Below are 110,245 nucleotides of genomic sequence, written 5' to 3'. Positions count from 1 at the left end.
CGCTTTCTGATATTTTAGGACAGGGATTTGGATTGGGTGGTCTGCGGCTCTCTAGTGCTCTGTGGCGGTATTGCAGGTGGTCCTTGAAATTGCAAATGGCAAAATCATTTTCAATTGATTTCATGTTCAGACTTGATTTGTTTTCCAGCTAATTTTGTGAATCGTTTCCCCATCCAAATGATGTCAAATGTAGCTGAGATTCCCAAAATAAACATCCAGATGCAAATAAATTGCCTGCAAAACAAACGAATATTCCGCCAAAGCAGTGGTCCCAGAGTTGCTTATACGGCATGCTTGGACAAAACCAGTTTCAAAAGCCCTGAGGTTGGAGCACATATTTAATGCGCGTCCATATGTGCGGATGAAGTTGGCGGAGATGTCTCATGAATTGAAGACTCTCTGAAGTGAGGGCCAAAAGGGTGAGCGATGGGGGTCGTCACAGCAACTTTGAGTGTGGAGGAACCCCGATGGAGGGCGAGCAGGATTATTAGGAGTCACACTGAGGCTGTCAGCGGGGGAGTCCAGTGGCCACATGCGACCATACTGCTTCCATCGCATATATGTGTCAATGATGATTTGTAGACTGCCCGTTATTGTTACACATTCATCAATATGCATCTGCACACATCACGCATAAAAGTGGCAACTTTATTACGCAGGATGACTACAATTAGAGCCATTTAGATTGTAGACTGACACTTAAAGTAGCAAAAAATCCCATTCATTTCACTTGGAATGTGTTTAAATAGAAGAACCCACTCAAAAGTGGAGAACAGAAATCTGCACTCATGCTATCATACGGTTTATGCAAATTGTTGACAAATGTGCTTTTAAATATGTTGCAGGTTTTTATTGATTTATTTTATCATGATGTATTCAACCAATTATTTCTTAGAGCACGTATCTAGGATGCAATGATTTTTTGTATTATAAAGCAAAAACAAACACAGCAGGAACTGGCTGGGCTTTTCCCGTCCGTCTTCACTTGTGTAACACAAGCACAACTCGTATGCATTTGTTTGCTTGTGTGATTTACAGTAGTGACAGTGACAATAAGTCAAGTGTCCGCTGCCACCCTTATTCAAAGCCTCCTGGGATGATTATTAATATAATAATTAAACATTCATTGCCCACAGCACCTGCTCTCTTCCTCTCCTCCGGACCCCCGAGAGAGAAGAAGAGATGGGAGGGAGGGAGGGAGGTGCGCAGGAGGAGCCAGAGGGGAGGGGTTGCTGAGAGGAGAGCAGCAAATCCAAAGGGGTCATCATCACATTGGTGGATTCTTTTACACCAGTGAGAGGCTTTTTTTTTTAGTTTGTGTGAAAGGAGACAGCATGTGAAGTTATGTGATTGCAGAACAAAAGAAGAAAGGAGGAAGGAACAATCCCATGCCGGGAAGGAAGGAAGGAAGGAAAGCGCTGGACTCAATCGCTGGGTGGGTGGTCGACCCCCCCCCCCCCCCCCCCCCCCATCTGGAATTGATTGATCAACTCAATTTTTCCTCACTATTCAATCCATTTTTTCCCCTTTCTTGATTTGATCTTAGACCAAAAGGGCACTTTTTGAAGAGCAAAAAAAGAGGCAGCAAAGTTTTTTGGAGTGAGTGTCTGTCAAGATGCTGCGCTATCTGCTGAAGACCCTGCTCCAGATGAACTTGTTCTCCGACACCATCCGAAACCCCAACAACGCCACAGATTTCTTCTTCAACACCTCGCTGCCATCCTTCAACAGCTCTCTGCTGGATTGGGGCAACTTCAGCGGCTTCAACGGTAAGAGTCAAATTGGAACTTCCTCTTTGCTTCCTTCACCTTTTCTCGGGGCAGAACAATGCAAGACGGACAGGTTGTGTCTTTTGTGATGGTAATGCGGTAGAGGCAAGTGGAAGGAAATGCCAGGAGAGGAAATCCAAGTCATGTGAGCTTGACATTCAATTCAAACACCATTCCGAATATGTATTATTATTTTTCTTACATTTTAAATTAGTTTCTAAAAGTTACTAGCTGAATGATACTACATAATATGACTCAAAGTGGTTTACGTAAGCTGCAGTTTTTTTTTTTTTACGGTGCTGGAAAGAATTCTATTTTTGTTGTTTCTGAGCATTTGTGTACCTGCAGTTTGGTTGTGTGCATTGTGTCACAGAGGACAGGAAGCAATAGATATTGAATGGCAAAACCAGCACAATTATTAATGGAGTGTAGATTGAATGTGGTGTCCAACGTGAGCTCAAACACGGAGTCACAATGAATCTATTAAGATAGACGACAAACGTGCCTCGTCTGAGTCAGGCTTCATATTCTCTTTCTTGATGTCGTTCCCAAACCATCAAGAATAGTCTGCAAAAGCTTTAGTTTGCTGGAGTTCATATAAAACCGTATAAAAAAAAAAAAAAAAGTACGGTATTAATTCTACTGTATATGAGCTTGGAAAAATAATGAATGAAAAAAAAAATAGAAGGCTGTGGGAGGACAGCTTGGCTCATCCTGGATGTCCAAATGAAAATCAGTGAGCCCCAATAACCAATTTAGGATGGACAATGTACTTACACATAGCACAAAAGTAGACTGGCGGCAAGTTGATCCATTTGGTGGTTGTTTACGCTCCATCATTTTTTTTCCCCCCCAACCTCAAATGACGTATGGGGACTGCTTGTTAACTAATTATGTGCGTGACGATCAATATAGTCACGCAATTAATGCTAAGTAATAGAGGTGCATTTGAATGATTGGAAAATCCTAATGAGTTGAAATCACAACCCTACACTAACTGGAATAATACAACTCATTTTGAACATTTATGACTTTTTCTAAAAGTACCTATTGATTTAAAGCCACGTCTTGCGCCTTGAAGTATTATCTTGAAATAATATTCCCACTGGTTAAAGCTTCCTAGTGTGTGCGTGTGCATATTTAGCCACTAATTATCCTTTAATATTTCATGATTCCAATAGCTCCAATATGTCCAACCACATGACTTTTTTTTTGCCTAGAAACCAGCAAGAAAATCTTTTTACATTCGTGTCATACAACACACTCTGTCATGTTTTATCTCTGCAAAGCTGACAGTGGAATAAAAAATCAATAGTGGAAAGACTAGCAGTATGGTGCAGGCAGGCAGGCAGGCGCAAGGGAAAGAAGGGAGGATTAGCTTTCTGTCTTTCTTTCTTTCTTTCTTTCTTTCTTTCTTTCTTTCTTTCTTTCTTTCTTTCTTTCTTTCTTTCTTTCTTTCTTTCTTTCTTTCTTTCTTTCTTTCTTTCTTTCTTTCTTTCTTTCTTTCTTTCTTTCTTTCTTTCTTTCTTTCCCAGGCAGTGCTCGTTTCACTCAATGCTGTACCTGTTGCACCAAATGACAAGAGCATTGAAATGCGTGTCATACTGCTGCTTTCAACCTGGCTCTTTTCATCCTCATTTGTTCACTATATGCATTAATAATGGATTTCTAGAGAGTATTTAGGCGGCCAGATATGTTTATTCATATGGAGCGTGCACCTCTGTTTCTCACCACCACACTTTAACTCCACAAGAGTAAGTTTTGGGACTAAGTCCCATGACAGGTGAAATTCAAATGATAATTACCGTGCCACATTTGCTGTCACAGCAAGACTCATACGGAGCCTTTTTGGATCATTAAAAATGACCTTTTTTTTTTTTTTTTTTTAGCAGCACACACACTGTGGTTGATGTTGGCAATGAGACTGTGACTGGCTCTTTGTAGTGGCATAAAAAGGGAATGTGTGATGAGTGGGGAGGCAGGCTTCAGTCGCGGCTGGCCGGACACCTACGGTGGAGAACAGAAGGGGAGGGGGCTTGATGACCCATATTGATGGCACTTGGCCAAAACAAACCCGTATTGTGGACATACAAGCCCTGTCATGATGCATGATGCACCTTTTCAAGCCTCCAATTGAATGTTTTCTCATTTTCCATTGTTAGTATCATGGAGTTCATATTTGGTTTTCCCATATACACCCATTGGTAAAAAGTGAGGCAGACTTGACTCTGCCTCACTAAAAGACATCTCGGCTGCTGTAGAGGTTTTGCAAATGATCATGTCAAAGGGAGTCGTCCTGTCACTCTGTTGCCACCTTCTCTGCTTTTTCCCGTCTTTATTTTGCACATTCCTGTTATCTGCTTCACCTCATTTCCAATTCACCTTGACTTTTTCATTTGGCAACAATGTGACTCATTTCATGTCAAATAGAAAAAGGACTGTTTGAGTCCATTTGAATTTCATTTGCCGTTTTCTCCTCCATCCCTCCATCCATCCATCCAGCCAGCGCTCCTTCACCTTATCTGTCCATCTGCCCCTCCCGTGTTTCTCATTAAGGAGGCTTGTGGGCTTTATACAGTAGCAAAAGAGCATCAGGAGGTGCTCAGCAGCAGTGGAGCAAGGCTCCCAATTACCATCAAAGGATCTTGATGTATTTTCAACAGCTCTAAGCTTGAGCCTACTCATCAAGCAAGGCCTTGCCTTGCCTTGCCTTGCCTAGGCCGCTGGATCCTCCAAAGGCTTATCAATGAGCATTTTTTATTTCAAGCCTCAATCTATTGGGACAACACTGATGCCCATCCTGAATTGATTATCAAATGTCATTTTCTGTTACAAAGCTGCTTTGGACTCAATTATGCACTATGAGGGAAAGATAATCACCTAATTTTAAAAAAGGAGCTTTCTGGAGAGGGCCTGCCTGCCTGCCTGCCTGCCTGCCCGCCGTCTCCCTGCTTGGATGCTGCTAAGTGGTGTTGACTGGATTCTCGTCACAGTATGACTTCATTTGGATGATATCAGGCCACAGCTGCGCTACATATGCTAATTGACTAGTGCTCATTTGAACAACTTATTCATTTCAAAAATAGAATTGTGAAAAGTTCATAAACAGCACCATTTTTTGTCTTGAAATAGTATGGCTTTGTCTTGATGGTACTTTTTTTTTTTTTTTAAATATTAAGATCAATGTTATTCACATGTCAATACAATTTTTGTCTTATAATCTATCAACTGGGGGGGATCATTGGAATTGTATTTTGTGTATTGTAGCCCTATGCTGCCCATTATTGATACACTAATGGTGACACGCGCTTGAAACAACAACAAAAAAGATAGTTTAGCTCATAAATGTATTTTTATTTTATGTACATCAGCGGGCAGGAATGGACATGAGGTAGCATTTGTGGTGGTGAGGAGGAGGAGGATGTGAAGAGCATGCAGGGAAGAAGATGAGGAAGGGCACGGTTTTCGACTTTGTAAGCAGGAGCACGCCACTGCATATGCAAATAGAAGCAAGGATGACTTTTTCCATCATGGCGAGGATTTAAGCACAGGCGGATTAGGATATAAGACAGTGCTTACATACATATACGTATGATGCCATATGGGCAAAAGCAGAATTGTTTGCAAACTTATAAGAAAGAAAGAAGTCATTGATGAACTACAGAATGATGTTACTTGGTAATGAATTAAAAATGATGTTCCACTTCAAATGGGGTCAAACCCTAAAATCAACCAATTCTTAATGAAAATTGTGCAACTGTCAACAGGTATTTTGGCCCACTGGATTATCACTCCTCGTGAGCAAACTGATCCATCCGTCTCAGGTTTGAACTCTGGTTTTGTCTTCTCCAGAATGCATGTTGCACCTTTCACAGCTGAGGAATAAGAATAAGGCTCACCAAAAGCCACTTTAGAAGAGTCACCGTTTTTATCCTTAGCCATTCTTTAACTATATAATTATTATTGATATATTATATAACAATAATTATTATTATCATGATTCATTTTTTTTTAATGTTATCAATTATATCATATATAATAATGATTGATTATATAATATATCCATATGATTAATTATATAATATTATTGGTGTTTGATAAAAACTGCACCATTTCTATAAGAGTCTTAATAATATGATGAAATATGGTGGCTGTTAAATGTATCATCGGAATAAGCGTTCATTCAACAGTCATTAATATCCCCATCCATCAGTGTTCCTTCTTTGTTAAAAAAAAAAAAGCTAGTCAATGTGAGAGGAAGAGTTCATGCAAAAGCGTGTGGTGGGGCAGCGGGGTCAATCAAAACGTGGGGTTAAGTGCGCTGATGACTCTGGGGTCGCAAGAGAGGTCACAACCCTTAACCCATCTTCAAATCCCCTCTTGACATCATTACTCAGGTGGCTGGCTGGCTGGCTGGCTGGCTGGCTGGCTTCCTGCCACTCACACCTGCCCAGTGCATAGATTCTGCTCATCAACTTAGATTTTGTGAAGAAACCTAAACGATTACCTGAATATGATCAAATGAATGACTATGCTTTTGAACAGAATATCTATCTATCTACTAATCATTTGAGGACTCTTGCAGCAAAATTGTATGGCCGTGCCAGTCCAAATCCCTTTCACATAATCCAAATGGTAACGTCAGTAATCCTTTGAATCTCTTTGTTGCCGAAGAATCATGTTAATGATAACCCTGGAGGATCAGCGCAATTGGTCACGTATACCTAAGATGGTGACGATGATGTATATGTTCTGATCCCACTCAATCCTTGCAGCATTTTAATTCACGTTTGGCTTAGCGTGCACAGATGGGAAGATTTGGTATTCCAAAAAAATACTAATAAAAAACAGATCCAAACTACAGACTTTTTTTTTTTTTTTTTAACAATATCCATATGACATTTATCCTGTCTCACATTTTACTTTGCTTTTGTATGTTTTTTCAATGTTAACATTTTATTCTTGTGATATTCTCTCCAAAATTTTATTTGATATCTTTATATATTAAAAATGATATCATTTTTTTTCGAATTTTAAGATTTGCGATTTGACCACCTACCTTTGAAAACCTTCACACGGTGCACTGTGATTAAACAGCACCAAAATAATGGAATACTTCAGTGGAAAAAAGTCAGGGTCTGAACCACAAACTGAAATGGCAACAAAGAATCATCACAAAGCTGAAGGACAACATTTATTGAGCGGCACAGAGGAAGACTTCCTTGCACCATGTGACTGAAAAAGTACGTATGTGGGTGGTGACAGGGCAACAAGGCGCTCTGCTCTGCCCATTTCAGGCATTCGACGACATAGATGAAGATTGGCAGCTCAGCGGCTTGATTTCCATAAAGCTATTTATTAGCCTGATTTCCCAGACTGGGAGCAACATTGACCTGGCGGGCGGGCGGGCGGGGAAAAGAACAGAGGGCACTGATTCAAACGGAGGCCGGCTGGATGGATGGATGGATGGATGGCAGAAGGTTAAGGCGAAGTCGCTATGGAAACTGCACTGCGAGGCTTGCGGGAGTGATTCGGAATAGCGGGCAGCCAATTACCGCTGGATACACGGGAAAGAGCTTAGTGGTCAGAGGTCAATAACTCTTCCGCTCACTCTTACCATAAATATGAGGATTGCTTCTTACAAAGAGTTTGGTGGGTGGCAAAGACCCCCAATCCTCCAAGGCTAATTTGATTGATTTCAATTGTCTGAACCATACAATATGAATTTTATTATTTAAAGTCAACAGGTATGTCTCAATGTTGAGAACAGCAGCTTAGCAGCAGGCCCTCCCTCTTTCAATGACTTCATCCTTGCATGAAATGGATCCCAGGTGATGATGTCATAGCACAGCATCACGTCACGTCACGTCACCTGACCTTGGAGCACAGCTGCGCTCACCTGGACACAAAGGGAGCAGCAGGAACAATGAAGCTATGTACTAAGTGATGAGTCAGTGCAGCATCACGTCATCTGGAATCACTACAACAAAGGCCTAGTCGCTTTGTGTGACTCAATCTATCTGCAGTGCAAGGATCAATAAATCTAAGAAAGAACAGAGGCAAAAAAAAACTAAATGCTACGTAGTTAAGAGTAAGTGAATATGTATCACTCAAGAGGCAAATAACTTCAACCATATCAGTTATACTTGCATAGAAGAACATGTGCGACCTCTGGTGGAGCGCAGTAGTACATCAGTGGCGTCTTTGAAAAGCATGTACATATCTTGTAATACCTATTTTGAACGGAAGATGTCAGTACCTTCTCAATGCTAAATGAAAAGTCTGGCTTCAAACTCGTTTTGTTGTTTTAGCTTTTGGCCACTAGAGGGAGGCAGAGATTTTGCTACTGCTGCAGCACACAAAGAGCATGGGCAGATGAATCTGCAGTTGAGAACTTGAAGCAATGGGTTGGTGCTTTATGTTCATTCTAAAATTGCTCAATGTGGTAAAAACTATATGATGTTTTGACACATTTGCTTAGCTTTTTGGCTTTATTTTTCTTCAGTGGTGTGAGAGCAGGTGAGAGGGAGGGCGTAACCCATTGCAGACTCTCCTGGCCCATGCCAACCTCACCCAGCTTTCATCCATCCATCCATCACTCTATCCTGGCATTTGGAAACGCCCCCCTCATTTTCAAATAGATTAGTGTTTTGGCGTAGCCTATGGGGCTATTGACTTGAGTTGAGATGTGAATGTAAAATGTCATCTGAATGGAGATATTTCATGCAAGAGGTCTAAGTGAAGCAAGCGCATCATCAATCATGATCATGCCTTCCATTTCCATTGGAATAGTCTGCTTTGGGGTAGTCAGTCAGTCAGTCAGTCAGTCAGTCAGTCAGTCAGTCAGTCGTTTCTCTCATGTCTGGCTGTAGCGCTCACATTATTATGCAGCCAAAAATCACTTTTGGACGGTTTAGCAGACAGTTGGAATGAATACTGGACTTGGCTTCTGCCGTTATAGATTTGTAGTAGGCAGTCAACCATTGATGACTTACAGAAGACATGATGGAATTTTCCCTCCTTGGCTGAATGTTCTTTTCAGCAGTGGCGGGCGCAATCCCCATCACAGCCAGAGGCAAGGCAATGCAACCTTGAATGGATTGTTTGTCTTTCCCGGTGTGTGCTGTGCTGTAGTGCTGTGCTGTAGTGCTGTAGTGCTGCGCTGCATCTGCTTCAGTGTTGAAAATGCTTGATAACTTGTCTTTCCAAGGGACACAAGAGGTCAACGTTGAAATAAAAGAATGTAGGTGACAACCTTTGCAGAATCCAAACATGCTGAAATTGTAAAACAAAACAAAAGGGCCATTCTAAGAAGTGGTGTGTGTGTGTGTGTGTGTGTGTGTAATTCAATCCCTTCAATTGATAAACAGAAAATAGCTGCACATAGTAAAGTGTGTCTCTGTAGAATGAATGATCTCAGGCAGCTAAATGAAATGCGACTTGATTTGATTGGTGAATGATGTTACTCGAAAGTGAAAAGTTGATATGTTTTGCTGACTTTTTTTTTATTCATCTGTATTTCTAACTTGTAAGAAGTCGCATTTGCTATCTGCCCAATTGTGAATGGACACATCTGTTCAAAACTCATTTGACTTGAAATTGCAGAATGCAATTATGGAAAAATACAACCTTCGTCAGCCATTATGCCGAGCTTGACGCTTTCATTTGACAACAGAATGATGTTAATTGAAATCTATTTATCATTGGGGTGATGTTTCTTCCCAATTCAATTGCCGTTTGTGCAATAATGATGACAAATTGTCCCTTCCTGTGGGGTTCACCAATGATTCATATAAGTCAGCCTTTTTGTTCACCAAAATGTGGTGTAAAAGAGTCAAAGGCCATTTTGGCAGGTGTTGACAAAGGATGCAGGATACAGGAAGTGCGTCCTGGCTTCACTCAGCATATGTTTAGATCTCAAGACCAAGCAGGAAGTCCTAGCTTTTTATTTATAGTACTATTTCATGTATTGCGGACGTTACTGCAATACAATATCGAACCAAAAGAAATGTACAAAGAATCCTACTTTTAGACAAACGAACAAAGTGCAAAGGATAAATGATTGCAGTGTGGAAATGACACAGCACACTGGCGCTGTAATGCCAGTAATGATGGTTACTTGTCTTCTGCTCCGTTGTGTCTCTATCATCCTATTAATAAAACAACTTGCGCTGTGTTCTGAAATAACACAAAAGAGGTTGCTGGAAATAACAAGCTGACACAGATACTCAGTCAGTTGGGGGGGGGGGGGGGGGGGGGAGATGAGACCACAGCAAAATAATTCAGTCCATTGGATGTGTGAAATGACGTTCGTTTCGGCAACTAACTTGTCCCTTTCTGCCCCGGAGGTCAGATATGATGAACATGCATTTGTCATTTTAAGAGCAGAAAAGGGTCCAAAACAAATGATATCATTTGCATTCAGGAGACATATACAAACAAGAAGTGGGGAAATGAAATGGAATCACTAGGACCTGTATCGTGCTTTTCATAACGTCGAATACAATCTTATCAGACGTTTTCCAGCCCTTTTGCCATCCTGATAGTGTTGTTCAGAGCAAAATGTGAGCGAGCCATTGTCTGACTATCACACTGCTTATCAGAAAGCGCATTGGATTGAAATCAAGCACAGTGCTGTAGCCTAAAATACGCTTTGATTGGAGCTCGTGGAGCCGGAATGCCTCAGGCTTTTCTCAACCAATAACCAGAGCAGAGGTGCAAACAGGTCATTCCTATTTGTTGGCACTGCATGTGTTGCCACACAGGTTAGGAACACAACTGTATAACAATAGACAGGAACGGAAAATGGAGGGAGGAAGCAAATGGATGAACTGAATGTGACAGAAATTCATATTTGTGATGGCTGCAAAATGTGGAATCCAAAGTTTGATTGAACTTAGCATGTATGTTAATGTGAGGAACAAACACAAAACTAGGGTGACAAAAGTTGATGCGACTAAAGAAGTAAAAACTACACAATAATAATAACAATAATGAAAATAATGAAAGAAAAAAAGAATGTGATTGTGTTGTAGTCAATTATTGCTGTAGCTTTTCGCCTGAGAGCTACTCGTTAGGTATGCAGGGAGCAGATCATTTGTTTAACACAAAAAGCCAGTTGGATAGAACCCTCATCAACTGCAGCAGCACGTAAATTGGTCAATTACTCTAATGGAAAATCTTTTTTGTTTTGGGTGGCCATTGCATGGTGGGGGAGGTGATATTTGTGTGGGAGGATGAGAGTGTGTGTGTGTGTGTGTGTGTGTGTGTGTGTGTGTGTGTGTGTGTGTGTGTGTGTGTGTGTGTGTGTGTGTGTGTGTGTGTGTGTGTGTGTGTGTGTGTGTGTGTGTGTGTGTGTGTGTGTGTGTGAGTGTGTGAGTGTGCGTGTGTGTGTGTCAATGGGGGATAACAGGGGGGCCCACGCACATAATGATTTTGTTTACATCTGTGTTGGATGGAAGATTTTTTTTTGGTGACCGTTAAATCCAACAGTATGCAATCCCAACAGCCACCAAAGTGACTGCTTGCAAATGGATGGCTATTGTATTGTGACAGTGAGTGGCTATTGTCATCTGATCAGTCAAGAAGCCACAACACACATTGGGAATGTGCTAAGGACCGTACATTCCCCGAGGTCACGCCACGGCTCTGCTCATGCCGTAGACGTCATAAATAAAGATACACAATGCATCCCTCCGAGCGCTGGCTGTCCCTTCGCTACATCAGCCGCTGGGGACGTTGTAAATAAGAGCGCAAGGGTAGGGGGGGGGGGAATGTGAGCCGGGAGTAAGGGGAGCAGACATTAAAGTGGGAACCTGTGTGTACGCTATGAACCTGGCCATCTCTGGGTAAGGGAGACAAAGGCAGGAAGAGAGGATGATTGATAAAACAGGAGGATGGGTGTCAACAATGAATATGTCGTCCCAGTGTTGCCATCCACGATTATGTATGTATGTCATCAACTCAGGTAAGGTGGCTTTGTTGCAGCTACAGAGCTGAAACTAAATAATCCAGCAATCCTTTTTCTCTGAATGAGGGATTCAAATTCCTTGCACTACAGGATGCTGAAATCATCAGCTGGGGTTGCCGACTGACAAGAACTGTCCTTGCTCTCATGGGGATAAAGCCATCTTTTACAAGAATGAAAAGAAGGGAAAAAAAGAGGCAAGGGGTCATGCAGCTCTGATGAAAGGTGTGCACAAGCGTGTGTGCGTGTGTGTGTGTGTGTGTGTGTGTGTGTGTGTGTGTGTGTGTGTGTGTGTGTGTGTGTGTGTGTGTGTGTGTGTGTGTGTGTGTGTGTGTGTGTGTGTGTGGTGTGTTTTTGTATTCGTCTTGTTTTGGGGACATGGATTCCCACTGTCACTCAGCTTGTGATTTGGGCACCAAAAAGCAGGTCTCAACCTCCTCAAAGCCAGGCAGGAATCGTGTCCAGTATTTATTTTTTTGTCGTTCCAATAAGATACTATTTTATTTATTTATATGTATATTCACAGGATACGATATGATAAAAAAAAAGAAAGAAAGGAGCCTCAGTATCACTGACATGAATGAGTGTCCCTGTGGGCCCTTTCAATTCTTTGAGGTTACAAAGCCCTTTGGAATGTTCAGACCTTTTCTCTCCCTGACCTCTCACAAGAGTATGGATGGAGGCTCTCGCCAATCATCTCACATCTTCCCCTCAGGGTAGTGAAGCTTAACCCTGACAGCTTGCAAAGAGGCTTGAGATGGTGCCACTTTTCACCAGGCTCGCTCTTCACATTTTTGCACCAGACAGACAGACAGACAGACAGGGAGAAGAGTCATGAAGGAGACTGCCTAAAGGTCTGGAATCAAACCGAGTTTAAAAACAGAAATATCCTTGAGGGCCCTTCAGGGAGTGTTCATAGTGGAGCAGCATATGAGATTCTATAGGACCAGGAAAGATATGCCCTACTTTGTACTTTTTTAGTTTTCTTGTTCCAGCTGCACAACTTTCAAGCAGCACTGTTAAAAAATTGGAACAAAATGCAGTTGCTTTTCAAATCCTTATTCTGTCAGTCCCCAAGACTACATTTCTGGGTATAAAGGCAATTTCTTTTTTTGCTTTGCCGGTGGGAGATACAACAGCTATTGTTAGAAAATGTCTACTCTACCAGATCACTATGGTGCTGTGTCAGGCAAAGGAGAACATATCTTGAGTCCTTTATTAGATGTATTTTCCAAAATAAATCAGCTGACTGCGTATAATGAAAGAATGATGATGTTTCCGTTTTCAGTTCACCAGAGACAACAACTCTGCCCTGGAAAACTGCTCCCTCCAAATAGGTCAAATAGAGCATTCATCATAAGATTGGCTTGATATTTGAACGATGCATACAAAATGGTCAAATAGTATGTGGTGTAAGCGCTTGTGTTTAAAGTTGAGAAAGTTTGGAATCATTGTTTTGTTTCAATATGTCTGGCCATCAATATTCAGAAAACATTCTGACCCTAACAAATGAATTTCACAATAACAACATAGAATCATAAAGACACATCATATACAGATCAAGAGGAAAGAAATATCGTGAATATATATACATATGCACACACACACACACCAAGAGTCTGCCTGTTTGTTTACTTGTAGCTAATGTCATTCCTGACAGTAATGCATTTTCAGACATGGCAGCAAAGTGCCACGCTGGAATGCTTGCTGTCACGTAGCATAACAGCAGGTTGAAATGGCAGGCGAGGGGGGCTTCATGTGAACGCCAGGTGAGTGGCGGCCTGAATGAAGTCTGTTGAATGCCGAGCATTTTCTGCCACCTTTGTCATCGCTCGTGTGTTGGAGCTTGGAGGGAAGGCGGTAATTGCTGCCGCTCGCTAACCCTCCTCCTCCTCCCCAGAGCCTCAGTGCACACTTGGAAAATTGCAAGAGTCATTTCATCACCAAGGATGGGAGCTCCACAGAGCGGCTCGGCAGCTAAATTACAGAGCAGGTCCCAAAGCACATGTCTTTGCTGACCCGCTGTTCTGACGCTATTTTACAGAAGATTCCTCCGCCAGAATATACCTACATGCGTGAACCGTGTGATGGAAATGCTTTCATGTGTAAATATAAATAAATAGGACGTATTTGGGGATGTCATTTGTCCATACTATAGTGTTGACAAGAAAAATGTCCAGCTTCTTATCTCCAGACTCATTTCCTTCCTGTTTCTAAACCAGCTATAATGATTGCTTGTACAACAGTGATGGGAATCCAGATAGTCTGACACTGACTGGGTGCGTTCACTCATACGTACTTAAATTTGTTATGTACACATGTTTAATATTTCACAACATTTTATTTGATATTTTATTTCTATTATTTTTTCCACCATCAAAACACATATTATTCATACAGAGCCACAACTGGTGTCTAGGCCCCCTATTATGGATTCATTGAATGGCGTGATGAGATGACAATCTAGCTGTTTATTGATCTGCCTTTCAATGAGATTGGCCGCGACCCAACCTCACTGAGACGCACAGTACAAAAGGGAGGCGAATTTCTGTTTCACATTGAAGTGCGTTTATATGATGGAATACATTTCCCACAAAAGTCTAGCTGGAAGTGCATTAAAGCAGAACCGATCAGGCAATTTAATAAAGCGATGGCATGTCATCTATTACTCAGCTACCGCACTGCACCAAAGCTCACTGATGGCTTGTCATTGTAATTCACTTGCTAAACTGGATAATGAGTCTAAATTTGTGGAGTGAGTACTTGATATCACTGACAGCAATGGCAAATGTTTGACAAAGGCAGTAAAGTAGCATCATCAGTCACAGCCCAGTGGAAGCTCGCTCGCTCGCTCGTACAGCGGGAGAGCTTCATCATGTTTTATTCAATCAAAGCGCAATGCTCAATTAATCAGTTTCACCAATTAAATTTAAACACGTACATGCATAAAATATGAAACAACCATCTGGGGTGTTCTGCTTGCTTCCTGATTTCTCTTTTGTTCTAAAATAGAGTCCGCAATGGCTGGTTCAGTCATTTTTAGCCTGCAGTGTGTTTGATATCCAGGTGTGGAGCAATCCATTGCATTTTTATTCATGTTTACCAGCTTTGTGTAACCCCTAATATTTACTCCCCTCAACGGCCCTCAAAGCCAATCTGGCCTTATTGCTTCATGCAGGATTGTGGCTCTTGATGTGTCAGGACTCATTGGCTGCAGCTTGCCATATCTCTTGGCACATGTGATATTGCTTTTCGCTTTTCATCAAGAGCAGGCAAGCATACACGCAGATAAATAGTGACATTTTGCAGTCAGTGTGTGGAGTGTCTTATTGTCTCTTAGTGCTGTACCATTTTTTTTCACTGCATGGTTTGTAGAAATAGCACCACATTCAAGGTACTTCATGTTTAATGAAAATTTGCATTCAGATTCCAGCGTAAACTCTTCTTTTTGTTAGATAACCTCTTGGAGATAAGGAATGGATGGATGGATGCGCAATGTGTTTCAACAAGCAGTTAGTTCTTCCTTTCCGTGTTTCTGCAAGCTGGCCCTTTAAGAATTGCAGCAGCAGAAGTCAAGTGTGCTGGACGTAAAGCGAGGGAGGGCCAAGTCTTCAACGTAAAACAGCACTTAAGTACTGTCTCTTTTAAAAATTCACATTTTCTAAAGTTTACAAAAATAGAAAGAACGTTCGTCTCGCCGGCTAAGAGAAAGATTCGACAGTGTTTTATGTTCATGTGGAATTACACTTTATTTTGAAAATTATACCGGAAACCATTTCCGCACGCTCTTGTTTTCTTGTAAGCATTTTGAGATCACTCCAGCCAGCCAGCCAGTCAGCCAGCCAGTCTGTCTCAGGCAGCGGACACGAGAGAACGTCGACGACTCGCTGCCTGGAAGCACTGCAGGCTGCCTGCTGGCCGCCTGGCTGCCTGGATGGATGGATGGATGAATGGATGGCTGCTCTGTCATGACCTTCCTGCGACTTGTACTTGTACTGGACCGTTCGCTGCTCGCGAGTGTTGGAAAAGTTACCTTGGGATGTAGAAACTCTGATTTTGATTAGAGCAGCGGCTATGGTGCTACCTGTGGAGTTGGACTCTATTTATGGAGACTTCATTTAACAGGCTTGGATTTGTTCTTTCCCCAACCTATGAAACGTTCCGGTGTATCATGGAGTATCGACTAACCTTAGTCCCCCTACTGGTTTTATGTCCATTCTGGAGTTTGGCTTATGGTAAGTTGAATTTTGCGTTCGAGTGATGATGTTTGCACCGATGCGCCTCCCTCACATCATCAGCTTCCAAACAAGCTTTTAGATGATTCCCCCAAGTCGACGGCCCATCTAAAATTCAAAAGGGGATTTGAATTCATCAACATATAGGGGAAAAAAGTTACTCTCAGGTTTCCTCTTATATGGGATGTCATTTGTTTGCTTATATTTTTGGCAATACACATGAAAACTACCATCTGTAAACAGAACAAGTTTATTATGTTCATCTTTATTACTGAAGCAAAAGTGATGAATCTTTTTCAATGATGTTATTTAAAAGGACACTTCAACCATCAGACATATGATTAGCCCATGTGCAGCCCTGCCAGGGGACCGACCCACCGGCCCAAGGGATCGAAGATTCTGACCAGCATCTGCTCCCCGTTGAAATGTGACATGGGTGGGAGTCACTTTTGCTCATTTATATGACTAGGCCCAGTTCGAGTTGTCACATCCTCCTCTGCACAAAGAATGACAGTAGTGCCATCTTTCCCATTGACTGCTAAATATGCAGTGTAGGCAGGCATTGACACAAATTACAACTGCAATCATTGATTCTACCTGAAAGGAATGATGTAATAATACCACCACACTTCTATTTGCTGCTGCTGCTGCAATGCAGACATAGCTTACTGATTTGAAGTCCAAGTTTGTGCACGCTTTTTTTTTTTTTAGCATGTTCAAGATAAAACGTAACTACTCCGACTGCAATAGAGGGATTGAAGAGCCACATGCAAATGCATTGATTGATATACAGGAAGTGTTGCCAAGTCAGAAGCCCCATTCCAAGTGGAGCCAAGTGTTTGCCCAACCAAGTAAGGTGACAGTGACATTTTCAGTCATCTCTGTTAGCATCAGTCAACACGGTTGTCTCTCCCCTCATGGCCTTGGACAGACTTTGTTTGCCATGCTCTCTACTGCAATAACTGTGGGACGACTTCCCCCCCGCCCAAACAAGCCAGTAACCAGATCAAACAGCTCACACCAAACCTTGATAGCCATACTGAGGGAGGCTAAGCATACAGCCAACTAGCATAATTAACAAGACATACTGTCATGCCACTGTGTGGGAAGCTTGAGTTGAAAAGATGGACTTGTGGCACCAAATTTACATGTGCACAAAGCTCTGGATGGCCCTCAAAAATGCATAATAAAGAGGCAATTTCCTTTTGCGTAGTTGCTCCTACCCATTGAGATGCTTAGCAATGCACACCCGCTGGCTTGCCCAGTGCTTTGTATTCTCATGTAAGTGGCTCTTTTTGCCATGCCTGCAGGGTCAAGGACTCGACTCGGTGGCTGCAGCAAAAAAAAAATGTACAAGCCTGCCAATTTAACTGTGAACACAGAATTTGCAAATCAATTCCCATGGCTTTCGGGGGAAACCTTAAGGAGGAGTTTGGCTTCTGATGAGGCAAGGAAGCTGTAAAACAACAAACACCAGAGGTTGAGGCAGGCATTTTTGGGACCATTTCTCCCCTTTTATATTTGGTTTGAACAAAAAATCAAAACAAATCATTTTCCCATAGTCATCATTGGGAATCGACTTCTTGTATATTTGGGCTCCCGTATGAAAATAAAATAGCTTGCGGTTGACCAGGTTGCGAGGTTGCAGGGAATCATGGAGGGAAAGATGATAACCCTAACCAGCACATTTGTGGGCCCGCAAGGAAACATTTCCAACCTCCAATCATATCGAGACGCTTCTGTTTGAATCGAGCAGAGAGCAGACTATTTCTAGCCACTATTCTGATGTGAAATTTGGCAATGACATTTCTCTTTCTCAGTGGGTGAGGACCTTTTTGATTTCATATTCCCTGCAGGGCAACAGTGAACAGAATCTTTTTGATTGTGTGTGATGACACATATGTGAGCGTGTATGTTTTCCTTGTTGCAGGATCTCGACCCAGGTTAGAGGATGCTGCTCCGCGAATCGTCGAGCATCCATCTGATTTGATTGTGTCCAAGGGGGAGCCAGCCACCCTCAACTGTAAAGCAGAGGGGCGTCCCACTCCCATGGTGGAATGGTACAAAGATGGTGAGCGTGTGGAGACGGACCGCGAGGACCCTCGCTCTCACAGGATGCTCCTACCCAGCGGTTCCCTCTTCTTCCTACGAATTGTACACGGGCGGCGGAGCAAACCCGATGAAGGGATCTATGTGTGCGTAGCGCGCAACTACCTGGGGGAGGCGCTCAGTCGCAATGCATCTCTGGAAGTGGCAAGTGAGTAAGCACCTTGGAAGTGCTCTGACAAATGGGATTTATTTTATTTTTTTATTCATGATGTGTGAACCATATGACTTGCAGCTTGGAGATGACAAGGAACAAGGCTAGCTTAGCCTGCAAAAGCAGTTTTCACTCTGGTGTCTTATAATCATCACTCAGAATGCCACCCCTGACCTCGGGATCACGTCTCCTGACAGCTTGAACCCCAAGCATAGTCTTCTAATACCGCCTGTCTGTATCTATCTTACAGAGTGCGACCTCTGTCATGTTGTGTCCGGCCGGGGCGCCGTGACTCCACTCCATGGTAGACAGCTTTGTCTCAGGGGGGGAAAAAAAAAACATAATAGCTTTTGCTGCTGCTGTATTGCTGGAAAATGTTCTGGAGGAGGAGGAATGCAGGTCACTGCTCATTGGCAGCTTCTTCAGAACAGATGTTAATTCATTTTTCAAATGCCACAGTTGCCAGCTAGCCAAAAGCCACTTTTGATATTTGCTTTGAGACAGTAGGCCAACTAAATGAGAAACACACTGGACAATCTTAATTTGACTTTATCTTTTTTAAAGAGGCTGTGGAATAGCTTTCTTGCACGCCATTCAGAGCAATGCATTCTGGTATGTTTTTTATTTTTTATTTTTTTGACCGACCATCACGCACCGCTGCATGCACATTAAGTTGACCAGTGCAGAAAAGAAGTCCTGTTTTTTTTTAATAGTTCTCCTATGACTTGTGTGTGCCTTTAAAAATATCTTTCTGCAAGATGTGTTTTCATGCTTGACTAATAGGATTACAGCTTCATATGGTGGCTTGTACAGGTTTAAAAGAGGGCGATCAGATGGCTGAAGTGAGGCCATGAGCTTAACCCCCCTTTTGCATGATCTGGACCCGGGCCAAAGAGAGAGGAACTCAGGGGTCGGGTGGATCTGGTGGGGGTTTGGCTGCTGGTGCTTGCTTCTTTCTACAACAGGTGGTGGGTGTGAGATTTAACCTTCTCCTCCCCCCCAAAGGACATACGACAGTGTGCCTGCCACAGGGGCTGCAGAGAACAATAAAGTGGCCTTACTCCAACTGATCCTCATTATCTCTCTGAGCTGCACTGTCAGACACGCTAAATAACTGCTCGTTTCTAGTCCAATCATATGCACAAGTACAAAGGAGCTCCTCACCCATACGGATTTGTTAAATAAGTATATTCATAGTATTTGATATGTTTTAATGAAAACATTGCGCTTTATTTTGTCTTACTTTTTGTTTCTCCATTCAAATGTCTCACTGAGCTTTCTATAATAAGGAACATGAGCAGAGAGTCATTTGTCCTGCTTTTTTTCCTACTGACTGAAGTTTCTCCCAGAGCAACAGAATGAAATATTGTAAGTGTGGGCAAACAATTGTGCAAAATGCTTATTGATTTTGGCTGTGTGTATTTGTTGAGGATTCATTTCTCAATTAGACGGTCAGCCACCTTAAGACTTAGCCAGTTCATTCATTCAACTGGAGCGAAATGGATTTCTCCTCCAAGATCCATAGGTTTTGGGCCGTTGGTGACAGCGTGGAAAATGAAAACCATTGTCCTTCCTACAGCCCCTCCCTTCATCTTCATTCTAAATGCGTGATGTTGCACAAACAAGAAAAAGGGCAGAATAGGCGGCATTGGCCATCTGAAGTGGCATCCTTTTGGTGGTGGAGCGGGCGGGCCGTTTGCTGGCCGTTTGCTGACACAGCATACGAGAGATGTTAAGTCAGACGGATGCCTAACCTCTGTAGGACAGACACCATGATGAGGTAGCAAAAGTGGACACTGTCGGTCTGTGACCTGGCAGTGAAACTGAACACGCGCAGGAAATGTCAGGTGCTCCAGTGAGTGAGTGAGTGTCTTTGTTTTTTGCAGGCAATGTAAAAAAAAAAAGAGTTCTATTATTATTATCATCATCATTATAGTATTGTTACTATTATTTTTTTAATTATTATTTCTTTTTAAATGAATTATTTATTGAAATAGTGATTCTATAGCTTTCCAGAAGGCTGAGGGCAGCAAGGACACAAGGTGGGAGTCATTTGCCTCACAATAGACCTTTTTGCAATTTACACTGACCCTCTTAGCCCAATGCTATGGGGCACACGACATCCGCTGTTTCTAGATGAAAGTAATCCTCTTTTCAAGGCCAGACAATTGCTTTATTAGCTGACCACACACAGGAGCGTGGACCACCCCTGTGAAGGGGCCCTCTGCTTTAGTGAAGGCTGAAGGAAGGAAGGAAGGGCTGCCATTGTTTTTATTGCGCTCCTTAGCGGTGGCCGTGCATGCGTTACTTTGCCAACCTCGGTTCTAGATATATTATTATGAGTGGAGAAAAAAACCCCCAACAGACTGCAGTCTGTGCTGCTGCCAAACAACCAACCCCAAGCTCCATCTCGCCATCTTCCCCAAGCCCGCCCCGCCCCTCCCCTTTCTCAGCACTCTGGATGTGACAGAACGCCTCTCTGTGGAGCAAGGCCTCGCCATTTACGAGCGCCATGAAACATCACACCTTGATAGATAACCTCATCATCGCCCACTGCTGTGTGGCAATATCTCATATGAATTCAATTTCAAAAAGTCAAGCCGCAGTGATTAAACATTTGTAAACAGGATCTGAGCATGGCATGAAAATTCAATTGAACGTTTGCCTGATGATTATGTTGTGCTAAGTGTTTTATCTATGCTAATCGCAGGCTTAACATCTGTTTGTAATGCATCACACCGACTTGGAGATTTCATTTCAGCCTTATCTGAGCCCGGTGGCAAATAATTAGATTTCTAGAAGTCGACCGGGAGAAATAAGGTTTTGCACTGCGTGTATTTTCTGTCTGTCTGTCTGTCCACCTGTGGTGTTAATGGTTCACGTACGAGCCTCTGGGTATGAGCCTCTGGAGCAAACGACACTGGACAAGGTCATTTCATTTGAATGGCTGTTTCTTTCTGTCAGAAGAGGAGAGACATTATCTGTTGATTGTTGGCAACATTCCCATAAAGTTACCCTGTCCTAATATTAGTAGTCATGAATTCTGAATGAAATACATCAATGTAATAGATACCCGCGATTGAAATAAATCAACAATAAACCGCAGTGTCAACTTATGACTAAACAACAACAATGATATTTGATGGAGCGGAAAGGCAGTGTGAAAGTGTCGACATCTGTCCGATCAACAACCCCCCCCCCAATTCTCTTGACACTCCCTCGGCCAATATCCTGTGTGGGCCCGTTTCATCATGGTGCAATAGTTGATAGGGATCAGAGGGGGTCCACTCGGGATAATGAGCAGCTCCAGACGGGGCCTCTGTTGGGACCCTGAACAGATACGTATATTGCCTGGAGAGAACACAGATGACATGCTTGTGTGCATCTAAGCAGCTATGAGCATGGAACAATAGGGAGGGAGCAAAAACGGAACATTTGATCATGTGGGCTTACGCTGAAGAAGGTTGCTTGCTTTTGGGAGAGAACAGATGACCAGCAATATCTGCCCATATCTTTCCTTGATACCCCGCCCCCTCCCAGCAAAGGGACTGTGGTTCATTCTCTATCTCCCGTATGAATATTTATGCGTTGGGGCGTTGGGGGCTGCTGTCAAGTATGTACGCGCACACGCCGTCCTTAGAACAACACAAACAGCAATAAAGCTCTTTTAATTACAAGTGAGCAGCAGCTCACCCCAGATGTGATTTTTAAAATCCAATCAAATGTTCAAATGAAGGCTTGGCCTTGGTCTTTTTCACTTATTGCTAGATCACGTGGTAGCTAGCTTGTACAGATGTGTATCATTTCTTCTTACTGAGTGATCGTTGTTTACAAAGATATAAAGTTGCCTGACTCAGACCTGGGCAATCAATTGAAATGGGATTTCTATTTTGCCTTCACATTGTCTCAAATACAAATAGAAGATGCATGATCAGGGATCCACGGCGGCCATCTTGAGGTCATCGGAGATCTTGCAATTCCTTTCCTTCTCTCTGTGCACTGAATTTTAAGGAAACAAACTGGGAGCCACTTTGATTGGCTGAAAGACGCTTGCTCCCACAACGGCGCAAACGCCCTTCTGTTTGCACTCATGAAAGAAAGAAAAGTCCACCCTATGCGTATGGTTAGACTGCACTTCACGCTAGCTTGCTATGAAAATAGGGCCCCTAATCCTTATCTTTTCCCTTGTGCGTTACTCTGGACGCTGATGAAAGCATGCCGGATGGGGATTACTCTGGCTTTGTGAAAGGGCTTTTAGGAAAAGGTCAAAGTGCATGTACTTGATATGCATCCTCAAGGGTCTGATGGGTAATTGCCGCTACCTAATAAACTTTTCACCCTATTTCCACTCAGATACGTATATTGTGAGTTAGTAGTAGCATCACGTAGGACATTTGTATATTTTGGCAACTTTGAATGCGGATGAGATATTCATATCAGGATGACTTATTCATATCACTCATATCTCTGTAATGTAAGTAAATCAATCAATCAATCCTGATATCCCCCAAGCATCAATTAAACATCCCGTATTGCCTTGATGTCAACGTTTTCAACTCTCATCAAAGAGCAGCAGTTCATATTTTGCAGGGAGAAATCCTTTTCGAGGAAGGTTTTGTGACACGACGAGCCGTTTTTGCCATCTGTTTTCCCGCTTTCGGGTGACGGGAAGCTTTTAGGGGAGGAATGTCATAGAAAGTGATCCATTGCTTTGTGGAATCCCTGGAGTGGCTTCGAGCCGACTTGTAGCCTGCAGGCGGGCGGGCCGGCCGCCCCGTTGGCCTCTGTGGCTTTGGCCTCATCGTGGTATGAAGGCATCAACCGCAACTACAAAACCGCACCATCCGAGAGGTCTCTCAAGAGTGAAAATAGAGAAACCCATTGCCTTCCAAATGTACACTAAGGTGGAAGTGAGCCAATCCTTTTCTGCTATTTCTATTCTCTTGCCGCTGTCAATGGCGTTGATTTGTCTGAATTTGTATGCAGGAGCGAGCCACTCTCAGTATTGCAATGGATTTATGCACGTGAATTTGCCAGGGGAAATCGTGTGGATGAGAGTGAATCATTTATTTACCTTCATTATTAATGTGCACCAATGACAGTAACGGAAAAGATAACACAAAATGAATTCAAGTATGATTCACACTTTTTCTCCTGACTTATAGTGGGACATGTTCACATGATGTTTATTGTGTAAGCAGAAGTAAAGATCTTTTTTTTGATAAAAGTTTGGATAGATTTGAAAAAGGTGTCAAATTTGTTTCCCCTTTTTTTCCCCTCTTCTTCCCCAGTTCTAAGAGATGACTTTCGCCAGACTCCCAGCGATGTGGTGGTGGCAGCAGGTGAGCCGGCCGTCATGGAGTGTATTCCTCCCAGAGGACATCCTGAGCCCACCATCTCGTGGAAGAGAAATAATGTGCAGGTCAACGACAGAGATGACAGGATCACAGTAAGTTGACGTTATTCAGGCACAAACAACAAGCCGATTTCTTGGCTGACTTGGACGTCTGCCTTGTATTCATTCACTTTGCGTATTGTTTTCATTCCACATACGTACGTGCGGATCAAGAACATTGTTGCACATTTGGCTGTATTGATTTCCTTTTTCAGATCCGAGGAGGCAAACTAATGATTTCCAACACCAGAAAAGCTGACGCTGGCATGTACGTGTGTGTTGGCACCAATATGGTTGGAGAAAAAGACAGCGATCCAGCTGAACTGGTAGTATTTGGTAAGAATTGCTTTTTTAAATACGTATTTACTTCTTTGATGGGAATATTGAATAGCTTCAGAAAGTTGATGGAAAATATGTACATTATCTTGGATTTTGTTTTCTCCCTTTCTCAGTAGCAGTCGTGGAATGTTTCTCCGCTGGTTGCCGTTTTTCTTGGCTTGCTTTTTTCACGTCTCCCCTAGTCTGGGCAAAGCTCTCAGCAGCAAACCAGTGATTTGGAAGTGTGTATTGATCCTCGCAAACAAGGCGAAAATTGCCATTTTATTTCTGCCTCCTGACTGCTCTTTCTTTGATTATCGTGAAGCTCATGGGTAGATTAGGCTGTGGTTTGGGTTTTTTGGGTTTGAATGATACAAAAGTAAAGTGACTTCAAGAAAATCAGCAAGTTGGGTTTAGTGTCCTTGTCGGGATAATGATCCTGCAAGAATAGCAATTGCACAAATCCAGAAGTGTGATTGCGTGTTGTCTTTTTAATCCACATTAGAAGAATCTAATGGGATCCAATTCAAGTGCTGTGCTAATGAGAGATTTTTTTTCTTTTTTTTTTTTTTTAAATGTGTTTGTTGTTATGGTTCTTGTTGTTGGAGGTGTGACACTCTCTCTTTATCCGATCAAAATGTTCCACTCTTGTCTTTCCTTTCAGAGAGGCCAGTATTCACTAAGCAGCCGGTGAACCAAGTGGTGTTGGCTGACGATACGGTGGACTTCTTTTGTGAGGTTCATGGCGATCCAACTCCGACTATTCGCTGGCGGAGAGAGGAGGGGGAGTTGCCTCGAGGAAGGTAACACAGGCACTCATTGTACTTTTTTCTGGAGAATCTCTTTGCAAGCTATTGCTATCAGTTACCAAGTAAATGACTCCCTTTCTGATTTCACATTTGGTGTGCATATTAGTGAAGTAAATACAAAAATAAATCAGATCCACTTCTAGTGTGTTTAGTCCGATATGAAGAAAAATGTCCCCCTATTAAATTCAGCCTTCAATAAATAATAATAAAAAAAATGTGCTTATTAATCTTTTGCTCGACCGATGTTAGAATTGACACCGGGTTGACGTGTTTGCAGATACGAGATCCGCAGCGACAACAGTCTGCACCTGAACCAGGTGCGAGCCGAAGACGAGGGCACTTACACGTGCGTGTCGGAGAACAGTGTCGGCAAAGCCGAGGCGGCGGCTTCCCTGCAAGTCCATGGTAAGACCTTTGCGTTGAATTGGTTGACAAAATCTTGTCTATGTATTGTACATGTGTGTGTTTCAATGACCATGCTTTGCAGGGTTTGAAGTCATGTACTGTAAAACTATTATCAAATGTCCAGGATGGCACTAAGAGAGACTTTGTGTCTGCGTAGTTCAAAAGAGCCGGCCGGCCGGCCGGCCGAGCATTATGCCGCTGGGTACCGACGGCTCGCTAAGACTATATGAGAGATAAAGCGGAAAAAAGTCGGGCTTTAAGTTCCTTTTCAAGTCTCAATTCTTCATGCCTCTAGAGAGAAAGGCAAGATGAAAAAGAACTGAAATGACATTAGAATAGTCGCTTCCTTGAAGAGACGCACTCAACTGCAAAAAGTGTCATTTGACGTGATAAAAGGGAATATTTCAAGCCACGCATTTTGTCATTTTCCACATTTGAAAAGTACATTCAAGTGCTTGCAATGACAAATACACCCTGTTTGTTGATGTCAGACATATTTGTATGTTTGTTCATGATACATTCATTCCTTTATTTGTCCCACAATTCCAGAAATTCCTGTTATAAAATAGACTGAATAAATATAGACATGATTGTGTATTTGTAGCTGACTGAAGAAGCAGATTGAATGTGGGTCATTGCTTGCAGCTACAGGACAATAAGAATAACAACACACTGGTTTTTGTGTAGCTCTAACTCATTACACGCCATCGTGTCCAGTCTATTTCATGTACTGTCTAACATCCCCATTCATTCATTCATCCATCCATCCATCCATCCATCCATCCATCCATCATCTCATTCTTCTCTCTTTTCATTTCCACCCATTTTGCGTCCTTCCATGGCAGTTGGCTCATCCGGTGAGTATCTCGTTTCATGCCATTTCTGTATGTTTGAGAGTGTGTGTGTGAGACTTAGTACATCATTTTGGGAGGAATTGTTGAGAGAATAACTATAATTAGCAGCCAAACACTAGGGTTGGAATGACTACGTTATTTTCCACAATTGTCAGCAGTTTGCAATGCAAGTTGAATTGAGTCTATCTAATGTGGAATGGAGTGGAAGAGCATACAAGCGTATATTACACCACTTCCAATGAATTCAACTCAATGGCCATGTGCATGTGGGTGTCATCTGAAAATGCTTTTTTTTTTCTCTTTTCTCCAGTGCCCCCTCAGATCGTTGTGCGGCCACGGGACCAGATCACAGCACCGGGTCGCACTGTAACCTTTCTGTGTGGCACAAAAGGAAACCCTCCACCGGCTGTCTTTTGGCAAAAAGAAGGAAGCCAGGTAAGAAATGCTCATGTTTATTTTGAAATCAATTCTTCTCAAATATTGCATCAGCTTGATAATGATGGTGCATATGCCTGATGAAGAACTTGATAGGCCTTCATTCTTTGCTTGGTCTGTGTGCTGTGTGTGCTATTGCACCAGCATGACACTCACCCACACAATCATATACACACACACACACAGACTCCTTCCAATCATTTTTCTTCACTCTGAATTTTTCTCAGCATCATAGCGCGAGTGTGCGTAGGCTTGCACAAGTACAAATGTGTCCATGTGTGGGTTTTGCACAAGTGTGTGATCAGCTTTCCAACATGTTGGAATGTACTGAAAGATGAGATGACGAGAGTGTGTGGGTGCTGTGGCGAGGTTTACACTTCACTGTATAAATAACATTTCATAAAAATAAAAAAAGCCAGCTTAAACTAGGAGCATGAGCATCCATGCGCGAATGGAGACACATCCATCCGATAGCTAATAAGCATCAGATGTTAAATATGGATCTGACATTAATTCACCTGTCGTTTGTTTTTCCTCCAGATTTTGCTGTTTCCCATTCAGGAACTCTCACAAGGGCGTTTTTCTGTGTCGCTCAGCGGTGAGCTAACCATCATTGACGTCCGCGTTGAGGACTCTGGCTACTACATTTGCCAGGCCATCAGCGTGGCAGGCAGCATACTGACAAAGGCCTTACTAGAGGTGGAAAGTGGTGAGTTACACACACACACACACACACACACACGTGCACACGATTCTATGTAGGCGAGTGGAACAACCAACACCGCATAGGCAAGTTGCTAGATTCATGTCAAATTGTTTCCCCTAATTGGTTGATTGTTTGATTTTGAGGAATGAAGATAGAGCAGACACATTTGACTTTGAATGTTCACAGATACATTGGAACCTCTGGTTTTTAGATTTCAATTTTGGATCTTCCACTATAAACATCTCCCACTGGGCTGGAGGCATAATGCTTAATCTCCTTTCAATGTGCACTGATGTAAAGTCAAATATCCTTCAAATGAAAATCCCCCTCCCCCAAATGAGCAGACAGCAGGGGGTCTTTTCTGATGTAATCAAAGTAGACAAGTGGCACTATGCAAATAAACCAAGTGCAACATATGTTTCTCTCAAAGAGGCTTTTCGTCTGTCACCACTCCTTGATGGACTTTTCACATGATGAGTTGCTTCCAGAAAAATCCTGGATTGGTTCAAATCCCAGGGAACAAATAAATGTTTGTGGTTGTGACTGATGATTATCATGAATATGTCGAAATTCTGCAAGCCACGGTAGGTAGACAGGTGGCTAACCTTAGAAGCTAGGACTAAAATGTACAAATGTCGTTCATCTTTTGAATCCCCCCCCCACCCACAGCGCCCTCCGATCATGTTCCCCCCATCATCCGGCAAGGGCCGGCAAATCACACGTATGCACCGGGTTCGACGGCACAGTTCCACTGCCACGTCATGGGGAAGCCCACTCCCACTATTCAGTGGGAGAAAGATGGCCAAAGGATTCTAGGGACTGATGCTCGAATCCGTCTGATGGAAAATGGCACGTTCCAAATTGCCAATCTTCAGGTATGTCCATTGGATTGAAATGTAGGCTGGCATAATTCCCTGTCTTCGATTAAAACCGACTTGTTTTTGTATGTATGAGCAGCACTCTTGAGTAGTCGCTGAATAAGAGGAGAGAGCAGAAAAATATTCTCAGCCTTGAGGCGTGACCAGCATGATCATGATTATGCAAGGCCATTAGCAATCATTTGTGCTTTTGTACTCCATGCTAATGAAATCCATTTGGCACACAAGTCCCTCTTGGATAAGAAGCAACACCTGAGGTCACCGTTGCATTGCAGCAGCAACTTGAGGAGGAGACTGATTGATAGCGGGCTTTTTAATGACGAACCATCATTAATACTTGTAATTACATTCTCAGGACATTTGAGATCTGAATAAAAGATTGAGCTGGATCTAGAGAAGCAAGATAAGGGGTGAAAGAAATAGACGAAGCGCTCGGAAACCTCGCGTTTTTCAAAGGTGTGAAACTTCATTTCTTAGAAAACTTGTTTGTGATCAGACAGTTGTTCTTCACGGTAGTCTGTGTAACATCCTTGCTCACTCTAGGATGTGTGTAGCTTGTGGCATCAGCGGGTAGATTTATTGCACGCTGGATCATTTGATTTGCACTGAATATCAAGTAGCTGGTTTAAAGACAGGTAGGTGCCTGAGAAATTTCGAACTGGTCATTAAAATTCAGTCTTTGATCCTTCTTTTAAATCTCCTGCTCTGGCAGCCAGGGATTTACTGGAGATGAGGAGCAGAAAAGGCACAAGCTTGACTTTTGCCTTGACTTCAAAGAGTGGAGATCCAATCATTTGCAAGTTGAATGAAGCATACATGACCAAAATGTCGACCGTAAAAGCAATTTATTGATCGATAATAATGAGCGTTGTCACAATTTCTTCTTCTTTCTCTCGCTGAAAACGCAGTCGCCAGGTTGGCCGTTAATTAGGTCTGAATGTTCTGCCAACTTCCTCGACGCTCAACGAAGCGCGACGCTTTCTGCTTTTGAGCGATATGTCATTTTGTCACATCACCGCTAATGAGTTCATATGAACATTAAAAGCCGGCCTCGCAACACACTCAACCGATGACAGCGCGCAGCGCACCCACCTCTTTGTTTTGTGTTGCCAGGAAACCGACTCTGGCGTTTACACTTGTCTGGCTGCCAGCTCCAGCGGTGAGACAAGTTGGAGCGGAGTGCTCACAGTCAAAGGTGAATTTCTCTTTTTTTTTTCTGCCTGCTTCTAATCTATGCAAATGTGAGCTTCATGTGGGTGGCAATGGATTAAGATGCATTTGTTGTTGAACGACAGAGAATGGCGAGCCGTCAGTGGCTCAGAGCACCGAGCCTTTCCAGTTGCCAGGTCCGCCACACAAACCGATTGTCACAGATGTGTCCAAGAACAGTGTCTCTCTGACATGGCAAGCCAATGCTCACGAGGGAGGAGCTGCGGTCACCTCCTACATCGTTGAAGCCTTCAGGTGACTTTTCGAAATCCAATGATGTTCTCACACTTTTCGACAAATAATGCTGACAACAACCAGTACTGTAATACTAAGTTCGAAACCTTGGAATGTTTTTGTAGTATTGTATTCTAAATGTAGCACTTGTAATTTAGAACTTAATTGATAGTTCTCAAATTCTTACCCAAAGAACATTTCCAGAGTATTTTTTGCTCTGGAAATAGGAGATATTGTTTTTCTAGAGCAGACAACAACATGATATAGTTCAGCCATCCCCAACTGCCGTCGGACCGACAGATGCTTCCCTATTTTCTCTTTAGTTTATGTTCCAAAATGAAGACTTGTTAGTTGTCTTATTCAAAAGGTGTGTTTTCCCTTTTTTTTCATCTCGTTTGTTAGGAAACAAAATGCGAACATGCTTGTGCGTTGACTTTCCCCAGAAGATTAATTGCATGATAGCACGCTAATTTGCAGCATCATTAATTAACATGTTAAACTGACAGCCCGTTTATAAATTGGATGCGAATGAATATTGCAAAACACGCACACTCACAAATGCTTTTTGCCATTTGTGACATGAAGAATGTCATCTTTTTAGTGGAATGTTACATCACACGCCACGCGAGCCTTAAGCAATGATTGGCCTTGGCGGCCAATTTAACGTGAATAAAATAGCGGTAGCGTATCCTACGGCAGATCTTGTTCCGCGCACATGAATGCATTGAAAGATTTGAAAGCGAATTTGTTTTGTCCCCATCTATTCCAGCCAATCAGCCGGCAGCACTTGGCAAACTGTCGCGGACATGGTGAAAGTGGAAACGCACACAATCACCGGCCTTCTCCCCAACACCATCTACTTATTTATCGTCCGAGCCGTCAACGCCTACGGCCTGAGCGACCCGAGTCCCATCTCGGAGCCTGTCCGAACACAAGGTCAGTCCGAAAGGAAGGAATCGAAGGTGAAGAAGCCGACCGAGTGTAATCTCGGCCTGCGTTTGGTTCAGACGTGAGTCCCACCGGTCAGGGAGTGGACCACAGACAGTTACAGAGAGAACTGGGGGAGGTGGCAGTCCAACTACAAGAGCCCATCAGAGCGACGACATCCTCCGTCCGAGTCTCCTGGGCTGTAAGACTCTTGGTTTATTTGTATTTTTATCTTTCATTATTCCAGGGAAGGTCACCGTGTGTGATTTCTTCCTCTAGGTTGATCGTCAATCTCAGTACGTGCAAGGCTACCGTCTCTCTTACCGCCCCAGTGGAGGAACATGGCTCCTCCAAGACATCAATTCCCCCTCTGAGCGCAGCACCGTACTCACCAGCTTGCTTAAAGGAACCGAGTATGAAATAAAGATCCGGCCTTATTTGGACGAATTTCAGGGGAAAGACAGCCGTACAATACTGGTTCGAACCCCAGAAGAAGGTAAGAGTTTGACTAAAGCTTAGGAAAGGTAATGAGTGTCGTAAATAAACAAAGTATAATCTTCTTCTTTTTCTTTTTTTTTTCTCATCAGCCTCATTTTGGGTTCGGTTAATACTCCCCATGTTATTTGAATGTTTGGCTCCGGCTCGCATTTTGCTTCTATTGCTTGATAAAAACTTTGGATTAAAAATAACGGTTTGGGGTCACATGCAGCATTTTCTGTCTTTCATACGAAGCCTTTCTTATGCCTTTTAGTGCCGAGCGCCCCGCCAAGAGCTGTTACAGTGGCAACGGTGAAGCAAAGCAACAGCTCCAGCATCATTGTGTCATGGGAGCCTCCACCCAGCGACATGCAGAATGGGATCATCCAAGAGTACAGGGTAAACACCTCGGACATACAAGGACAACGTTATTAGAAGAGTGCTCGCTCATCTTTGTTTGTCGCCAGGTTTGGTGTGTTAGCGCTGGCAGTAGCAACCAGACACGCTACTACATCAACAAAACGGTGGAAGGCCACTCTTTGTCCACGGCATTGAAAGGCCTCACGCCTGGCGTCCTTTACCAAGTGGAGGTGGCAGCCGTCACCGGCGCCGGTGTGGGCACCCGCAGTCAGCCTTTGCCCGTCCTCATCAGTGAGTCCAGAAAATGGCATCACGCTCACCCTGCTCTTTGTCGTCGTCCTCGTCTCTATTATTTCCATACGCTTCTCCCAGAGACGGCAGCCGAACAGCCGTCCGTGACGAGCGACCGCAACGGGGAGAGCGACGCCAGTCTGGCCGAGCAGATTACCGACGTGGTCAAGCAGCCGGCGTTCATCGCGGGCATCGGCGGGGCCTGCTGGCTCATCCTCATGGGCTTTAGCGTCTGGATCTATTGCCGACGCAAAAAGAGAAAGGAGTTGAGCCACTACACTGCTTCCTTTGCTTACACGGCCGCAGGTTAGTTAGCAGCAGACTTACTTGCACTTTGTAGTATTTTGTGCTGTGGATATACTAAAAAGCCTGTGGTCGCAATGATATCAAGGCTCTGCTCTTCTTGTAGCGTGCGTGTAAGTTGCATCCTTTTTGTCTTCTCTAGTTGGATTTCCTCATGGGGACGGATCTGGACACAATGGAAGGTACTCACTCATAGGGACATCCTAATGTGTCTTCCGTGCTGTTTTTGCTGTGCCCGCTGCGCTCTTCCCATCTGGACGCTGGTGGATGGCGTTCTGTCCAACACCAGAACGTGTGTGTGTGTGTGATGTGTGTGTAGGCCAGGCGTGCTGGGTGGCAGCATGGGCAACTACCCGTGGCTGGCAGACTCTTGGCCCACCACCAACTTGGTCCACGGTGGTAAAGAGGCTGTCAACTGCTGCACCAGCAGTCAGGACACAGCTGAGCGATACTATAATGGTACAAAAGGTGGCCTTTTCAGCCAAACATGGTCAATGGTGAGCTTGTACTGTTCTCCCAACGCCGCGTAGAAGCCGGCATCTCCAACTACCTGAATCAGACGGAGAAGTGCAGCATGAGCGGCTCCACCGAGGGGCCCATTTACAGCACTATTGATGCTAGCGGCGAGGATCTTCACAACTTCACCTCCACCACTCCCTATGCCTCCACCACCATCATGCCCTTCTCAAACCAAACGCAAAGCCCACTTCACGGTGCTGAGCAAGATGACGGACACTGGATCATCTCCGGGCCTCAGTACGCTCAACCGGATCGCTGTAATGGTGAGGCCAAAAGATCCAACTCCTTCAATGTGGCTGCCATGGGAGCCTACACTGACTGCTTGAGAGAATTATTGATCAATTCTGGTAACCCAACACGAATTAAGACTGAAGTGTTGAAAGCCATTTCTTGCAATGTAATAATGATACATGAATGATTTATCATTCAGTCACTCCGTTTCGATGCTAACGTTATTCGGATTTTTTCTTCTCATCTTCAATCAGACGTTTTCATTCATTTGTATTCATATTTTATTTAATCAACTAAGTCCAAATTTGCCATGGTCAAATGATTGCAAGTCTAAAAGAGCGACTTGTTTTTTAGGTAAGCCAAAGCAGAAGGCCATGGGGAAGGCTGTTAAGACGCCATCTTTAACATGGATGGAGACATTGCCCCCACCTACCCCACTTGGAGAGTTGGAGCAATGTGACCGGGAGCCCCCGGAGAATGAAGACATGGAAATAGGGTGAGTCTTCAAAAATGTGATGATTTGGTCATCTTCTCCAATCCCTTTCCTTTTGCTTGCAGCTCAGACCAAGAAGAATGGTGTCCTCCCCTCCCGGAGAGGACGTACCTGATGGAAGGCTGTGAAGACGTCTACTCCCACAGGAACAACAACGCCGCCGCCTCTCCGGCGACTTCTTCCAGTCACCAGTCCACCGCCACGCTTAGCCCGTCGCCCGACGAGGAGACGCGAGCATCCCGTGACCTGCGCCGGCAACAAGAGGAAAATCACCTCCCGCGGTAGGTTACGTGGATCCTTCACGTTTGGGTCTGAGCTGAGGAGTGTCGCCTTTGCAGCAGAAGGGTACCGTGCGGTCCGGTGCCAGTTCCCCAGGCGCCCAGCGCACCGCTCACCCAGTCCAGCCTCTCTAGCCAACAGCATCTCGCCTCGTTGGAGGTGGTTGGCCAGTGCCAAAGTCACACGGCGGCGCGCTGCCGACACAATGAAGACGACGACGACGTCAATGCGACTACGCCCGCCGGTATAGTGTGCACACACTAAATAAACTCACATTCAGGAATTTAAGACAAAACGTTGATTTCTTCAAGTATTTTGGAATGAAGACTAAAATACATTTGACTCATGAATGCTGATTTGTTTGTTTTTTTCTCTCTCTCATTCAGTGCATAGCCGGGCACCACCAGCAGATACATGCTCTCCACTCAACCAAAAAGGTCGTGTAAAAAAAAAGCCTTCCAAGACTTCCGTTTACAGGAGAGAAATACACGGAGGTAGGACTTTTCTATTGATCAATGGAAAGCAATTGTTTTTGGAATTGTATGCTGAGAAAATCAAAGTAATAGCCAAGGTCGGACGGAGCACAAAGTGGATCATAATAATGAGTCTCTACTTGTATACTGTTTGTGCTTCTCTCCTCAGACCTTCCTCCACCTCCAGAACCACCCCCAGAGGAGGCTCAATTGCACAAGTGCATGGAGGCTGCTAAAATGCCCAATGGCTCGCTCTCCTCCCTGGAGAGGAGCCAGTATGACAGTGGTGGCCACAAACGCAAAGGCTCAAGACAAAGACACGCTGAAAGTAAAACGACAGGCTCTATTTTGGTTGACGTGCCTTTATTTTGAAATGAACTTGACTCGTTCGTCGGGGTTGGCCCATCCCTGATTCTGATTAGCGCTTGCAAAAAATCAATGGCCTTAATGTTTCCACTCTGCACTTTTTACACCTTGCACATGAAAGCATCTGGAGTGCAAGTGGACGTTAAATGATTTGACATGCCTTGAACGGTTCAATGTCAAAGCAGTAACTCTGGACTTCAAGAGATGACTTAACATTGAACCAAGGTGCACAGCCATTACTAAAAAACGATTCACTTTATTCCATAGCCGCACATGGCGAGGAGGTGACGCTGTACGCCGGTAAAGCCGGTTACCTTCCCAGGAATCACATGTCCAGTAATTGCTCGACCACAGGAAGCTCCTCATCTCGGGGCTCCACGGGCTCCCGGGGGATCAGCGCGGCCAGGAAAAGCAGCGAGGTAGGATACAATCATGTCTCTTTAATAATTGAAGCATCCAGGTCATTATGAGCACACTAAAGCCTCATTAGAGAAGTTTGTAGGGTTATGCTGCATAAGACACAAATCAGCAACTGGCTAGATTGTGAGTCACCAAAACAGACAAATGTTGACAAACATTTCATCAAATAAAAACGCTTTTAACTCATTCACTGCCACCATTGACGGTTATAGACGTCAAAGACATGAACTGGCTTGGCAGTGAGTGAGTTAAACGTGTGTATCGCATCTCATTTATCCATCTACTCAAGAGAGGCTGCACAGTAAGTAAGAAGATTGCATTTGTCCACGCCTGAGAGAATCTGTGTTCCTTTTGAAATGCACAAGCCAATGTCGTTGATGGCATAGCAAGGTGTGAGCGCTGAATGGGAAGCTCTGTAGGAATCGGTCGTTGTGAGGCTGCACACTTTTGCCAGTCACACTACAAGAAACAATATGAAAGGAGGTGGAGCTGTTACGTTTGAAGGTATCACCATAAAGTTGCCTGTGTACGGAAAAAGGAGCAAAATAACACGGCCTGCTAGGTCGGCCGGCCAGCCAGCCAGCCGGCCAGTCGGCCAGCCAGCCAGCCAGCCAGCCCCTGCTGACCCCAACTTACATCTGGTGTGGGAATGGCGCACAAAGACAGGGCTGGCTCCCTTGCCCAGGTCAAAGCCCTTAATGGCCGCCTTGCTGAGAACATGAAAGCTTCATTGCTATAAAGTTTGGGGTGCTTTCACAGGAAGTCTGGCTTAGGTTGCCTCCTTCTTCCTGTTTTCTGTCTTTTGCCCGGAGACAGGGAGGTGTTGCTGTCCCTTTCATTTGACGGGTTGTCGCATTGATGTGTATGAGACATTTTCCTGATATGATTGATCAGAAATAAAGAATACGTGTGGTCACGGCACTCACAAAGTGAGAAAACTGATGTTTTTATTTATTGTTATTATTTATCTTTATATATTGTCTTCTCTTTTTCAGGAAACTAGATAAGGTCATCTGTGAAGAGACCTCTGATGCCTCCATTGTTCATCATCTTTTAACTGTGGACACTGTGATCTATAAATAAGACTCATGTCATTGTTGTGAAAGAACAAAAGCAGACTCTCCATTTTTTTCTTTTATAGTGATTTGTTTCTCTGATTGTTTATGAGCTATCCAGTTTTTGGTTTTTTATATCCAGCTATCAGATTTGTAAATACCTGTGTGTTGTTGGCTTTGGATACAGGGAAAGAGACTTATATTGTATTTATGAGTACTGAAAATGAAAAAAAGGTCTGTTACAAAAGAAAAAGCTCATCTTTGATTGTGCCAACTTTTTGGGTGGAAACTTACAGTATACTTTTTCTGCATTAACTACTGTTGCACTCTTCTTGGTGATGGCCAAACAATAGAAAATATCAAGCACAAAAGAAAAAGCCAAAATGCGCAGGTTCTTCTTGCTCCTGGAAGAATGCTCTGGTCTGATTGGGATACCTGCCCCCATGCAGAATGTGGCCATGTCTCCGTAGCCCTTTGTTTCTGTGCAGCAGACAGACAGACAGACAGACAGACAGACAGGCCCCAGTCAAGTCTGATTGTAATCCCGCCCCTTCCACGCTTCTCACGTTGTCTGAGGGACGCTTTGCTGCAGTCGTAGAATCACATTTCTCTCTCTCTCTCTCTCGCCCTCTATCTACAATTTTTTTTTCAGAATAAACAATGTCTGCTGACTGGCTTTTTGTACCATTTTTGTTTTGTAAATGTACAATAAAATTCATTTGCTGACTTAATTTGCTGTTAAATGTTTTCTTTTTTTTGAACAGGGCAAAGCTGAGCAACAATGCCCCTGAGAGTGTTGCTTGATTTGCTTTCACCGCAACTCAATTTGTTTTATTTGATACGACCGGGTTGTTTTATTTGTGACTTTGTTCTCCTGTTGTAAAATGTTCATTTGACAAAAAAGTGAAAATGTGCGTCACGCAAATTAGCTTCCCATTTAATTCAATATTTTTATTGAATTTATTATTATTCTATTCCATTAAACATTCAATCATTTGCACGGGAAATCACTGTGAATGAGATGTCTTACAAAAATGCTTCGCCTTGGCATGTTTCATTTTCAGGTGTACCATTTTCACAAGTCCATTTTGAAGGCCATCATCCTCGCAAAAACACCTTATAACAAAGTATCTCCAGGGCTTTCTTGGCAATAAGAGCTTACACTATGATTTGTTGACACCAGAAAGTTGAGAGCATTGTTGGTCTGAAGAGTTGTGGAAGGGCACACACACACACACACACACACACACACACACACAAAAGTGTGTGCTTTGGCCTGAAACCTTGAGATTGACTCAGCGAAGGTCTAAATCCTAATGACTGCTTATAAATTGAGTCTGACAACCTAGGGTGTTTTTCAAAATAAGCAATTCCTCAATTAAGTGACAATTTCATTCAAGAGTTTTCAAGTTCACTTCCAGATTGTTAAGTCTTTCAACCTCCAGGGAGGAAAAACTTCATTTGGATCCCTAAACACATTCTATGATGTGTATGTGTGCCTTGTTGATTAAGTCAAGCATGCAACAGCGACGGATGACAGTTAAGAAAAAGATTTACATGACTGACCTTCAACAGAATGACCCGCACTCTTTATCCTTTAATTCCCCCCATCACCTTCCTTCCCTCCATTCTCGTCTGTGCTATAAATCACTAACTCGTTCATTAGGCTGTTGTCAGGGCCAAAACGCCCACTGGAGGAGACTTGCTGGCCAGCAGGCCGGCCGGCAGCAGAAAGATGAGGAAAGACACAAAGAGAGAAAGCGATTGCATCATTTCAACTCGAAAATGCAACCCCCCAATGTCCATGTTAATTTGCCGGTGACAAGGGAGAGGGATGGAGGGATGTCCGTGACTTTTTGGCTGCTGTGATACGACAGAGGAAACTAAAAGAAAGCCTTTTTGTGATCGTGAAAGCAAATGAATAAGGCAATTCAATGAGGCTAGGAATGAAATGTTGCTGGATTAACAATTGCTTTTTTCCTTCCAGCCCCAAAACACACTTGCATGGTATGATTTGAAGTCATCTTGTATCTGTAGCGCTGTAAAAATGCAGCGCTAACAGGGATCTCGAAGGATTGTTTCCCAAATCATATTATAGACAGACGACAAAGGTTGCCCATGGCAACAGCTGAGTCTATTTCAGTGTTTGAAAACACATTTTTCAATTTAAGGTTACACTCTAATAGAGGGCATGGTGTGAAGTGACACACCCGACCGATCCAGCAAAGAATGCTGCTTTTCAATTAGCTTTTTATCATGGAAAATGTATTTTGATATTCATCTCCAAGATTGTAGAAAAGTGTCATCTATCCCTCCAGGTGTTGCAGAAATACTTTTATGATCTGTTTGGGGTCTATTTTTCTAACTTGAACTTTTGTCCATTTTCAATACGTTTCGTATCTATTACGTCACGTCACGTTCGTTGGGGCGGCACTACAAAACAAGGCAATAATGCAGTGGTTCTTAACCAGGGGTGCTTCCTCGGGGGTGCGAGGATACCCTGGGGGAAATTTACCATTTTCCGGGGATAATGGTCAGGTAACCGAAAAAAGTGAACAATTCTGCAAATCAAGAAGTCATTGTGCTCATTGGCATTAGGGATAATGCTAATTAAGCCTTATAGCTGTAAAGTAAACCAATTATTATTATTAATCATTTAGGGTTAGGGGTGCGAGAACTGCTTGGTGAATTGAATGGGGTGCGAACAAGGAAAAAAGTTCAGAACCACTGTAATAATGGGTGCAGCCAATCGCTTTCTCAAATCCACCATCTTTATTACCCGGAAAAACTTTGGTCGTCCAAACAACTCAACGATGCCGAAGTGGAGAGAAGGATTTGCCGAAAGACTTGGATTCATTGAGGGTTCACTAACCCTTCGAGCCATCGAAACGACGCACACAGTAAAGCGGTAAGCTAATGAACTGTATTTCACCTTTATGTTATTGCGTGTCTATGATGCCCTCGTTTTCATTAGCATAGCATTAGCATCAGTCTACCTGCTGGTTTTAGCGATGTGCGCTCTGTTCCTATTACTTGCGGCTGTATTTTGAGTAGTTGTATCAGATGAATTGCATAGAAGGTAGGTGCTGTTTTATTCTTGTGGAACACAATGATGTGTTAAATGCCTTCGTTAGCTTCTTCGCTAACGCTAGCATTAGCTTACTGCTTAACTTGACTGCAGTACTTTGTTTGCGAGACGTGTTCTTAATTACTGTGAGGGAATCTGGATTCATATATATATATATATATATATATATATATATATATATATATATAGTTGGACTGAAGTTTACATGTGCACACAGTTAGCATAACTTCTTGTAAGTTGTGAGAAGAATCTCCATGCCAAAATTTAGCAACATCATGAGCAACTCTTACAGTCGAGCAGAACTAGTGTTTCACATCAATTGCAAAGCACAGTTTACCCCCATAATCCTTGTCTTGTATCTGGGTCACTCGGGTCAAATGGGACTGGGGACATTGAGTAAAGAAGGGCTTTACTGTCTGCACAATTTATAAGCTGCATTGCACAAGCCCAGGCAGGATCAGCTTTTTATGTGGGGTATTTAAAAAACAGCTTTGTCCTTTGCCAGTTCTTCTTCAGTGAAGTCTCACTGGAAGGACAATTAGGAGAAAAGGTGAAACTATTGAAAACATTTGAGAAAACACAACGAATCATTTGCATTTTGCTGCATTTTCAATCAATGTCTGTGTAAAAGACAAAAGGGATTATCCTTCATGTCTCCTTCACTTAAAGCCATACGTTTCTTCTGGAAGCCCCCAGCTCCACTGCGCCACACGTCTCACCGCTAGCCCAGAGGCTCACGTACTGGATGTAGTAACATGATGAATCGAGTCGGACGTATATTTCATGTAAACACACACGCACGCGTGCGTGGAAATGAGAAAAAAGCCAGTAGTTTTATTCTGGAACGTTTCAAATGTCAACATTTTTTCAAATTCATTAAATGTCAAATAAGATTTAATTCCAACAAAACTACAAAATAAATCTGTTAAATGAGTAGAAAATATTTCCTGAAACCTGTCCAAGCATATATGATCTCAGATTAGTTCAATTAAATGCAAATACATTGAAAGATAGATATCTTCTACTTCTTCAAAACTACAGCATAAAGGCAATTAATACAGTGAATATAAAGAAATGAATAAGCCGGGGGGGAAAAGACTTTTTGATATCTTTAAATAACCACTGCCCCACAGTCAGATTGTTTGAATGGAGCCGCAAATCCCTGGCGCCACCATTTTATGTTTGTATGAACAAAATAATCCGAATGTGTGCCAGTAAATATTAGGGGCTGGCTGTCAGCTCTTGTAAAATCTTGCAGAAAACATCTGCTGTGAGAAAAGCTCACTTTGTATTTCTCGGGCTTAATCTCACTGGCTCAGTATGTTTTTTTTCAAACAACATCAGGGGAGAACATCCCAAGGGAGCTTCCTTCATTATCTGCCTCTCGAATGAGTGAAAATAATACAAGGTGTGGGTCCAAAATGACAACACAAAAGTCATTAGCAGGATGCTACATACACTAGTTATACTTCCGTAAAGTGACCTGAGGAAGAAAAAAAAAATGACCGAAATACAAGCTCAGACTGAGTGTAAAAGAGGTCACACATCCATCAATCATATATTTGGAAACCCAAAAGTGGCCTATTGGACAGCGGCCCCTCGTTTACTATAGATACCTGAGACTGGGCTTTCCTACATCTGAAAGGGTTTTGTATTTGTGGCAGGATAGTGGGCTCTGTACTGAGCCTCCATTTCCTCCATCCAGTTCATGCTCCAGTCCCACGCCGGAACAGAGTCCATCTCTCGGGGTGTCTTGCCCTCAGCACAAAATGATGGAAACAGGCCGCTGAGAGGGGAGGCTGGTGGAGAAAAGTCTAAGCACACAAAAGAAAAGAAGTGTTATTTTTAGGGATCTGGATCTGTCAAAATACCCAATTGAAACGGTGGACATTTGGGATTACTTATAAAACGAGTCCGCCATCTAGTGGAGGAATATAAAACGACACAAAACTTTTTTGGGCGGCTTCAAATGTTTTCCGTGACTCTGCAAGCCTGTCAAACATGTAGATAATAGCAACTGGAATGTACCTGACAGAGAAGCTCCAGAAACGGACTCTGTTGTCAGAAAGTGGGCAAAATTGCTACTGGCATTGGTGTAGCAGCTTTCTACTGAGCTGATGAGGCTGCTGCGGGCACTTGCAAAGTTTCCATCCGTAATGGAGCTCCAGGTATTCCACAGGGAGCTGTCCCAGTCACTGTAACAGGAGGAAGGTGAACTTTGAAAGCGAGCGCGGCGTAATCCAACCGGCGGGGCCTCGGACCAAGTGTCAGGGACCATCTGAGTGCGAGGCTTGAGCTCGCACTTGCAATCCACGCCGGCAGTAAGAGGTTGGGCACTGGTGAGAGACAAAATTGTTTTATTTTCAGGAAAAGGCTCGCCGTTTCAAACAAAGAACTACCTGGATTTTTCAAGTTGTGGACGAAGTTCCAGATACTGAGTGGCTTCCTGTGCAGTCAGCGTGCCATCATGTTCTTCATCTAGAGCTCGGTACGAGTGGTAGTTAGTGGTATTGGTGGAACCTGGCTGCAGGTAGTCGCCTGAGATATCACACACTGACTGGAGAGAGCCCAGATCCATTGTTAGCTTTGTGGAGCGGCTGGATCTGAGAGGAGATTGTGGAACAAGGCATCCATTTTTTGGTTGGTTTCATAGAGAGCAAAGGCAATCATCCGCTATTTCTATGTCTTACCCTTCGTCTGAGCTCACGCTGTGCGTGTCTGTAGCTTCGTCCGAGTTGAAAAGTTGCGGCGGTGGCCGCGCGTCAATTACTTGTAGCGACACGGAATCGTGCAGCCCCCGAAGACAGTCGGCAAACTGATGGTACTCTGGAAAAGTTGAAATAGCAGCTAGAAGACAATTAGAATTGGAGGTGGAGTGACGCAATTTTGAAGCCTACCAAGCTGGCCCGATGGAACCTGACTGAATCTGTGTGGGTTGAGAGAAGATGGAGGAACCTGGGTCCTGCTTTGGAATATGGGGACGCTGTTCACAGCATGTAACTCTGCAAGTGAAAAAAGTCATTTGGAAATATTGCAGTAACATACGTATGTATGTATGTATGTCTGCTCCCTGCTCACTCCTCCCTCACCTTGCTTGATGTATTTTTGGTGCCACGACTCCCTCAAAAGCCCCATTTTGGGCTGAGGCCGTATGGACCGTTTCCACGGTAACATCTCCCTACTTGTGCGTGGCTGCGTGAAAATCTGAATGGTCTCAAAGCCTTGCTCCTGCGGCAAAGCATGAGGCATTTTGGGGAAAGGCCTGGGGCTGTTGAAGGTCTTGAGCCCATTTGCCATGAGGTCAACATAAAAGGTGCCATAGACGCCACAGTTGTCAGTCACGATGGGAACGGCCGAGTCCACGCAGCTCGGGTGCTTCTTGCTCGGGACTTCTGATGAAACATGGATTGCAATACGATTGTAGCAATCATTGGCTGAATGAATCTATAGATTTACGGCTGATGGAAAAGTCCACCTCAACCCTTAAAGATCATCAAAGTGAGCCAATGACTTCATTTTGATGTTCTGAAAGAAAAACAGTACTCGCTTGGTTTGTGATCTTGAGCCCACATGTCTTGGTACTTCTTGTTAAAAGGGGGTCTCCAACTCCCGGAGATCCATGGAGAGTCTGAAGATGTCATCCTGAAGAGAAGGAATCACCTTTCAAGCGTCTGAACAAACACCTCACTCTTTCTTTACCTGTGATTGATGAAGATATCGTCACTGGCTTGTCTTTGAAAACCTAAAATCACACAAAGACCAATCAATCAATCAATCAATCGGGTTTTGAGCTGTTTATTTCTCACCTTTAGCCCTATCACGTCCTTGTATTAGGTGACGCATTTTGCTGTGGCGTTTCAGGAGGCAAACAGCTGCAATGGTCAAAATACACCACAAGAGGGCGCAACTGATGCCAATCAATACAGGGTCCTGGAGCAGCGTAAGCAAGGGGGACTGATCCGGTCTGTGGCTTTCTGACTCCGAGGTCATTCTTATCTGTGGATCTTTGGGAAAGTGAGACCGAATGGATGAGAGAGCGCATTTGCATTGCACAGAAAATGCTTCAAATAGCTTACTTATGACAAATCCATGGGGGTCACTTGGCACCCCGACCCCAGCCCCATTCACTGCTGCAAGGGTAATCCAGTAGCGCTTGCCTGCTTGTAGGGAAAAAATATCAAGCCAGTGCTGCTTGCTATCTAGAGTCCAGTTTTGGTACAGCTGCTCGTCGGACTCCACACACCACACCTGAATGAAGAAACCATTTGCTTTTTAGCATCTGCACCAACTTACTACCATCTTACTTAAGCACTACCTGGTAACCTTGTATGATCCCGTTGTGAGTTTCAGATGGAGGAGGTTCCCAGTTCAGGTGGATAGAGCTATTGCCATCGTGGTTAATAGTTATGGACACAGCCAGTGGGGCTGCACTGGGAACTGCAAGAGAAAGGATTCCATTGAAGGTTTGGAAATTACAAGCGGACGACGATTGAACCATGGATCGCTCACGTGTCTCCGGAACTCTCAGGAGCCGGGTGTTACTCTCCCGGCCGTATAAACCGCTGCCGTAAGGACGAACCTTAAACTCGTATTTATAGCCTCTCCTTAATGGGCCGACGTGTGTGTGAAAGTTTGCCGCCGTCACCTTTTTTGCAAGCCAGTCTGAGCCGGCAGGTAGAAGGGAACGGTAGAGTACTTCAAAGCCGTCCAGGTAATGACTAGGTGCTGACTGGAGCTGAACGATCAAGTCACACGACAACGACGACAACGAGGGAATGAATCAAGATGTCAAGATGAGCAGCCGCATCTGTGAAACAAATACCTTCCATTGCACTTGAGCGATGTTGGAGCCCGGGGCTACCATGGTGACATTTTCCAGAGCCAGTCGCAGGGCAGACACTTCTATATGGAGATCTTTCTGTTTAGTGCTGGCGGCAGCTACAGCAAAAACAAATATGCTCAAGTTGTGCTTTGAGTTACAAGCAGGCAAATCAAAATGAAATTAGTCATTGAATGACTCCTTCTTAAATGGAACTCATTACTAGGGAACGTCATATATGCGGGATTTAGAATAGAATATAGAATCGATCTTTATTGTCATTGTCACACATGAAAACCGTTCAATGATAGTGGCAGCATACCTTCAACCAGCAGCTGTGCAGTGGCGCTGACCACACCAACATGATTGATTGCAGTGCAAATGTACTTGCCAGCATCTTGGCTGCTCACGTAATGGATCTGAAGCGTCTGGTCTGGATTCATAAGATATCTGGACACAAATTGGACTTTTTGTGAGCAGCTAACAAAAGCCAAACTGAAAGAACACGTGTGAATTCATCTTAAAATAAAAATCTGACTTTGAATGGATGAAAAGCAATACTACCTTCCATTGGGAAGCGGCCCCTGGTCTCTGCTCCAGACCACGGCAGGCGGAGGGTCCCCCTTTGCCTGACAGTAGAACTGGGCAGACTCTCCCACTCTCACCGAGACATTTTCTGGCTTGACCACTAAAATGGGTTTTGCTACAGTCCAAAAAAAGGAAATGTGTTACATTCCACTTGGAATCATGACATTCCGTTCAAAATGCTGTTCAAATGCAAAATCTGGAAATCTCTAACCGACCGAGCACAGTAAGTCGAGCTGCTCTGCTCTCGCGCACCCCCATAGTGTTGCTGGCCACGCACACATAGGCACCGGAGTGGTTCTTCTCTGCAGGAGCGACGATAAGCTTTCCATTCAGCTCCTGTAGAACACACACACACACTCGGTCAATTGTATCGGATCTGGGTTTTTTTGTTTTGTTTTAGGATCTCAAATGACAACAGCAAAGATGGAAAAAAAAGGCTAATAGTGGACTTTTGCACATGACTAATCTCTTGATTTGAAGCTAAGGAAGAGGCAAAGACTTTATCTTACAGTGTAGTGGAAATCAGTGTAGTTGATTGGCAAGCCATCTCTTGTCCACATAATGTTAGGTTCTGGGTGTCCCACTGGGGGGGCGCAGTTGAAAACAGCCACCTCCCCCTCTGCCACCTCCACGTCACTGGGCTGCACGGTGAAGGCCTCCTGTAGTGCTACCAAAAAATGGGTGAGAATGAATAACATAACCTTTTCAAAGAACTGGCCAATCAGAGACTCTGGGACAACTGGCCAATTAGAGACTCTTGAACAAAGGTCTTCAATCGTGTGTTTTTAATGTTGCAACATTTGGTTTTAAAACAAAGTTTGTCTTACCTGCAATGTGCAAGGACGCATTGTGGCTAATGGCTGTTCCTGCACTGTTCCTAGCCACGCACGTGTAGATACCTTCATGGGATTTGCCAGCAACACTCAGGAAGAAGAGCCTATCATCTGACAAAACCATGGGCTGCGCTCGGCCATCTCCTTTGGAGATCTGGAGAGGCTGGCCGTTGTGCAGCCACTCGATGCTCGGCGACGGGTTGCCATCTCCCCGGCAGGAGAACGTGGCGGGTTTTCCAAATTTCACCACAACATCAGAGGGGTGGTGCACGATACGGGGTGGCACGTCGTCCGCACAAACTCTGGCGCCTGTTAAAACAAGTTCTGACATTCTTATATGGGGATAGATTTTTCAGCTATATTGCCCAAACAATGTTCGGAGGGTGTAGAACATGAATGCTATTGTTTGAACTTCCTGCAGCATTGGATGACCACATCCGAGGAAACGGGGGGGGGTCTGACCAGCTTCCTGATAGGAGCGGAAACTCGGGAATAACTTAAGAACCCGGGAACCCCCTGATCAACAGCATACTCGCAACAATCAAAGAAGGTACACACCTTGATGGATTTTGCAGCTCCTGTAAATTGGTGAAATTGACAAAAAATAGATACTGGATTTTTGAACTTTGGACAGGTTTCATTGTATTTCAGACATTCCAAATGACTTCATTCTGCAACTAAATACAAAACAGATCATGTTATTCAACAGCGACTGCCCAACTAAGGAGCCGAGCCGTCCTTCATGTGTGAAAAGCGGAAATGCCTCAAATAACCGATAACAATAGCCTACCAAGCCACATTGTCGTAGTGCCTGCCACACAAAAAGGAAATTCAAATCATCATGATACATTGATGTTATGCAAAATAACAGAGAAAATCCCAAAACTTTTCTCTTTTTCTCAAAATCCATGTTCACAGAAAACCAACTTTTCCCTTTTTCTCAAAAGGTCCGGCCGATAGCCACGCAAGTGAAAACGCGCACAATTGTATTGCCAATTTAATTGTATTGGTTGTAATTTACCTGGCAAAAGAAGTGCCGCCGTTATCACGTAGAGCAGCGTGAAATCACCTCTGGACATCACTGCGGTCAGGCCAAGTGAAGCCAGACTCCGCCAACATTGTCTATTTTTGGATAGATACACTGGAAAACGGCAGCACTAAACCAACGCGTTGCCAAGGCAAATTTCAAAATAAAAGACTCAAAACATAAACGCCGAAGCTTTGGATTTCCCACGATTTGAACCGAGACATTTCGTTCGGATCCAATTTGTTTTCAAAATAAAAGTACTCTGAAAAGTATTTGAAAAAGTAATATTCGTCATTCTGGTTTTCACACGCATCCGTTCCACCTCTGATGTTAAATTACAAAAATGTCCTCTTAAAAATAATGCCTGTTATTGAACAAGTCATTTGAAAATATAAGAAAAGATAAAGGCAGTTTCCAAAATAAAAGCCTGAAAAATAAAAAACCAATGTCCTAGAAAAACAATGAAGAAAGCAGCAACACAGCACAAATTATAATTCAAGTTCTGACAGATGATCAAACAAGTGAAGTCCAAATATGAGTGAAAATTGACGAGCTCACCTTTTCTGTGGTGTGGCCTGCTCCTGGTAGCTGTGTGCCGAGATCCCAGAGAATTGCGCAAATGCACCTTTGGCTTCTTCTGCTCCAGTTGTGTTGAGCACAGATCTTGGCATTTGCACCTGTGTGAGTACTCAGCCCAAGTAGAGAGCCAAGATACATAAAGTAGCCACACGCTGACATTCATATTGAATCCAAAAAGCCACATTGGTTGGAGGTGCCACACGCATGCAGAGCGAATTACAAAATTCCAACCCACTGGATACGTTTAACGTGATAATCCATAACCCTGCCTGCCTGCCTGCCTACCTGCCTGCCTGCCTGCCTGCCTGCCTGGGGAGCCTTTAGCTCACTCTCTGGCTCCCATTCATCCTCCTCATTGGGCCCTTTTTGCTTGGGAAATGGAAAAGAGGGGGAAGATGTTGGGAGGGGAGGCGCCCCGGCACCAACACCTCCGTCCGTCCGTCCGTCCGTCCGTCCCAGAAAAAAGAAGCCATTTCAAGCTCATGCTGGAAAGTGGTAAACATTGCTATCTGGTTGATTGAACATGAACTGAGAGTCATTCTTCTGGGATAAGTGCACAAACATTTGTGTCCTCCCCAAACATGAATGAATTTCGGTAGCGTCCGTAGCGCAATTCAAGGGCAACATGGCTGAGAACGAGAAGTTGTGCTTGAGTGCATCTGAATGCACAATCGACTGCAGAGCGCAGCACCATCCCCTTTGCACTTTCCAAACGTCACACTCTCCAGCTTTTGGTCTTGCGTCGCTCTCACTTTCTCCGATGTTCCCGCCCACGTCTCTTTATACGTCCAGCTGGCCGTGGCACAAAGACTTGCTTTCCAATGATCCCTCAAACCCCCCACTTGCTTTGTTCTGCTCATTTTCCCACTCCTCAGATGCAAAAATGAAAATGGGGAAAGCAAAAAAGGTCTACCATATGGTAGGATTACAGAGGTGAGAACAAAAATGGCAGCCAAGGGATGGATACTGTTGGATACTGTTGGATATTGGAAAGCAGGTCTTTAGGGATTACAGTCTTCAAGACATCAACATTTATTCTTGTTGGTTTCTCTGATGTTTTCTGGTAAGCATGTAGCCAAACAAAAAGCCTATCCAGGTCAGAAGTTCCAGATTTCTGCATAGTTTTGCACACAGTATAGAGATGGATAGAGATGTGGGCCGGAACTAATAGGATTGCTTTGGAGTCCTTTTTATTCGACTGGTTGGTTGGAATTCCAGTCCACGTCTCCTCAGGCTTCAAAACAGGAAGAGGGCGAGCGTTTTATTGAGAAACTCACCAGAAGCATCTGCTCGATTATACATAGCATGAGAACATTGGAATGATCCAAATTGACAGTGAAGGCATTACGACGGTGTCTATCGAGTGGCTTTTAGAAAATAACAAATGTTGATGCAAAAGCCACTCTCCAACCAATGAGAAGTTGGCCCTGGGAAAGTTTCTTCACTTATTTGGGTTCCACAGTCTGTGATTCAGATAAAGTGGGCCTCTTGCTGGCTTCTCTTCTTTTTTTGGTCGTTGACATCGGCGGCATTGTGATGCAGTGCCAATTCTTCTAGTGTGTTCTCAAAGCTTTAGCGTAGACAGGCTCCAAGAAATGAAAGGGGAGCAGCATGAACAGCCCGCAGAGAAAGATCACACTCGCTAAAGCCAGCAGCACGTAGCGAGCGATGAACAAAGTGTCCACTATCTGTGGAGGGAAAAAAAATCCTTTTTTTTATTGTATATAGATTAGACAGAAGCAAATCATTTGAAAAGACTGTCATTGACATTAACATCCTGTTTCTCTCATTTCAGATCCATTGTGGTGGTGCCCCAATACTTCTGTATCCATATGTCACAAGCACAGGAAGCCTCTTGCGAGATCATTTCCAGGTTAGATGTTGGAATGACACAACATGCATGTGAGTGTGCGTTTATAAATAAGGTAGGTGGGCTTGCGGCATTGAATGTTTCTCACCTTTTAATTTGCCAATAGCCAGCAAGTTGGAAGCCAAAGTGTGGGACATTATTCATAGATTGTGAGTGTGTGGGAGACAGGCAGCGAGGCAGGCGGATGTCATAAAGAAGAAATTGGCCCGGTCAACTACCCTTGGGATGGGAATTAATTAGTACTGTGATCCCCCCTTTACTTTTTTTGAACAATTTACCACAGGCTCAGATAACTGCCCCTCTGCCAATAATATATTGAATATATAATTTGGATGATTGAATTGAATATATTGAAGTATGAGAGATGATTGAAATCTGTGCTCCAAAAATGAATGAGCCATTGTGATACTTCTTTAGCAATGGTGGCATATATGGCATGGCATCTTCATTAGAAATGGACAATCAAATAAATACTTCTTTATTATTATCCATCCATCCATCCATCTATCCATCACAATGAGTAATCAGAAAATGTGATTTAAAAGCAACGTATACTTCTTTCTCTTTGAAGGCAGATGGGGTTGTTGGGCTTCGAGGGAAAAACACTAGTGCCAGGGTAATGATGAGAGCCAAGAGGAAGACCGGAATAACTCCTAGCCTGGGGAGGGGGGAATAAATCAATAAAAAGTACACACATACATTTCATACAGTGAAGACAACAAATCAAAGTCATGTCAATTTGCATATGAGCATGAGATGTTTTGGATTTTTTCAATCCGACTAAGCAATAATGAAATAAAAGGGCACATCTTTAAGAGAGGTCCTGTGATTGATGATACAAAGCCATTTTACCCAATAAGATAAAAACGTGTATTGGTTCGTACTACTTTGTCAAATGTAGTTTTTCCTTATCCTTTTGTATTGAGTGTGTATTGATTGATGCTGCTCTCTCTCACAAGAGTGATCCAGTAGCTCTTTGCAGTGTAAACCCAAGCAGGAGAGTCACGATTAGAACAGCTGCAACTATGAACATGCCTTGACCAACCCAGGGAACTGGACTATCCATGTTGCTTTAGTTTGGAAGCCGCTTATCGAACGAACGAACCACTAAAAGCGTTATGGGAGTATATTTCGTTCATCTATTACTGATTATGATCTTGACACGACCTCCCACCTGTATTGTTCCCATTGGTAAACAAGATGAAATCGAAAAGTAAAAGGCAGATTGTCGTAACCCGGTCGCGTCACACTAACTTGTTTACACGCAACACGAGGGAGATACCCGTGGAACATACGTCAAGAGTGGCGCAAGTTGACTTCTTTATCTTTCCTTTGGTTGAGAACACAGACGGAATTGCACCTGCGCCCAAATCTTGGATTATCTTGGCTCATTCGTTTATAAACGCGCAAGATTTGTGAGTGTGACGTCTTTCTGCAATCACTCACTTTGATGATCCTGATGCCCTCAGCAGAAACAACCATAGCACAAAAGTCACGATCCAAACAGCAGTGATGACCAAAACGCCTGTGCCGACTCCCAAGACTGTAGTAGCCATTTGATGACGGTTTGTCGGCCAAATCCGTCTTGACTATGAAACGTTGTTACGGTGCTATTGCAACTGTTAGCTGAGCCTGCTAGCCTTTACGCAAATATTGGGCTTTGCATAACAGTGGCGACTGTACATTAGCATTCCGATACTTTCCAGTGTGCTGTCTTGATTACGCAAATGTGCCTTGTTCATGTTATTGCGTCCAGTAATTAAGTCTCAACCAAAATACATTCGTGTATCTCAATTTGAACTCGCGTCCAACGCGTCCGATCGTCACTCTAATGCTTCTTAGTAACAGCAAACTCAAATGTAATTGGTTCTCTGAAATCCTGCCTAGCCTATCGAATTCGTTGTTGCTGAAACACCCGGGCCTCGTGGGGATTGGAGAAATATCAGCTTCTGTGTTTGGGGGTCTTGTTTCCACAGTCATCAAAGGTTAAACTCCGAGGTCTTCCATTTTGTTTGTCCGGTACGTATTCTGTTGCAATCGGTGAACTAAACGTGTCGCAGCATCTAAAGCGGCGGGCGGGCGGGTGCACGTGAGATATGTAAAATAAAGTCGGTAACAAAATGACTTGGGATGACAACACAAAGACGTCACTGCACTCTTATTACGCATTTGTAGATTTGTTTAACTCTCGTCCAAACTCGTGCTGCATGTTCCAAGTACATTACAGTACACTAAAGTACAGTGCAGTGTTCTAATTCATGTCGAACTCAAGACATGTAGTCGTTGAAGGGAGCCAGCAGGGGGCGGGCCTGATCAACCTCCAAAATGTGGTTTTGGGCAAACTGACCATAGTTTGCTTTTGAATTAATTGGAAGAAAAGCGAGTTGTTACTCCCACCCCTTTTCGAACATGTATATGAAATTATTGTCTTGTTTTTCTCACTACGATTTGTCGCCATTGTTCATTTTGTTCTACTCTATCATTCTACATGACCATATCAGTTGTGCATTGTTTTCATGTTTGCAACAAAATGAAAGAATCATTTTATAAATCAAATAATTGTCGTATTATTAGCGTAACAAATTATTTTAAGGGGGGGGGGGGGGGGAGGGGGACATTGTCTTGGACCTGGAAACTATATATTTTACCGTCTGAAACAAATTAGTATGAGATGAGATGATGCATGAGTGTAAAATTCTAAAACGTGCATGAATGAGTAACTGCTGTGTCAAATTTTACACAATGAATATTTAATATTCATTACGTCTGCCTCACAAACACTGTTCCGATTATATCGTATTATTATTATTGTTATTACGATAAACAAACTAGGAGAACGGAGTATTTGCTCAAAGCGTTTACCTGCTGAACACAACACGTTTGATATCATTGTGCAGCATAAGGCTTCTCAATTGTTTTTTTCCACGGAGTCCACCAAGTAAAGGCGTTTTTCCGATGGACGCTTGAAGGCATCAGCGCGACTGTTATGTGCTGCTGAGAAAATGGGGGAGCGGAGCGGAGCGGAGACATAGCAGTAGGTGGGAGGGGCTTGCTAACTGTGACGTCACTTGCTGCGTGGAGGAGTATAGGCTGTGCTGTCAAGCCTGTGTCAGTCTGATGAAGATTGGCATGCAGGTAAGCTGTCATTCATTTTCAATGTCACTGCTTGGGAGCTGCCGCCGCCGCCGCTGCTGCTGCTGCTGCTGCCGGGCTTTACATTTCAGCGGCCCTTTCCCCCCCATTCCCCCCCTTCTTTACAAAAGGCAGGACATTGTTCATGGACTCAGTCAGGCAGCCAGGCCAGGGGAAGAGAGGGAGGGAGGAAGGAAGGAAGGGAGAGAGGGAGGGAGGGGGAAGTAGAGGAGGGGAGGAAGAAAAGAGGGAAAGGAGGGAATACGTATTCTTGTGCTGGAGGGACAGACCAGTGGATTTTTTTCCTTTTTTTCCCCCCTCCGTCTGGATTTATGTGTCGGCGATTTTTCTGGCCAATGCACGTCAGATGTATTTTCGACGCTTTTTATTGTTGTTGATGCAACATATGTTCTCGACGGGCTTCTTCGTTTTTCGTTTGTTTTTCTATGCATTTGTCGCTCACAAATGAAACAGTAGAACAGATCGCAAACGAGTCATTGCTGTGCATTTCAACCTTTTGTCTTCACCGCGTTTGGTTTAACGCATTCGATCCTTTACATTTCAAAATAATTAAAATATATATTAACCGAAACGCCAAAGTAATGCTGGGACGCTTTTGTCACAGGAAAACTTGCAATTGTTGATATAAAATAAATACTAACCAGTGACAATAGACACTAGCTAATAGTATTTAATTTAGACCGTGTTTCTCTTTCCATTGCTATATGTTCAACATTAATTTGCCCCAAAAATATTCTACACTGAAAACTCAAGAAACAACACGGAATTGCTGTAGATGTTTGGTGTTTTTTTTTTTCTTCTTATACATCCTGTCTTTGTTGCCATTCAACATACCGTTGTAAATGTATGCTTAGTTTCCAGTTTTTGAACATTATGAAACTACTATTCAATGCTTACTTTTAAGCTGCCGGACTAAAAGAAAATGTTCCGTCTTTGGGGAGCTTACTTACCACTTGATATCACCTCGGATGGATTTGATTGATAACCATGTATAGGATACTCCTCATTCGTCTTAACCTTGTTTGATTGACTTGGATGAGCCCAAGTCAGGGAGTGGTAGACTAGACTACTTGCGTAAACACTGTCTGGTTATGATTTGGAATGTTGTGAGTGAAAGTTTAAAAGTCCCAGATTGACTTTGACCTGCTAGTCCTTTGAACTAAAAGAAATATTGATTTTATATTCTTTATTGTCAGCTTTGAAGCATGCTCATTCTTCTGCAATTTTAACCTCCAATAGATGACAAGCACACTCACAACAATATAAAGAATATAGCCAGACATTATCTAAAGAAGTGAACTGAAATGAAATTAGAAAACATGTCTTAAATGTATGTTGTAAAATAGGACAGGTGAAACAACAATGGCCCTAAGCAGCAAATCATTTCAAAATTCAATTTTTACTGTCAGACAAATTTGACATGTTTCTGAGGATGAAGTAATAATGTTACTGTCAGCATGTGACTACTTTTTTCGCTACAGAAATGAAAGTGTGGCACTGTACTGCAAAAGACACGAGTTAAAAAGAATCCCCAGCAATCACCAGTGGCGATGTTTGTTCATTGCATTGTCAACCATGCTGAGAGCTTAATTGATTTGTGTCATTGGACATGCAGAGCCCAGCCCGCAAGTATTCTGTCACTATTTACATATTTCTGATGGGGAGCAGCTTTTTTCTGGAGCAATTGCTAAATAGGCTGTTACCATGGAATCATTTAAGGATAGACTATTGTATTGATTCGGGCTGCATCTAATGATTATTTTAATACTCGCTGAATCTGTTATGTTGTCGATTAATGAACGTATTGAATAAAAAATGTTGACAATTCCTTTACGAACAAACGGGACATTATTATTATTAAATTGACATACATTCATTTTGATTTAGTTAGTATATAACGTGACAGAAAATAGGCAACATTGTTATTTTCCCAAAGTAATAGTTTTATTTTGGTTCAAAATTGAGATCATCTGGGATAATTTGCGTTTGGTTCTATTATATTCAATAGTTCAGCAAGCGTTTCGTCAGTTGGGTTGTGTTGCACGTTTTTGCCCGCTCACGGATGGCACTGTTCATGGCCACCAAGCTGGCCTCTATTTACACCTCCGCTTCAAGACAGACTGCAAGCTTTACTCTTGGTCATTCTGCATTGGCATCATACATATACATACATACATACATACATGCCACATGGGTCAGAGAGATTTAGCTACGGGCAGGGCAGGTCAATATGCAAATGACGATCTGCCGCGGTGTTGTCTCTTTTGATGTATTCTTCATGAATATACGCCCCAAAACAGGAACTGAAACACTGACGCCAATTTCTGAATCTTTGTCGTAAGTTGGTGCCAAAGTCGAGTGTTTTTAAAAGGACATTATTTCGAGACATCAATCGTTATTATTCAAGGATCAAGCACAAAATCAAATTAGCAACATCTTATTATGTATTCTGCATTTAAAGACGCTGAACCTCATTGTGCCTTTGGTTCTTATCTCTTGTGGAATGTCGATAATCCTAATAAATGAGGAGTGCTTCACACACAGAAATATGAAGCCTTCCAGTAAATCCCCAATTTATTATACTCCAGAAGTGTGTGACGTTCAAAATATTTGAATTCAATTGAACAGCAGATCATTGAAATCTTGGCAGCAGATTTAGTATATATATATTATATAAAATATGTTATAAAAAAACGACCATTTAAAATCCTTCGCAAGATGATTTGCAGCATGTGTATGAGATGTTTTTATCCAGGATTAAGAATATCAAGTTTTGTCGTCTTCCTCAAGTCAGCTAATTTTAGGTGTGTTTTTTAGGGGCTTGTATTTGCCTCATGCCGTGCGTGAGCTAGCTGCTCCACATGTTGCAGGGCTAATGGCAAGTATGGCTTTTATTACAACGACAACAAGTAGAGTGGCTCTCGCGTGGCCCACGCGGATGTTCCGGCTGGCGTTTGTCTGTCGCGTCACTCCATGATCCAGACGCAAACATCTCTTGGCCCGCCCGTATTCATCTCTCGATGAAATTGCCGTCTGTGTTCCAATATGTGTTCATAGTCAGCTAATCTTGCCATTAGTTGTTGTTCCTCAATTGAAATGAAAATGTGTGCAAGTTGTCTGCTTTGTCTTATTTTGGATTGTTTTTTTGTTTTTTTTTTGCCGAGCGCATGCACAGTGGTATCCGTTTCTCCCCACTGCAGCAGCAGAGTTTCCAGCAGGGTTTCTGTTGTCCCTCCACTGTTACTTTTATTGCAAAGTAAACAGAAGTTCCAAACTCATTAAATGAATGTCTTTTGATAATGACTTGACTCTATTGGTTTTTGTCTCCTGGGGATATAAACATTTACAGTATCGCTATTTGTATTTGAGTTGCGGCAAAGAAGGTAACTGCTCATGGAATTAAAAGAAAGCATGGCGTTGTGATGAAATCCCGTGGGGGGGCTGTGTGCTCGCTCACACGTCATTTGGGTACAAGTCAGCTGTTTGCCCCTTGTGCGCCGGATTAAAAATGACTCAGCCGGGATGGGCTCCAGCACACTCGTGAGAAGATGGACGGACGGACGGACGGACGGATTGCTTTGGCTGGTGTTGCATAGGATTGATGTCATGGCCCATTGAAGGCAACTTGAGAATAGTCCAAAGTTTGACTCATTGTTGGGAGTTTTTAGTGCTTTGTGACATGATCCTTAACTTCATTTTCATAATGTCATAAACTATTGAATTAAAGAGCAGAGGGACGGCAGCTAAGCGCCCGCCCACCCACGCACGCCTCCCATTCACTCACTCACTCACTCACTCACTCTAACTTAAAGGTTCTTTTCCAAAGGTTGGTGACAGCACTAACATGACTTATAAACAGCAGCTTGTAGGTGGAACAATGTCATGTAAGCGCTTCATTTCTCTCCCTGAATCTTGCGTGGGAAGCACGTACTTGTCTCTGACGACCTTAATCGTCAGTGTGGTGCAAATGGAAGTTGGAAATCTGATAGTGTTGGCTGCCATGTGGATTGTTGATGTAGTTTGGAAAGGAAATATTTAGGAGGGAGAGGCTGCAGGGTCAAAACTAATTCAGTGCTCAAGTTTGCTCCGTGGTGACACCTCTCCATGGCGTTTGTTGTTTAGTCATTCCATTTCCAAGAGTTTCCAGATACACTTTGTGTAACTTCCACTGCTGTGACATTGTGTCAAATGGTAGTAAAAGCAGAACAGAATGATTCGATGCAAAGTATAAAACTGTGTATCATTTTTAGCATTAGCATTGGTAGACACAGATGGTCGAAAACGTCTTCTTGATTTCTTTGGACAGGCGTTTGAAAGCGTGCTAACCACATCTACAGTACGAGCACTTTGTCCTTGTCGGATGAGCACTTGCAACTCATTGGCTTTTGCAGACAGAGAATTCATACCCTGAAAGGTGGAATTTTACTAGCAAGTTTTTCCAAAATACAATGAGCTCATTCCTAAAAACAAAAATGATAAACTACTGCAACTTTTCAAACACTACATTTTATACGACCATAAAATGTATTCATGCATTGTTCTACATTTTTTCTGTTTTTCTTTGTGGGATTTGCTGTCCAAGGGTTGAAAAAATTGCTCAATATATTCATAGTCACCCTTTTTGCAAGAGTGACTATTTGTGTCTACAAACGCCACTCTGTTTGCAATCACGTTATTTGTGGCGGCAGACACAGCATGTCAGCTGGGATGCGCTCAATTCAATTCTTGTATTTTTCTCACTTCTGTAGGATTCAATCATTGATTTAAAACAAAAAACAAATGTTCTGGAGTAATCAATCAATCGGTTTGTTTCCGCTGCATCTGCTCTGATTGCACATGCTCAAAAATAAACAAGGAGTGTTTTTTTTGTCTGGAAATCTGCTTTGCTGTATTATATTTGCTGCTGTGCTTCACGGCCCCACTCATGTTACGCTTCATTGTTTGTATGTAAGAATTTTGTGTGTGGAAAATATTAGGACACCTACCGTCACTAGACCTTAGTGATTACAAATCAGTTCATGGTAAAAGTGTAGATCTGGAACAGAAGATGACTGCGTTTTCTTTGTGGAGCAAGAAAGAGTTCCAACAAAGACATCCTGACCGCTATGTTTTTCCACACATCACAAGACAGGCTCAGCAGGATGCCGTCTGTTAAGTTGGTCACTGCGGCAAGCACCAGAATTCCTTCTCCTTTTTTTCTCTTTTTGCTCAAACAGATCCCCAATCACAAAGTTGACCTTTTTTTCTTCTTACAAAATCACACTCGGAGCAAAACGACTCAACAGACAAGCTTCTAGTATTAAACGAGTGAACGGTCGAGCTTCCTCAGACTCAGTTCAATCGTGCTGCTGTGTTTACCTCTAAGTAAAAAGACATAGTATGTGAAGACGGACAGATGTCCCGGCATGGCTTGGCATGGCCAATTCTGTATGAGCAGTTCCTTTCTACTGATCTCAATTGGAATGAGTTTGCCAAGTTACGCTGCCCGATATGTAGGGGAAAGAAATCTCATTGAATCCTATTGAGAAACGGATTGTACCTTTTGAAGTGATGATACCTCAAGTCAGGGCACCTCCAGCTGAAGCTGGAAATTTACCAGAGAACTATGTGAGTGAGTGAGTGACTTGTTTTGTCTGGCACAGCTGTCCTTATCGGTCGCTGGCTCGTTAAATGTTGGACTTATCCCCGTGGCGATGCTGCACCGGTTCTGGTTACCCCTGTGGGACTCCAAGCTAAAGCCATTGTTTTGACGCCTTGTATGCTGCATTGACTGCTGGCGGAAAAACAGCAAATATACACAAAAGATGTTTTAAGTCATGCATAAATGCATACTATGTTTTAACCATTGTAACGGTCTTTTTTTTTTTTTTTTTTTTCTACATTGGCGTATTTTGTGCGCATGATCTAGTATGCACGTTCAATACTCAAAACTATCCAAGAGTTATTCCGGTGAAGTTTCATGCTTTAGAAGGGCGAAACAGTCATTTTGTCTAATAACTCTCAAAGCAGTAAAAAAGTGTCCGTGTTTGATTGAGGTGGAATTTTTGGCATAATGTCATTTTCGCTATTAGCACCGAGTCTGTGCATGCCAATTGATCCTGCTGTTGTCATAGCAACATGAACCACTAAACCTCTGTGCAGCTGTTGTTATGGAAGTCCATGAACAGCTGGGGGCCATAGCTGCAGAGACATTGTGGGAAAACTGTCTCGTGGGTGACTTCTTTTCCACCTTGACCGCAAAAGAGTGGAATCTTTAAGACGTCCATCTGGACGGTGGCTTTCTCTTAAAGAGAATGCAAATCTCAAGGAAGAAGAAGAAGAAAATGGAAGGATTCTTAGGCACGCTGTAAACTCAACCACTCCTATGAGGGGATGGGATGTGTTTGTGTGCCCACTCTTGGGTCTGGATACTGCTAACTGTGGCTATGATAGCGAGCTAGCTACCATAACTAGCTATTGTGCGTTGCTAGCTCGCTAACCTATGCGCTAAGCAAAATTCAATACATGGAAGGTGAACGTACTACTTGGCCTATCTTTTGGTGCAAATGGATTTCAGCATTAGGGAAAGGACCAAAGGTGTTTTTAAAATGAGTTTCGATTGAATCGTATTGCATCGATTTGAAAGGTATCGTATCGTTGCCTGTGTATCGAGGTACATATGCTATTGGCAACATCTAAAAGATAGCCAGCCCTATATTGTTTTAAAGTGAGCTTACAAACTGTTTTACTCATGACATAGCATTGCGCACGTGAGCGGAACAAAAAAAGGTTGTTCTTGTCCTTCTTAGCCCCTCTAATACAGAGACACACATGTCCACATAGGCCCTCTGGTAGTGGCCGCCCAGCTAGCACACAGTAGTCCCCACTGAGCAGTGCTAAAGTGAATAAACACCATCCCATCTGAGGCTGTGTGTGTGTGTGGATTGCTGGAGGTAGGAGGCCCGTTGTGAGCTCTGACCGTACTCCCACTGTTCTGGGGGAGCTTTAAGCGAAAGATCAGGTGTCCTGCCGTGAATGCATGATTGAACTTCAATGTTTTGCATGTGCGCCATACCTCCACTTTAGTGGCGTGGAGCTTCATGAGGACCTGTCAGTCAGTTGCTCGCTCAAGAGAATTTCACCAGATTTAGCTTCACCGCGTCGAATTAGTTGTACACTATCTCCCCCCTCTTGACCAACCTGATTATTAGGTTGAAAGAAAATGTCACAGTAATGATGATTGTGCTTGATGTGTTTAACCTAGTCATCTGTTGACAGGCTCTTTGAGAAGACTTGGACCCTGGGCCACCACGGCACGGCGCAAGCACAAGTCAAAGCTGCTGTTATGCTGCGGGCGAGCTAACTGTAAGTAAAACATCCTCTCCGATTTAAAAAGGAATTAATCAAAGTACTATACCGTAGCCATTTGAAATGGACTCAAACCTGCTCGAAGCATCATTGACCTGCTGTGACAACGCTTTCATGTTGTACTGCCAAGCTCTGTTATGCAACCTTGATTTTGTTGGATGCTGGAAATGACTTGAATACAATTAGACATATAACACCACAAGTAAATATATATATATACGTATATAAAGAAGGCATCTGCAGACACAATAAAAAGATGGCTTATGAGGCAGCTGCACACATGGCAATGTTTAGCTGAAAGCTTGAGGAGGGAGGTCTGGTTACACTGTGCCATTTTGGTGTTCCTCCATAAAGGAAAGACTAATCACGCAGCTAATGTCCGCAAACCCTGGGCTTTTAAGTGCTTCGCGTGCTCAGCCGTCCTCCAAACATAGCAGCCTCTTCAAGATTTTATTTTCCTCTTCATTTCTACGTACATTTCATGCAGCAATCCCGGACAAGATGGCCGGCATTAGCTGTGTAAAAAAGCTGCAGGGTGGGTGGCTCCATCTTACTTTAGCAATGAGACCTTGGCTGCTGTTGACGGCAGCCGCTTGATGTTCTATTGTGGACAAGCCACTTGGGACTGACTCACTATTGTGGGAGCCAGCCTGGCGTTTCCCGTTTGAGCCGTTTGACACCGGCTTCTTGCTTTGGTACTTGATTTATCAGCCAAAAACTCCATTACGCCCCCCCTGTCTTTCTCATGCCCCTTTGTAGTCTAGGTCCCCCATTTTCAGCCCCCCTTACATCATTCTTGTATTCAGCTGCAGAGACCACTGCTGTTGTCCGTCCGTCCGTCGGTTGGTTGGCGGGCGGGCGGGCGAGCGGGCGGGCGGGCGGGCAGCATTTCCGTTTAAGTAGGGGAGCTTCCCCGATGGAAGGTCTTTACAGCTCATGTTTCTGCCACCTGTCAGTCAGCTTATGAAGTAGGGGAGAGGGGCCAAGCTCACTTGATAATGCAGTCGAGTGAAGAACACCAGTGATGCCATTGCAATTTGGCGGCGAGCCTGCATTAGTCACCCAGACATTTTCAATCACCTTTTGACATTTTGCTCCGATTCTCTTAACATAATGAAGCCATGTTTTGACTAGAATGGCGTATTAAAACAGATTGGTGTTTTGCATAGACACTATATTCTTGTCAAAACAGACGGAAAGGCAGCGCAAAACTGAATTTTAATTTTAGAAAGCAAATCTAAAAAGATGACCTTTATCATTATTTATGTATTTCAAACAGCCAACCCCCCAAAAATCTCTTTGTTCTCCCTCCAGCAATTATGACTCAATTAGCAAGAACGTAGTCAAGAATTCAACGTTTTGACCATGGCTATGAAATGCTATGCAAATGGCGCAAGATTGCGTTGCTCACAAACACATCCTTCCTGACCTCGCAAAAGTTTAAGGTTCCGCTTGTGCTCTTCATTATTATGTTCGCAGTATGAGCTCCCAATTCCTCCCATCACATTTACTAGCTCTATGCAAGAATCCATCCATATCCATTTTCGCCTCACTCGCACTCTTTACCCCTAGCAAGCCTAATTGTAATTATGTTGATTTAACTTAGGCTCCCTCCGTGTCATTTGAATAGGAGCTTATTAGTGGGAATATCTTTTTATATTTATTTATTCCCATTTCTCAGCATTCCTGCCGCCATTTCCAATTACTCTTGTCGTACGCCTGTAATTGCCTGGATGCTAATGGCCGCAAGACAATCGTGCTAAATGAGGTGAGGCCAAGAGGCTAGGAGCCCGACTTCATTAAGAGCTAATGGGATTTTATATGGGGGCTGAAGACACAGCTCATCAAAAACAGAGATGGAAGGAAAACAAAACAGATGGAGGGGAGGGGGGGGGGGGCAGAGCTAAATCACCAATATTCTCACAAAAAGCACAGGTTAGTCTTCCCTTTCCTCTGTCTACATGAAGCTTTTTTATGTTCTTGCAAATTACTTTTTCACCATTCTTTTTTTTTTTTAATACAGAGGGGAAAAAATTGCATGGATGGATGTCCCAATATGTATTTTTCATCCTCATCATCTACATACATTTACAAAGCACTCTATGAAGATTCTATTGTATTCAACATGTTTTTTGCAGACTGAATCTAAATGTTTGGTGTATTAAGTAGTTAAGAAACAAAACATTTTTCACTGTTAAAGTTCACATTTTCGCACCCACCCACCTTCTGTGCAAACACACTCGATTAAACAGTCTGACTTTGTGTTCTGTTCAGCGCGAAATACATGACTGTACAATAAGCTCGCAAGACAAAAAGCACAGCTACTGTGTGTTGGCTGAGTAGGTGAGAGGAATGTGTGATGTCTGTGTGTTGTATGAAAAGTGGAGCTTTGTGGACTTGGAGAAGCCCGTGTACCCCAGAGACATAGATAGTGGCTGCTTTTCTTGGAGTACACGCTGCGCCCTGCTCACTTTGGTCACTATCATGCGCACTGCACTGCCTGCAGTACGCAAGTCAGTGAGGCTTGAACTTTGCCTCTGTCGGCTGCATCCAGATGCAAACGGAGACCCATCTTTTTTCATCCCGGGGGGAAATTCACAGTCCGACAGTATGGGTACAAGAAAAATCCACAAGTGTCACATGACTAAGTCATTTTATGCTGTTTTGAATTGAAAAGAGAAGAGACAAGCATTTTTATGTTTTCAGTACTATGTGACATGACTGACCTCAATAAATGGGTCACTGAAAAAAAAGCCCAATTTAAAAAGAATTATTTGCGTACCCCTGAATGGGGAATAAGCACCCAAAATAAATTGGGGCTGGCTGTATGTGTTGTTTCCATAGAAACGAACCTGTGAAAAGGTCACTGTCAAAGGTTTTCTCAGAGAAAAGTGAAACGAGATGAAAACAATGGCAATTTTATTCTTCCTTTGTATCATCTGTGCCTCCTTAAACCACCAGATTTTCCAGCATTTATAAAAATGAAAAATTGGTGCAGTTGCCTCTCCGAGAAGCCAGAGCCTCCACACACACACACACACACACACACACACACACACACCAAATCTTTCTTGATAATAATTTATTTCTCTCTTTTGAAGTCAACATTTGAAAAGGGAGAGTGGTCGGTTATTGGCTTTTGTGTTTTATTGCAGATATGTCAAGCGCTTGCCCCCTCAATCACCGACCGGCAGCTCCTTCCTTTCCGCCGCTTCCTCTCAACTCATTTTAATTAAGTCAGTCTCCGTGGCATGGTAAGCAAAGATAATTGGAGAGGCTTTTTTGGATGCCATTTACTCTAAAGGACACACTTGTTCACATTTTCTCACTTTTTCCTCCACTCTCTGGCGAGGATTTATCACCCCACCCCCCCTCCCCTCCTTTCTAGTCTGTCAATCCAACACACAAATATAGATGGATGCCTAATTTGCCAATTTTAGTCTCCACTGAAATGTAGATTGTATTGTTACATTGTACAAATTGAAGTGTACAAGTGTGTATCTTTCACTAAAATTGGACTGGGCCTTACTTCAAGGGGTCTAGAGTGGGCCGGCCGGCCGGCCGGCCGGCCACCCATCCAGTCAGCCGCCTAGGGGAGATCCGATGTCTGTTGGTGCTGAAATAAACTCCAGATGTCCTGCCATCTGAAAGGAGAAGGGGCGGGCTTAAGGCATGCATGCATACCAAGAAGCAAAATCAAACTTTTGGGAGGCAAACTTAAATCAAACGATAATATAACCATTTGGCCATAATGAAGTATTTTTTCCTGTTTGATGTATCTTTTTTTTTTTTTTTTTTTTTAACAGTAGGCAATTCAGTAGTCCTTGATCAAGCTTGTGGTGCTATCGGAATATTATTTTTATCTTTGTTTCCCTCTTAGAAGGCTCGTCTTCAAGAAAAGGGAAAAAAACATCTCATTATAGGGCCATTTTAGTGATGTTAATGAGTTTATCTGCATATATTCCTCTTGTCATTTGGGAATTCCAATGAATTTTGGACTATTGTAGTTTCACTTGAATCGACTTTTCGGAAGCCAAATCCCAATATAGCTGTAATAGCCACATTTGCATAAAAGACAACAATTGCCATGTGATTGGACCACTGATGTCATTGTCAGCGCTAAGAAAGGACGCAATGAATCTCGCAAACTGTCATACCCGAGGGAAAGGCCGACGGATGTCTTTATTACTGCTGTATTTGAATATATGAAGGACGTTCATCAAGAAGTTTAGCATGAAGAAATCAAGTGAAGAAGGTTTGACTGAATTGAAGCATGAAATGAAAACACCAGACCAATATTTTGTTCGACCACCAAATCAACCAAAAAAACGGACATTTATGGAATCTTACTCGCATTGTTTTCATTTGATTAAAAAAAAAAAAAAAAAATTCTTAGGGGTTAAATGATAGTGTAAAGGCGCTCAATAAGAAAGTTCAAGAACATTGGGGTAATGCCACTAAAACGACAACAAAGTCTCGCACCACTTCTGTTCAGCATGAACATGGGCAGATAAATAAATCATACCAGCATGAATTTGAAGTGCGGGTTATTGAGGAGCAGGGAGTTGAACACGTGGACGGACTCGCTGGAAAGCTGCTACAGGTCCAGGTTAATGAGGTGGTCAGGGAGTGAGTGGCAACAGGATTCCAAAAGTGCTTTCTTTATGTTGAGCTAGGTTAACCCTGGAGAGGCGCATTTGTAGCCCAAACATCTCAAGTGAGACAATATTTGTTTGCCTCTGGCTGTGTATGTACCTGAGCGTGTGAATTTGGACAATATTTGCTCTTTTTTGCATTAGCATTGGTGTCGGTGGGTCTTTTGTGTGTAGCGCACGTTGCCAGTAATTGTGGGCTCCCTTTCCTCGGATTTTATTGACCATTTTTCAACCCGCACCGTGTTATAAAGGTACAAGATATTTAGCTAAAAGCTGACAAGTCTGAATGGCACAAAGTGTCGTCAATGCGGTTGCCTCCTGCTTAGCAAGAGCCATTTCAATTAAGCATTGAGAAGAATGAAGCTCTATCCATCCATCCATAATACTGGGCTTTGTCCGCTATAGAACGCCGGCTTGTTTGAAGTACAGGCCAGAGGCTGCTATCATCATCTGCGTATGCAGCCATAGCGGTGACTCATTTTGCATTTATTAGGCAAGAGCCTCAAGTCTACACCTTGGAGTTGTCTGAAAGTTGAATATTGAAGAGAATCCCCGTACTGCGTAAAATCCATAAAGGACGGGTGTGTGTGTGTGTGTGTGTGTCGCGTGCATGTGTGTGTCGCGTGTGTCGGGTGCGTGCGTGCGTGCGTGTTTGCCTCCAATCCAAATTCACAGACCTCTTTGATGTTACTTTTATGCCCACTTTTTCATTTTCTCCATTTAATGCTCACTGGTGAATTTTGATTGCTGCTACAGGCAATTTTCAAATGGTACAATTTGTGTAATACTGTAATGTATGAAGTCATTTCACCACTTAAAAGTGACTTTTGTAATCAATTTGAGACTAGCGTGCTTGTAGTATACTGTTTTTATATATGTACTACACTGTTGAAATGGATATGTGTTTGTGTGTGTATTTTTATGGACGGGCATTGTTCTCTGCTCCAAATTGCTATTTTGTGGTTTTATTCCTTGGAGGGATAGTGAAACTTGAGAGCCCCTCTAAAATACTGTGCCATAATTGGAATTGCTTTATCTTCAGTCTCATCAATGAATGCACAATTTTAATCACTAACACACTGGCTGTATTTTGCAATTAAAATGAGGACAGATGCCTTTAAGCTGATAACACTTGGAATGAGAGCAACAAAAAGCAAGACACAATCCGTACACAAAATGATTGAAAACCAAAATAGTTCTTGAGTGTCCTTTCATGTCATACACCTCAATTGCATTGAGGCTTCTGTGGTACGTACTGTGCTTAAGTTGAATCTGTATCGATAGGTTTATTTTTGGAATGATTTTAATCCATGTCATCTAGCTTTTATTTATTTATATGAATTAAGCCTTACTAAAACTGGATTTCTTGAAGCGTGCGTCCGTCCGTCTTTGGGTACCTTCTAAGGCTTTATTATTAGCATGATGATTTAATTTATTATGATGATGACTATTATTCGACTAAAACACCACTCCCCCTCAGGTTGAAATTCACAGGATCTTTTTTTTTTCTTTTGTGCACATAGGTTATCTGTAGCTTGGGGAAAGTTTGCCTGCTGTGCTTGCCTATAGTAAGTTGGGGTGATTGCAGGGGGCCTATTTGTGTGTGCGCAATGCACCCCCAAACCAATTAGCTCCTACAGTGTGGGTGAATGTGACAGTGGCATTCCACAGGGTAAAGCACTTAGCTGTGTGGGGTCCTGGCCGATAGCAATTAGCCCACTGGCAACAGCCCTAATTAGCCTCTTGATTGGCTTGATAACGCTTCAACAATGAGCCAGCTGTCTTGGTGCAAAGTTGCTACACTCTGGCACATTAGCTTCCAAACCATTCCTCCAGGCCACCGTACAGCATTACGAGTTATCGCGTTCTTTTGGAATGACCGCTTTCGTATCTGGATCATAAATACATCTTTTCTGTCTTTCTCAGTCTCAATGTGACGCTATCCCATGATGCAACATGTGTCTCCGGCACCTGCAGTGATAATGATGGCCACCCAGCGCGTTCCTCCACCATCGTACCAGGAGAGCCAACAGGTTAGTGGGAATAGACCAAAAAGTGAAACATGAACTCGACATTGAAAAGGTCACTGGATGTGATCACGCATGGTGGCTGTCCATTAATCCCACCGTTGCTTGCTTGATAGTTTTGTGATCATGACCCCCGCATCTTTGAGATTTCAAGCGTGCCGCAGCAAGGCTCATTTACAATATATGTACGTATATCTAGTCTGAAATGTTGCTTCAAGAAGCAACCAGCATGCCCCCAGTGTGTCACGCTTTGTGTGACCAACAGGTCAGTGTTAATTAATTAGCTCTGAATGTATCTGGATCTAGCCATTGTCCCACAGTGCGAGGGCAGGTTGATTCTCACGCCCCTCCCTCCCTCCCTCCATCATCATCATCTACCACCTCTGTCTGCTTTCACCCAGAGGATTAATGCAAGAGGAGAGAAGCATGTTGGCAAAATGCAAATGAGAGCTAGTTAAGTGTGAAGAAGCTCATTTATTTCCCATTTCGTGCTGGGATTAAGACTTGAAGCTTTCACCCTCCCCAACCTGTCACAAAACTGGGGGTGGGGTGCGGCACACGTAGCCTTAAGAGAAAATGAACATCTCGAAACAAATTCTGGTGGCCAATTGACAGAAATCTTAAATATGACTTGATTTACTGACTTTCTTGATTAGGAAAAGAGCTAGCTGCCTTGTTGTGCAAAACAATTTGCCGTCAATTCTCATTTGTAGTCTGCCTGCCTGCCTGCCTGCCTGCGTGAAATACACGTCGCACTCCATTGCGTTTGGGAAGTGATTATTCAAAGCTGCGCGATGAGTAGAAGAATAACGGCTGACAATGTTTACAAACATGTACGCTGCCGCATTTTGAATTTTGGTTCACAGATGACGGGCACAACTCAGCAGAACAACAAGACCCCACAGGTCCATATCCCAGCAGCCACTGCGGGAGGAAATAACTCTGTCAGCGTGACCCTTGACCCACAGACTCAACTTGAGTCTGACAAGAGGGCTGTTTACAGGTTGGTAAAACGCATGGAGTATTACTATTGCACCAGCAGTGATGAAAAATACAAATACACTGTTTGTTTTTTCGCAAATATCAAATGGCTTTTAAGCCTTCGCAATACGCTTCGATGCCAAGTACGCTCTCAAGGCACTATTTGAAATGGTCATCGACACGCCGGACGGCCGCAAATTGGGCTGGCTGCGCCGTAATCGCCGTCGATCCGTATTTCAAGTGGGCATAGGCTCTTGTGTTGATTTAAAAAAAACTCGAATATGGATGCACCCTGAGCTACCATGAAATAAATGATTCCAAATGTTGCGATTTTCTTTTCTCAGGCTGGATTGTCGTCCTGTATAGACAGTAAATTAGGAGGAGGGGCGGGGCCAAATGAGAAGCGAGGTGCCTCTGTATCTATCTATAATGATGACACTGCAGACGTCGCGTGTCGGACCCGCTCCCCGGGTCCCACCCCGGGGTATCCGCTGCTCGCCCCTCCACTCGCTCGGGCGGTCGGGCCTGAGGCCAGCTGCTTGCTTTGATGTGAGCAGCCATCTTTGGAGCACTTTGTGCTCTAATCATTCCCTCCTCAATAGATAGCGATTTGATCAAAGTGAAAAGAGGTCAAATCTTTTTTTCCACCAATTTTACCCACCAATTCTTGTGGGATTTAATGTTGTTTTTCCACTAATGACTAGATTTCCCATTTTTACCAGAGCATGCGGATTCCTCGCTGCATTCCTTCCTCCTTTGTTTGGTGCCGAGTAAATGTGTGATAGGGGAATTAGCCTAATGAGTTGTGGCACTTACTATAAAGATCCTTCTGGAGCCTGTGCATCCTATTAAAAAGCAAAAAAAGCCTGTCTTTCCTCCGAGCATGCAGTGATGAAGGCTGGCTGCTTTGGTGTAGCCATGTAAATACGATGCTTTGAATGAATAGAATAGCCAAATGAAAATAGGCCTGTTTTTCTGCATTTGAGCTGCACCGTTGAGTATTTTTAGCAGTATGTGTTGCTGCATGGCACAAAATAGGCTATGCCTCTTTGTTTCAGCAAGTCACGGGGTGCTGGTCTCCAGCTGCTACTGCTGCTGCTACAGGAAACTGTGACAAATGGTTATTAGTCGTTTCTTTCACATACACATTCCGTATACGGAAACAGCTTTGTGTCAATGTGCACAATTTAGCCCTCTCTGTTTTTCTGGCACAAGAGTAGCCTCCAGCGAACATAAAAGAACAGATTGTTTTGCCATGGAATGCTCCCTGGAAGGCCTGTGATATGATGTATGTGTGTCATCATTTGATTCACAAACCCAAATTGTCATCCTTCTGGATGACAATTGAATCCAACTGGATCTCATGGTGCAGCCAATAGTTTTCAAGTCAATCTAGACAAGGTTCCAACCGATCTGGACTGATAGCAGTGACCGGCCGGCCGGCCGGCGTACAGCTCTACTGGACGACCCACCCCGCTGACCTCTGATTGTCTGTTTTGGACTTTTTCTTTCCTGGGTGAGCCAGCGCACACAGTGCAATGCCAGAGGGTGGCAGATAGTGCTGACTCCGCTGGCTGGCTGTCCTGTAAATGGCTGTTTTATGGCCCTTGTAATGATCCCCTAGCCAGCGATCTTCACTCTGTCGCACTGCAGATAGAAGCAAGCTGCTGCTTATGGCGCCCGACGTGATGGGGTTAGGGTTGAAGGGCTCAGGGTGCTCGCTCGCTCGGAGAAGGCAAGCGCTCATTGGAGTTTGATGGCCTTGCAGCCGTGCGGTTCTATTCACGTTGATGAAATTGCGTGGCTGTCCCCCCCCCGCCTTCCCTCCCCTCAGTTTTAATTCCGACTTCCTGTGTAAAACTTATTGAAATATTCGAAATGTTGTTTTTGAGGGGCTCCAAGGTTCTCTAAAATTCTGATGCCATTTTTGCAATCATTTTTGTATTTGTTAAATCACACATTTGATCCATTATTTGGAGCCAATTTTGACACCCTTAACAGGAGCTGAGCTAACGTTGACAAATGTGGAGAGCACCAGAAGTGATTTTTTTTGTTTTTTGTTTCCCCATTCTCATTTCTCTCCACAAGTACACATTATTAAAGCGACAGACATGCTGAGGCTCTTTCCTGTGCATTTAAGGCCTCCTGCTTACTATGCTGGCCACGTCTGACTGAAGGAGTGACATTAAATTGGGATCAGGCAGATTAGAATATAATATAGAGCACTATTAGAGGATGCAAATGAGAGTCACAGGTTTCGGCTGAGGAGGGGCCGAGCCGTGCAAGTGGAAGACAACACTGGATTAAAAAGCGTTTATCGATTCTATGTAGGTTAGATAAACATTGATGTTTTGGACTTTCTAGTTGCGCTTTTCTTTTTTTCCCCTGTCTGGTTGTACACATTATTGCTACGAATGAATGATCCCGATTGTTTCCGATCCCAATTCTAGATAACATGTGACTCTTTGATGGCCCCTCTTGTCCCCAGACATCCGTTGTTCCCCCTGCTGGCATTGTTGTTTGAGAAATGCGAGCAGGCGACGCAGGGATCCGAGTGCATCACGTCCGCCAGCTTTGACGTGGACATTGAAAACTTTGTTCACCAGCAGGAGCGGGATCATAAGCCTTTCTTCAGTGAAGATCCAGAGCTTGACAACTTGGTGAGTTCAATGCAAAATATCTGATATATTCAATGGATTTTGTTAGCTGGAACGACCGCAAACTTGATCAATCGCCATATCACTCATGCCCGACTTTTTTGTTCAGATTTTTCTCATCCCCCCCCCCTCATTGGGCTGGAGGGAGTTTTCGCTCCAATTTTCGAGATGCATCTCTTGTCTTGGGTAATAGTATTGTGCCGAGTTGTACAGTGAACGTTGTCGTAGCAAGTGGCGAGTGCGGCCAGCGGTGAGTCAAATTCCAAGTTCTGACAACAGCTGGTCAAAAGCCATACTCAGCATTTGGCCTGAAATAAATAAATAAGTGAGTGTCAAGTCACATACATGACAATGTGTGACAATGACAATAAAGATCTATTCTATATGAGCAGCCCCACCAAACAGGCTCAAAAGAGAGCGTGGAAAGCTTAGTGAGCTTCCCAGAATGCCATTTTGTGGACGAGGGATGAGAAAATGGATACAAACGCTTATTGATAGTAGAAACAAGTGTAAGTTGACCAAATTCTAGTTGGATGCTGATGATGTGCTTTTCCAGATGGTTAAAGCTATACAAGTGTTGCGGATCCACTTATTGGAGCTGGAGAAGGTCAATGAACTCTGTAAGGATTTCTGCAACCGATACATCACCTGCCTCAAAACCAAGATGCACAGTGACAACCTCCTTCGTAATGACCTGGGGGGGGGACCGTATTCTCCCACGCACACCAATCTCACCATGCCCCAGGTCAGTTTCCCACTGGATATCTCTTCGGACTGGTTTTGAGTTCTTATTGTGTTTGATTCCTCAGGAACTCAGTCAGACCTCGTCTCCGTCCATGACCTCTGTGTCCAACCCTACGGGGATTGTGACAGCCAGTGGGGCTTTGCAACAGGGCAATATTTCTGTAACCACCATCAATTCTCAAGTGGTGTCAGGTAGGAATGAATTTTCATCGAAAGCTTCTTGAAAGTTGCTGGCATCATCAGCTCATGCTTATCATTAAAGCTTCTTCAAGGTTTTGCTGGAAATGTATCCATCCAATAAATTGCTGTTATTTCTTATTTTCAATGATACATCTGATCAATGTTAGTAATATTGAGAAATGTATCATTACCGATCTCCAACTCCATCAAATGGTCCATGTTCACACATTGTTAGCTTTCGGAATCACGTTTAGTAAGAGTGTTAATTATCCTTCACAGGGTACGTGGCTGACAGACAGACAGACCCTTATAATGTCAAGCGTGTTCAGTGAAATGTTAATCCTGCCCTCTGGAAATCCCTTTTAACCTCAAATAAATCAATGTGTCAGCGTTTGATTGCTGTACATTGAAGCGCTTCAACACACTTTGGGGCTTGATCAAGGCTAATTAAAGCCAGTAACAAAATGACTTTTTTGGGTCCCCACAACCTGAATTCAACAGTTATTGCTCTTTTGGATTCAATTTGATAGAATAATATACACTTGATAGCCATTTTATTTTAAAAGTAGGGACATTTCTAAGTGAGCCCAGCCAAATTTTGGAACGCTATTGTATGTTAAGACTCCATTAGTTGTGTGGGACTCTGCCATGGCAAACTATTTGATTCTCATGCCAGTCATTTCTCATGCCAGGCGGGACGCTATATCAGCCGGTTGCCATGGTGACTTCGCAAGGACAAGTGTTAACGCAGGCACTGCCGCCGGGAACCATTCAGATCCAGAATTCACAAGTAATGCACAACATTTATTCCTTGATACACAATTTTCTCAATCCCCCCCCTACTGTCAGAAAAGAAAAAAACTCGTATAGGGGTTACAGAGCAGTGACACTTTAAATTGCAGCTCGCCAGCCGTGCATTCGGAAATTCTTTTCAATTTTTCTCAATATTTTGTCAGTGTTTTGTTTTTTCAAGATTGCTCATCCCCCTCCCCCCTTTTTCATACAAACGGCTCACTGGTTGCTCCCGCCCTCAGCTGTTTGTCATTGGCTAACATGAAACGAGGTTGGCGATTGGCCGGCCTTAGTGTTGCATTCAAGGACAAGCGTAAAAATGATTTTTGGATGCAGCGAAACCTGTCTCGTATCATTGATTTTAAAATATGAAAATATTGAGTGTTCAACTGTTCAATAAATAACTCAGCTAGGGGCACTGCCCCTTTAGTATACTCTGAGCAGCATTTTTTTATTTTTGGAAGGTGGGGCATTTTATTTTCCATAACAGTGCTATATGGTGATTAATAGTAAAGATGTTTTACTGGTTGATGGAGGAAGCATTGCTCAAATCCAGGTACCATGGTGACATTTGAGGAGGTGTTACTACCCTTGTCACACAAAAAGAAACTGGTTGCCTTTTTGTGTTTGTGTGATAACCTGAACTAAGCAAGCAGCAGCAGCAGCAGCAGCAGCAGCAGCAGCAGCAGCAGCCACTTTGATTTGACCTTCTTCTCACTACCTTTTGTCAATGTTCCACAGTTAAATGTTGATCTGTCAGCTCTATTGGACAGCGAAGACAAGAAGTCAAGGAATAAGAGGGGGGTCCTTCCCAAACAAGCCACCAACATCATGCGCTCATGGCTCTTTCAGCATCTCATGGTGAGGCAACAAATTGCATGTCCATTATATGATGTTGAGGCTGACAAACGCGGTCTTCTATTTCTCCCTCAGCACCCGTACCCAACAGAAGATGAGAAAAGGCAAATTGCTGCACAGACAAGCTTGACGCTTTTGCAAGTGAATAACTGGTAAGATGTCATGTGCTTATCCTATGCTGCCATCTTCTGGTTGTGTCATGTCTCTACTGCACTGGTCAAGAACCAATTTTAATCAGGCCCTTTGTGTCCCTCTGCTTATTTTGGACGCTGATTAAAAAAACTCAGCTTAACCTATTATTATTACGATCACTGCGATAACCTGATGCGCTAGTGAAAAAGACGAACGCTAATTCGGAATCGGCACTCCAAAAATGATCTCGAAAAGTATACGGCGGCATTTCAAAACTTGACCAGTATTATTCAATACATTTAGGTCAGGGAGGTGCTGGTGATTAGCGCCCATGCCTTGTAGTTAAGACAAGGCTTGACCATTTTTATGGAGAACAACGCGTTCAATTGTACGAGTTGGCCAGCCAGCGAAGCTCGTACTCACGAGCTTGCCTGGATTTTCTACTACCTGTAGGTGGCGCAAGTGCGTTGTGCCACACAATACGAATGTCCAGTTGAGAAAAGCTTTTGATAGGCCGGGGAACTTTATGCAGGAACTTCATTTGACCTCTCTGTTTTCAGGTTCATCAATGCTCGGCGGCGTATCCTCCAGCCTATGTTGGATGCCAGTAACCCTGACCCAGCTCCTAAAGCAAAGAAAATGAAATCCCAGCATCGTCCCACACAGCGTTTCTGGCCCGACTCCATTGTAGCTGGAGTTTTGCAAACACACAGATCCCAAACGGGAAACAATTCAGACGGTATTACCAGATACTTTCTATGATATCAACACATTTGTAGAAATTTAAATTGAAACATTTCCCAGCCATCTAAAATGCGTAGGTACTTGATTGATGATTTGTTGGATTATGTTTCTTTACAATCATGCGCGGGAATTCCAAATTTGGCCAGCTATATTAATTACATGGGCTGAACTGTACGAAATGAATGAAAAGTCAAGCTTGCATTTTCACCACTAGGTGCCACTATTGATTGATTAGAAGCGAGAAGTAAGCAGCTTGGGAAACGGATCTAAAAAAATAATCATTCATAACAATAGGTCAGTGATGTTGTTGTAGTGTATTCACTTATCTTCGATTTCCGTTAGCGTTAATGTTGTTGTCTTGTCAAATCAATCCGCAACTGACTGATGACCAGTCCAGGGTATCGTCTGCCTTTTGCCCAAAGTCGGCCGAGATGGGCGCCGTCTCTCTCAATTGGTTCAAGTGTGGAGAAATGCTATGACTATTTGATGTTCTTTTTTCATTTCAGACCCGCTAAGCCTAGACAGCCTCCAGTCGCTGTCATCGGACTCTGCCACTCTGGCCATGCAGCAAGCCATGCTGGGAGCTGACGACTCCATGGATGGCACCGACGAAGAGGAGGAGGAGGAGGAAGAGGAGGAGGAGGAAGAGGAAGGAATGGAGGAGGAGGAGGAGGAAGAGGAGGGGGAGGAGGAGGATGGAGAGAATGAAAACAATAGGGGACAAAGAGACGGCAGCATAGAGCACAGAGAGGAACTGGAGTAGTCGGAGAGGAAGGAGGGACGTACTAGACGTCCAATAAATCCATTGACCTCACATCCATTCACATGGCTCATTTCGGATTCCGACACATTGCACTCTTGCCATATTCAATCTGCATTTGACGGCATGCAAAACAATCAGGGCTTCTTCCATTGAGAATCAAATATGACCCGTACAGGATAATAAGCGATTTGACTTCAACTGCAGTGGGCTTTACGAAAGAAAATGCTCCAAATAATCCAATGTGAAAGAACTTTATGCTTGGGAGAGCCTGATGTGTTCGACTACTTTCAATTTCCTCAGAGCACAGAAACGCACGAGTTTTCGAAAATGCAATATTTTTGCTTGCCAAAACAACAGTAGTTACTCAAAACAAAGGGGGGTGGGTGGGTGGTCTGGGAGGGGACGGGCGTGGGGCCATTTCGAAATATCTGCACAATACCTGTTCAAATATGGGTTCTCAGGTCGGACAAACACTGAGCATTTTTCTTCCACTCGCGCGGCGCGCCATCTTTGAGCTACCGAAAGCCTATTAAGCATGATCCTTGAACTTGACCTTTGAACTTTCTGTTGGACATAAGCAAATTTGAACATGGTAGGCAAGTGTTCTTGATGGGTGAAGATTTGCAGAATTTCTTTCGCTTTTTGTTTTTGCTTGGGCTCATAAGGCCAGCTGAAGCAAGATGACAATGATGGCTGCTTGTGTGCACATTACAGTAGGTCCTTCCGGCTCTGCTTGGCTATTTTGCGTGATATTGTTTGATGCTGGAACATGGCAACTCCCCGACAAACTTTTCATCACACTCTTTGGAATATGGGACTGAATAAGCCATCATCATTGACTAACTGACTTTTTAAAGGAAGAAAACCATTTTGCAGAAGACAAACAAGTTGTGGAAGAAAAGTCTGCCATTTTATGCGAAAGAAAGATTTTCAAGAAACTGGGAAACAATTTTCATTCTGTTTTGTACGAAACTACAAATGAGATTCACTCATTTCGATGGTGAAAAAGTCGAAAGGAAAAAAAAACCCAACAACCCACGTTCTATTTCATGTTCTGAGTGGTGACTGTGAAGTATGTTGCTCATTAATCTTATTTTCTCCACTGCTTTTCTTTTCTTTTTTTTAACTCGATCTTCCAGCGCAAGTGATAGACGACGGGGAGTATTTATATTTCATTTGTACACTTCTTGTCATAATCTACTGTGTTTCAATAGACCAATTTTAATAATTAAACGATGTAAATGGATGGACGTGGATGATGTATTATTCTTCTACGCATGTCGTTCAGTCAATCCAATTTTGGTTGTTGTTTTTTCTTTCTTTGAAACATGTACTGTACATTTCAGACCTAAGCGGTAGAAATACATGCAGAGTGTAAAATTAGTCTCTTAAATGATAGAGGCTGAATAAACCACTGGTCAGGCAAGCAAAATCTGCCCAATTCCACCCGTATAATTTGTTGTACTAAAGGTCTGCCATTTGGGTGGCTGCATGCTCCCCAAATGTCTTCTCTGTAATTAGACTTGGAGCTGGCCGATTCTGGTTCAACCCAAATCCAACCTCTTATTTACTGAAACACGCCCAAAGTACATAAGGCGTCCAAAGTTCTCGTTTTGCAGCTACCTTCTTTTCTATGTGCACCATTGGAGTCAGCTGGAAGACATCCACTAGGTAGGTGCTTCTTCTCTATTGCCGTTCGTTAAGTGGTATGGGCTGCTGATTTTGATTGATTTTTTTTTTTATGAGGAATAGACAACACTCTATTAACAGGACTGTGTGAACATTTAGGTGTTGAAAATGTCCATTGCCAAGGAAGCGGCAAGGGCCATGCTATCTGATGCCCTGTTGCCGAGCAGCGCCGTGCCAAACCGGATCAGCCATCTGGAGTTGGAACTTCCTTTGGACAGGGTTATCAAATATGTCTCTGTTGGCCTCCCTCTGTTGCTGGTCTGTATGGCCTTTGCTCGGGAGGTGTCGCTCGGTAAGAAAGTCTCTTTATTTACCCTCAATTTGCTTTTGTCTCTTATTTTGATTTGTGAGTGTATAAGTATAGAAATATAGACGGAAGTACTGAAATTGATCAATATTACAAAGTGCGGTTGAATTTCTCTCTCATGTTCTTACTAAACTTTGCAGTGCACAAAAGTACAATAGGAGAGCCTAGCTTCTTAAATAATAAAAAAAAAAAACTGCTATATGATCTAATAATACCTGACATTTGCCAAGAAGTTCAAGAAGTAAATTGTCAGTGGATAAGAAAAAAAACTGCATTCATCTATGGGCAGAATACATATTTGTATTTTTGCCAGCTGTCAATGGCGTCAGATATATTCGAAAATGTTGCTTAAAGTGCAAACATGTTGTGGACCATGATGTAACATTTGCTTCTTATTAGTTCGACAAGCTGACGTCGTAAGATATAATGAGAGACTTCTTACAGAGCAGATGTGGAGGCTGGCTTTCAAAAATAGAAGCCCTATTTTTCGGCTTGTGAGCTTCAGTCAGTGTTGATGGGGCACAGCCCGTGTGCGTGTGTGTGTGTTCCCTAGCTGTTTTTGGGTGGAGTCGACTTGTGAAATGACATATGTGGCTGTGTTAAAGTACAAGTTGAAGAAGCCCAAATTTGGGAAGCAGTCACACCTTTGTTTGTTTATTTTTAGTTGTTGAAAGCCATTTTGCCTGATTTCAAAGGCAAACTTTCCAAAGTCTGCACTTTCTACACACCTGCTTGTTTTGCGTAACAAAACGGGCATCTAATGTTGACAAAGTCATTTTGGTGGTGAAGCTTGTCATTTGATCCCGTTTGGTTTTGCTTCAAAGTCACACTGGGACTGAGTGCTGAGCATGAGGGTGGAGTTCAGTCATCATGTCTGCTTTTCTGTCAGTTGTGTTTTTCTTGAAATTGGTTCTTCTTATTTGAGCATGTTCTAGAATGTAGGGCAGCCCCTTCGAATGGCTTTGTCTGTGTGCTTGATGAACAACAGTATTCCAAACGATAACAGAATGTAGGTCAGCCCCTTGGAACGGGTTTGCTTGAAGACAATTGACACCAATTTCAAATTTCCCATCTGATCAGATCACGGTGCTAATGGTGTTGCTTTCTTCTTCTTTCTTCATCCCACAGGCCCGCAGATCAGCTGTTTTCCTCCCAGCAATTTCACCGTGAAGCAAGCCAGCTATGTTGATACATACTGCTGGGACTCCCTCATGCATCACGAGTTTGATAGCAATGGGAACTTTGAGGAGCGCTCCCTTTGGGTGCACAAAGTGAGTGACATTTATTTGCCTCTGTATAGAACTGTTACAGATCCAATTCTATTAGCAATCGGATTGGTTTGTTGGTGCAAACGAACCTGGAAGTAGGATAACCCAAAGAAATTGGATCATCATTGTTTTTGCTTCCCACCGTTTTCCCCAGATGTTCCCGTATTCTCTTCTGGCTATGGCAGTGCTAATGTATCTGCCGGCTCTCATCTGGCGCCAGCTCGCGGTGCCTTCACTGGGCTCAGACTTGCTCTTCATTATTGACGAACTCGACAAGTCGTACAACCGCTCCATCCGATTGGCTGGGAGCATCCTGGATATGCGTCACAATACCAAGACCCCATTAACATTTCAGGCAGAGCTGCAGAGGTAAGAAGTGATTTCTTTGATTACCAGGTGTCTTTGTTTGAAATAAAGAAGAAAGGCATAAGTAGATCATGGGAAAAGAAATGTACTCGGCTTGCCATTGTAAAAAAGCTTTTAGAGAAACTTTTTCCCAAGATGATGGAGTGTGTCTTTTGGGTTTTTGGATGGTCCATTCATCCACACTAGAATGACTCCCAATTACTGCTCAAGTTCGTTTTTACACTTGTATAATGCGGTTGAGGTCAGGTCTTGTTCAAAGCGGTCAAGTACTCATTCGACCGTGTATTTACGGACCATATTTTGTGCATTGGGGCACAGTAATACCTCAAACGAAAAGAGCAAGAAAAGGAAGAATCGTAGAAACAGAAGTGATGCCAATGTGTTTGCTATTCAAATGGGATGATGCTGGTATGATGAATTTCATAGACACGACTCATTTCTTCCTGCCAAATCGAATGTATCGGCAAGGTTTTAGTAGATGAGGGGAAACATTTATGGAAGGCTACAGTGGCTAACGTGGTAAGCAACGCCTTCGAGTTGAAAACAGAAGGCGCTTGTTTGTTGTGCATGTGTACGAGCGCTCATGTTCTTCTCCTTGTGTTGCCGTGCAGAGCAAAGAGGAAGCGCTACTTTGAGTACCCCCTTCTGGAGAGATACATGCAGTGCAAGCAAAACTCCTACTTCCTGGTCAGCATGCTTTTCCTGCGTGGCTTCCTCCTGCTGACCTTCATGACGGCCGCCTGTCTTTATCTGACTTACTTCCACCTGTCCGCCTTCCTGCAAGATGAGTTCAGCTGCTTTGTGCGCAGCGGTATGCTCCGGGATCACAACTGGATTCCTGAGCTGGTTCAATGCAAAATGATTGGCCAGTTGGTCTTTCAGGTTATAAGTGTGGCCAATGGCGCCATCTATCTTCTCTTGGCACCAATTGTACTCTTCAGTATCATTCGGCTCTTTGTTTGGGACACCGCCTTCATCTCCGTCTACGAGGTGCTTCCTGCCCTGGACGTGGTCAACAAACGCAGGCTCGGCTGTCCGCTGAACGATCTCAACGTGCTCCTGCTTTTCTTGCGGGCCAACGTTTCACACCTCAAGTCGTACGGACAGGTTAGGGCTTTGTGCTCTCTGGCGCCCCCCATGGTTGGTAAAACTACAGCAGGACAAGGACTGAACGCAATGCTGAGCCAAGAGGAGTTAGAAGAGCGGGACGAGGCCGCCATGGAGTTGGCCGACGAGGTGCAGGAAGCCAAAGAAGAAGGAAAGTTCAACCTTGTGGATATCATGACAATTCTGGGAGCGGCGCAGGGGAGGATTGTAAACAGCAGTGAACAAAGACCAGTGGTGGAGGAGAATATGAGTTTTGGTACCGTAACACTGATCTACACACTCAAACGCATTCTACTCGTGGCTATTTTCACTTACATCGTTTGGGATGCGCAGAAGCTTTTTTAAGTCAATTTAACAAGGGATCAATGCTGTCAAAAAATAAAAACCGTACAATGGATATCCTAGTCCATTGCTCTGCTCCATTTTTAGTCTACATTTGTACTGCTTTATTGATTTGCACAATTCCATACGGAGTCACCTCTATATGTCAAAGAAAAAAAAAGCAATGGTGAATGTGGAAGAGATGGATTTGTAGAAATTCTAACTACCTCTCTGTCTCTTCACAGAGCCAAACCATCTGGGGTACCATGAGTTGAAGGAGACTGCACCATTCAGTCATTATTAGGCCCAATCAAAGTGAAAAGCTGGGGCAAGGAAAGTTCGAACAACGTTTTCGGGCTGGACAGATCATCCCGTCAAGCTAAGTGTGTCACCTTCATGAAATGGGTGGAGCAAGCCTCAAATTCAGCCACTTTGATTTGATGGGGATGTTCTTTTGCATTGATTCCCAAAGCAGCCCTTGCGTGTCTCTTATTGACCAAATACTTGTTTTCTGCCATCATTTACAAATAAATGCTCTCCAAATCATCCTGAAATGTGATTTCCAGGGAATTCTTCCAGTTGCTGAAAACGACAAACCTCTGTCATAATTCTAAGAGCAATTGCAATTCATTGCAATGGGTGGTTGACCTGTGATCACATTTGTTGCAAAATATTTGACACAACTGAGACGGACGGACGGTGGCTGGGCGGGCATCTGATGGAAAAAGTCACACAACCTTATTGTTTGTGTCGGGGTAAATCCTCGCCTCGTGCAGCTGACTGAATCTATTGAGTGGCTGCTCTTTATTCAGTCTGTCCATGTTTTTGCTTGGGCATCGGCCTTGGTCAGAGGCTGCTCTATTGTCTGCCGGTCCAGCCCATTCTTGCATGATCTGAATAAAGATAAGCCCTGATTGTTTATATCACCCACTCGGGGTCCAATGTTGACGCGTAGCGGCAGGAAATGATGTCACTGGATGGGTGGACAAAATGAAAGACAATCTTCTGGTATAGTATGTTGCTGCGACCAAACAAAAAGACGTTGATTTAAGTGAAACGGAATTGAGCATTTTCCAATCAATATCAGCCTATTTGCTTTCAGGGCATGCAGAATGGATCTCAAGCACAGAATTTGCTCTTTCCCTTTATCCTCGTTCCTACGATATGTCAGGTGTGATTAATGCGTGGCGTACCCAAAACAATGTCATTCTTAATTGCCATTTCTAAATGCTTGCCGGCAAATGTCGCCTTTGCTTAAAGTGGCGTTTTGGCGAGGTCAGCAGATGTACCCACCCTGCAGTAGGTTCAACACGAGGAAAAAACAAAACAAATAGCTGTCATTGCTTTGTACTAAAGATACGTATGTTGTTGAAAATGCCGGTGATTATGATGAAATATTGTTTCATCTATTTTTAATGCACTGATAGAAATTCCCCCCAAAAGCGACATTTTATGGCAGGAGGGTTTGCTTGTGGCGTTTACTCTTGACCGTAATTAAGAGCACATATCTTGGATTTCGCTGAGGTCGGGTTCATTTAAAAACCATTAGGGCACCACGCGTAATAAAAGAACGGAGATATCATTCCAATTATGTCTTATCTTTGTCTTTGGATTTCTCCAGCACAAAACCACATCACAATTCTTTGACGACAAGCCGTTAGGAAAAGTCAACAACAAGACCATGTATTGATGAAGTTACAATACGAGCCGGTGTAACATGTCCACAGTGTGAAGTCAACTTGACCAACCACATTGTAATGGCTAAAATGATTTGAAGTATTCTCACCTAGGTGCTCAAATACATCCATAGCAACGCGCTTAGCAACCAAGATGCTAACGTTGGGCAATCTCGATCATCTACGACTTGTTTTGATTGGGAACTAACCGGCTCAGAAGTTCAAATCCCATCGATTTCCCATTGTCTAAAAGCATTAGCATCATGAATGAATGTATTTAGTGAGTGAGATGAATCCATGTTGCAATCTTAATTGCAAGCTTTTGTAACTCCCATGCCTTCCATACGGCGTACACCTTCGGGTGCTACCTGTTTATTCAAACATGTCGGAAGAAGGCTGCAAAGATGATGTGGGACTGGAAGTGGGGGGGGGGGTCTGATCAAAAAAATAGAGAGAGGAGGAGAGTCGTTGCTGGGAGCGGGGTTGCATTTGACGCGATCACGCATTCGGTCCACAATTAAGGCTGAAGAAGATGCAGATGCATCTTTGGAAGAGCATCCATTTGACAAGCTGAGGACGCGCGGCTGCTCGCTCACTCGCTCGCTCGTCCGTCCGTCCGTCCGTCGCCTTGTCTATTCGCTCTTCCTCCGACCTCGGGAATCGGTTTCCTCGAGCAGCTGACGCTCTTTCTCCTTCGTTTGCACACGCTCGGATAGACTCGCGGGTGTTTCATAACCAGCCTGTTTACTTGGAGCGAGCGAGAGAGAGAGAGAGAGCGAGAGAGAGAGAAGCTCCGACGCCAATTCTAGCAGGCAGGCATCTTATTTGCCGAGTGGAATTTGCGGACCGCAGCGCTTAAGACGCCAAAAAGGAGTCGATTCGAGTTGTCCAGCACAAGTTGCGCAGTGATAGGAAAACATGGGCATTTGTGGCTCTTGGACGGCGACTGGGAAATGCCTCGTCGTGCAATTGTTCTTCCTTGTACCTGCAGGAGTTGCGCTCCGAAGCGGCGGCGGCGGCGGCGATTCTGCTGCCTTAAAGGACAACATTAGCGTGCGACAAGGGGACAGCGCCGTGTTAAAGTACGTGGGACACGCTCGATCTAGATTCATGCATGCGATTTCTTACATTGCTTATTAGGAGTGCCTGCGTCGTCTGTCTGTCTGTCTATGTGTTGTGTCATGTGCAGCCCAGCACAGCGTGCGTGCACGCGTTAGCTCTGACAGCTCTTCTTCCATGCAGTTATTAAGCATTTTCAGAATGCGGCGACATGCGTGTTTTATGAGATGAATGATTGCGCTCGCCGCATGCATCACTGGGAAGGAAGCAAGTTCACGGACAAAGGACACAAGTCAGCCAGCCTCCCTTGTTCGTTGCCCTTGAATGTTATTGATCGCTCGCTTGGTTATTGTCTTGCTTGGTGAGGATGCAAGGAGCTGAGAAAGCCAAAGCAGCATCAGCACCAGCATCAGCACCAGCATCAGCACCAGCACCAGCACGGCTGGTCGGTCTTGAGATCGATGTGTGCGTGTGATAGATATCAAGGTAGGCCAATGCTTTCATTTCAAAGGGGCTGTTTGATCAGTCAAGGCGGTAGTTTGGAAAAAAGATCTATATTTTCATTTGAAAGAACTTATCAATATTTGAAGGAGGGTAGTATTAAGGTGTTGTCATGGTTTTGCACAGCACCATCTTTTGTTCAAATCACAGCCATTTCTTTTGGCTTGGTGTATTTGGCATGTGGTACCTTTTTTTTTTAAATTGGCCTACCTTGTCGGATTGACTTTTGCCTTCACTATATGGAATCGATAAACCTGTTAAGGCGTTGTTTTCGTGTAGTGTTCTTTTGGGGGGGAAAAAAGAATGCAGTGGATATGAAAGGTCAACACGCCCCTGCCTGCGTGGCTGCCTGCGTGGCTGCCTGCCTGCCTGCCTGCGTGGCTGCCTGCCTGCGTGGCTGCCTGCCTGCATGGCTGCCTGCGTGGCTGCCTGCTTAGATATGGGGGAGTTGTTTGTGATCTACATAACCTTGTTTGAAAATAACAATGCCACATCTTTTTCAAACTTTTTCACCCATTGATGTGACTTCATAGTTGTGAAGGGAAAAAAAGTCAAGAGGGGAATTAAAAACTAGATTGAGTCTTTTTTGGGGGGGCCTTGCAGAAGCCTGAAGTGCTTCCTAGCTGTTTCCCTTCTACCTTGACGAAGGCTACTGTATGTCAACACTGCAGTGTACATGCCATGTCCCCGAAAGTCAGTGCAACTTTGACATTTCAACTCTTGGAGCATCAGAGTTGTATTATGAACTCAGCTCGAAAGACATTGTTGTTGCACTGAAATGCAGGTGAAATGACATTGTGACAGCTTGTCCGCATTTGGAAGTGCTCGTGTAGCAGGCAAAGAGGGAGGGTTTCCCCCACTCAATTGCTGATATCACTCTGCCATGCAGCCAGCCTCTCTCTTTCGCTTCCTGACATCAACGTAATGCCACTCTTGAATTGAACATTTTTCATTTGGAGGGTATGTCGCGTGGCGTGGCGTCGTGTGGCGTGGCATCGGAGCAACCACCCACATTGACATGGTGTTCCATCCTTGCGCCTTCCCAGCACAGCCTATACATAATGAATGGCTTTGTCAGCAGCATGGTGCATGTTGCCAAGTGCAATGTGAAAAGGCCTTCATGAAATCAAGGTTCCAAATCCCATGCAGTGTGGTCACAACACCCCGAGGCTTCTCTTAGAAAGCAACCAAATGCAACAAAAATGTCCCCAAAAGCCAAGCTGAACTTGATTTGAGGCCTGGTTTTTGCATTCCAGAACCAAGTAGGTAGATGTCAATACCAATATCTTGAAATGTCCAACATGTGGTGTTTCCCCTTGGCCGGCCGCTATAATTTGATATGTTGAAGTGATTTCGTCAGTTTTCAGTGCAGCTATTTTAAAACAGATACAAAAAACCAATCCTAATCATTCTGATCCAATGATCTGAAACAATGGATTGCGATATGCCCTACCTAAACACAATATGAATTCATACTGTGACTAGTATTCTTATTTCAACATTCTCAAGATGGGTTTGGTTCGGCCTTAATTGAAAAGAATCCTTTTCATTATTTTAACGGATGGCTAATTTACGTATTCATTTTCAGATGAATGTGGTCAAAGGGATGTTTTCTCATGACAAATCAGCAGCAGATGTGTCTGAAATGTGAAATAAGCATCTGCTGAAACACTGGAAGCAGTCCAAGAAAGCAGATGAAACATCCAATGTTGTTGCGCTGCTAACACCTTCCCAATCTGCAAACTGATGAACACCCTACCTGTTCGTTCGCCTTGTTCATTCCAAATGAAGGCTGTATTCATGCCATATGCTGAGGTGTATTTCATTGCAGAAAGACCTCGGAATGTGTACTTGCATGTGTGCAGGTTTCTTCATATGCTTCATCCCTGTCCATTCATTTCATTGGATCGCTTTTCCGCAATGCTTAACGGTCAAGTGGAACATCTGATGACTTTTGAAAAGACATGGCAATTCCTGGAAGCCTGCAGCCAGGATTTTCTGCACGTTATCAGATTCTGTCCATAATCATTCAGATTGATGAAAAGTCATTGCAAGGTGTGATTGACAGCTATATCACCTATGAATCTGGCTATCGCTGCCCCAGACAAATTGTCAATTTTGATTCCGGAGTGCCTTCTGTTTCAGACATCTTGTTATTCTGTCACACATACGTAGTGAGGTGCGGCACGCCTTGTGCAGGGTGTGTGAAATGATTTGCAGACTTTGCTAAAAAGATCCAATTATTAAAAGTCTTACATTCTTCTCATGCCTGCGTGTCCCACAGTGCAAAGGTCGTGGGTTGAAATTCGATGCATGGATTTGGTGTATCCTTTTTTTCTTTTCCATTTCCCTCTGCTTATGCGCCCGCACATAAAAGTAGTTCCTCGCAAATCAAGCATGTGCCGAACACTGGAGTCTTTTGTTCTAAATGGAGAGCTCAGTCTCATCCTTTGGGCCACTGTGGGAGCCAACGGCACATCATGGTCATACGTATGCCAAAGCCTTCCGGCGCTTCCCTAAAGCTGTCATCCATCCCAGACCCTTTTGTGCGATTTTGTCTTTCTAAGCTTCATCCACTTGAACATATGTCAATGTAGTTTTGGTTTCTTTTTAGACTGACATTCTGATGGCGACTCTGCAACGCTAGTCAGTCATCCAATGTGGTCCATGAAATGCTATGGAGCTTTAGTGCTTCCTCATTTAGCCACCGATGCCATGATAGCGGGAGCAAAGTGGCGCTTGCTCGAGGACCCTTTGACACGGTTACAATGGCCGAGGAGGAAAACCTCAACCCCTGGCTGAGGAGCTGAGCACTCTACCATTGAGCCACGCCGCCCATTCCATTGAAGGCCATGAGATGATTTTTATTGATGCTTTGGCCGTGGCTCTGACTGCGCTGTAAGAGTGTGTGGGATTTTTTTTTTTTAATCATCATTGAGACGTTATTGAAAATGCCTCTTCATGAATCAAATCTCTTGACTGAATATTGCACTGAATGGTCTGCACTTGACTTTTGCTAATGACAATAACTTGATTTGTTTTTCCCAGATGCAGTCTGGACAGTAAAGTGTCAAAGGTGGCGTGGCTCAATCGCACCACCATTCTTTTTGCCGGCAAAGAGAAATGGTCTCTGGACCCTCGCGTCACTCTGATGGAAAATACAGCCGTCACGGAATACAGCATCCAGATCCAAAATGTTGACATACATGACGAGGGACCCTACGTCTGCTCCTTCCTCTCCAATAAGAAACCAAAATCCATCAAAGTGCATCTCATTGTTCAAGGTAAAAGACTTTAATGTGACGAAACTTACCTACTGTCTTTTAAGCACTTTGAAAAGCCCTTTTTCATCCTGGCAAAATCTATCTATCACCTTCTCCCTTTATTTTTTATTTTTTTGTGCCCCTGAGAGATTTCTTTTTGGCCTCTCCATCTTCAGCTCCCTGTCACTAGAATGGAATGGAAATGGAAACACTCCCACTCCTAGTGTGTGCTTGCTTGAGGGGGGGAAGACATATCTGTGTGTGGGGGGGGGGGGGGGGGGGGGCTAATCAGTGACCTGCCTGCATTATTGATAATATCATTTATACGTGAACAAACAGCTGTTATAAATATCTCTTTGAAATGGCTTTGGCGCGCTGCCTTTTTTGCGTGTAGACTGCTTCGATATCTGTCTTTTGTATTTGTCATGTGTTAGATTAGCCAATAAATGGGTGTTTGCTAGCGGCATTACTGTACTTTCTTGAGCTTCTCAAAAAGGTTGTGAAGATACATATGTTAATAGGTGAGATATGATTATGCTGTTTAAAAATAGCTCTTTGAGAAATGAATACCAAAGGTCATATGATTAATAATGTGAATTTTTTTTTGTGCCAAATATCGGACTCGGTGACTCAAAAACCATGCCAGTCAGGCCCGACTTGTCATAAACCGAAAAAGTTAGGGCATTTTTTTTTTGTCATTGCGCGATTTAATTTGCATATCATAAATGATGCATTCAGTCAATATTGAGTCATGTCAGCTCAAGCAGCTCAATAACATGAAATAGTCCAATTTAAATATAGTAACAATTATATCCATAGTTTTCTCCATCCAATTGTGTTTGCATGCTTGTCAAAAGAGCATTTTGCTAATGAAAGAAGTCAGTCGTGTGTAATACGACGAGCCGCTGAATTTGTCATCAAATGCCGGCTAATTGATTCCCAAACCAGCCGTTATTTTAAACCAGATTTTTTTTTTTTTTCTTTCCCACATGCTCTTCTGCCAAAATTTCATTAGGAGACAATCACAATGTTGTCTTTTTTTTTTTTTTTCTTGTCAGTACCTGCCAGGATCACCAACATATCAAAGGACGTCACAGTAAACGAGGGCAGCAACGTCAACCTCATGTGCTTGGCCATGGGTCGACCAGAGGCCAGCATCAAATGGAGGCATCATTCCCCAAGAGGTAAGATTTCCTTCTCAAAAAATGGGCTTTTTTCCACATAAAATAGAATATTCCCACACTCGCTTGGGTCAAACATTTGTCTTCCACTTTCCAATATATGCAGATAATAAGAAAGAAAGAAAGAAAGAAAGAAAGAAAGAAAGAAAGAAAGAAAGAAAGAAAGAAAGAAAGAAAGAAAGAAAGAAAGAAAGAAAGAAAGAAAGACATAAATAATGATAATAAAGCTTATTTCTACCATTGTCGATGAGACCTTGCATAGGCCGACATCCGTTCCCAAAAGGGGCCTGAGCGTTTATTTCAGGAGTTCGAGCTTTCCAAAACGCAGCCTTGGTGTGCTGAGGTCCAATCAATCTTGATTTGGCTGGCAAACTGGCTGGCGGGCGGGGGGGTCTATTGTGTTTAGCCCTTACAACCCTGAAGTCGAGCTAAAAAAAGGATTTGGGAATTAGAATGCGTGTGCTATTCTAATTTTGTCAGCTCTGAGGATACACAAGCGTGAGTCATGAATTGAGCTGATGTTGTGCCTCCAACATCAATTCTTTATTTATCTGTGTTCTCATTATCCACACTGGTTCTTTACTAGCACAATACTGGCAAGCTCTCCACCTTTTTGTACAAATGAATATCATTTCAGTATGCTTATTTGAGTTTTGCTCTTTTTAAGTATGACATTCTAAATTGAATGAAGATGTGAATCTGAAGATGGAAGGAGTCGTTCCGCTGCCTGATGTCAGTCAATAGGCCAATTGAAAGATATTCTCATGTAGATTCAATGAGATCGCAAATTAATTCCGCATACGTCACTTCATTTTGGTGGTACGGGAAGGAGTCATTCACATGCGCAACAGTGCTCGTGTTCTCATCCACATCTTCGACCAAAATTATTTGTTCGATGCAAAAGAAAAAATAGTTCACAGTAAGTCGGTCGGATTTTTTTCCCTTTGATAAAAACTGAGTATATTGTGCTACTGTTATCATTTGACATGATTTGATTTGTTCTGCTGTGCTGAGAAAGCAATTTTTGCTATCACAATATATCAAAAAAGCACTGCCCCCATTCTGTCAAAATGTTACACAATGGGCCAGGAAAGGGGGGAGCTTCTGTTTGAGAAGATGTGCTTCCAAAGCCATTTTGGAGCCTGAGATTTACACACAGACATTCTGAACTCTGTGATTAGGACAATTTGTAAATGGGAATCATACAGTGGGCACTTTCAACTTCAGAGGTGCACATTACAATAAGAAGTATTCCCAGGAAGTCAATATTCACATTTGATCCATAAGTTTGGAATGAGCAAACTCCAATGAAGTGTGCAGTCCACATGTAATGGCTGGTGATGTCTTTCGAGCGCTGCCAGCCAGCCAGCCAACCAACTCGATCCGACATGAGATCATTACAAAGCCGCCACTCGCAACAATTGGAGTTTATTTTACAAGGTGTATTCTGACAGCATCCCAAGCACCCGTCGAAGCTTGAAAACAATTTGTATTCCCGGTTCACATCACGTTAGTTCTCTTGTCACATGTGTAAGCGGCATCTTCACGCAGGCTTTATCAAAATGCCACAAGGGTGCCGCGAGATGGTACGCATCGACGCGTCACTAGTGGATCGTTATTAATTATCATCAAGCGGAATTATCAGGCTGAAGCCACACACACCCACCTAAGCCACTTATTTATGACTTTCATGAATTTCTGGAACCATTGACTTCATTTGAATACCGTTGTTAGGTTTAAGTGCTCCTGTATTATGATGATGTGAAACAGATCGGATGATTGGAAAAGATCACCAATTGTTCTTGGCTTTCTTAGACAATAGTTGTTGGCCTTTGCAGGCACCTATTCTATTCGGCATGTACGATACCATGGTAACGGCGGAAATGTCTTACAGTAACCTAGCAACAAAATTATACCTAGCTTAAGAAAAACAAACTTGATGTTTATTTTCCTTCTTCTATGAATGGAATGATTCTAGTGTCATTGTACAGCGGGTATAATTGGGAGTGCTCAGGTTCTGTGGACGCCTGATAACGGTCCTGATCCTATTCTTTTGAAAAAGGATTTTCGATGGACTCAATAAATGTTGTCCTGAATCTGTGTCCATTTTGAACTATGTATTGACACTTCACTTTGTAATCCTCTGACATTTTTTTTTATAGACCATATACAACAAGGTCAGTAGACGTCAATTTTTAATGTAAGGTCTTTTTTTCTGTCTTTCTTTCTTTCTGTCTTTCTTTCTTTCTTTCTTTCTTTCTTTCTTTCTTTCTTTCTTTCTTTCTTTCTTTCTTTCTTTCTTTCTTTCTTTCTTTCTTTCTTTCTTTCTTTCTTTCTTTCTTTCCCTTTTCCAGGCACTCACACATTTGTAACAGAAGGAGAGTATCTGGAACTGGCTGCCATCACCAAAGATCGATCCGGCTCATACGAGTGCATTGCTTCAAACGACATTTCCGCCCCTGATGTTAGGACGGTCCAGGTTGCAGTCAACTGTAAGCAGCAGCAGCAGCAGCAGCAGCAGCATTATTTGCATCATTAATGTCATGATGTATTTGATGGATTTTTGTATGTGTCATCTAGATCCTCCCTTAATTTCTAAGGCAAGGGCCACGGGCACAGCAGTTGGACAAAAAGGAGTTCTTCAGTGTGAAGCCTCTGCTGTCCCTCGAGCCCATTTTGAGTGGTACAAAGAAGATCGCAGGCAAGTGGAGCTGAATTGGGCCATTCAGACAAATTTCCATGGCTCACTTTTGTGTTGCTTTTTACTTTTCCTATCAATAAACGACTAGAACAGGGGTGGGCAATTGCTGCATGTTTTCGATGTCACCCTGTTGCAACACGCCTGATTCAAATGGTCCGATAATTAGCAAGGTCTGCAGAAGCTGGGTAACAATCCTGATCATTTGAATCAGGTGTGTTGCAGCAAGGAGACCTTACCTATAAAACATGCAGGACAGCACCGGCCGACCCCAATTGCCCACCCCTGGACTAGAAAGTTGCTCCTGTCTATCTTTCAGGATTTTCAATGGAATAAATGGAATCAAAATCGAGAATCAAGGCAAACAATCAATGCTCATCTTCTTCAATGTTTCCGAAGAAGACTATGGGAACTATACCTGTGTTGCCATGAACACCATGGGGATCACTAATGCCAGCATCGTTCTTTATGGTGAGTTGATTTCATTCATTTCTATTTGCCATTTAGAAGAGCCTTTGAATATGTATGTTGAGCGTCGCTGTCCTGCATGTTTTCCATGGTTCCCTCCTAAATATCCACCTTCCCCAAAGTTGGAGCAAAATAGCTCACGTTTCTTCAAGTCATGTGTAATCTAAGCTAGGTAAGCAGTTAGTAAATCACTTTTTCAAGTGACACGGATGACATTTTGCATCGCCCATCAGGACCTGGCGCGATGCATGATGTCAACAGGGCAGCTACTTTGCCCCAACTCTCCTTATGCAACTTGCTGCTGATGACCTTCCTCTACCTGCTGCTGAAGTTCTGACGTTCCACTGGAACAAACTACAAGTTGAAAAAAACAGACTGTTGTCATGTAAATTGAACAAAAAAAACAAAATCAAGTGGCACCAGTGGTTTATTATTTCTTTTGAGTTTTTCTCAATCCAATTTCTTTATTTGGCATTGGAGTCAGCCACTTCAATGTGCGGCTTCAATCGAACGAAAGGGGGGGGAAAAAAAATCGGAATTGTGCATACTAATTTAATGCTCTTAAGGTCCTGAGTTTGTGTATCCCCAAAACTTTTGTAGGTGGAAAAAAGAAAATAATAAATGTAACTGTTGATGGTTGACTGTTTCTTGGAGTGCACATTCTGATTATTATTATTGTGTAATGTCTACGTGTACAACACGATTGAACTTTTTTAAGTAAATGATAAAAGGGAAATTGAGTTTAATCTGACTGTATTTTTACAGTTAAATATATGCAAAGTAGAATATGACACTCTTCATGATAAGCAGTAAAAAAAAAAAACAGTACACAATGAATTCTCAGGCAAGTCCTACTACATAATGCATCTAAATTGTATTTACATTAATGTGTAGAAAATGTATAGACTTGTACAGAAGAGAAACATGTTATAATTTGGTTTGTTTGTTTATGTATAGGATATAAAAGAGAAAGACTGCCCTAGTTTCATTGCGTATTCATACAAAAGCACTGATGTGCTTTTTTTTTTTTTTTTTTTTCCTCTCTCTGCTGGCTGGGGTGTGACTTGAACACGTACTGCAAATGCACTCAGTTTGTATGACTTGATTGTGCTCAGTGTGTGTATTTTGTACATGAGGTCGTTCTTTTACTTGTTGTCGGTCACAACTCACTTATGCAATCCGCAAAAGAAGCTCGAAAGAAATTTAAATGAAAGTTTTAATTTAATCACTTTTATTTGTGAATTACAGTATCTTTGATTTTTTTTTTACACAATTGTGGACCCACCAAGAAAACGACAAGTATGGGATTTTTTTTAACAAGCAGTGTTTCCCATATTCTGTATGGTATTGAAAAATTCCAGTCAATAAAATGCCTTGTTGTCTATACAAATAGTAATCTTGAACAAGTATTGTTAGTACATAAATCGTGGAAGAAATACATTTAACCTCTATTTTGAATTTTAGTTTGACTCTTATTTTAGAGCGTTAATTAAATAGTGTTATTTGTTTATTGAACCTGTAATTATCCAGGCAAGGTTATTGAGAAGAGATTATCATGTGCAGTACAAAACAAAAAAAACCAATCACGTATAAATACATAGACAACGAAAACATACTGTATATGCACTTTCAGATTTGATTTGCTGGCTTTAAGATAGAAACAATATTTCAAGCTGAGAAGTCAAATCATCTTCACTGAATGTAGGTGGATTTTGAAACTTGAATGGATGAGTGTCTTAAAGCCAAATGGATTCAGATCAATGGGTTAGGACAGGGGTATGTATGGACCTCCAGTCCTCGGGTGCTGGCCGGCCACGTTCCAATATGTTTTCCTCGTTAGCGTGAAAGGATTTTGGTCATTTTCACCTTCTGCAGGAGCTAAAACTTTTCACGCAGGTACACTTAGCGAGGGAATGTTGGAAAACATGTTGGAATGCGGCCCCCGAGGACTGGAGTTCCACACCTTCAATCTATCTTTTATTTGGGTGCATTTTAATACAGCACATTTTTTGTTTGCCTTGGGTAAGAATTTGATTGTACAGCACAAGTGATTTCTGAAGTCATGTTATATGATGTTGTCCAGTTAACTCATGTGCACTTTAAATTGAGTAACGTGTCGATTACAAAACAACAAGAAAGAGACTGATGTGTGTGGGAATGCTTTTCTTGTGACAACCATGATATACACTCTGCTTGTCGTGTCGGTGAATGTGGAGACTGCGACTGGACATGAAGATCCAAAAGCCTACAAAGTTAGGGATGGGTCTGACCCCTTTTATCTCAGATAGTGTCGATGATGTCAATTTTAAATGACGACTAGCTTTGGCATTAACTCAAGTTGTATTATGTATGCTCGCTCACATGATTGAGCACCGTCGTCAATCACGTCTTTTCGTTCATTTTTCACTCGACTGTATGAAGAAGACACGTTTACGTTAGCAGATAGCAAATTGTCAGCCACTCTGTGCTACTTTTTTTGTTGTCGTTAAAAAAATGGAAAAGTAAGCAGTGTGAGACTTTATTATTTATTTTATGTTTATTTTACATTGTTGTTCAATAAATAATCAGTTCAACAAAGTATTGGTGGATGCAACTGTATTGACACCTGATCAAAAATCGTTTTTGAAAAAGCAATGCAAAAATGACTTTCCCTAAGAATTAGTTACTTTGTTGGAAAGGTAACTGTAACTAATTACATTTAGGAAGTGATTGGGCCAACACTGTTTGTTTGTTTCTTCTGAGTTCCGAAGTAAATATTGGAAAAAGTAATAAGAAATAAAGCCGTCGCCGTGGAAACGAAGGCCAGTTTCAAGGCTGGAAGTGACGTGATTCCGCTTCAAAAGCGGCCTTGGAAGGAAGGACGCTTTCTCAATAAGAAAATATTTTCATTTCAAATGTAGCTGTAGAAATAACCAAGACGATATATTTAGTCATGGAATGTTTAATGAAAAAGACCATTTTGTGACAATAACTGAGTTCAATTCTTTGGGTGATCAAAAATGTGCATATTACCGAACATATCCATTTGGATGTAAAGGTGTTAAAACAGTCCAACAGTTGAGTTGCATTTGAAACCCATATCACCAAAAAAACAACAACAACACCAGTCTCTTTCTATCTTGAATGACATCTTTATGAAGTCAAATGATGTTTCCACCATTTCCATCCGTAAACATCTTTGTTAGTAAAAACAAAAGGAACAACAAAGACTTGGCAAAACCAAAATATTTGCCTAAATAAATACAACTTCATATTTCCAACTGTCCCCAGTTTCAAAAATAAATAAATACAATGAAATGATTTTACAAAAAAAAGACAGCAACTCCAGGCTAAGCTAAATCCGTTTGACTTTTCTTCTCCAGCTGACCTTGAGGTATTTAAGATTCATTTTCAACACTTGCTTAAAAAATGACTCTTCCCGCATTTGACGTATCATTCACAGTCGTTTTGACTATCATAGAATATCCTTCTGAAAGTTAGGAGAAAATCCCATTCAATTGTGCCATCCTCCAATTCAACAAAATGGAAACTGCATATAATCGATATCACGTGGATTAACGGTGCAGCTTTGTGGACCGCTGAGCATAAGTATGTTTGCAAATTGAAAGGAAAATACGTATCCGATAAAAATACGTACGTATCATTCTTCAAAGTTTGAGCAGAAAGAGCAGAAACACTATGGAGAGGAGAGAGGTGTCTATGTGCACGCCCAATGCCGATCCGCTGCCATCCTCAACTGCTCTCGGTCCTGAGGGAAACCATGGTGTATTATAGTGCACACAGAACACCAAGCTTTTAAGCTCATTAAACTGATACTTACAGTGAAAGGAAGGCGAGCATGCAAAAATGAAAAGACGTGTCAATCAGAGAGATGAGAAAGAAAGATAAAACACAGAAAGATTAAGGAGGGCTGACACTGATCATTTGCACAAATATTTACACATGACGTGCAAAACATTTCTTTATTGGAAGACGTGAGATTAGTGAAAATGGCGCTATCTGTCATGCTGAAAGGATTGCATCTATAATTGCACATCCACGTCCAATACTAACCTTGCAATAGTGTTGAGCTAGTGGGTTCAATTGCCACTACAAAGAGGGGGGGGGGGGGGGAATAAATCAAACACAGCAACATGTGGGAAACAAAGACATCAAATTTGAGTCACCTCACTCACGTGTGCATTGGGGTTGCTAAGATACATCAATCAGAACGAGGACTACATCAGTCAATGGGATGTCGAGCAAGCATTTGAATTCATTTTTTAACATTTAGGCACATTTTCCAGGAATTGATGCATATTTCTTAAAAAAAAAAAGAACTAAATTAGTACAAATAATTATTCATATTATATTATTATCATCTTAATATTATTATTAATAAAAAAAAAAAATCCTGAGTTGAATTTGCTCCAGTCTTAATGTTAGAGAGCCTATCTTAGAAGAAGCCAAGCAAGCACAAGCTATGTCAAATATTACATCCACTAAATTCACAGGTAAGATTGGAGACGCACACAACATTCACAGTACAAAAAAAAACAGGCAGGAGCTATTTTGAAGGGGACCCAAGGAAAAATAACATCCTTTTAGGAAGAAAAGGAAACATCAAGCCATTAGAAATGCACAGACTTACCATACATAATAAAACTTGTATTGGAACTCCCAAGTTTGTTGACGGCAACACAGGTGTAATTGCCGTAGTCGCCGTCGGAAACATTAAAAAATGTCAGTTTGGAGAGTGAGCCGGTGTTTACTATCTCCATGCCATCAAAGCCGTTGAGGAATCTGATGATTAAAAAAAAGATAGCTCCTGCTGTTTGTGCCATTCCAAAGCAAGAAAAAGCAGCAATACCTTCTGTCATTTTTAAACCACTCAAAGTCCGCTTCAGGCACGGCATCAGCCTCGCACTCCAGCACGCCTCTTTGTCCCAGTCTAACGCCAATGTCTCTTCCCTCAGACACAGTGGGAGCATCTGAAACAAAAGGCAATCAGCATCATCTGGCTAATGAGAGCAAAAGCATGGATTTTTCACCACTCACAGTTGACGGTGATGTCCAGCGTTTGGGTATCCGTGTCGATGTCGTTGACAGCTCTGCATTCGTACGTTCCCGCTCTGTGTCTGCTGACGGATGGGATTTCCAGGTACTCGCTGTTTGATTCCAGGTCGGCTAGACACCGCAACATTGTTCAGCTGTATTGCTTTTCGCTCAAATGAACATTTCCATTTGGTACGTATACCTGAAGGTGAGATGAGTTTCCAGCTAATGGAAGGTTCTGGTTTCCCGTTGGCTTGGCACAGCACGCTGACATTGGAGCCTTCGTTAACCACCATATCTCTTGATAGATTGACGATTTTTGGTGGGACTGTGAAAGTTCAGAGAAAGGTTTTAGAATCCAAATCCAGCTGAGCTGTAGTATTTCCAAGGGCAAACATGTGAATATTCTTGCTCGCACACTGGCAGATCGGCTCATTCTTACTTTCCTTGTCTTTTGTTACCTTGAACAAGGACGTGCACAACATTGGTTGTAGGTCGCCTGCTGGTCTGGACAGCGCAGACATACTGGCCCTCATCTGTCATGTCCACATTTTCAATCTTGATGGTAAACTCCTCTTGATTAAGTGTCACCAGACTCACCCTGGGATCCACAGACCATTTTTCATCTCCGGCATATAGTATACTTGAGCCATTTAGCCAGGCCGTGTGTGTGACAATTTCCCCCTGTGCACACCTATGGAAGGAAGGTGGGAAAATATGAGCAACGAGGAAAATTGTGAATATGATTGAAGGAATGGTTCCGTTGATAGTCGTTTTCAATAAGTTTCATGGTTTTGCCCCCAAGACGATTTATCCAAAAAGAGCAGAAAAATATACACGCGTGACAATTTCACAGTCAGATGACGAGACAGAAATTCCAGGCAAACTGACACGGCGGCAGCCTTTACATTTCATATCCAACGACGTTCAAGTTTCCCGACAGCATTTGAATGCGGCATAAATCCCTCTACGTCTCTCTCGTAAGCCTCCGAAAGCACAGAGGAGGGAAAAGGTCACCAATCTCTTCGACAAAGTAGAATTGCGGATCTATTCGCAGTGCAATAACAGCTCTTTTTTTTTAAATCCATAAACCTAACCCCTATTATCTTCATTTATTCTCACATATCTTTGCTGTAGTTACAGAAGCACTTTCAAACAAAGTTCACGCTGTACCATGCGTGAATGAAATAACCGAAAAAGATGTATTTATTTCTTCATTATTTGGAAGTGCGCTGACTTACCTGAGAGTGACTGTTTCTCCTTGTCTGACGGTAATATTGTCCATAACATTTTTGTCGTATTGAGACTGGCCTTGACTGTGGACGGCGGGCAAGCCTGCAGGCACAAGAAGCCAAACCCTCAGACAGAGAAGGGCTGTGCACTTGCAAAAAACGACAGACATTATATCCCATGTGAACAAAGAGTCCACGTTGACCCACTCAACATACTCTTAGAGATGATTACACCCCCCCCCCCCCCCGTTCATTCGTCTTAATCCAAATCTTGTCGTTTAGTTGTGGCTCACAGACGAAGCAGTCCCTTATTCCGACTCGACTTAGTTTTTGAAGAATAGCAATCCCTCCTGACAGCTTGCAGCCACGTATATGGATCAAGATAGCAATTATTATGATTATTTCCAAAAATATACTTGTAATATTGAACGACCTTTTAGTGAAGAAATGAATCGGAGTGAGTTCATTCATTCCAACGTGATTTGCAAACATCATTACAACTGCTGTGTTGAAAATTGGATCTCGCCAGGAAGTTGGATACATTTGTTCCAATTTGACATTGTTATACAACCACTATTTTGGATGATGTTTGCTCCAATTCTATCCAGTCGAAAAGCACTAAGCCCTTTTGTACGTGCACTATAAGTATACAGTATCAAACGCTCATGCAGAGAGATTGATAGCGATAGCATCCATCTGTTTTTCGACACTGCTTGTTCTAATTTGGGTCCCAGCTGACTTACACGTTCAAAGAAAGTTGAAGAGTTGCCTTTGAGCTGGCAATCTGTATACTGTACAAAATCTCAGATAAAAGAAAACAATGCTTAGGAATTGGCTGAAATCACATTCCATCATCACGTGTAAACATTTGGAGCTATCTGCTTGGTTTGATTTACCGACTTGTACCAGAAGCATCTGAGCACAAGCAATGACATTTGATATGCCATTGGCACCGCAGGCAAATTCAATTCCAGCACAGGCAATAGAATTGACTCTCTCGTTGACAGATTTACACGTCCCCGGCCGATAGAATAGCGGCAGGCGGAAATCCTGCCGAAAAACGTCGGATGAATTACACACAGGTAGGAAGGAACTTGTGACTTGTTTCATCCACACACAAGCCTGTTTTCATTTAGTGGATCATCAGCCTCAGTCATATCAAATGGCTCATGCCAGATTGTTAGTAGGTCTCTTGATGGACTTTTTAGAAAATGGCCGCCATGGTGCACGTTTCAATCAAATACATTGTTATGATATTTAGTTGAAGTGTTTTTATCAAATGAAATCATCACTGAAAAAAAAATGGAAAATGGCCACCATGGTGCGTGTTTCAATCACATACATTGTTACACTATTTAGTTGAAGTGTTTTTATCCAATTAAATCAGAAATGGAAGAAAAAAAAATCGAAAATAGCCACCGTGGTGCATGTTTGGAACAAATACATGTTGTTGTGTTTTCATCAAATGAGATAATAAAAATGAAGCTTTCGATTCATTTCCTGAGGCGTCACTGCTATCAAACAATGAAGTTTAGTCGGAGTGCCCACAGCACACAAATGGCGTCGGGAAAACAGGAGCAATCCTTTCTTTCCTGCCTCTCTCATCTTTTGCCAAACAGCAAACGGGTCAATAAGCCGTCATTATAGAGCTTCACACTTCGGTGGCTGCAAATCGACTGCCAGCGGGAAGATGGAGTAAGGCAATGATGCCAAAGCTGATGATGAGACATCATCGCTCATCTTGACTGCCGGATAGAAAGAAAGAAAGAAAGAAAATAAAAACAACTTGCTAGAGTAACACGATTTATTACCTCAATATGGTGCCACCATATTTACTTTGGTCACCCAGGGGGAATTTGGGGCATTGTGGGCTTCATATTTAGCTCCTTACTTTGTTTTTTCAGTGGAGAGGGAGAGAGGGAGAATGAAAAGAATGCACTATATCAAAGTTTCAGCGGGGCGGGGCCATTTGAAACTTGTTTTGCTTTTAGTAACTTGTAACTAACAGGATACATAGCACTTTTTCGATTTGGAGAAGAATCAAATACGTATGTTGAGTATGTTAAGAACACCGCATCAGCGAGGCTGGGATGATTTTTAGTCAAGCAGCCGGGTGTCAAACTGTGCGGCTTAATTGTTCAACTGAGTTAGGGCGAAAAGCAATCACATCTCAATGACTACCCACTGACACTTTACGGCGCTTAGCCGAGCAGCAACATGGGCTAAATATAGAAGGAATTGAACATCAATCGGCATGACTGATGTGAATGTGGGAAAGCAAGGTGGAAAGTCAGACAGACGTCAGACAGTATCAGCCCAAGTCTGTCTTGGGCAACGCCAGTCCATGATCTATCTCGCTTTTTCTTTCCCTGCACTGCTGCATTTATTGTATCTACCCAATCTTGCCATTAAATCAATTCTTTGCAGGAGAGAGGCGCTTTTGCGCTAACGATCACCGACAAGAGCTGAAGTAGCAGCGCTGGGATCATGAAAGCAGAGACAACTGGAAAGATGGAGCAGGAAATGACTTCTCGGCGGGCTGTGCTGGAGCCATAGGAGAGAGACTGACTGTGCCTCATGCACCACCAAGCCAAATACTTGCACCTTTCCACTCACGTATTCTTTGATTGCCGCCACAAGAAAGCGGCGTAGTTCTGAAGACCATTGAGTGGATTTTATAATTGCCAAACTGTGCTCAGTTCTCCTTGTTTTTCCAAACGCCATGACTACATCAGGGTCACGCTAGGCTAAGAATAGACAGACGCCTTCAGCAATCAGCATTGCTCAACACCATCATCACTTTACAGTCATTCCAATGGAAATATGACTGTGCTGATGAGCCATCCATTTATGATGTTGAAGCACATGATAGAACATCTTTTCTTTCCTGCACCTGTAACATTCTGACACAAATCCCAATGGAGCCGTTTGGATTTGCAACATAGCAATGGATTTGGCATTTTTTTGCCAGAAAGAGACAGAGATGTATTTGGGGTATGTATTTTTTGTATTTAGCATTTTTGTGTGCAGAGAGCGAGAGAGAGAGAGAGAGAGAGAGAGCGAGAGAGAGAGCGATGACTTATATTAAGTAATGGTTTAATGCCACCTAGTGGAGAAGTGAAATATTTTAAATGATAACGATATTTTGATTTCATCCCCATCACACACTTCACACATGATTTGGACAATTAGCCTTCACTCAACATGTCCAATTTGCTCCCTCTGAAACAATCTTTACTTTTGATGAGCACGTCTAAGGAGTATCCCAATCTAAAGTGAACGATGCGCTTAATGAATAATGAAGTGGTTTCCTTCTGGCCTAATAAACGTACAGTTACCTAGCAATAATCATTCCATTCAAATTCACCTTCAGGCCACACTGCGGATGTTTTAATCCTCCCGTGCATCACCGCAAGTATCGACATGATGTCAAAAGAATAGTGAGGGCAAAATCCTGATAAGGATGAAATGAAAAAGAATGGACTTTCCCTCCCAGACCAAGGTCTAATAAATGAAAAAGAGGATGCTGGGCATGGCTTCGCTCACCTTTCTTGGCTTGGTCGTGGGCTGGTATGATATTCACTAATGAATGGAACGTGAAATGAATGGATGCTTTCATTCTCAGTTCTGCCTCAGGTCCACCGTGGTGGGGAGGCCATCTGGTGCCCATGGATCATGCTCGGAATTGATTATTTAAGGGTGAATGGAGGTATTTTATTTGCGTTTCACCAACCAGAACATTTGAGCGAGCGTAGTCATTAGGCTCGCAATTGAACGAGAAAAAGTATTCATTGTCTGGTACAAAACCTACGTGCACCGTCACCACAAGGCCATGGGTGGAATATCCATGGAAACCAGCTCTCAATATATGAGAAGTTCACAAATGCCACTTGTTATTATTGGAGTGACACTTTAGCGTGCAAATAAATAAAGCACAAGACTTGGGCAAGAAATACGTATTGACAGCTCATATCAGCAAGGACCGCACAATATTTTCACGGACTGTGTGTGTGGCGGATAAATGCAACAAAATAAAACCATAAAAACAATGCTATTGTGGTGCTGAAGGAAAGCAGACCAACAACATAAACACCAACACAGCCTTCAACCCTTAGTTCCATGAGAGAATTCTCGATGCGGCCCACTACCACATGATCCACAGACTGGTACCGGGCCGTGGCCCTGGGCTTGGGGACCACAGCATGTTCTGCTCTTCCTTGAGGACTTCCTTGAGGACTTCATTGAGGCTGATAAAAATGCAGACAGAAGAGTGGATAATGGCTTCATTAGGAGGAAGGGTTAGCAGCTACTGATTAAGGCGGATTAAAAAGCATTTGTTTCAACATTTGCGGAACCTCGAGTGCTGCTGCATTTTCACCCCCAAGACGCTCATTTGAGTCAACTAACAATTGACTGTATAAGAAAGAGAAGCTCCAGAATTGGGAGCCGGCCGGGTCTCCTTCTCCGGATTCAAATAGTCACATTGGTACGGCTTAACTTGATACAACTTGACCATGAAGTCAGTGTGGATTAGCAACTACTACTTAACTTGTCAGCGAGAACCTCCTTGGCAACAGCTTTATCGTGTGTCCAATAATCACCACTGACGTACAGAATCTATAAGTCTGTACATGTGTGACAATGACAATAAAGATCTATTCTATTCCCAAATAAGCGTCAAATTCATGCCGCAGACAATAAATACATCGTCAAGTACAGTGGCATGTAGACTACTCCACTTGAGTGAGAAGGTTTAATTAGTCGGCTACTGCGACATCCAATCAAACCGTTAGTGAGCGGCCCAGCGAGCGACAACAAGTGTGAGAAAAAATAAAAACTGTTACCGACCTTGCCCTATCAACAGGACGGCCATCCCAACCAGCATAGCCCAATATATTGGCTGTGTCATCTTCATGAATCTGCGCGTCTTCTAAAAATTCCCAAGTGTTTTTTATCCACGTACACGTCGCGTCCTCCTCTTTGGGGTAGGCAGACAATCCACCACCACCGCGGCAGCCGCGACGACGCTCCAAAGTCTCCTTCAATATCAGATAGTGATGGCTCGTGAGTGAACGATGGGTTCAAAAGAACGAATTCTTTCAGTGAACGGGAGGGACCGAATCACTCCCTAAAGTGATTCGTTCTTTTTTCAGTTCATATGACTTCAACCAGTAGGTGTCGGTAACGCCCATTGAAGCTAGTGCCACCTCGCCGTAAAACAAAACGAAGAAGAAAATGACGTCACTTCCCCTTCATAAACCAGTCGTGAATTGCATTTCCCGTTCACCAACGAACCAATCTGTGAGTGAACGAATGAATGAGTGATTGAGTGATTCGCATTTCCAGTTCATCGCGAGAACGAATCCGTGAGGGAACGAATTGTGACTTTCCCGTTCGCGAACGAGTCAATGGGTCAAAAGCCGTCCTTCCTTCCTTCCTTCCTTCCTTCCTTCCCGTGCGTGCATCAACGGAGCAGTCAGTGATCGTGTTGTGTCTCCCTCCTGGCGTGGACTATGTAAGGCAGAATGTCGATTTACGATTTGCCAAGGAAAGAAAGAACCACCACTTCTTTTGTGCGCGTTTTCTCCAAGCTAACGGCTAACTTTCTTGCATGAAGGGATGCGCCGTTATGCAACAACGGGGAGATGATGCTCCTCTTTGTGTAATCTTGATTTTATAACACTTGTAGTAGTTTTTAAATAACGTGTATGCATATATACGCCTAAATATTGTTATCCAATATATCTACTGCAATTTCACATTAGATTGCTCGTTTGAAATTTACTTTTAATATTATTATTAATAATCAAATAAACATGTGTTAAAACTTGTCTGGTGTTTTATTCCTTGTTTTTTTATTCGCTAATTAAAACATAAAAATATGACATTTGGTTAACTGCTTTATATGACAATATGTGTAGGTACACCTCATGGACACTTCAATAGGTACACTACACGAGGTGCAAAAAAAGAATAAATAATTAAAGGGTTAAATGCACAACAAACACACAATTATGTACAGTCTGACACCAGGGATCGAACCAGCTTCTTATCGAGCAACAGCCCGTGTCACTATCAGTAGGCTATTTTAACCGTGAAGCTCGCGGTCGTCTCCACTGTTTTGTACTCGTGATGTGCATTCCAGTTCTCAAGTGAACTGAATCTTTAGAATCAGTTCACTCAAAATATTTGTTCAAAAGAATCGTTCACTACACTTTCTTATTTATTTATTCTTTTTTTCTTTTTTTTACCTCGTGTAGTGTACCTATTGTAGTGTCCATGAGGTGTACCTAATCACAGGCCACTTCAATAGGGAAAAAGCTAAAGTGAAAAGTGCCACACCCGCCCTCACCCCCACCTCCTGATTGGCTGTTTGATCTGTGTCACTCGGACACTCCATTAGGTATACCGCTATTTTCAAGTGTACCTAATAACAGGCCACTTTATTAGGGAAATATCATGGTCAAAGGTCACAGGTGTCAAGCTCTAGTCCTCGGGGCCGCGTTCCAACATGTTTTCCAAGTGACCCTCGTTAAGCGCACCTGCGTGAAAAGTTTTAACTTCTTTCACGTTCAGCAGGAGCTAAAACTTTTCACGCAGGTGCGCTTAACGAGGGAATCACACGGACACTCCATTAGGTACACCGCCATTTTCAAGTGTACCTAATAACAGGCCACTTTATTAGGGAAATATCATGGTCAAAGGTCACAGGTGTCAAGCTCTAGTCCTCGGGGCCGCGTTCCAACATGTTTTCCAAGTGACCCTCGTTAAGCGCACCTGCGTGAAAAGTTTTAGCTTCTTTCACGTTCCGCAGGAGCTAAAACTTTTCACGCAGGTGCGCTTAACGAGGGAATCACACGGACACTCCATTAGGTACACCGCCATTTTCAAGTGTACCTCATAACAGGCCACTTTATTAGGGAAATATCATGGTCAAAGGTCACAGGTGTCAAGCTCTAGTCCTCGGGGCCGCGTTCCAACATGTTTTCCAAGTGACCCTCGTTAAGCGCACCTGCGTGAAAAGTTTTAGCTTCTTTCACGTTCAGCAGGAGCTAAAACTTTTCACGCAGGTGCGCTTAACGAGGGAATCACACGGACACTCCATTAGGTACACCGCCATTTTCAAGTGTACCTCATAACAGGCCACTTTATTAGGGAAATATCATGGTCAAAGGTCAGGTGTCAAGCTCTAGTCCTCGGGGCCGCGTTCCAACATGTTTTCCAAGTGAACCTCGTTAAGCACACCTGCGTGAAAAGTTTTAGCTTCTTTCACGTTCAGCAGGAGCTAAAACTTTTCACGCAGGTGCGCTTAACGAGGGAATCACACGGACACTCCATTAGGGACACCGCCATTTTCAAGTGTACCTAATAACAGGCCACTTTATTAGGGAAATATCATGGTCAAAGGTCACAGGTGTCAAGCTCTAGTCCTCGGGCCGCGTTCCAACATGTTTTCCAAGTGACCCTCGTTAAGCGCACCTGCGTGAAAAGTTTTAGCTTCTTTCACGTTCAGCAGGAGCTAAAACTTTTCACGCAGGTGCGCTTAACGAGGGAATCACACGGACACTCCATTAGGGACGCCGCCATTTTCAAGTGTACCTCATAACAGGCCACTTTATTAGGGAAATATCATGGTCAAAGGTCACAGGTGTCAAGCTGTAGTCCTCGGGGCCGCGTTCCAACATGTTTTCCAAGTGACCCTCGTTAAGCGCACCTGCGTGAAAAGTTTTAGCTTCTTTCACGTTCAGCAGGAGCTAAAACTTTTCACGCAGGTGCGCTTAACGAGGGACTCACACGGACACTCCATTAGGTACACCGCCATTTTCAAGTGTACCTCATAACAGGCCACTTTATTAGGGAAATATCATGGTCAAAGGTCACAGGTCTCAAGCTCTAGTCCTCGGGCCGCGTTCCAACATGTTTTCCAAGTGACCCTCGTTAAGCGCACCTGCGTGAAAAGTTTTAGCTTCTTTCACGTTCAGCAGGAGCTAAAACTTTTCACGCAGGTGCGCTTAACGAGGGAATCACACGGACACTCCATTAGGTACACCGCCATTTTCAAGTGTACCTCATAACAGGCCACTTTATTAGGGAAATATCATGGTCAAAGGTCACGGGTGTCAAACTCTAGTCCGTGGGGCCGCATTCCAACATGTTTTCCAAGATAATAAAGTGGCCACTTTATTAGGTACACTTGCAAATGGCGGTGTACCTAATGGCGTGTCCATGTGATTCCCTCGTTAGCGCACCTGCGTGAAAAGTTTTAGCTCCTGCTGAACGTGAAAGAAGCTAAAACTTTTCACGCAGGTGCGCTTAACGAGGGAATCACACGGACACTCCATTAGGTACACCGCCATTTTCAAGTGTACCTAATAACAGGCCACTTTATTAGGGAAATATCATGGTCAAAGGTCACAGGTGTCAAGCTCTAGTCCTCGGGGCCGCGTTCCAACATGTTTTCCAAGTGACCCTCGTTAAGCGCACCTGCGTGAAAAGTTTTAGCTTCTTTCACGTTCAGCAGGAGCTAAAACTTTTCACGCAGGTGCGCTTAACGAGGGAATCACACGGACACTCCATTAGGTACACCGCCATTTTCAAGTGTACCTCATAACAGGCCACTTTATTAGGGAAATATCATGGTCAAAGGTCACAGGTGTCAAGCTCTAGTCCTCGGGGCCGCGTTCCAACATGTTTTCCAAGTGACCCTCGTTAAGCGCACCTGCGTGAAAAGTTTTAGCTTCTTTCACGTTCAGCAGGAGCTAAAACTTTTCACGCAGGTGCGCTTAACGAGGGAATCACACGGACGCTCCATTAGGTACACCGCCATTTTCAAGTGTAACTTATTGATTTCCCTATTGAAGTGGCCTGTGATTAGGTACACCTCATGGACACTACAATAGGTACACTACACGAGGTAAAAAAAGAAAAAAGAATAAATAAATAAGAGTGTAGTGAACGATTCGGTGAACGATTCTTTTGAACAAATATTTTGAGTGAACTGATTCTAAAGATTCAGTTCACTTGGGGAACTGGAATGCACATCACTAGTACAAAACAGTGCAGACAACTGCAGGTTTCGTGGTTGAAATAGCCGACTGGATAATGACACGGGCGCTTGCTCTGTAAGAACTTGGTTCGATCCCTGGTGTGAGACGGTACATAAATGTGTTTTTGTTGTGCAATTAACCCTTTATTTATTTATTTATTTATTTATTTCACCTCGTGTAGTGTACCTATTGAAGTGTCCATGAGATGTATGACACATATTGTCATATAAAGCAGTTAACCAAATGTCAGATTTTTATGTTTTAATTGGCAAAAAAAAAAACAAGGAATAAAACACCAGACAAGTTTAAACATAAATGTTTATTTGAAAATAATAATATTAAAAGTAAATTTCAAGCCAGCAATCTAATGTGAAATTGCAGTAGATATATTGGATAACAATATTTAGGCGTATATATGCATACACGTTATTTAAAAACTACTACAAGTGTTATAAAATCAAGATTACACAAAGAGGAGCATCATCTCCCCGTTGTTGCATAACGGCGCATTCCTTCATGCAAGAAAGTTAGCCGTTAGCTTGGAGAAAACGCGCATAAAAGAAGTGGTGGTTCTTTCTTTCCTTGTCAAATCGTAAATCGACATTCTGCTTTACATAGTTGACGCCAGGAGGGAGACGCAACACGATCACTGACTGATCCGTTGATGCACGGGGGGAAGGAAGGCAGTTCACTCGTTGACTCGTTCGCGAACGGGAAAGTCACGATTCGTTCCCTCACTGATGCGTTCTCGCGATGAACTGGAAATGCGAATCACTCACTCATTCGTTCACTCACAGATTCGTTCGTTGGTGAACGGGAAATGCAATTCACGACTCGTTCGTGAACGGGAAGTGACGTCATTTTCTTCTTCGTTTTGTTTTACGGCGAGGTGGCACCAGCTTCAATGGGCGTTACCGACATCTACTGGTTGAAGTCATATGAACTGAAAAAAGAACGAATCACTTTAGGAAGTGATTCGATCACTATCGTTCACTGAAAAGATTCGTTCTTTTGAACCCATCGTTCACTCACGAGCCAACACTAGTGTAGATGTTACCGAGCCAATTATTCTTATTATTATTTATAATTTTGGGGGGGGGCGGGGGTGTAGTTGTATTGTTTGACGTATATGTTGTTCCCACGGGATGTTGTAATGTAGAGAAAAATGTGTGCGTTGCCGTTGTCGACATTGCCGTGTGTTTACTTGATTGTTTTTTGTCTAGTGTATTGCTTAGTTGTGTGTTATTGAAGTTTAAAAAAAAAAAAAGGATCAGTGTGTGTGTGGGGGGGGACGATTCGTTGAACGATTCGTTTGAACGAATCTTTTGAGTGAACTGATTCTAAAGATTCAGTTCACTTAAAATAACTGGAATGCACATCACGAGACGACGCTCCAAAGTCGCCTTCAACTATGAGGTTATACTGCAAATAAGTTGGTGTTCATACGCTAAAGTGCTTCCGGTTTTTCTTTCCAAAGTAAAGTTAAGACTGTTGAATGATTGCGGCTGAAAATGCGGCTGAAAATGCTTCCACCTTGTCCGCGTTTCCCGAATGTGTATTGGCAGCTTGATGCATCATCGACTATTCTTAGTATTTACCTGAACACGCACTGCAGTGAGATTCAGACGTTTCCCTGAAGAAATTCCCGTGACAGTATTTCTTGAGTATTTCACGAATATTTTCTATAAACCCATTAGGTGTATTTGTCGATACCGTGTTTTTACAATTAAAATACTGTCAAGATGGTCCACATTTGTCACATGATATCAACCATGTAGGCAGAATCCACGGACCACTTCACCTTGACTTAAGTTCAAACACAACCATGAACGGATATGTGGATTCACCATGGCAACAGGGATTTGCCAACATACTTTTCCACCGTTGAATTAGACATATGAAATAGATATGATGACGTATTATCTTAGTTTTTTTTGGTCATGAATACATTTCCTTCATCAAGTTGAATCAGTGTATAAGGGGGCAGGCCAAGAGCAGTGCTCTAGCGCCCTCTATTGACCAGCCACCACTGGTGAGCATAATGCGGGCAACACATTCAAATGCAATGAACAATGAAATGTTGTATTTATATTTTGATTGTATTTTGAAGATTATGTCTTCCTTATGCAAGATTAGCATTTTAAGCTAAATCATATTGGATTTTGAGTCAGGCCCAGGCCACCATCATCATCCCTAAAACTATTCTATCCTTTTATCTCCGATCAAATCAGCGGTGCTGCTTGTCTTGGTCGACTTTCGCTGTGGCTCCGTGTAATCACATTACAGAGGGCAAAGGGATTTGGAAGGTAACGAAGATATGAATGCAAAGGAGCTTGCTTGGGGCTGTGGTCACTTTCGGGCCTTTCGGTCGGCGGCCCACTTGGGGAGAGTTAGCAAGAGAAATCCATTTTTCCTAACCCTCGGGTTTGAAACCCTAACCCTAGTTTGAAACCTAACTTAGGCTTTCAAACTAGGGTAAGGGTTTCAATGGCATTCTTTGTTACTTTGCCTGTAAGATTATTTTATTTTATTTTGTACATTTGAATTCTACAGTTGATGGGTGACAATTGTGCGTTGCTCCGTGTGTCCGTCCGCCCGCCCATGTGTTTGGTTGTTTGAGGGGGCAGCAGCGGATGAAAGTTCTGAGTCAGAAATCCAGTCGGATCTGCAGTAAAGCAGGTTACGACAGAGAAGCGTGACTAAAGGGATTTTAGGGTGAAGCACATCACAGATGTCTTATCCCCTTACTTGTTGGCCTGTCTGCATGGACAGACAAGCATATGTTCTATTTTAATTGGTTCCAATTATATTCACTTTTCAAAAGTCACTTTTTCTTTTGAACTGATGCCATTCCGTTTAGTTGGGAGATATGTGAACATGATTAGAAATTGCAACATAAAAAAAGGAAGTTTGGTGAATATATTAATATTGGGCCTACGGCACGATTAATATGGTACCAGTAATACTTAGTGACATTATTTTCATATATTCACATACAAACATGCCTCAGGCTGATGATACCGCCGGCCGCAAAGAGTCATTTTTCCAAGGATTGATCTAGTTCAACTTGCGTCCACTAGAGAGCTCCCTTGCTCTTCAGTAATGTTAAAGGCTTGCTTGTGTCGTGTAGCAAGCAAGGCCTCAGAACAGGATTCGCCGCTTGAAATATTCATTGAATGCTGCTATGATGTCAAACTATTTAGAAAAATTGTGCAACTATCTACATAAACAAATGTCACCTCTATAAAACACACCAAATGAGACTTGAATTGAAATGTGGCTTCGCTAAAGATATTAATAACAGCTACCTGGCAAGATCATTCATTCATTCATTCATTCAATAAAAGGATATGTCTGATGTGCCAAAAAGTAAGCTGTTGGTCCTCTCAATAAACCAATGAGCTTTTTTGCAGCTATTGAACAGTAAGCTTTAATTGAGCTGCATGAGCCTTAAAAGTTTTGGACCTTTTGAAAAGAAAACATCATGAATGAAGTTTTTTTTTTGCAGCAAAAACCTGCTTGCATGTGCTTATGGGGGCAGATAAGGGGAAGAGGTAAGTTACTTACATGTTTGTTCCCCCAAGAAAATGAGAAGGAGAACATTTTCCTGCTAAGCAACATACATTGCGTGTGAGGAATTGTCCTAATTGGTGACAGACAGCTCTACTCATCGTCATTCCAGTGTCTGCTGCTCATATTGACTCCCCTGCAAAGCATAATTGCATTAATCAGGCCAATTTCCCTGTGGGCAGTGGTTTATTTCCATCATGAAATGCCTGATGAAATCTTTAGACACTGCGTATTAGAGAACAATCCCGGCAAATAGCTGATACTGTTAACCAGTCACAAGCTGCGCCGAGGCATCGCTCAGCTCTAATTTGAAAGGGAGTGAGGTGATAATGCGATGTGTCATCCTTTTGTGAGTGTGCATTAATGGCCATGGCAATTGATGGCAAATCAACTTCTTTCAGGAGGAAGAGAACAGAGTAGCAAGGGGGGGGGGGGGAGAGCAAAAGAGCATTGACTGGCAAACTGCAGAGCCACAGCACCCTTTAATCCATGACTTCTCCTAATGGGGAAGCTTTAATGCATCCAAGCCGCTACATTTCACTCACTCACTCACTCACTCACTCACTCACTCACTCACTCACTCACTCACTCACTCACTCACTCACTCACTCACTCTCTTTCAAATACAGCTCTCTGGAACTATGACAATTATGGGACTTCATGTTGCAGTTTACTATATTATTTTGAGGATGTTTGGAAATATGCATTCCAAAAAACTGTCAACAATTATTTTCATTGTATCGCATCTGGTAACTGTCTATTTTTTTCCATGTTTTTTGAAATATTGCGTTTAGGGTTATTTTTTGTGCAGGTGCATATACATTTTATATACGTTTTTTTTTATTTACTTGTATTCATTTTATTTCTTTGAAACTTGATATCCTTTTTTTTTTTCCATTTTTTGCTGCCGTCACAGTTTCCTTTACTTAAATGCTTCAAAGTGGTTTGAATTTCAAGTTCTTTCAAGTTCACTATTAAAGTAGAAATTTACATTGACAGCAGATTAGTCATCAAATGATCGAGTAAACATCAAAAGATGAAATGGCTAGGAATACTTCTGGTTTTGACAAAATCAATCCACATTTGTTGTTTGTGGTGGAGCTTTTATACAATCCACCTTTGGAACTACATTGTTGCTCAAATTTGTACTGTGCAAATGTGACATGCGTGCAATCTTTATTGGACAGTGATGATACATTGAAATGAGAGCTGAATTCCATCTCTGGGATGAATACTAAATGTTGCGGCGGCCACATCCTAAATGAAGGGTGTCTATGATTTGATGAAACCAAACAGCCCAATGTTTGGCTTTAATATTTGCATTAATGCATAGCCATATTCCCTCTTTTTTTCAACGTACACACCAACATCTTATTTCCCTATGAGAGACATCTTAACAATAGCCAATTGTTTTTCCATTACAGCAAAAACCCAAACCAATCTACGAGCAACCTATATTCGATCCAAGTGGCGCTTCCGAATAGCCAGGTGAAAATGGAAAGCAATATGCATGGGTCCTGCCCTTAATTTGTCCATACATTCTTGTGCATTTCCAAAGAACAGGTGGCTTGGCTTCTTCTCCCTCCCACATTGGCTGCTGCTGACAAGTGAGAACGGCAACAGCTGTTCATTTCATGCTGCCTGCACCTTTCTTGACCCCATTTGTGTCTATGCGCTGGCTGAGACAGTGGCGAAATTAGCTGCATTACTGCAGCGGCTCGAGCTGTGATTCTGCCCACATTCTGTCCATTATAGTGGCCCCTCCGTCTGATTAGCCCCAACACACGAGCTAACATGCCAAATCACTCTGTACTTGGCTTCCACATGAGCTTTCGTTCACTCAGCGCCCATAAGATAGAAGAGTAACTTCCCAGAGTGGAGGGAAAACATGCCTATTAGTCAGCAAACAAAGAAGCAATAACCTTCATAGTCACTTGGTTTTGGATTTAATGG

At 43.0% G+C, this 110,245-nt stretch overlaps 7 protein-coding genes and 1 long non-coding RNA gene across 23 annotated transcripts; 5 read left to right on the top strand and 3 right to left on the bottom strand.

The window, feature by feature from the left end:
• Positions 1-1,573: 1,573 nt before the first annotated feature.
• Positions 1,574-36,399, top strand: robo3 (roundabout, axon guidance receptor, homolog 3 (Drosophila)). Of its 3 annotated transcripts, none has more exons than XM_037269092.1 (29): positions 1,574-1,769; positions 5,537-5,593; positions 17,902-18,228; positions 23,523-23,680; positions 23,842-23,962; positions 24,609-24,747; positions 25,031-25,158; positions 26,004-26,015; positions 26,323-26,447; positions 26,988-27,156; positions 27,823-28,028; positions 29,145-29,226; positions 29,327-29,495; positions 30,244-30,410; positions 30,482-30,603; positions 30,681-30,897; positions 31,153-31,277; positions 31,346-31,529; positions 31,611-31,835; positions 31,975-32,014; positions 32,152-32,291; positions 32,363-32,614; positions 32,937-33,078; positions 33,141-33,356; positions 33,414-33,594; positions 33,740-33,848; positions 33,997-34,155; positions 34,461-34,612; positions 35,609-36,399. In XM_037269092.1, exons 1-29 carry the CDS (start codon positions 1,616-1,618, stop codon positions 35,618-35,620), a joined length of 4,290 nt encoding a protein of 1,429 aa, XP_037124987.1. In that variant the 5' UTR covers positions 1,574-1,615; the 3' UTR covers positions 35,621-36,399. The 3 variants fall into 3 exon arrangements, with proteins under 3 accessions (XP_037124987.1, XP_037124986.1, XP_037124988.1); XM_037269091.1 differs by having other exon boundaries at positions 33,414-33,598; positions 33,741-33,848; XM_037269093.1 differs by lacking the exons at positions 1,574-1,769; positions 5,537-5,593 and adding an exon at positions 15,578-15,971 and having other exon boundaries at positions 33,414-33,598; positions 33,741-33,848.
• A 2,028-nt stretch (positions 36,400-38,427) lies between these two features.
• On the top strand, positions 38,428-45,826 carry LOC119134234. The gene is made up of 3 exons (XR_005100293.1): positions 38,428-38,576; positions 45,418-45,546; positions 45,706-45,826. It is a non-coding gene; the product is annotated as an uncharacterized LOC119134234 (long non-coding RNA).
• robo4 (roundabout, axon guidance receptor, homolog 4 (Drosophila)) lies at positions 39,573-47,682 on the bottom strand. 5 transcript variants are annotated; one of them, XM_037270782.1, is made up of 20 exons: positions 46,582-47,682; positions 44,991-45,305; positions 44,673-44,830; positions 44,379-44,499; positions 44,140-44,278; positions 43,898-44,025; positions 43,579-43,694; positions 43,266-43,491; positions 43,072-43,193; positions 42,833-43,004; positions 42,563-42,760; positions 42,456-42,498; positions 42,304-42,398; positions 41,846-42,148; positions 41,654-41,758; positions 41,447-41,582; positions 41,156-41,359; positions 41,018-41,092; positions 40,785-40,951; positions 39,573-40,570 (listed from the first exon to the last, which is right to left on the bottom strand). In XM_037270782.1, exons 1-20 carry the CDS (start codon positions 46,784-46,786, stop codon positions 40,389-40,391), a joined length of 3,210 nt encoding a protein of 1,069 aa, XP_037126677.1. In that variant the 5' UTR covers positions 46,787-47,682; the 3' UTR covers positions 39,573-40,388. The 5 variants fall into 5 exon arrangements, with proteins under 5 accessions (XP_037126677.1, XP_037126676.1, XP_037126678.1 ...); XM_037270781.1 differs by having other exon boundaries at positions 40,785-41,092; XM_037270783.1 differs by lacking the exon at positions 41,018-41,092.
• Positions 47,683-47,848: 166 nt separating this feature from the next.
• On the bottom strand, positions 47,849-50,314 carry tmem218 (transmembrane protein 218). Its single transcript, XM_037270792.1, has 3 exons — positions 49,919-50,314; positions 49,028-49,130; positions 47,849-48,290 (listed from the first exon to the last, which is right to left on the bottom strand). The coding sequence occupies exons 1-3, from the start codon at positions 50,026-50,028 to the stop codon at positions 48,156-48,158; spliced, it is 348 nt and encodes a 115-aa protein (XP_037126687.1). The 5' UTR covers positions 50,029-50,314; the 3' UTR covers positions 47,849-48,155.
• Positions 50,315-50,372: 58 nt separating this feature from the next.
• On the top strand, positions 50,373-81,103 carry pknox2 (pbx/knotted 1 homeobox 2). 5 transcript variants are annotated; one of them, XR_005100292.1, is made up of 15 exons: positions 50,378-50,491; positions 51,442-51,607; positions 58,883-58,969; positions 62,128-62,226; positions 65,554-65,660; positions 66,521-66,657; positions 69,124-69,295; positions 69,849-70,037; positions 70,102-70,228; positions 70,909-71,006; positions 71,750-71,869; positions 71,942-72,018; positions 72,559-72,737; positions 73,249-73,555; positions 80,826-81,103. XR_005100292.1 is itself a non-coding variant. In XM_037270787.1 (13 exons), the coding sequence occupies exons 4-13, from the start codon at positions 65,574-65,576 to the stop codon at positions 73,503-73,505; spliced, it is 1,443 nt and encodes a 480-aa protein (XP_037126682.1). In that variant the 5' UTR covers positions 50,379-50,491; positions 51,442-51,607; positions 58,883-58,969; positions 65,554-65,573; the 3' UTR covers positions 73,506-74,751. The 5 variants fall into 5 exon arrangements, 1 of the variants encoding a protein (XP_037126682.1); XR_005100289.1 differs by lacking the exon at positions 62,128-62,226 and having other exon boundaries at positions 50,379-50,491; XR_005100291.1 differs by lacking the exons at positions 51,442-51,607; positions 62,128-62,226 and having other exon boundaries at positions 50,373-50,491.
• On the top strand, positions 75,063-79,122 carry panx3 (pannexin 3). The gene is made up of 6 exons (XM_037270788.1): positions 75,063-75,176; positions 75,294-75,486; positions 76,630-76,772; positions 76,924-77,138; positions 77,747-78,498; positions 78,809-79,122. Exons 2-6 carry the CDS (start codon positions 75,303-75,305, stop codon positions 78,865-78,867), a joined length of 1,353 nt encoding a protein of 450 aa, XP_037126683.1. The 5' UTR covers positions 75,063-75,176; positions 75,294-75,302; the 3' UTR covers positions 78,868-79,122.
• A 32-nt stretch (positions 81,104-81,135) lies between the features above and the next one.
• opcml (opioid binding protein/cell adhesion molecule-like) lies at positions 81,136-90,971 on the top strand. Of its 2 annotated transcripts, none has more exons than XM_037270789.1 (7): positions 81,136-81,321; positions 84,848-85,083; positions 86,121-86,246; positions 88,598-88,735; positions 88,824-88,944; positions 89,261-89,412; positions 89,643-90,971. In XM_037270789.1, exons 1-7 carry the CDS (start codon positions 81,158-81,160, stop codon positions 89,744-89,746), a joined length of 1,041 nt encoding a protein of 346 aa, XP_037126684.1. In that variant the 5' UTR covers positions 81,136-81,157; the 3' UTR covers positions 89,747-90,971. The 2 variants fall into 2 exon arrangements, with proteins under 2 accessions (XP_037126684.1, XP_037126685.1); XM_037270790.1 differs by lacking the exon at positions 81,136-81,321 and adding an exon at positions 81,491-81,784.
• Positions 90,972-92,287: 1,316 nt separating this feature from the next.
• On the bottom strand, positions 92,288-100,743 carry ntm (neurotrimin). Of its 5 annotated transcripts, none has more exons than XM_037269967.1 (9): positions 100,524-100,743; positions 95,685-95,778; positions 94,905-95,137; positions 94,646-94,771; positions 94,447-94,575; positions 94,259-94,379; positions 94,040-94,191; positions 93,463-93,498; positions 92,288-93,157 (listed from the first exon to the last, which is right to left on the bottom strand). In XM_037269967.1, the coding sequence occupies exons 1-9, from the start codon at positions 100,588-100,590 to the stop codon at positions 93,057-93,059; spliced, it is 1,059 nt and encodes a 352-aa protein (XP_037125862.1). In that variant the 5' UTR covers positions 100,591-100,743; the 3' UTR covers positions 92,288-93,056. The 5 variants fall into 5 exon arrangements, 4 of the variants coding, with proteins under 4 accessions (XP_037125862.1, XP_037125863.1, XP_037125864.1 ...); XM_037269968.1 differs by having other exon boundaries at positions 92,288-93,145; XR_005100196.1 differs by having other exon boundaries at positions 93,057-93,157; positions 93,230-93,498; positions 100,524-100,742.
• Positions 100,744-110,245: the final 9,502 nt, after the last annotated feature.

Source organism: Syngnathus acus, chromosome 14 (genome assembly GCF_901709675.1).
Source record: "Syngnathus acus chromosome 14, fSynAcu1.2, whole genome shotgun sequence".
NCBI lineage: Eukaryota > Metazoa > Chordata > Actinopteri > Syngnathiformes > Syngnathidae > Syngnathus > Syngnathus acus.
The sequence above is the reverse complement of the archived record's forward strand: the minus strand, read 5'-3'. Positions and strand labels throughout refer to the sequence as shown.

Coding starts and splice junctions, on each gene's coding strand:
- robo3 (XM_037269091.1), top strand. CDS start 1,616: ATGCTGCGCTATCTGCTGAAGACCCTGCTCCAGATGAACTTGTTCTCC. Junction 1,770..5,536: donor CAACTTCAGCGGCTTCAACG/GTAAGAGTCAAA, acceptor AACTGTCAACAG/GTATTTTGGCCCACTGGATT. Junction 31,836..31,974: donor CTTTGCTTACACGGCCGCAG/GTTAGTTAGCAG, acceptor TGTCTTCTCTAG/TTGGATTTCCTCATGGGGAC.
- robo4 (XM_037270781.1), bottom strand. CDS start 46,786: ATGTGGCTTTTTGGATTCAATATGAATGTCAGCGTGTGGCTACTTTAT. Junction 43,005..43,071: donor GGATCATACAAGGTTACCAG/GTAGTGCTTAAG, acceptor TTCTTCATTCAG/GTGTGGTGTGTGGAGTCCGA. Junction 41,583..41,653: donor GGTTCCATCGGGCCAGCTTG/GTAGGCTTCAAA, acceptor CAACTTTTCCAG/AGTACCATCAGTTTGCCGAC.
- tmem218 (XM_037270792.1), bottom strand. CDS start 50,028: ATGGCTACTACAGTCTTGGGAGTCGGCACAGGCGTTTTGGTCATCACT. Junction 49,131..49,918: donor AGGGCATCAGGATCATCAAA/GTGAGTGATTGC, acceptor CCCCCTCCCCAG/GCTAGGAGTTATTCCGGTCT. Junction 48,291..49,027: donor CTGCCTTCAAAGAGAAAGAA/GTATACGTTGCT, acceptor TTCCCTCCACAG/ATAGTGGACACTTTGTTCAT.
- pknox2 (XM_037270787.1), top strand. CDS start 65,574: ATGATGCAACATGTGTCTCCGGCACCTGCAGTGATAATGATGGCCACC. Junction 71,007..71,749: donor TTCAGATCCAGAATTCACAA/GTAATGCACAAC, acceptor AATGTTCCACAG/TTAAATGTTGATCTGTCAGC. Junction 71,870..71,941: donor GGCTCTTTCAGCATCTCATG/GTGAGGCAACAA, acceptor TTTCTCCCTCAG/CACCCGTACCCAACAGAAGA.
- panx3 (XM_037270788.1), top strand. CDS start 75,303: ATGTCCATTGCCAAGGAAGCGGCAAGGGCCATGCTATCTGATGCCCTG. Junction 75,487..76,629: donor TGCTCGGGAGGTGTCGCTCG/GTAAGAAAGTCT, acceptor TTCATCCCACAG/GCCCGCAGATCAGCTGTTTT. Junction 78,499..78,808: donor GGAGGAGAATATGAGTTTTG/GTACCGTAACAC, acceptor GTCTCTTCACAG/AGCCAAACCATCTGGGGTAC.
- opcml (XM_037270789.1), top strand. CDS start 81,158: ATGGGCATTTGTGGCTCTTGGACGGCGACTGGGAAATGCCTCGTCGTG. Junction 86,247..88,597: donor GAGGCATCATTCCCCAAGAG/GTAAGATTTCCT, acceptor TCCCTTTTCCAG/GCACTCACACATTTGTAACA. Junction 88,945..89,260: donor TGGTACAAAGAAGATCGCAG/GCAAGTGGAGCT, acceptor TCTATCTTTCAG/GATTTTCAATGGAATAAATG.
- ntm (XM_037269967.1), bottom strand. CDS start 100,590: ATGAAGATGACACAGCCAATATATTGGGCTATGCTGGTTGGGATGGCC. Junction 94,380..94,446: donor GCTGGACATCACCGTCAACT/GTGAGTGGTGAA, acceptor CTTTTGTTTCAG/ATGCTCCCACTGTGTCTGAG. Junction 93,158..93,462: donor TAGCTCAACACTATTGCAAG/GTTAGTATTGGA, acceptor GGTTTCCCTCAG/GACCGAGAGCAGTTGAGGAT.